Source organism: Bos mutus, chromosome 6 (genome assembly GCF_027580195.1).
Source record: "Bos mutus isolate GX-2022 chromosome 6, NWIPB_WYAK_1.1, whole genome shotgun sequence".
Classification (NCBI taxonomy): domain Eukaryota; kingdom Metazoa; phylum Chordata; class Mammalia; order Artiodactyla; family Bovidae; genus Bos; species Bos mutus.
In genome coordinates, this window is record NC_091622.1 from 112,748,864 (window position 1) to 112,870,759 (window position 121,896).

A 121,896-nucleotide genomic window follows, 5' to 3' on the forward strand; every position below is an offset into this window, starting at 1 on the left:
CTGCCGTGAGGAGTACTCCAACCCTGCCTGGTCTAGCATAAGTCTGGTGTTCGCTGATTCAAGGCAATTGAGCTTCTGAGGGGTCAGCTGAGCTGCTGGAAGGAACAGGGCACCCTGACCCATCACAGCAGAGGCTGTTGGATTTGGGCTGTGTGGTGGCAGCCAGGCCTCCTCCCATCTTGAAGTGACCACTGGGCCCCCTCACTGGACATCTCCAGAGCCCCCTCTCTCTGCCTGACCCACACGAGTCTGGAATCCCCATGCCTCACATGTCCTGATTTAAAGTGACCCCCCAGGGCTTCCCTGCAATGTAGGAGACCTGGGTTCAATCCTTGGGTCAGGGAGATCCCTGGAGAAGTGAATTGCAACCCATTCTAGTATTCTTGCCTGGGAAACCCCATGGACGGAGGAGCCTGGTGGGCTACAGTCCCTGTAGTCCCTGGGGTCACAAAAGAGTCAGACACAACTTAGCGACTTAACAACAAACCAGTGAAGCCCATTTTATAGATGCGGGAACTGGGGGCACAGAGAGGTAAGGAAGCTTGCTCAAAGTCACCCTGCTGGTTTGGCAGAACTGGGGTGGAAACAGGCCATCCGGGGCCAAGTCCACGTACTGCTGCCCGGCTCCTTCACCAAGCCCTTTGCTCACCACCGAGGACCAGCTCAGCCTGGAATCAGAACCCAGAGCAGGGAGGGCTGGCATGGGGCCTGGAGCACTGGGGTCAAAGCTGACAATCCGGCCTCCATGGTCCAGCATCCTGCTGGCTGTGTGGCTCTAGGCAAGTTGCTTAACCTCTCTGGGCCTCAGTCGTCTGCATTCTAGAGTAAGAAGGAGGGGATACCATGCGTTCAGCTTGTACGGATCACCTCTTCTGAGCCAGGCCCTGTTCCAGCACCAGGAACACGGGTGGGATGAGGGCAGCCCTGCCCCCCAGACAGGTGGGGAGGACCACCCGAGGGCAGCAGACGGCCCTGTCCACCCCAGCCAGGACACGCACTTTCAGAGGTGCGCGGCCCCGTTTACCGCTCCGCAGAAGTGGGTGTGCTCAGCTGTGTCCGACTCCGCGACCCCATGGACTGTGGCCCACCAGGCTCTTCCATCCGTGCGGTTCTCCAGGCAAGAGTACCGGAGTGGGGTGCCATTCCCTTCTCCAGGGGGTCGTCCCCACCCAGGGATGGAACCCGCGTCTCTGGTGTCTCCTGCATGGCAGGCAGATGCTTCACCTCGGGCACCGAGACTCCACGGGGCCCTGCTGATTGTGCCTGAGGATGGTGAGGATCTGGGAAGTGCGCCCCAGCGGGAGGGGGACTCCAGGTGGGAGGCGGAGTGGAAGCAAAGGAAGGCGGCTGGACAGTGGGCAGCACAGGGACAGCCCAGGGCCGAGGTGCCCCTCCTCTGGGGGCTGTGCTGGGAGCCCTGGGGTGGGCGGGGGGAGGGGAGGAGGTGACAAATGGCAGTCAGGCTGGCAAGCCCTGGGCACGCTGCTCGGTGCGGGATGCCTGATCTGACGGCTGCCCCAGGAGTTCCCTGGCCTGTCAGCCGGTCAAACCCACCTGGCTGCACAGGTCCAAAGCAGAAACACCCATGGGTCCCAGCTGAGAACTTCTGTCCTTTGCTTTTAGAATCACTTTCTCTCTGAATATAAGAGCGATACACTGGGGACTTCCCTGGTGGTGCCGTGAGCAGCAGAGGCTCTGCGTTCCCAATGCAGGGGGCCTGAGATCCATCCGTGATCAGGGAACTAGATCCCACATGCCACAGCTAAAGATCCCACATGCTGCGACGGAGCTCGAAGATCCCGAGTGCCAGAACGAAGACCTGGCATGCCCAACTAAATCCATAAAAATAAATATTTTCCAAAGAAGGGTTTCCGTGGTGGCTCAATAGTAAACAGTCCACCTACGAGACAGGAGACACAGGCGAATCAGGTTCAATCTCTGGGTGGGGAAGGTCCCCTGGAGAAGGAAATGGCAACTGACTCCAGCGTTCTCGCCTGGAGAATTCCAAGGACCGAGGAGCCCAGCAGGCTGCAGTCCATAGGGTCACAGTCAGACACGACTGAGCAGACACACACGCGTTAAAAAAAAGGAGGGACACTTGTTTGATGTCAAACTTAAGTTGGAAAAGCTAGAAAGACACCAAACGCATCCAAAAAATCATGTAACCGCTTGATCCGGCCGTCTAGTGACAAACCACATGAATATGTGGACAGTCAGCACCGTGGGCATTTCCTGTACAATTTTCAACATAGTGGGGATCACGCTGTACCTGGAATTTTGTGTTCAGCTCTTCTCACATAACATATAACACGCTATCATCTAAAATCATTACAGCTTCTTCCCGATCACAAAATTGCCACCTGCTCATGGCAAAAACAAACAAATCAGGCACCATCAGAGATGTGGAACAGAGAAAGTCCATGGGAAACGAGAAAGTGGAAGTGCCCCCACAGTCTCCAGCCAGGAGGTGACTACCTGGAAGTCACAACAGACAGCTGCGCACACTCCCCCCACCAGCGCAGGCCAGCGCCAGCTTCAGGATCAGGGCGGCTGGCTTCAGATCCCTCTGCCACAGGCAGCTGACCTCTCTGGGCGCACTGTTTTGTAAAGTGGACTTGATCAGAGAGATCTACCCCATAAGTTTGCTGGAGGAATTAACGAATGAACGAAAAGCATCTCCATAAATGACTGAAAATAGGTAAGTGCTTAGAAGAGTACACAGTAAGCGCTCAATCAATGTCAGGTTGTACAGCAAACACCCAGCAGGCGCTGTGGTGCACTGTCGCGGCATGCCAGGCAATAACTTCACATCCATAACTCATTTTATCTTTCCAGAACCCACACAGTAGATACGTTAAAAATTTTTTTAATTGAGATACAGTTGCTGTAGAATATTATGTAAGTCTCAGGTGTGTGATGTAGTGACTCACAATTTTCAAACGTGTACTGCGTTTATAGTTATTATGAAACACTGCCTACATTCCTTGTGTTGCACAATATACTGTGTAGCTTATGCCTTGTGTGTGTGTGTGTTAGTCGCTCAGTCGTGTCTGACTCTTTGCAACCCCATGGACTGTAGTCCCAGATCAAAGCAGCCAAGACGATTCTCCTGTGGGACCCACTTTTAGTCCACACCACAGAGCCCTTGGTTTATCAAGATTTACACCCATCACCCTGACCCCGACTTCTAGAAGCAGAGTCACGGGGTAACAGGTGCAGAGTGACGCATTTGGGGACGGAGCTTCACCCTGTGTGGGCACCTGGGTGGGCTGGAGCGAGGGCCACCGGCCTGGACTCCAAGAGCTCGGCCAGCACGGGTGGTCCCAGAGCCAGGAGGGTGGAGGACGGGCTGGCCCTCTGGCCTGCACGTTCCGGTGAAGCCAGGACTCTGGATACTCGACTCCTATCTGCCAGGGTTGTCTCTAACCCTGCTCTTGTCCAGAAACCAGGACTTGAGGACAGGGTGGCCTCTCACTGCCCATAGAGTCCCACATGGTTAGTCAGGACGTGGAGTTGCCTCTGGTCGCCGTGAGAACTCAGATCCTCACTGTGCTTTGCTGGGCATAGGTTCCCCCTCTGAAAATCGAGGTAACAGTAACTCAACCATAGGAAGGTTTCAGTGGGATTCAGACAATTCTGGAAAAGGTCACGAAAAATGTTCTTTTTTTTTTTTTTTTTGGCTACACCACTCTGCATGCACCGTCTCAGTTCCCTGACCCCTGACCAGAGATCAACCCACACCCCCATAGTGTGAAGCCTGGAGTCCCATCCTTCTGCAATATCTTGAAGAGCTGGTTATGGATGAGGGAATATGTCTGAGAGATGTTCATTGATAAGAGTAAGCAAGCACCGTCATTGAGCCTGGACCTGAGGAATGCACGAAACAAGTGGCAGCTGTTGTTATCATTTGTGCCCGTCCACTCAGTCATGTCTGACTCTGCGACCCCAGGGACTATCGCCCTCCAGGCTCCTCTGTCCATGGAATTTCCCAGGCAGGAATACTGGAGTGGGTTGCCATGTCCTTCTCCAGAAGATCTTCCTGTCCCGTGGATCAAACCCGCATCTCTTGCGTCTCCTGAATCGGCAAGCGGACTCTTTACCACTGAGCCCTTTGGGCTTTTAATGTTTTGCCCACACAGGTTTCCACGCACATAGAGCATTTCTGGATGGCTACACAAGAAACTGTGGACGCCACGTACTTCCTTCTAGAATGAGCAGGGAAGGAGGCTTTGCACCCAATACCTTTCTGTTCTCTGGAAAGTTTTCATCGGGAGCTTGCGTTATGTTTTCTGTTTGTTTTTGCTGCACTGGGTTTTCATTGCTGTGCTCAGGCTTTCTCAGGCTGCAGCAAGCAGGGGCTGCTCTGCAGGTGTGGTGCTCAGGCTTCTCACTACAGTGCCTTCTCTTGCTGGGGACCACAGGCCCTAGGTTGCACAGGCTCACTGGCTGTGGTGCTCAGGCTTAGTTGCCCCGAGGCATGTGGGATCTTCCCTGATCAGGGACCGAACCCATACCACCTGCACCGTCGGGTGGGCTGTTTACCACTGGGCCACCAGGGAAGTCCACGTATGACGTTTATGGTACAAGAGTTTGAAATTTTAGAATTCTCGAATTTTAAAAATGGTAGTTATTTTAGCCTTCTCAATTAACAGAAGAGGAAAATGGTGCCCCAAACTCACCTCCTCCAAGAAGTCCTCCTGGTGTCCAGGCACGCTGCCTCTCAGGAGGCAGGAACCCACTGCCTGTCACTGTCTGTGTCCTTGGCGGCCTCTCCCGTGAGACTGGGAGGACCTGCAGGGGAGGGCCTGTGTGACTCACGCCTGCGTCCCCAGGGCCCAAACTTGAGTACAGCTGAGTGAAGGGCTGAGGCTCTGAAAGGTTAAGGCATCTGCCCGAGATGACACAGCGACTGGTTTTGTCAGTGACCCAGGCCTCTGGACTTGGGCTCCACCACACACACACTCTCACGTCTCTGGGACAGGCCTCATCCTCCAGGTTGTAGGAACGCAGTTCCTGCCCACTCACCGTAAATTTCCCAAAGAGGACGCCTGGGAATCGTCCAAATGGCTGCCAGCCCTGGTGCAGCTGCTACGGGATTTGGGATTGGGAGGAAAGGTTGCTCAGGCTCCAAGAGGCACCTGGGGATGCCCCGGACGTGGAAAATGCCAGAATTCGCTCCCAGCAGAGCCGAGTAGAAAAGCCACAGAAACAAGGCTGGTCTGTCCTCCTATGCTGTATTATCTGACACTTCAAAACTGAGGTTTCAGCCTTCTAAATTTAGGCACAGACTTTGCATTTGTTTACCTGGCTGTGCCGGGTCTTAGTTGAATGCAGGGTCTTTACCTATGGCAATGCAGATCTTCGGTCGTGGCGTACGAACACGTGGGATCCAGCTCCCCAGCCAGGGATCAGGCCCAGGGCCCCTGCACTGGGAGTGCAGAGTCTTAGCCACTGGACCATCAGGGAAGTCTCAGCTCAAGCTTTTCTGATTTAGCAGAGTCCTTCCTTGGGTTTCCCTGGTGGCTCAGTTGGTAACGCATCTGACTGCAATGCAGGAGACCTGGGATTGATCCCTGGGTCAGGGAGATCCCCCTGGAGAAGGGAATGGCAGCGCACTCCAGCATTCTTACCTGGAGAATCCCCATGGACAGAGGAGACTGGCGGGCTACAGTTCATGGGATCACAGAGTCAGACACGACTGAGTAACTAACACTTTCACCTCACTTTTTCCCTTTCACGTCCTAGGCAGAGACGTTGCCCTAGCCTGGACCATTTTGCTGATGAGGAAACCGAGGCAGAGAGGCTTAATGCCTCACTTGAAGATCACAGAGTTGTAAGTAGAGGAGAAAAGACCCTTCGGAGTCCAGGACATGTGTGGGTTCACGCTGGCACCTGATACACAGTGTCCCTGGAGCTGAGCTGTCTGGGTCTCCAATCACTCCTCACTTACAGGCTGCGGGAGGATTCGGTACACCCACCCCGCCCAGCACCTGGTTCAGAGGAAGCCGGTGGCTGTGGGTGCAGAGACAGAAGCCTGGGGTCCGTGCGTCCTTCCTGGTGATCTTCGCAGCATCTGCTCATCTGCCCTTTGGGAAAATTGACATTTCACCCCCCCATCGCAGTGAGAGTTGGGAAAGTGAAAGTCACTCAGTCGTGTCCGACTCTTTTCAACCCCAAGGACTGTACAGTCCATGGAATTCTCCAGGCCAGAATACTGGAGTGGGTAGCCCTTCCCTTCTCCAGGGGATCTTCCCAAACCCAGGGATCAAACCCAGATCTCCCGAATTGCAGGCAGATTCTTTCCCAGATGAGCCACACCAGCCTCCAGCTCTGCCCAGGAGGGCTGGGGGCCTCCAGGAGCTCTGCCCATCTCAGGAGCAGCACCTGGCCTGGCTGCCGTCCTTAGCTCCTGCTGGCGACTGGCCTGCCTGCCCAAAGGCCAACAGCTGGCCCCTGGTCCATCGGCGCTGCCGGAGAGCCAGGCCTGTCCAGAGCAGGCTGACTTCAGCCTCCCAGTGTGCTTAGCAAACGTGTTCTCAGCGGACTGTCTCCCACCAGCAGGCGTCATCTGCCCCCACCGCCCCGACTTTTTTTTTATTTGGCTGCTCCGGGTCTAAGTTAAGGTATTCAGATTTTTAGTTGTCTGCATGAGAACTCAGTTGCCGCGTGTGGGGTTCAGTTCCCCGATCAGGGATCAAACCTGGGTCCCCTGCATTGGGAGCACAGACTCTTAGCCACTGGGCCACCAGGGAAGTCTCTTATCCGGGTGCTTTAAAACAGAGACCTATGAAACGTGGATTACAGTCTGGACTGAAGAGATTTCAAGAAAATAAGTTCATCCTTCTGTGGTCGACTTTTGAAGAGTTTTCCTTTGAGTCGTGATTTAATTTTTTTTTTTTTCTTTTTGCTCATATAAAGCCTTAAAAAATTTGGAGGAGGGACACCCCCCTTCAACGTCCTCCTTTGTAAACTTGACTCTCAATTTTCTAGTCCTCAATTTACAAATAATGTAACTTCCAAAGTGTTGACAATATTGACATTTTAAAATTAAATTGTTGCTCACTCGCCGCAGCCGGCTCGCGTTCCGTGTCCTCCCGCGCTTCTTTGCTCGCTCTTCCGCACCCCGCGGCCCGTCTCCTCCATCGATCGCCATGGAAGAAGAAATTGCCGCCCTCGTCATCGACAATGGTTCTGGCATGTGCAAAGCTGGCTATTAAAAAAAATAAATTAAATTAAATTAAATTAAATTGTTGCATCACTCAAATATAAACCATGGACTCTAAATTCCATAACTCTTTGATACCCACTTATCATCCACTTAAAAATTTGTGACAAGCTCTTTGACAATCAAATATATAGTGTTGTTTCTTTTCCTCTGTGACTTTATATTTTCATCCTACTCCCTCCAGAATGTTATCCTAATTTAATAGAAGGTATTTGCATGCTTAGAGTAATTTACAGTTATCCAATCATTATTTTTTTTCTAACAAAAAATCCTTATATAAATTGAAATTAATTTCCTTTCACTCCAAAACTCTATGGCCTTAAAAAAAAACAACTTACTTTTGGGTTGAGTTATCAATACCAAAATGCTTAATAAAAATGTCTTATGTGATACATTTTTATAAATAATTACTGAACATAAAAGTAAAATTTTGCTTTAAATTTGCTAAGGCTGAATTAGCTCATGATATCCATAGGTGAATATTACTTACAGTTAAAGTGGGACATGGTTCAAGGTAGGTTTTATTTCTCTTTTTTGAATTTATAGATATAAGCCTGGAAATGAGGAAAGCTGTGACAAAACTAGACAGTGTATTAAAAAGCAAAGACATCACTTTGCCAACAAAGGCCCATATAGTCATAACTATGGTCTTTCCAGTAGTCATGTATGGATGTGAGAGTTGGACTACAAAGAAAGCTGAGCACCAAAGAATTGATATTCTCGAACTGTGGTGTTGGAGAAGACTCTTGAGAATCCCTTGAACTGCAAGGAAATCAAACCAGTCAATCCTAAAAGAAATCAGTCCTGAATATTCATTGGAAGGACTGATGCTGGAGCTGCAGCTCCAATACTTTGGCCACCTGATGGGAAGAGTCAACTTATTGGAAAAGACCCAGATGCGGTGAAAGATTGAGGGCAGGAAGAGAAGGGGGCGACGGAGGATGAGATGGTTGGGTGGCATCACCGACTCAATGGACATGAGTTTGAGGAAAGTCCGGGAGATGGACTGGCATGCTGCAGTCCATGGGGTCGCAAAAAGTCGGACACAACTGAGCAACTGAACAGCAATAGCCATCTGTGCTCTGGTCCTGCCTGCCCCCAGCTCCCGCCTCGCGCCGCACACGCCCTGCACCTGGGTGACTGAGCTCAGCCTCAGTGTGCGTCTGTAAAATGGGGTGAGAGCACATGCGTCCATCATCGGGTTGCTGTTAGAGCTGAGTAAGTGGGACATCCCTGGTGGTCCAGCAGCTAAGACTCTGTGCTCCCAACGCAAGAGGCCTGGGTTCGATCCCTGGTCAGGGAACTAGACCTCACACGCCACAACTAAGAGTTCACGTGCCACAGCTGGAAATTCTGCACGTTGCAACTAAAGATCCCAGAGCCGCAACTGAGACCCGGTGCAGCTAAATAAATACATGTATTGTTTCTTTTTAAAGAATTGAGTACATGCCCACAGTGCTTCCCTGGTAGCTCACCTGGTAAAGAATCTGCCTGCAATGCAGGGGACCCCGGGTCGATTCCTGGGTCAGGAAGATCCACTGGAGAAAGGATAGGCTACCCACTCCAGTGTTCTTGGGCTTCCCTGGTGGCTCAGCTGGTAAAGAATCCATCTGCAATGCATAAGACCTGGGTTCAGTCCCTGGGTTGGGAAGATCCCCTGGAGAAGGGAATGGCTACCCACTCCAGTATTCTGGCCTGGAGAATTCCATGGACTCTGTAGTCCATGGGGTCGCAAAGAGTCGGACACGACTGAGCGACTTCCGTGTTCACTTTCACTTTTCAGAGTGCTGGGAGACAAGGAACTCCCTGGTCAGAGTTCACACCCTCCTTCCCACCCTACCAACCCCTGCTTAGAGCCTTGAATGGATGGGCTGGTAAAAAGGAAGACAATTTACACGACACAAGGTCACTGAGGGACCAGACCCAATGTATGGCAGCCTGGACTGGACCCCTGAAACCACTGCTGTGTGAGTCCAGAAAAGACTTTTCTCTCGGGAGACCTCAGCTTACCCTTTTCAAAAGCAGAATTATTGCGGTTCAGTCACTCAGTTGTGCCTGACTCTTAGAAGCCATGAACTGCAGCATGCCAGGCTTCCCAGACTTTGCTCAAACTCCTGTCCATTGAGTCGGTGATGCCATCCAACCATCTCATCCTCTGTCACCCCCTTCTCCTCCTGCTCTCAATCTTTCCCAGCATCAGGGTCTTTTCTAATGAGTCAGCCCTTTGCATCAGGTGGCCAAAATATTGGAGCTTCAGCATCAGTCCTTCCAGTGAATATTCAGGACTGATTTCCTTTAGGATTGACTGGTTGGATCTCCTTGCAGTCCAAGGGACTCTCAAGAGTCTTCCCCAATGCCACAGTTCAAAAGCATCAATTCTTCGGTGCTCAGCTTTCTTTATAGTCCAACTCTCACATCCATATAAGACCACTGGAAAAACCATAGCCTTGATGAGATGGACCTTTGTTGGCAAAGTAATGTCTCTGCTCTTTAATACGCTCTCTAGGTTTGTCATTGCTTTTCTTCCAAAAAAGCAAGTGTCTTTAAATTTCATGGCTAAATAGGGAGTCTGGGGTAGATGATGCTGGATATACCTAAGTATGGCTCAAGAGCTCTCCACCCACACCCACTCCTAGGCGTGCCCAGATGGCTGTGACTCCTTGTCACTGGCCTGCCTGTGACTAGGTAACTCCCTGTGGCTAGTGTTAGTGGGTCGTAACCTCCCTGTGGTTCTTGCCACCCCACTGTCCCCACCCTCTCCACTTTTGGAACAGGGAAATGCCACCCTGATCTGCACCCTGTCCTCCAGCCTCCGAGGGGCGGCACCTCCTGGCAGGCCAAGGACACAGGCAGCTCTGTCCCCCAGCCCAGTGGCTCCTCGGCTTCACTGCGCAGCCCTGACCTCTCACCACCCGGCCCCCACTTCCCACCTCTGGGCCTCGAGGCTGGGCTGAGCCTCGAACTCCAGCTGCTGATCCATTTCCTGCATCAGGAATGCACCAAGAGCCTTCAGAGTCTTCCGAGCCGGGCCTGGCAGGCAGCGGCGAGAGGGACCAGGAGGGGGACATACAGGCTGGCGGCTTGAGGCTCTGACTCATCAAGAGCTGGGCAGCCCACCCAGAACAGAGTGTCCTGCAGGGCAGGGCTGGGCTGGGCTGAGCTGGGCGGCCCCGGACACAGGCACACGTGGGGACTAGAAGGTTCCTCAAACACTATGTCACCATGACCAGCATGTCCAGTAGAGGAAGCGCAGTTCCTGTCATTTTTCAAAAATAATTGTACTCGTTTGTTTATTTTTGGCTGTGCTGCTGGGTCTTCGTTGCTTCACGGGCTTCTCGATAGCTGTGGAGACCGGGGTCTGCTCTCCAGTTGCCCTGAACTGGCTTTCTCACTGCAGTGGCTTCTCTTTCTGCTGTGGATCGCAGGCTCTAGAGCACAGGCTCAGAAGTTGTGGCTCACGAGCTTAGTGGCTCCTCCGAACGTGGGATTCTCCCAAACCAGGGATCGAATCCATGTCTCCTGAGGCTCCTGCATCAGCAGGTGGATTCTTTACCACCGAGCCACCAGGGAAGCCCAGCTCCTGTAATTTGTATATGCATGATTTTACTTTTATATCTGTTTACTTTAAGTATAGTTGATTTACAGTATTATACTAATTTCAGGTGTGCAGCATAGTGATTCAGCATTTTTGCAGATTTTACCCTAATTGCATTTATTTATTTTAAATGTCAAATATAAATGTACATTTTATATCACATGATCTGTGTAAGTAGATTTAGCCCAGGGCCTGCCTCTGAGTGAGCAGGCAGTACAATTGTAGGTATTTTTTCAGCAATCTAATATACAGTAGGGCTTCCCTGGTGGCTCATAGGATAAAGTGTATTGAAGGTGGGAGGAGAAGGGGATGATAGAGGATGAGATGGTTGGATGGCATCACCGACTCAACAGACATGAGTTTGAGCAGACTCCGGGAGTTGGTGATGGACGGGGAGGCCTAGCGTGCTGCAGTCCATGGGGTCTCGAAGAGTCAGACACGACTGACAGACGGAACTGCACTGAAGCGTGGGTCAGCGCCAGGCTCAACAGGCATGCCCCTGAGATCCTGCCCTGTAGTGTCCACAGGCAGGGCTGCCCGTGCCCCTCCCTGCTCCTCACCCACACTTACCCACACCCCTTTGCCTGCCTCCTATGGGAACAATGGATGAGATGTTGGATGGCATCAGCGACTGAAAGGGCGTGAATTTGAGCAAACTCTGGGGGATGGGAAGGACAGGGAAGCCTGGCAGGCTGCAGTCCGTGGGGTCGCAAACAGACACGACCGAGTGACTGAACAACAACGACCAGGAAACAACCCTTACACACGCACACACCTTCTCCTACAATCAACCGTTCAATGAATCTTCACTGAGCGTGTGTGAGCACTGGGGCAAGCTCCGCCTGGACACATCTGACCTCGCGTGGGGGACACAGGTGTTCAAAAAAAAAAAAATGAACACAGTGATATCATCACGATTGTGCCAAGGGCCCTGAAGGAAAGTTCTGGGTGCGGGGAGCATACAGCAGCCGGCGGGCGGTCAGGGGACGCTTCCCAGAGAGAAAGTGGGGCAGTGTGCTTGCGGAGGCCAGGAGCCCGGCTGGCAGGGAGGCAGAGGCGTGATCTGGACACGCAGTCCTGGGGGAGCCCGGCCTGAAGGATGCACTGGGCAGGCCGCGCGGTGCCCTTGGCTGACCATCCCTGACCACAGCCCTTCCGCAGACACCCCACTATTCCGCATGGCTTTGGCCAGGAAACAAAAGAAGAGCCAGCCTGCATCCATGCATATGAAGTTCAGAAACAGACAAAACCAAACCCATGGGGCAGGAATCGGAACAGGGGTGGCTTTTGGAAAAGGAGGGTAGTCCATTAGAAGGGGTGTGAGGGCAATGGATTCATTCAGGTGGTGGAAACACTCTTTCTCTTGGGAGCGGAGGTTACAGAGTGCATATGTTTGGAGAGACTCGTCAAGTAGTTAAGTTCTGTGCATTTTACTTGGAGAAGGCAGTGGTACCCCACTCCAGTACTCTTGCCTGGAAAATCCCATGGATGGAGGAGCCTGGTGGGCTGCAGTCCATGGAGTCGTGAAGAACTGGACATGACTGAGCGACTTCACTTTCACATTTTACTGCATGAAATTATTCCTACAAAAAGAGAGAGCGGGGTGGGAGGTGGGGGGGAGGTTCAGGAGGGAGGGGACATATGTACACCTATGGCTGAATCATGTTGATGTGTGGCAGAAATCAACACAACAGTATAAAGCAACTATCCTCTAAGTAAAAATGAATTAATTAAAAGCGAAATAAAAGGGAGAGAGATGGAAGCGGAGAGGGCGAAGGATGGGAGGGAGAAAGGAAAGAGAGACGGAAAGTAGGAGGGAAGGAAGAAAAAGGTAGTAATAAGAAAATGTGAGATGAAATATCAGAAAAATGAAATAGGGGCCTCCGTGGTGGCTCAGGAGTTAAGACTCCACCTGCCGATGCGGGAGACATGAGTTCAGTCCTGGACCTAGAAAGATCCCACGTGGCATGGAGCACCTAAGCCCGTGGGCCACAACTATTGAGCCTGTGTCCTAGAGCCCGGGAGCCTCAGATACCGAGTCCACGCCCCACGACTACTAAAGCCCGAGTGCCTGGAGCCTGCGCGCCGCAGTAAGAGAGGCCACCACATTGAGAAGCCTGCATAGCGCAGCCAGAGAGTAAGCCCCGCTTCTCTCCAGCTAGAGGAGGGTTCCGGCAGCAACGAAGACCCAGCACAGCCAAAATAGAAAAATAAATAAAAGAGAAAGAAATGGAAGGAGTCAGCCTCGTGACCTCAACTAGGCCGTTTAGCCTCTCTGTACCCCAGCTGCTACATCTGTAAGACCTGATCCCTGCACAGAGTCTGGTGCCCAGGGCTCCTCCCGGGCCCTTCTGGACTCTCCCTCCCCTCCTCTCTGAACCACACCCTCCTCACCGTGAACGGACGAGGGGCTGATGGCAGCTTAGAGAGGCCCCCGCGACTCCGCAAGGATCATCTGCCCCAAACCAGCTTCGCATCCCGCCGCCTGCCCCAGACACATCAACCCGGAGAACGCTCCTTGTTCTCGCTCCACCTGCGCATTGCAGTTCACAGCTACCTGCAGCTGAGCCGTGTTCAGCTCCTGGGACCGTGCAGCCAGCAGCTCCTCCTTGGTCCAGGGCTCGTGTCTCGGTCATCCACTCCCATCGCTCAGAGTCCTCTGCTTCCATCTGCAAGGGGGCGGGGGGAGGACCCCAAGGGGACCGTGGTGACAACTCCCCCACAGTGAACAGAACCGCTTCTTCCAGATCACCAATAACCCGGGGCGCGTGCACTCCCCAGAAAGCACCTCCACACTGTTCCTTCTGTAACCTTGGCCTTGGCCTGCTGCCAGTGCCGGGTCAGGACACTGAAGATAACATGGAGTAACCGCACGGGACTTTCACCTGGGGATGAAAATCAGGCCCGGGGACAAGAAAAGTCCTAGGGAGAGGTGGGGCATGGCAGTAGAAGCCCGACAGTGAAGGGCTTGCAGCTCTGAGCAAGAAGTCTGAATTTTGCATGTCCACAAGAAGGGCACGGGGGATGGTTCAGCCAGGGAGTGAGAAGGCTGTGGGAGAAAGACAGTGTTGCAGAGATGGCTGCATCCTTCTTCTCCATTCCAATGAAACCCTGATTTAAATCTGTCCCACCAAAGACTACATTTCCCAGCTTCCCTTGCATCCAGGTGTGTGGCCTGTGACCTAGTTCTGACCAGTGAGCCATAGAAGAATTTGGTCAGAACTCTGCAGAAAGCTCATTGAAAAGGGGACAGAGAGCTGGTAAAGGCTTATTTTGCCCATCCCCTCTTTCTCCTGCTTCACACCTGGGATGACGTGATGGTTGGCGTTCCAACAGCTATTTTGGACCCTGAGGTGACACCCAGGCTAGAGGCCAGGACTCAGGCAAGCAGAGCAAAGAGACATGTCAGTTGTTTCTGATCCCAAGCCAGTGGCCAGCTGTCCAAGGCTGTTGGGCAGACTGGTGGCTTAACCCTTCATCTGCCTCAAGCAGAAAAGCATTCAGCTTTGCCCAGCTTATTCAGAACTCTTGATGCCAATCTCATATCCCCTCATACCCTCCCCATCTCTGTCAATGTACCGTCATCCCTCAGTTTCTTATGACAGAAACAGGTGGCATCCTCCACCTGCTCTTTCTCATCTATAAGCCCCTCAAGCAGTCCTGTTAATAAATCTCTAATGCAACCACTTCTCTTCTTTCCCGTCATTGTTCATCTGACCAGGTCGCAGCTCCTCCCCCCTGGGATGCGACAGGTCTCTTAGCTGCTCACCTGGCTTCCGCTTCCCTCCCGGCAGCCTCAGGGCTGCTTTACAAACATTAATCAGATCGTGTCTCTGCCTTGTGACTTCTCGCTGACCTTGGGAAAGAACCTGCATGCCTTACCTTGACCTCAAGCTGATCTTGGGCTTCCCTGGTGGCTCAGCTGGTAAAGAATCCTCCCGCAATGCGGGAGACCTGGGTTCGGTCCCTGAGTTGGGAAGATCCCCTGGAGAAAGGCTACCCACTCCAGTATTCTGGCCTGGAGACTTTCATGGACTGTATAGTTCATGGAGTTGCAAAGAGTTGGACATGACTGAGCGACTTTCACTTTCTTTCTTTCAAGCTGATCTTTCCACTCTCAGCTCCTGCCATTCTCGCCCAGGTTTCGTCGAGGAAGCTGGGTGTGATGATGAGACCAAGGTCACCTAGCTTAGCATAGCTCCGCTGGGCACCGCAGGCTCCCCGCCCCTGCCAGGAGCCTCCAGTCTGGAGGGAAATGCAGATGAGAGAGACGGTGACGAGACAAGGAAGCTATTTCTCCTCTCAGGGTCTCCTCGAGTGCTGTTCCCTCTGCCCAGTTGCCCTTCCCTTCGCTCCCCACCTAGTTTAGTCCCAGTTAGCCTTCAGGCCTCACTCAGATGTCAGTCACTCTGAGAAGCCTTCCTTGAGTCCCCCAGCCCCTAATCTAAGTTGGTCCCTTGTCGTATTCTTACAGTCAGCGTTGCACCTGTGAGCAGGCAGGACAGGGGCCGGGTGGGAGAAGCACTAATTTGCACCACCTGACAATGTCTGTGGTGCAAATACTCGTTCAGTCAGGAAGTCGTGTCTGACTCTTTGTGACCCCATGGACTTCAGCACCCCAAGTTGCCCTGTCCTTCACCATCTCCTGGAATTTGCACAAATTCACCTCCACTGAGTCCGTGGTGTCATCCCACCATCTCATCCTCTGTCGCCCCCCCTTCTCCTCCTGCCTTCAGTCTTTCCCAGCATCAGGGTCTTTTCCATTGAGTCCGGCTCTCCATATTAGGTGGCCAAAATATTGGAGCGTCAGTCCTTCCAATGAACGTTCAGGGTTGGTTTCCTTTAGGATTGACTGGTTTGATCTCCTTGCTGTCCAAGACACTCTCAAGAGTCTTCTACAGCACCACAGTTAGAAAGCATCAGAGCAAACCGCAAAGTTTCTATAAATGACCTCATCCTCCACAGAAAGGATATCGAGAGCCCACCACAATATCTGCTCAGAAATGGGGTCCACTGTGTATTAGGATTGTGTGGTTAATATGATTTTAGTCTTATCTGCTGGATGCTTTTACCTGTACCATCTGATTTTGCCCTGCCCACAACCCGTACAGTAGATTTTATTAATTGCATCTTGCAGGTGAGGAACTGAGACTCAGAGAGGTTAAGCAGCTTGCCCAATGTCACACAGCTGGTAAATGAGACAACTTGAATTCACAGAAGTCCGGGACATCCTATTGTGGAGGGAACACGATGTTACAGGATTTAAACACTCTTAGAGTTCTTATTTTATGAGTTTAAGGTTCAAATCAGCAATACCTAATGTCAGGGGAGTAGGAGAATTCTTTCGTGCACCCATCCAGCCTGGTTCTAGGCCCCGTCCCAGGAGTCCTGGCATGGGCAGGGTGGGGATGGGTACCCACCATGAGGAATAAGCTGTGGGTGGCCCTGCCTTCCAGAAGTTTAGGGTTTAATAAGGGCACCTTAGATGGGAACCAGAGTCCCAGTGATGCTTTGGGGGTGCTCTGATAAGGCATGGGTGAACACCTTTCCATACTGGTGTTGATTAAACACTTCCCGTATGACAGGGCTGTTCAGGGCCTGCCCTGCAACCTAGTTCTGGGCTTGTCATTCCCTTGCTATGTGACTTGGGGCGAGGCTTTGTCATCTCTGGACGTTTGGGCACCACAGGGTGTGGGCTGCCTGGCATGGGGCCCTCCAGCCTGACACTGGTGACTTCAGGAGGAAGGTGGGGCCCATTGGATGTGTGGGTGGCTGGGCAGACACATTCCTCCCTAAAGCTTGTCCAGAGACGTGGGGCCCTCACAGGGACAGCCTGGGTGTGCCTGACACTCTTGGAGCCTGGGACACTTGCCTGGAGCCGGGTCACCAGAAGCCAAGTGGCTCTGAGCACTAGGTTTTGGAGTCAAAAACCAGGGCTGATTCCTGGCTCTGCCATCAGCCAGCTGTGTGACTGTGTCAAGTCACCCAGCCTCCCTGAGCCTCCGTTTCCTCATCCATAAAACGGGAATATTTTCAGGGAACCCAGCACAGTGCCTGGTAGGTGCTCAGTCCATAAACAGTAGTTGACACTGACAATCCTGAAGCTGGTGATGTCAGAGGGTGAAGCATCAAAGCTAACATTTACGAGCACAACTGTGTGCCAAAGCGTGTGGCAAAGAATAGCTGCTCCAGTAACGAGGCGTGCGCGTCGCTGCTGTTCAGTCGCTCCGTCGTGTTCAGCTCTGTGACCCCCAAGGACTGCAGCACCCCAGACTTCCCTGTCCTTCACCATCTCTCAGAGTTTGCTCAAACTCATGTCCATTAAGTCGGTGATGCCATCCAATCATCTCGTCCTCTGTCGTCCCCTTCTCCTCCTGCCTTCAATCCTTCCCAGCTTCAGGGTCTTTTCTAAGGAGTCAGTTCTGTGTATCAGGTGGCCAAAGTATTGGAGCTTCAGCTTCAGCATCAGTCCTTCCAATGAATACCCAGGATTGATTTCCTTTAGGACTGACTGGTTCGATCTCCTTGTAGTCCAAGGGACTCTTAAGAGTCTTCTCTAGCACCCCAGTTGGGGCTTGTTTACCTGTGTATAAAGATGAACACTCGGATTCTCATAACAACTCTGACTCACTCTCTCTGTCTCTTTTTCCCCCTCTTTTAGGCCACGTGGTGCAACATGTGGGATCTTATTTCTGCAACCGAGGATCGAACCCTTGTCCCCTGCAGTGGAAGTGCAGGGTCTTAACCACTGGACCACGAAGGAAGTCCTTCTCTGCGCCTTTCTATCTATCTACCTATCTATATTTCTCTATCTAACTATATCTGTATATCTGTAGAGAGACAGAGAGAAAAGGAGGGAGGGAGAAAGGGAAAGAGGACTTTAGGGAAGGTAGCTGTGTGTCTGGGCACAAGGTCTGGACTTGGGAGTAAATAGCCCTTTCTATATTTTGAATTTTGAATCATGTGACCATTTTGCCTGTTTAAAGTCTCATTCAAATTAGACGTATCTGTTTATCATTCTGATCATTCTGTCCTCCGGATGACCTGCAAGAGAGAGAGAGCAGCTAGGCTCCCGCCCACCTGGCAGAGGAGGGCGGTGCCGTGACTTGCTCAAGGTCACTCAGAGAGGGCATGGCTAATCCAGGCCCCGAACCCAGCTCCATGTTACAGGACTCTCCTGGGGCCTCGGGTTGGCGGCTCGGAGCCTTCAGCTCTCCGGGTTGCTTGCGGTCGCTCCGTCCCGGGGAGGGGCCTCCCCGGCGGAGGGAGCAGCGTCTTCGCTGGATCTAGCAGGTCTCGCGGGTTCTGTTTGAGAACCTGCCCCGCCGGCCTCAGCTCTGCAGGGGAAGAAGTAAAAATAGCCGGGCCGAGCGGCCAGCCACCGGGCTGCGGGCAGCAAGGCATGCCTTTCCCATGACTTGGGTTCTGCAGAGCAGAGTCCTTCCCCGAGGCCGCTGTGTGCCAGGCCCCAGGGCCGCGCTGAGTCAGGCCCAGCTGCCCGGGGGCGGGCCACGTCCGGGGCAGCGCCCTAGGGTGGGGCGGGGGCCCGGGAGGGGCCGGCATTGGCCGGGGCAGCAGACTGTGCAAGAGAGGCCTCTGGCCCAGCCCCGGGGGTGGGGCGGGAAGGCTTCCAGAAGTAGGTCATGTGGGTGAACGCGGGGATTAAGGAGAGGTGTGTGGACGGGAGGCGGGGAGGCGGTAGGGTGGGGAGGGCGCGTTCCAGGCAGTGGGAACAGCGTCTGCAAAGGCCAGAAGTGCTCTTAGCCACAAGATCTAGAGGGTGGAGGGCCTGCTGGGGGTGGGGCCCCACGACGGGGGCCAAACGGGACTGTGGGGAGTAGGGAGCCTCGGGAGGACGTGCAGCCAGGGGAGGAGACGTCAGATCAGCATCTTAGAAAGGCTGTGAGTTCAGTGAGGCAGCTTCACAGAGGCTGAGACTCCAGTGTCCCCTACCCGTCCCTGGTGTACCTGCCCCAGGCTCTACGGAGGCCTCTTCTGGTTCCTGGCACCTGCAGCTCTTGAGGCTTCCCGGGTGGGACCAGTGGTAAAGAAGCCGCCTGCCAATGCAGGAGACAGACACGGGTTCGATCCCTGGGTTGGGAAGATCCCCTGGAGAAGGGCATGGCAGCCCCCTCCAGTGTTCTTGCCTGGGAAATGCCTGGGACAGAGGAGCCTGGCAGACTGCAGTCCATGGGGACACAAAGGGTCTGACACGACTGAGCCACTCACACTTTCACTTTCTTTCAGAGGCTTCCTGAATTCCTTGCCTCGTGGCCCCTCCCTCCATCATCAAAGCCAGCGGGTCAAGTTCCTCTCACTGACCCACTCTTCTGTCTTCCTTCTTCCACTTTTTAAAGGAAATATTCATTTTTATCTATTTCTTTGGCTGCCGCAGGGTCCTAGCTGCAGCATGCAGAATCTTCCAGCTTCGTTGCCGCACACAGGATCTTTCTTTGTAGCATGCAAACTGTTAGTTGTGGCACATGGGATCTAGTTCCCTGACCAGGGATTGAACCCAGGCCCCCTGCATTGGGAGCTCGGGAGTCTTAAACACAGGACCACCAGGGAAACCCCCTCCCTCTGGCACTATTTTAGGACTCATGTGATTAGGTTATTGGCCAGATAATTCAGGATAATCTCCCCCTCTCAAGGTCCACGCTATATTCACATCTGCAAAGTTCCTTTTGTCGTGAAACCTAACACATTCGTAGGTTCCTGGGAGGAGCAAGTGGACACCTTTGGGAGCCATTATTCTACTGACCCATCTCGATACTAAGCTACTTGCACTTAAACCCCTGCCCCAAGGTCTGAAATGGGGGCCCTCAACTAAGGATCCCAAACTTTACTTGTGGGCCCCTGGCCCCCTTCCTCATACCCCAGCTCTAGTCGGCATTGCTCCCCCTTCTCTGAGAATCTTGGCAGTTCAGCTCCAACAGACACTGGGTTTAGCTGACCTTTCACCATGAATTGCCTCCTCCAAGTCCACACCCCCTGACCAAGGCCTCGGCCACAGCCCTTGGAGGCTCTCTTAATCTAGGACAACTGAGGTGAAAAGCCAGGCAGAGAATTGGAGTCACACCTGGGATGAGAAAAGGGCTCAGGGCTGGTCACTGCCAGCTGTCGTGTAGTGGCTAAGTCGTGCCTGACTCTTTTGCAACCCCATGGGCTGTAGTCCTCCAGGCTCCTCTGTCCGTGGGATTTTCCAGGCAAGAATACTGGAGTGGGTTGCCATTTCCTCCTCCAGGGGTCTTCCCGACCCAGGGCTTGAACCCATGTCCCCTACATTGCCAGTGGATTCTTTCCCACTACCAGAGCTGGGTTCAAATACTGCCTCTGCATCTTCCTTGCCCTGTGGCCTTGGGAGAGTCACTGGTCCTCACCAGGCAAAGGAGGGAGGGGTCTCAAGGGGTCACTAAGTAGATTAGAGAGTGGAAAGTGCCTAGGGCACAGTGGGCTCTCAGGAAACAAGAGCTGTTGTCAGGGACCAGGTGGTTCTAGACCTAGGTGGTTACTTTCTCCTTTACAGAAAATAGCAATGATAAATAAGCAACTGCTTTGCTACCATCCTGAACTGCCAATCCGATTAGGGGCCTGAAGAAGTGTGTTAGTTTCCTGGGTGCCAAGAACCAGCTGATTTCTCCAAGCTTGGTGCAACTGACAATTATCCCAGAACAGATCAGAAGGTAGCTGAAATGTTGGGCTAACACAGGAGAAGGAGAGGGCTCTTCAGAGGACCCACAAGCACCTTTGCCCTAAAAGTGGGCCCTGTGCCAGCCAGCAGGGTAATTAGGCCAGATGCTGTTGAGGGAGGAATCCCAAGCCTCTTCTGCTGTATGGAGCCCCAAATGGGAAGGATGTCTGACTGTACAACAACTTTCCCTTTCAGGTGAGTCGTCCCTGGAAACGTGTGCTCTTCCTCCCATTTGACAGTGGAAATAAAGTTAGATGATAGGGTATTATGTTTCTTGGCATTAAATTAATGTGCTGTTCCCTAAGAATATTGTTAGATATTCCCCTTGATGATGTCAACTAGATGGAATGTGGTTTTTAGCCTTTTATTCCAAGGAGCTGTATGAAATAGGAGTTTCTACAGGATTCTGGAATGTGTTTTGTTGTGGTTTTGGTTTTCAAAAGCTGGGCTGAGGGACTTCCCTGGTGGTCGAGTGGCTAAGATCCTGCACTTCCAACACAAGGGGGCAGGGTTCAACCCCTCGTGGGGGAATTGAGATCCCACATGCCACGTGGCATGGCAAAAAAATTCTTTTTAATTTTAAATTAGAAGAAAACTTGGGTTAAAGGAATATCTTAATGTCTTCTGCTTCTGTCAGCTCCATACCACTTCTACTTTTAGGAACATCTGGGTGTGTTTCTGCTGACTAGATGGTCCACAGAGACCTCTGGTGCTTTTCCCCATCTTCCTTCCCAGGACTGACCCCCTCAGTGACTTGCTCCCGCCACCAGGAATGCTTGGGATGCGTCAGGGAGTCAGCAGCCAGGGGTCATGAGGACAGTTCCCTGTGAGTTTGTGAGCACACTGCCTTTAGGCACCGCGGACAGGAAAACCTAGTCACGTGGGAGAATACGTAATTGACAGATACCTGACTTTGGAGCCTGTGACTTTCTGTCTCAGTTCTGCCACTTCCTTGCTGCAACCTTGGGCAAGGTCACTGCTTCTCTCTGCTTCGGTAAAATGGGATAACAGGGGCACCTGCCTTGCAGGGTTGTGAGAATTTGATGAGTCAACACATGTAAAGTCCAGAAGGGCACCGGGCAGGCAGAGAGTACTTGGCAAATACAAGCATTTTTACCCCATTTATGAGACCTCCGTGGCTTATTAAGCAAATGTCGAGGAAATTAATTCATCTAAAATATCAGGACAGGGACACCATTTTCCAAACGAGGAAAGAGGCTTAAAAAGAAATGAACCACTATTCACAGTAGCCAAAAGCGGGGAGCAGCCCAAGGGTCCATTGAGCTGTTTGTTGTTCAGTTGCTTAGTGGTGTCCGACTCTTTGCCACCCCATGGGCAGCATGCCAGGCTTCCCTGTCCTTCACTATCTCCCAGAATTTGCTCAAGCTCATGTCCATCAAGTTGTTAATGCCATCCAACCATCTCATCCTCTGTCATCCACTTCTCCTCCTGCCTTCAATCTTTCCCAGTATCAGGGTCTTTTCCAATGAATCAGTTCTTTGCATTAGGAGGCCAAAATATTGGAGCTTCAGCTTCAGTCCTTCCAATGAATATTCAGGGTTGATTTTCTTTAGCATGGACTGGTTGGATCTCCTTGCAGTCCAAGGGACTCTCAAAGGTCTTCTCTAACACCACAGTTAAAAAGCATCAATTCTTCAGCTCTCAGCCTTCTCTGTGGTCCAACTCTCACATCTGTACATGACTACTGGAAAAGCCATAGCTTTGACTGTACGGACCTTTGTCAGCAAAGTGATGTCTTTGTTTTTTAATACTCTCTCTAGAATTGTCATAACTTTCCTGCCAAGGAGAACCCCATCAACAGTCCGTTGAGGATGAATGGATAAACAAAGCGGATCCGTACAATGGAATGCTACAGAACCTTAAAAAGGAGGGAAGTTCTGACACTCGCTCCATGGATGGACCTTGAGGCCATTTTGCTAACTGAAATAATCCAGTCCCCCAAAGAGAAACTATGATTTCACTTCCACGAGGTCCCTAGAGTAGTCACCCTCATAGAAACAGAAAGTGGGATGGCTGCCAAGGGCTCAGGGGCCAGGGGCGGGGGATGGAAGTTATTGTTTAATGCATGCAGTTTCGGTTTTGCAAGGTGAAGATTATGGAGATGGTTGGTGGTGAAGGTTGCACAACATTATGAACGTATTTAATGCCACTGAACTGTGTATTTAGAAATGGTTAAGACAGTATAATTTACGTTATGTGTATTTTACTACAGTTAAAATTATTTGTAAAACTGTACCTCGCCTGGCTCCTCTGTCCATGGGATTTCTCTGGCACTAATACTGGAGTGGGTTGCCATTCCCTCCTCCAGAGGACCTCCCCGACCCAGGGATTGAACCCAGGTCTCCCACATTGCAAGCAGCTGCTTTACCATCTGAGCCTCCAGACTTAAAAAAAAAGAAATGACCCAACTTTCCCAGGTCCCTTCCTCTTCTGAGAAGTGTGAGAGGCAGGGTTTGGACTCAGGACAGAGTGACCCCCTACCCAGCCAGTGGCTCCCCAACACAAAACCTCCCTGCCTTATGTCTGATCAGTGGGTACAATTCAGGGGAAGAGAGTGGTGCCCAGACAGACTGCTGAATATATTACTGAGGTAAGACAAGAAAAAGGCGACCTGGGAGAGAGGAGCGGTCAGGGGGCATGACATCAGGAGGGTGGGGTGTCAGGCGACTTCTTCTGCGTGAGCTTGGGCACACCCCTCACCCTCTCTGTGCTCCTGGATGAGGGTTAGGTCAGAGGGCATCCTGATGTGTCCAGCTCTAAGGTCTAGGGAGGAGTGAGATGAGACACCCAGGGACATGCTGACAGATCCAGCAGGCCTGAGTGCCCACCCCACCTGAAGGTCCTTGCTGGGTGCCGGAGACTGCCTTCCCCCCTGGGCACCTACCATGCATTAATATCAAGCACCATTCTGGGCCAGGTCCCTGCCCTGGGGCTGATGTCCTATTGGGGAGGACAGGTGCTAGAAAACAAATAAACAGAAATCGAGGCTATGAAAAATAAAGATGAATAAGACGGCAGGTGTCTTCATTGGCGGGGCCAGCAGACCTCCTGGGGAGGGAAGTGGCCCTCCCTAGGCCCCAGGGAGGCGTTCAGGAGGAGATGGCATTTGGGCCCCCAACTTTGAACCCGGTTCCACAAGCCCATACTGAGCACAGACTGTGCCAGCCAACCGGACATGCAAGAGATAAAGATGTCGGGGGCCCAGTGTTGCGGGGCAGACAGACATGGTAACAAACACATTCCCTGCTGCGGGGTGGGAATGGGGGAGGCGGCAGACCACCTGATGGGAGAGCTTCCTGGGCAAACGGACACTTGAGCTGAGCTTTGGAGGATGGATGTGCTCATCAGAGCTGAGAAGTGCCTGCCTCCCCAAAGGCTTGGGGTCAGGACAGGCAGGGCTGGTGGACCTCCTGCTACCGAGGTCTCCCAGGTTGAGCGGAAGGGGCCTCGGGGATCTGCCGCCCAGTCCAACTTGTCCACGTGGGAAGCAGAGGCTCTGAGACGCAGAGCACCCCCCACCCCCCGCCTCTGGCGGCTTGCTCTGTGGCAGGCTCTGTGCCAAGCGCCTTACCTGACGTGTCTTCTCATCTCAGGTCACCACTTTCTGGAAGATGCCAGCTTCTGCTAAGGGTACTTAAGCATTGTCATCAGACTGTGACATAATTATGGCACACAAGCCGTTAATATTGTATCCATTTTAATAGGCATCAATTACACCTGTTTCCCCTGTAAACACCATAGTATCATGGGCTGTGAGGGATTGACCCGAACTGGTCTGTAAATCTTTGGCATCCTCTGATCTTTATTTATTCACTCAACTGGTATTTATTTTGAGCACCTGCTGTGTGGGAGGCCCTTGGCTAGGGGCTGGGAATGTAGTTGTGCTCAACATAGACAGAGCCCTGGGGACTTCCCTGGAGGTACCGTGGTGAGGGCTCCATGCAGCCCTGCAGGGGCATGGGTTCAGTCCCCGGTCAGGGAACTAAGATCCCCATGAGCCAATCAAAAATTTAAAAACAAAACAAAGAAAAAAAGCGAGAGACACACGTATCCATATGCAGGAAAGCACATGGGATTAGCGCTGTGAAGAACAAAACCAGAAACACACCTGGAAGGAAAAGGGGCTGTGCTACTTTGTGACCATGAAGCATTTTTAGGGCCATAGTGTAGTGGGTTCAATGGTGCCCCCCAAAGATATGTCCATCTGGAACCTGTGAATATGACTGTCTTTGGAAAAAGGGTCTTTGCCAATGGAATTAAATTAGTAATACAAATATCAAGATGAGTTCATCCTGGTTTATCCAGGTGGGCCCTAAAGCTAATAACAAGTGTCCTTATAAGAAGAAGAGAAGACAGAAAAGGCCATGTGAAGGCCCCATGTGACCACAAAGGCAGAGACTGGAGCAATGTGGCCACAGGCCAAGGGATGCCTGGAGCCCCCAGAAGCTGGAAGAGACAAGGCACTTGTCCTCAGAGGCCTTGGAGGGGGCATGGCCCCTGATGACACCTTGACTTTGGACTTCTGGCTTCTGGAACTGTGGGAGAACCAATTTCTGCTGTTTAAAGCCACCCCATTTGTGATCATTTGTCACAGCAGCCACAGGAAATAAACACACATCATTTCTCTTCTTAGAATTTTTTTCTTTACTGAGCTGTAGTTGATCTGTAAAGTTGTGTTAGCTTCAGGTGTGCAGCAAAGCGATTCAGTTGTGTACACTTGTGTGTGCGCGCATATGTTCTCATGCAATTAACTCTCGTTTTTTCAACCTTTTATTTTATATTGGCATTTAGCCAATAAACCACGTTGTGATAGCTTTAGGTGAATAGCAAAGGGTCTCAGCCATACACATACATGCATCCGTTCTCCCCCAAACTCCTCTCCCATTCAGGCTATGACACTGAGCAGAGTTCCCTGCTCAGTGGGGACCTAAGGACAGTAGGACCTTGTTGGTTATCCACTTCAAACACAGCAGAGGGACACGCATAATTTCTGACTGAGGCTCAAAAGCAATGAGGAAGTAATCACACAAGTGTGGGGAAGGAAAGTATTACAGGTCAAAGGAAGAGCAAGTGCGAAGGCCCTAAGGCCGACTGTGCAGAATCAGGGAACAGCAAAAAGCTGATATGGCCACAGCAGAGGGCGTGGGGGGTGCGGGGGGGACGTCAGAGCAGGTCAGAAGCGGCCTGGTGGGGAAAGGACTGAGATTTACTGTGTGACGTGAGAAACTGCTGGGGAGTTCCGGGTAGGAGGGGTAACATGACCTGGTATGATTTGTAATCAGACCACTCTAGCAGCTGAGATGGCAGTAGACTGAGGGAGTGGGGCTGTGGAAGCCCCCTTGACATGAGCTCCGAGTCAAACACAACTCCAAAAGCATCGCAAGGCCTTATGGCTTACGGAAGGTTTGATGGGAAAACAGGGCAGTTACACGGCACAGCGTCCAGCAAGGCTCCTGCTTTCCTCCTTATGCTTCCCAGTTCCCTTCCGAGCTTCCCTGACAAACTACTGAATCTCCCTCTCTCCAAAGTCTCTTACGGCCAAACAAAGCCTCCTGCAAACCCTGGGAAATGACCCCAGCCTTCCCGCGTATCATTGTCCTCGTTATCTGCTTATGGTTCCGACGGGGAGCCAGACCACGAACAGGCAGTTAGTAGATGATCTGTCTCCCTCCAAACTCATAACACCCTAGAAGTGGAAACAACAGTCCTCATACCTATTTTACAGGTGAGAAAGCTAAGGCTCGGAGAGGGCCAGGGACTCTGCCCGAGGCCATGCATCTGACAAAGACAGGAGTCAGCCCTTTGAACTTGGGCGAGAGTGTCAATTTAGCTTCAACTGGACAGAGGTGGGGAAGCGTTGATACATATTTGCACAGGCGTGAACTGGCAAAGGCGTCCGCCCGCCACCCTTTTCACTGAGTTTTCACGGTGGCTTTGGAAGTGACCAAGTGCAGCCGGGAGACTCGACAGTGGCCTCTCTGATGTCAGAAGTTTCCAGGCCTCCGGCTATATCCCAGTTGACTGGGACTCAGGCCTCCAGACTCCAGCTGTAACCACCACCCTCTCTGCCTCCTCCCCAGGCTGTAGCTTAATTGACGCTCTCTTTAGCCAGTCTTCAACCCTATTGTCCCAAACTTGGCAGGATTGAAGGAGCCCTTGGAGCTCATTCAGCCCAGACCCCGTACCAAATTCTCCTCCTGTAGGATCTCAGCTGAGTGATCAGACCACACACAGATACTCCACTTAGAAGCTTCTCACCAATCCTCAGAAGCTCAGTCCCATCTTGGGACACCCACGCTGTTTTTTTCTGTGTTTTGTTTTCTGGCTGTGCTGGGTCTGAGGTACAGCATGCAGGATCTTTGGCTGTGGTACGCAGGATATAGTTCCTGACCAGGGATCAAACCTGGGCCCTCTGCATTGGAAGCATGGAGTTTTAGCCGTTGGACGACCAGGGAAGTCCCCCATGGCTATTTAAAGTGAATGGAACGCCAGGAGGGGGAAGATGGGTTATGATGCTTGGTCCAGTCACCTGGGACCAGTCACTTCATCTTTCTGAGCCTCACTGTCCTCTCCGTAAAATGGGGCTTTCGTGGGGCAGTGGGTGAGACTGAAAGGAAATAGCGCAGTCGAACGGTCTTTGCACAGACCGTGCACATGGTAGGTGCTCAGTAAAAGCATCCATTGCCAACAGTCCAAATATGTACAGCCTTTCTGGAGGTAATTCCAGGCGTAGCAAGCCTTCTGAATGCTCGTTCTCTGCACCAGGCACGTATTATTAAGCCTCTCTTACAGAAGAGGAAACTGAGGCTCAGTGGTCACCCAGACAGCATTGGCCACAGTCTGGCCCTTGGCACGACACAAACTTGCCACTTCACGTGAGTCTGAGATACGGTTAGAAGTCAAGGGCAGGGGGGTCACTGAGAGGAAGCTTTTCTTTCTCTTTCAGAGGTTCTAGGAACACACACTCCACAGACAGCTCTGCAAGGGAGGAGGTAGGAGCCCCAGGAAGGGACATAACTCATCCAGGATCACCAGCAGGTGAGACTCGGAAACCTGGCTCTTTTTCCCAATGCACAGCTCCTGAATGGTGGCCTTGTCTTCGGGGCATTTTTGAACTGATACTTGAACTGGCATCTGGGAGAGCGGAAACTCCTCACAAACCCAGGAACTAGTCTTTCTCTGCTTTAAACCCAGCATAGCACGAAGCATATAACATGGGCTCAATCTGAACGCGTTGAAAAGGTGAATGAATTATTCCATAGCACACTCATCACAGAGTCATGCACTATGAATAAATTCCAAACTCTTTGCCATAGCTTACAAGGCCAGGTTTGACCTGCACTCCCTTCATACACACACACACACACACACAAACACACACACACACACACCTCCAGTGTCTTCTGGAATCCTCCAGCCATGCCAAACTGCTTTCACTCTCTCATTGCTCTATGACCTGCCCTGCATCATGACCTCTGTATTTGCTATTCCTCTTCCTGGAATGCTCCCTTCAACCTACCTTCCCATACTGATCACAAAGAAAGACCTGGGTCCTCTTCATTTTCCAAACCTCAAACTATATATCACTTCCTCATAGAAGCCTCTTGCTGATAAAAGGCTAAGTAGAGTCCCCCTATTGGTCTCTTCTTGTTGCATTTATCATGTTGTTGCTGTTGTTCACTTGCTTAGTCGTGTCTGACCCTTTGCGACCCCATGGACTGCAGCACACCAGGCTTCCCTGTCCTTTACCATCTCCCAGAGCTTGCTCAAACTCATGTCCATTGAGTCAGTGATGTTATCTAACCATCTCATCCTCTGTCGTCCCCTTCTCCTCCTGCCCTCAATCTTTCCAGCATCAGGGTCTTTTCCAATGAGTCGGCTCTTCACATCAAGTGGCCAAAGTATTGAGCTTTTCGCTTCAGCATCAGTCCTTCCAATGGACATTCAGGATTGATTTCCTTTAGAACTGACTAGTTTGATCTCCTTGGAGTTCAGGGGACTTCCAAGAGTCTTCTCCAGCACCATAGTTTGAAGGCATCAATTCTTCAGCCCTCAGCCTTTTCTACTGTCCAGGTTAGTAATGGTATATTAATGAATTTTTCTTTTATAGTTGGTTTATCTCCGTCCTTAGATTGTAGGCTTCATGGAGCCATGCTCGCCTTACTTACCAGTGTCTGCCATCAATGCCTGCCAGGCTTGCTGACTCAGTGGACAGAAAGATGAGAGGGAAGAGAACTAGATTTGGGTTGATGGGGACCTACTGTTTCCTGGTCCTGAATCTGAACCAGTGGACCAGTAAACTGGTGAGAATTACTTCAGTTCCTGAGCCTCAGTTTCCCCATCTGTAAAACAAAGATAATAATAGTTCTTCCTTTCTTATGAGAATTAAATGCGAGAGTATGTGGAATGGGCTTCCCAGGCGGCACAGTGGTAGAGAATCTGCCTGCAATGCAGGAGCCACAGGAGATGTGGGTTCCATCTCCTGTGGGTCGGGAAGATCCCCTGGAGAAGGAAATGGCAACCCACTCCAGCATTCTTGCCTGGAGAATCCCATGGACGGAGGAACCTGGCGGGCTACAGTCCATGGGGTCCCAGAGAGTTGGACACGCCTGAGCATGCACACGTGCCCGGTGCGTGTAACACACAAGTCCATGTTACGGGTTGAAGCGTGTTCCCTAAAAAAGATAAGTTGAGATCCTGATCCTCAGCCCCTCAGGGACCTTGTTTGGAAGTAGTCTTTCCAGATATAATTAGTAAAGATGAGCTCATACTGGAGCAGGCTGGGGCCCTACTCTAATACGATTGGCATCCTTATAAGAAGAGAGAGACGTGGAGAAGATGGCCACATGATGTCCAAAGCAGACACTGGATTGTTGGGTCTGCAAGCCACAGAACACCAAGAATGGCTGGACAACAACAGCGGCTGGAGGAGGCAAGAGAGGATTCTCCCCCAGGGCCTTTGGAGGGACACAGGCCTGCTGACACCTCGATTTCAGACTTCCAGCTTCCACTGCTGCAAGACAACCGATTTCTGCTGTGCTTTTTACAGCAGCACTAGGAAATGGACACAGTAGGCGCTCACCCAGCGTCAGGTCAGCGTGCCCTCCTCCTTTTTCGCTCTGTCATGTTCTGGTACGTACACGGAGGCCCAGAGAGAGGGTGCAGTCCTCAAAGCGTCTTAGTGTCTGATCCTCGTCACGTGGCTCTGACCCCAGAGTTAGGAAGTGGGAGTCAAGCACACCAGTGCCCTCGTAAGGGCCCTGTGCCCTGAGTGCTGGGAGGTCAAGGGCCCACGTCCTGTCGGGCTTGCCTGGCTGGGAACCACCTCCCCATTGTGCACTGACAAGAACGGTGCCGAGCTGGGCCGGCCCAAGACCTGGAGGTAAATGGAGAAAATTTGGGTTTGCCCAGACTTCCCAGGGGTGGGACCTGCTCTTCTGAACAGCATCCTCTCTTATGACTTCCCAGACTCTCCCCCTGGGACAGCAGCTGGGGAGCCCCTCTGATGAGATGACTACCTTCCTGCTCACCTGCTCCAGGCTCTTAAATATCACCTGGATGGAGCATCCTCTCCTATAGAAGGCCTGGGTGCTGGCAAGCTGCGGTAGGCTATCCTCACAGTTTAATTGCTGTTTAGTCGCTAAGTCGTGTCTGACTCTTTGCAACCTCATAGCCTGTAGCCCGCCAGGCTCCTCTGTCCATGGAATTCTCCAGGCAAGAATGCTGAAGTGGGTAGCCAATTTCCTTCTCCAGAGGAGCTTCCTGACCCAGGGATCGAACCCAGGTCTCCTGCATCGCAGGCAGATTCCTAACTGCTGAGCTAATCCCTTGATTAAGAATCACCCCCAAGCCCTTTGCGTCTCAGTCGCCCAGATGCAGGGTCCTGCATAATAATAATAATAACCTTATTATTACTGTGCTGAGGCTGGGAGTGCAGTCAGTGTCCAGCCTCCAAGCTGCTGGAGAGGGATATCAGCCTTTCTTTTCCTAGACTCACAAGGTGGGGGGTTCCCCAATCTCAGGATGGGCTTCAGATCCCGGGCAGCCCCATCAAGAGACTGGTGCTTGCTCCTGGAGTGTGCTTCTATTTTTGAGGTTTGAAAGCCAGCTCAGAGAGAGGAAGTAACTCACTTAGGGTTGCATCGTGGCCAAACGGCAGCATTGGGCTCCCACTCTGGTCTGCTGGACCTCGGAGCTGGACTGCAAGGGCATTGCCAGAGCAAATTTAATAGGACTGTGACAGGCTGGGGGAAGAGGCACTGGTTGACTGGGGAAGGCGATGAGTCAGCCTCGGACATGCTGGGGTGGGGGGGCCCCACCGGCAAGGCGACAAGTGCAGGGTGCAAGTCTGAGGCCTCAGGCAGAGATCAGGGTGAGGAGAGAGACACACGAGTCCTTCATCTGCATAAAACTGCCCCAGGGGTGTGCTGAGCCTTGGCGTGAAGCAGTAGGTGGGGCAGGGGCGGGCAGAGAAAGAAGAGGCCAGAGCTGGGACAGGCTGGCAGCAAGTGAAAGGGCCGGTGTGGGCATTGTTTCCTGTGCTCCAGGCACTATCCTGACCCTCTCCATGGATTCGCGCATCCCCCACACAACAGCCCTCCCAATTGGGTATTTTATTACGAGACCATTTTGCAGATGAGCAAATTGGTGAGGCTAAACAGCTCATGCATGTCAGAAAACTCCACTAAGCGGTGGAGCACAGCTTCAACCCAGTCGGCTTAACCACTGTGGTCCCCGACATCTGCACTGGACGGTCCCTGGTACCGCTGCTGAGGTTCCCTGTGGATTGGGGCAGAGGGGCGGGAATGAGGGAAAAGCCAGCAGCCATTGGACCAAATTTGGAAGCATATGGACTTGACATTTGTACGGTATCTTAGAGTCTGCAGAGGACACCACATCATGGATTCTGTTTGGCTTTGAACATAACCAACAGCTGAGCAGGGCAGGTCCATGACCCCTCCATCTTCTCACAGAAATGGAAGCCCTGTGAAGTCCGTGGGCTCCGCAAGGTCGTACCAGGAGGCTGCGTCAGAGGCTTAGTCTCAACTCTTCAGACGCTGGAAGGGTGTCTGCCACCTCTAAGAGGAATGCAGGGCCACTCAGAGGAGGGATGGCTGGTCGGGAGGGGCTGTAGGCCCAGCGGGCCTCCTTGACTGACAGCGTCCGAGCTGCAAATCTTATAGGAAGGAAAGGAACACAAGGGGGAGTCCACGGGGAGCTTCTCTGGTCAGAGATCATTCAGTCAAAAGCTGACTCTGTGGACTCCGCTAGTGGTCCAGTGGCTAAGACTCTGCACTCCCAATGCAGGAGGCCCCAGGGTCGATCCCTCGTCGGGTAACTAGATCCTGGATGTTGCAACTAAGAAATTGAACTAAAAAAATAAATAAAAGCTGGCTTGGGGTGGACTCACAGGACAGAGTGAAGCACAAGGCAAAGAGCAGGCTACAGTCAAATTCCGGCGCTCGCCACACAGCAGCAGCGTGACCGGGGGCCACCTAACCCCTCCACAGCCCACGCGTCTCTAATTGTGTCTTCCTCTGCCGGCTGGGGTGGGGGTCGGAATGCTGTGAGGAAGGTACCTGACACATGGCTGGGGGTGGGGAGGCGTGTCAGCGAAGGGACCGCTGGTGTCAGGGTTGCACCCAGCTGAAGTGTGTACACATTCTTTTATTTTTCAAACCAGGCTTTATTTCCTAGAGCAATTTAAGGTTCAGAGCAAAATTGAGCGGGAAGGTCAGAAATTTCCCATACACCTCCGGCCACTGCTCCCCAGCCTCCCGCTTTCATCAAAGTGGTAGCTTGGCTGAAATTTTCCAAAAGTGAAAGTCACTCAGTCCTGTCTGACTCTTTGCAACCCCATGGACTATACAGTCCATGGAGTTCTCCAGGCCAGAATACTGGAGTGGATAGCCTTTCCCTTCTCCAGGGGATCTTCCCAATCTAGGAATTGAACCCAGGTCTCCCGTGTTGCAGGCGGATTCTTTACCAGCTGAGCCACGACGGAAGCCCTTGTTTCCAAAGTTCACAGGAAAAAGTTTAAAAAAAGGAGACTTTTGAAATCTTCTTGTGTAAGTCCCCTTGGGAAGGGGAAACTGAGGCCCAGAGCAGGAGATTACACACCCAAGGTCACAGAGCTGAGGAGGACCGGCCCCTGCTCTCTGTCTGTCAGCATGGGGCAGCAGAGCATCACCAGGTACTCTGGGCTCAGCCTGGTCCCCACACAGGCTGCAGAACCACCGCACCAGCTGGCATCCTTGGGAATCCTTGCTGGCATCCCGAACATCTAAGTCAGAGGGCACTTGGAGTTGTCACATTCCACTCTTGCTGACTTGTCCTCACGCAGGGGTCAGAGAGCCCAGGCAGGAGGTTTTGAGCCTGGCGAAATGAATGATGGCAGCCAGACACAGAGGCCTGCATCGGGACCACTCCGTCTCCACACCGACTGTGCATTAATGCCAGAGTCCTCGGCCCCCCTCTGCACTCCCTGGGGACCTCAGCCCACAAGAGCAGAGAAGCCACGGTAATCCCCAGTCTGTCCAGGCTGATTTCTACCCAGGGGCTGTAAGGAATGTCCAGGGCGGGCTGGCACACTAGAGTGTGGGTTCGTGCTTGGGAACACGGTTCCCGACCACGCCCGTGAACACAGAGCTGTTTTCTCACCTGTGTCTGCTTGGACCACATTACAGATAATCACTTAGTCCTTCATCTACAAACTGGCAGAGCCGGTGGCGGGTCGGTGAGCACCACGGACAAGCTAACTGCTCTCTGAGGATACGAGGATACGGGTCTTGGGCAGAAGGGAGGCTGAGCTTAAGGACTAAACACACATACAACCAAGATAGTTTCAGATACTGACCAGCGCTGTGAGAAAACACCAACACGAAACATCGTGACTGGGGAGCTGGGTTCTCTAAAGTAGGGAACAGGGAAGGTGTTTCTGAGCAGGTGACATTGTAGCTGAGCCTTGAGCAAGGAGGAGAGAGGACGGATTTTTGAAGAGGAAGCATCAAGTATAAAGGCCCAGGTGACACTGTAGCTGAGCCTTGAGCAAGGAGGAGCCAGCTGTGCAAACATCTGGGGAGAGAGCGTTCTGTGAAGAGGAATCAGCAAGTGTTAAGGTCCAAGGCTGGAGTCACCCAAGTCTTCTAGGACTTTTATTAAAACAAATAATCTGAAGGCACGGGGGCACTTCTGTTAAGGAAACAATAAACAAGATGCTCATTCTCTCACCTGTAATCTTCCCCTGCCACCTCAAAATCATACTTAGTCCTAGTTCATTCCTGCTGCTGCTGCTGCTAAGTCGCTTCAGTCGTGTCCGACTCTTAGTGACCCCGTGGACTGCAGCCTACCAGGCTCCTCCATCCATGGGATTTGCCAGGCAAGAGTACTGGAGTAGGGTGCCATTGCCTTCTCCAAGTTCATTACTCAGCTTAAACACCTTTTCCACCAAAGAAGACTTCTGGTTCTACTAGTTCGTGGTTTATAAAAATTTGTCTGTGGCAAAATGAGAAAAATGTCAGTAAACCCTGTGTGTGTGTGTGTGTGTGTGTGTGTGTGTGTACAAAGTTGCCAACCATGTTGCCTTTCTTCTGAGAACCTCTGAGATTTATTGTTACTACCGTCATCCCTCTGTTCAGCCACGGTTGGTTCCAGGACCCTTTCGATACCCAAACTGGAGGTTACTCAAGTTCCTTATATAAAATCGCACAGTATTTGCATATAACCCATGCATATTCCCCTCCTCCATACTGTAAATCATCTCTGCTGCTGCTAAGTCGCTTCAGTTGTGTCCAACTCTGTGCGACCCCATAGATGGCAGCCCATTAGGCTCCTCTGTCCCTGGGATTCTCCAGGCAAGAGTACTGGAGTGGGTTGCCATTTCCTTCTCCAATGCATGAAAGTGAAAAGTGAAAGTGAAGTCGCTCAGTCGTGTCCGACTCTGTGCGACCCCATGGACTGCAGCCTACCAGGCTCCTCCGTCCATGGATTTTCCAGGCAAGAGTACTGGAGTGGGGTGCCATTGCCTTCATTACCTATAACCCTTAACGCAATGTAAATAGTTATTACAATGTAAATGTTATGTAAATAGTTGTGGCAAATTCAAATCTTTTTTTTTTTAGAACAATTTTTTAATTTATTTTTTATTTTATTTTTAAACTTTACATAATTGTATTAGTTTTGCCAAATATCAAAATGAATCCGCCACAGGTATACATGTGTTCCCCATCCTGAACCCTCCTCCCTCCTCCCTCCCCATACCATCCCTCTGGGTCGTCCCAGTGCACTAGCCCCAAGCATCCAGTATCGTGCATCGAACCTTGACTGGCATCTCGTTACATACATGATATTTTACATGTTTCAATGCCATTCTCCCAAATCTTCCCACCCTCTCCCTCTCCCACAGAGTCCATAAGACTGTTCTATACATCAGTGTCTCTTTTGCTGTCTCGTACACAGGGTTATTGTTACCATCTTTCTAAATTCCATATATATGCGTTAGTATACTGTATTGGTGTTTTTCCTTCTGGCTTACTTCACTCTATATAATAGGCTCCAGTTTCATCCACCTCATTAGAACTGATTCAAATGTATTCTTTTTAATGGCTGAGTAATACTCCATTGTGTATATGTACCATAGCTTTCTTATCCATTCATCTGCTGATGGACATCTAGGTTGCTTCCATGTCCTGGCTATTATAAACAGTGCTTTGATGAACATTGGGGTACACGTGTCTCTTTCCCTTCTGAATTTCACAATTTGTATGGAAATACAAAAAACCTCGAATAGCCAAAGCGATCTTGAGAAAGAAGAATGGAACTGGAGGAATCAACCTACCTGACTTCAGGCTCTACTACAAAGCCACAGTTATCAAGACAGTATGGTACTGGCACAAAGACAGAAACATAGATCAATGGAACAAAATAGAGAGCCCAGAGACAAATCTTGCTTTTTGAAACTTTTTGGGAAATTTTTTTGACCCATTGTTGGTTGAATGTGTAGAGGCAGACCAATGGATACAGAGGGCTGACGGTATTTTTATTTTTTACTGTTAACAAGTCCTTTTCACTAAATACTGAAGATGTCGTTGTTGTTCAGCTGCTGAGTCATGTCCAATTCTGCGACCCCATGGACTGCAGCATGCCAGGCTCCCCTGTTCTCCACTATCTCCCGGAGTATGCTCAGATTCATGTCCACTGAATTGATGATAATAAGTATAGATGACAACAAAGTTAACAATGTGGCAAAAATTAAAAGCTGACCACTCTGCCAATCCCTTATATTGGTAGGGAATTCCAGAGGTCTGTGAAATCCCAGGTCTGGGGGCACCTAAAAACTAGACTCCATTATTTGCCCTTTCTTTGCACCCAAGTCATCCTGGATTTCATACACCCTTTCATCCTCTCCCTCTTTCCAGAGTTTGATTTCCAAGAGGGCAGAGCCACCCGGGCTTGGCCTCCAGCCAGACCCAGAATAGGTGCTCAGAAGATACTGGCTGAATGCACTGTGATTCATGTTGACACACTCAACTGAAATAAAAGGGTGAGCAAGCTGATGAAGGGAGAGAGCTGTGTAAAGGAGCAGACAGACCCCAGACCTTAGAGCCAGGCACCTGGGTTCAAATCCCGCAACAGACTGCAGTTCAGGGGAGCCAGAAGACCTCATCTAGTCAGAAACAGTAAAAGTGAGAGTCGCTCAGCCGTGTCCGACTCTTTGGGACCCCATGGATTATACAGTCCATGGAACTCTCCAGGCCAAAATACTGGAGTGGGTAACCTTTCCCTTCTCCAGGGGATCTTCCTAACCCAGGGATCGAACCCAGCTCTCCCACATTGCTGGTGTATTGGTTACCAGCTGAGCCACCAAGGAAGCCCAAGAACACTGGAGTAGGTAACCATCCCTTCTCTAGTGGATCTTCCCAACCCAGGAAACGCAACGGGGGTCTCCTGCATCGCAGGCAGATTCTTTACCAACTGAGCTATCAGGGAAGCCAGAAGTTGAGGTGGAATCCTTTACTTTCTCAGAGCCTCAGGTTGAAGGATGATCATGCTTGATCCAGCATTCTTCTCAAGAACACAAGACAGGTGTACAGAGAAGGACTTGGTAGATACTTTGCAGATATCAGTAGCTCATGGTCACTTCTCCAGCACCTGCAGCGCATAGTGTCCAGTTTCGCGTCCCAGCCCGCAGGTCAGCTTCTCCCCCAAGGAGCTGGTTTGGGAACCTGGCCTTGTAAGTTCTGAACAGTAAAGCTCAGAGCCCGGCACCCAGTAGGCGCTCAACAAATCCATCAGGGCACCATAACATCTAGGCAGGTCACCCTCCCTCCGAACTTAAGTAGGTAACCTCTCAGGCTCCTTCCTGTCTGGTGCCTTTTTTCAGGACAGGTCTAGGAATCACATTTAGGAAAAGTAGGTGGGTGTGAAGAGAGTCTGCTTCAAAGGTTAGTGCCTATTTTTGGTTCCCACTTCCGAGTCTTCCAGAATTTATTTTTGCCTCCTTAATAAAAAGAGCCCTGTAGCATTTCCTTAGCTTGTCTTCTGGATTTTTTCTTTTCTTTTTTTTTAAACCGGTATTTTAAACCGCCCACTGCAGCCATCCCAGGACGCGGAGAGGAGGTGGGGGGAGAGGGGGGTGCATAGACAGGTGGAGCGTGTGCCCGCGAAGGCGGGGACCCGGGCGGCGGCAGCCCGGGGGCGGGGAGGGGCGGTGACGGAGTTCAGGAGCCCCACGAGCCCCTGCACCCGGGGGCGGGGGGAGGGTGTGCATCTCCGCTCCGACGCCCCGCACACCGCGGGTGGTGGTGGGGGGGCTCCCGCCTGCGACCCCAGCACCCACCCGCGGCTGCCTCGCTCCCACCGGGGAGAAGGCCCCTCAGCGCGCGCCCGCGCGCGCCCCCAGAGGCGCCCCTGAGTCGGCCGGAGGGGCGGGGCCGGGGCGGGGCGGCAGCGCTGATGTAATCCCGGCGCCTGGGCGGAAGGATATGGAGCACGGCCGGCTGGCGGGGCGCTGAGGCCGGTTGCCGGGTAACGGAGCGGAGCGGCCGCGGTGCACCGCCCCCGCCCTCCGCCGAGTGGCGCCGCCGCCGCTGCCGCCGCCGCCGCCGCCGCCGCTTTACGTCAGGCGCCCGCCCCGGCCCGCCCGGCGCTCGGCAGCCGCTCGGAGCCCGCGGAGCGAGGAGGCGCCCCCGCCGCGGCCGCCGCGCCGCCCGGCCGCTCGCTCGGCAGGTACCGCGGGCTGGGCCGGGGCCGGGCCGGGGTTGGGCCGGGGCGGGCGGGGCCAGGCCCCCGGCGTGCGGTGCGCTCCGGGCGCGGGGACCCCGGCGCCTGGGGGGCGCGGGCGGCGGCGGCGGCGGCGCGCGGGCCGGACGATGAGTGCGCACAATGGGCCGCGCTGGGAGCGGCTCTCCGGGGAGGCGAGGCGGGGCGCGCGGGGCCCGGCGGGCCGGGCCGGGCCGGCGGGGTGGGCACTCGCGGCGGCGCTGCCCCCTCCCGTCCTGCATTGTCCTTTAGGGGCTCTCCCCCGACCCCGGGAAGGGAAGCGGCCGGCGGGGGCGGGCGGGCGCGCGGGCCTGTGGCTCTTTGCGCGTGCGGGGCGGGCCCTGCGGCGCCAGGTCCGGCGAAGGTTATACGGCCGCGCGCGCGCGCGCTCCGGAGGGCCGGAGCCGGCCTCCTGCGCTGGCCTCCAGCGCGAGCGTACCCCCCGGCGCCACCGAGGAGCGGGCTGGTCGCCGGGGAGAGATGCCTGCGCCCCGGGACCCCCCGGCGCCCCGAGCAGCGGGGTGGTCACCGGAGAGAGAGATGCCTGCGCCCCGGGACGGAGCGGGGCGGCGCGCGCTTGTACTCGGGCCTGCCCCGGCTCCTGGAGCAGACCACCGAAATCGTGGCAGAACCCGGGTTTTCAATTTCTCTCCTTCGCCACCTTTCAGTTTGTGTCCTCTAGAGGCAAGCTCAGGAGAGCCAACTCCCCTAGCCAAAAAAAAAAACAAACTGTAGGAGATTTAGCGGGTTGGGGGGACAGAACTAAATATGGTTTCTGCTAATCACTTGCGGGTGGATGCTTGGATGTCTAGCCCGTGCTTATGTGCTGTGATCAGTCGTGTTCTGACTCTTTGCGACTCCCCATGGACTGTATGTAGCCCGCCAGGCTCCTCTGTCCATGGGGATTCTGCAGGCGAGAATACTTGGATGGCGTTGACATGCCCTCCTCCAGGGGATCTTCCCGACCCAGGGATCGAAACCGGGTATCCCGCATTGCAGGGCGATTCTTTACGGACTGAGCCACCAGGGAAGCCCCCTGGATGCCTAGGATAGTTGGATATCGGATACTTGGTCCAGGTACCTAAGAGTGAGTCTGGGTCTTTGCTTGTTTAAAACAAAAAAAGTGGTAGGAGATCGGTGAAGAGATGGGGGCAAGCAGTTTTGATAATAGGTGATGTCCGGGGTAAAACTAACTATACAGTCAAATCCTAGAGCTAGCTAGGTGCCAGAGCACCTTGACCATTTCATAAGACTTTGAATCCGATGTGGGGAGTTCTCCCACTTTGCAGCCTGAAGGTCAAATATTCTTCCATCGGTTATTGTGGGTTGATCCATTCATAAGTGCCTTTTAGGCTCTTGATGACATTTCTTTGTGACAGAAATGATTCCTGAAATTGTGTCTTTACATGCCTATATGTGTGCGTAGGTATACCCTATTGGGGCTTCCCTGGTGGCTCAGTGGTAAAGAATCTGCCTGCAATGCAGGAGACCTGGTTCGATCCGTGGGTCCGAAAGGTCCCCTGGAGAAGGTAATGGCTACTCACTCCAGTATTCTTTCCTGGAGAATCCCATGGACAAGAGGAGCATGGTGGGCTGCAGTCCCTGGGGTCTGAAAGAATTGGACCTGACTGAACGACTAACATTTATACTTACATGCAAGCTTCTTGCAATGAATGCTTATTGTGTTCTATAGTCAGTTACTGTACTTGCTAAATAATTTTTAGTAATTCAAAAAATATTTACTGTTTCAGTTTGGGCACATGTATAACAGTTTTTACGTAAGCCTGTGTCATCTAGTTTGGCCACTGAAACATTGAAGGAAGTAGAGAGTATTACTCTTAAATATTTAATATTGCAAAAGATAGAAGTAGAGGTACAGATGCATTGTTTTTCAGGAAAAGTACAGGTCTTTACCATGAGGCTAACACAAGGCAAATCTGTAACTATTTTAAGGGTAATTAGCTTATTTGTTACACAAGTTGCAACCATTTAAGAAAAGTAAATGGAATTTTAGCAACTCTTAAAGATGTCATAGATCACTCTGTGCTTTATTTTGCAGTAGCGTTTTCGAAAGCAGTAAGATTGTTTTTATTTTGCTTTGTGTGGAGCAGTGGGGAGCCTAGGTTCTCCCTGTTGTAGCAGCATTTGACTTGGAGCAGTTAATGGCCCTCTGAGCCAATTTTCTCATCTGTAAAATGGGGAGAGTAATGATACCTGTCTCACAGGATGGTTGAAATGATCAGGTGAGGGGAGATGTGAAGTCGTTCTGTCAAGATTCAGTCCCATTTAAAATATTAGTTGGTGCTAATGTGTCAGGGCTTCCGATTCCTCTTCTGGCTTACAGCTTTCTTAGGCTCCTCCCTGACCCTTCCTACCTGCACTTTGCCTGGCTGTCAGGCCATGTCTCCTAAACACAGATTGGATCTTGTCAGTGTCTGGCTCAGAAAGCTTCTAAGCCTGCCTGTTGTGTGGAGACCGGAATCCAGACCCGGCAGCACCGCGTTTCAGGCCCCCGAAGTCTGGCCCCAGCTGCTCTGAACCTCACCTGTCCTCTTGGTTCCCTTCTCACACTGCCCCGCGAGAGGGCTCTCGGTTCTCGCATCAGCCTAGCCGCTTCATCCCTCTTGTAATCTTTTTCTCCGGTTGGAATGCCCTGTCTCACTTCCACCCACTCCACTTTTTTAAAAGTCCACATCTGATTTTAGGTCCTCTCTGGAGCCCTTTGGAAACCCTATCAAAGTGAATTATTCATTTCTGCAGTCACAGTCCTCTATTTTTACTTTCATTATTGCCTGTGTCACGTGTTGTGCTTGTTAAACTCTGGCTGTGGTGACCGTGTCATTGTTTTATCTCCTACCTGAAAATGTCTAAATGTTTGCTGAATAAAGCCAAAGTCTGTAATCCACCTTATGAAGAATATTATTATTATAAAGTATTTTAATAACAAACATCAGTACCAACCACGGCACTGGGAATCTGGGAATGAGGTTTTAGGATGTTGAAGATACTGAGCATATTGCTTTTCAATTATTTTTGATCTCTCATAAAACACCAAGTGGTATTTTTATACAAAAATAACAGCCACTTCTGCCCTGTGTGTTGAAACTTTGAGGGTTCACAAAGCCAGCACTGCCGACTGAAGCCAGTCTCTTGGGAGAGGGGATCGGAGCACATGTTTTAAGACATTCCTTACCTTTGAAATAAAATTGCATTCCCAGCAGATTACCAGCTTTTTGTTTAAAACATTTTTGGTGGGTTTATTTTTTGGAGATTTTTATATTCATAAAAAGTAAACTGCTTTTGAGTGTGCTTGTTTAGAGTCCGTCAGGTCCGGATTTGGAAGACTCAGGTTTGTGTCGGCTCATCCCTCACCCCTGGGTCACTGTAGGCAAGTTAGCTGAATCTCTCTTGAACTTCTGTTTCTTTATTTCGTGAGAAGTCTGTGCTATTCTTGCTTTGCAGTGTCACTTAGGGTGGCTGTTCTTTGTGTACCGTGTGGCCTCGTTCAGATAAAAGGTAAGAGGATGGCATAATTCACAGAACGTTCGTCCTCCTCGTCCCCCAGCCTGCAAACTTTCTTGAGTCTTCTTTTTCTTGACGAGATTTTTACCAAGTCTGCCTCTGTGTGCCTTTTCCATCAACCTTTTTTTTTTTTTTCTTCCCCAGTAGTTCCTCTGTCCCTGCCGTCCCTGGCTCTTGTCTGTCCTTGTGGAGGTTGTTCCTGTAGGTAGGCCTGCTGACCGGCCTCCCTTTCTTGAGTCCTCCTGTGTTCTGTTACCAGAATTATTCAATATGTAAAATCAGGTCATATCATACCTGCCTCCCCCAACCCCGCCCCAGGCATATAGCAGAGGTTCTTAACATTTCCCTCCATTCCATCACACCTGAGGGTTATGACCTAGTTCTGTTGGTAGGCTTACTCCCACAAAGATTTTCACCTTGGAGGCATCACCACCTGGCCAGCTGAGAATTAGTGTTAAAGGGTTAGGAAATCATTGAGACCTGTGCCATCTGGCACCATTGTAACTTTCAGCTTCATCTCTCACCACCTGGTATTTCGACACTTAGACCTCTGGCCACTTCCATGATTATTTGTCCGACTTCTTTACTCTGGAATGGCTTTTCTGCCTTTTTTTTTCTTCTTAGCAGAATCCTTGATACCGAAGGCTTGACTTCAGTGCCGCTGCGTCTATGAAAGAAGCTTCCTCTGACTTTCAGAATCAGCTCCTCACTGTCTGCTCACACGGTGCTTGAGGCTGCCCCACTCAGCTGTTTTTTCTTTCCGACTTTTTAGTTTATTCGTTCCATGGATTATAAACTCCTTAAGGAAAGAGAGGAAGTTCTTGGCCGTGGCTGACTCTCCCTCTACTGTGTCATGCCGTCTCTCACACAGTTCTTGCTGGTTAAAATGCTGGGTTGAGTGCACGCGAGCAGGCTCTGTTCCCTGAACTAGGCAGAAGGGGCGTGGGGTTGGGATGGCTGCACGTGCGAGCCTCATGGATCCACGTGACACTCGGAGCAGGGCCCAGCGCGTGGTCAGTGCTCAGGGAATGGCAGCCTTCACCTGGTAATTGCAGCAGGTATAGTGGTTGGGTAGGTGTGTCGATTGAGTATACGTTGGTTACTGTAACAGCGTTCCCAGATTTAGTTCTGGTTCCTGTGTAAAGGAAAAATAATAATCATCCGGTCTCCCCACCTTCACTCGTCCATTGGTTTTGGGAAGAAGCGAAACAGTGAGTGTTGGGTTGGAGGGCGCTTTTACAGAAGCAGATGCATGGTGGTGGTCCGGAGTCGCTCTGAAGACCGAGTACGTCTTTCTGTCGGTGAGCTTAAGAGAGTGGAAGAGGGATTGCCGTGTTTTCTCCTCTGTTGTTCTTTGGTGTTTTTGTTGTAATCTGGCAGTAGAATCTTACACCTATGTTTCTGTTTTCCTCTGCGGCTGCGCGGGGTCTGGTTGCAGCGCGTGGGGCCACTCCGGTCGCAGTGCCCAGGTGTCTCCCCAGTGGGGCTCCTGCTGCGGAGCGTGGGCTCGAGGACTGCGGCTTTGGCCTGTGTGGTGCCCAGGTTTATCTGCCCCTCAGCATGTGGACTCTTCGCAGACCAAGGGTTGAACCCACGGCCCCTGCACCACGGGCAGCTTTTTAACCACTGAACCAGAGGGCCGTCCTCCTTCTGCAGTATCTGTCATCACTTGAAATGGTGTTGCTGCCATCACCTCCGAAGCGCCTTCCTGTCCCTGGGGCTTCTCCGTAGTTCTCTGTCGCTTCCTGTGTCTGCTCAGCAGTCTTGCTCCCGGGCTGGAGAGGGAGAAGCTTGGTGCTGAAAGCCAGCTGTAATTCTGAAACTTTTAATTAAACATTTAGTTACTGTTTTTAAGATTATACGCATTACTGCTTGACAGGTTGTATCCAGCGTGGTGTCTTTGATTCTAACGTAATATGAAATTCCCTAAACTTGCAGCAGCATAAGAGTGTGTATCGATTGCTACTTTACTTACGTTGACCTTACTTATGATTATGAACTTAAAAAAAAAGAATCATTGGAAATCTATATATTCCTAATCAGTCTCTCTTAAAACCCGCCCCAGAGAGTTGAGGGCAACAGGCCTATCCCAGGGGAGGAGCCTAGCGTGAGTTAGAACTAAAAGCAGTGGGACAGTTTAGAAGGTGAATGATCGCAAAACCGTCTGCAGGCGTGTGGCTTTGTGTCCATGCTCTTCGTTAAGGGAGTGGTGGGAGAATGTGCGTTCTGTGAGCGCGGGCTGTGTGTGTGTGCGTGTGTATCTGCATGTGGTTATGTGACAGGAAGCAAGGCCGGGCGCCGTGTGTGTGTGTGTGGGGGGTGTGTGTGTGTGTGGGGTGTGTGTGTGTGTGTGTGTGTGTGTGTGTGTGTGGGTGTGTGTGTGTGTGTGTGTGTGTGTGTGGTCTCTAGTACCGGCACAGGCAGTGGTCACTCCGCCCAGTGCACCCCCTGAGCCAGTCACGTGTGGAGGCGGCGGCGGGCCTCGGCACGTCTTCAGATTTCTTTTTCGGTGATAAGCGTTGCTAACCTCAGTTAACGGGGTGAGGTAGAGAGCAGACAGGGATTTGTTTTCCCTTCCAGCCAGGGGTCTGTTTCTAGCCCAGTTACATTTCCCAAAGTACCTGTGGTGTCTTAATCCCAGGACGCAGGACTGTTTCACAACTGTTTGCCCAAGTTTGGGCATCTAGTCAGACTTTTATTTATCTATTTTTCCTTCGGTTACTAGCCTTTTCTTAGGTGTCTGATAACCTTTTGCTCCTCGTTAGCATCTTCCTTGAAGATTTTCACGGTGAGAAAGTTGAAAACAATACTTCATTGAAGTATAGTCTACTTACAAAACTGGATTAGGTTTGGTCTCACGACATACTGATTCAGTTATTTTTACACATCGACAGAATGTCACCAGGAGAAAGCGGAAATTGAATAGACGCGTTTGTGGCCCTTTATTTGGCGATGGTGGTGGTGGTGACTTGCCACTACTTCCTTTGATTACCACCCTAGATAATGATTACTGATCATATTGTTAATTTTTTGTTAGTATTATCAAAGCTGTTTCTTATTTTTGTAAAATATAAAACTTAATTTATTAAAACTGTATTTTGTATGGTTTACCAAAACACTGTTTTGAATATGCGTGTGTGCTCAGTCACTAAGTCGAGTCCGACTCTGCAACCCAATGGACTGTAGCCCTCCAGGCTCCCCTGTCCATGGGATTCTCCAGGCAAGAGGACTGGAATGGATTGCCATGCCCTCCTCCAGATCTTCCCGACCCAGGGATTGAACCTACAGTCTCCTGCTTATCCTGCCTTGCAGGTGGATTCTTTACTCACTGAGCCACCTGGGAAGCCCCTGTTTTGAATACAGGCAACTCTTTTAAAACCTGTTTATTTACTTATTTTTTTAAGCCAATTTTTTTTTTTTTTTAAAGTACATGTTGCAAGGCGATCCAACCAGTCCATTCTAAAGGAGATCAGCCCTGGGTGTTCTTTGGAAGGAATGATGCTAAAGCTGAAACTCTAGTACTTTGGCCACTTCATGGGAAGAGTTGACTCATTGGAAAAGACTCTGATGCTGGGAGGGATTGGTGGCAGGAGGAAAAGGGGACGATGGAGGATGAGATGGCTGGATGGCATCACCAACTCGATGGACATGAGTTTGGGTGAACTCTGGGAGTTGGTGATGAACAAGGAGGCCTGGCGTGCTGCTATTCACGGGGTCGCAAACAGTCAGACACGACTGAGCAACTGAACTGAAATCTAAAAAAGCAGTAAGTTTCAGTTGATTAGACAAGCCTCCTCTTTCACTCCCCGCCCATCCTGTACTCATCTTAAAGAATGACTGATCAACTTCTTGGATGTCATAGAAGAAAAATTATGTCTGTACTTGTAACTTGTGGAGTCATAGTGGAGAGTGTGATGTGCAAACACTTTGTATCTGGAGTGCTTTCCGTGTCAGCATCTGTATCTTTACTGCTTGTGTAGATCCACTTCACTGTTTTCTTTGATGTGCCTGGTTTTCTGTGGTATGGATGTGCCAGAATTTAGTTGATGGAGCAGACTTCCAAGTTGTTATTGTAACACAATAACAACATTTTTGTACATAATGTTTTGGTGAACTTTCATGAGAAACCCCCTTACTCTAGGCAGCCTAAAAAAAGAAAAATGAACCAGCAAGTTTCTAATTTCTTTAAATTATCATTGATAATGATTATGATCATATTAATAATTGTCATAATCATAGTATTAATGATTGCAATCATTAATTGGTCAATTAATGTGCTCGATTAAATGATGATATTAAACATTTTCTTGGTGGCTTTATTAGTTTTAATAATTTTAGGACATCAACCTGGGCATTTTCTTCTTTAAAGTAGTTGTGAGGATTCAGTTCAGTTCATTCGCTCAGTTGTGTCTGACTCTTTGCAATCCCAGGGACTGCAGCACGCCAGGCTTCCCTGTCCATCACCAACTCCTGGAACTTGCTCACACTCATGTCCATCGAGTCGGTGATGCCATCCAACCATCTCATCCTCTGTCATCCCCTTCTCCTCCCACCTTCGATCCTTCCCAGCATCAGGGTCTTTTCCAAGAGTCAGCTCTTCACATCAGGTGGCCAAGTATTGGACCTTCAGCTTCAGCATCAGTCCGTCCAATGAATATTCAGGACTGATCTCCTTTAGGATGGACTGGTTGGATCTCCTTGCAGTCCTAGGGACTCTTAAGAGTCTTTTCCAAAACCACAGTTCAGAAGCATCAATTCTTTGGTGCTCAGCTTTCTTTATAGTCCAGCTCTCACATCCATGCATGACTACTGGAAAAACCATAGTTTCAAGTAGATGGACTTTTGTCGGCAAAGTAATGTCTCTGCTTTTTAATATGCTGTCTAGGTTGGTCATAGCTTTTCTTCCAAGCAGCAAGCATCTTTTTATTTCATGGCTGTAGTCACCATCTGCAGTGATTTTGGAGCCCAAGAAAATAAAGTCTGTCACTGAGGATGACAGTCCTTAGGGTACTTACGGTCATTTGGGGCTTTATTTAATTTACAAGTGGTCAGAGTTGGTGGTGAAGGAGGAAGGCGAGGGATTCTTAGAAGCAGCTACAGAGGAGAGTGAGCTCACGCTTGTTAAAGCACTTCCTCCACATGAGGCCTCTTGTTGGGGACCTTAGGTGAACTGTCTGTTGTACTCCTCCTGACAGCTCTTGAGAGAGGTGGTGGCGTCTTCATTTTACAGATGAGGAAGCTGGAGCCCAGAGGTCTCAGGACACTTCCCTAAAGTTAACACACGACACATGGCAGAGGAGGAGCCCCAGCGACTGTCTCTGTAACTTAAAAATGGATGTCCTGTCCACGGCCTGGCTCTTCTGGAGATTCATTCATTTCCACAGTACTTGGCTGTGCTCACAGTGTCCCAGGCGTAGATGCCGAGATGGTTAGACGTGTGGGAGACTTCCACGAGGGGCCGAGGGAGGGAGTGGGGTGCTGGGAGGAGCCCTCGGCTTCCCCCTGATGCCATCCTGCTCATGCAGGAAGGAGCGGTGGCAGAGGGCTGGGCAGTCTGGAGACAGCCTCGGCCAGGCTTTGGGCTCTGTTGGAAGACGAGGGCTGGCACCCCCTCTTGGTCAGCACTGCTGGGAGCAAGCAGCCCGAGGGACACGTGGCCTGATGTCTTGGCCCTGGAGACGCTGCATGTGCAGCGGCCGGAGGCTCTGGTCAGCTGGGCTGCCCATGGCAGGCGGTCTCAGGGGACTGTTTGACCACCCGTGGCCCCCCACACCATCCTGTGCCAGTGGGTGGGGGTGGGGGAGAGTCAGCAGATGGACACACGAGCCATGTGAAGACGTAAGGCCAGAGGGCTGCTGTGTGTTTAGGGTGGACAGGGAACGGCTCCCTGGTGAGAAGACCCTCGAGCAGAAACCTGGGGGAAACGAGACAGATGGAGAGCCATCTGAGAGGCAGAGCAGCGCTCGGGAGGGCAGAGCAAGTAGAAGACCCCCATCCTGGGTCATCATGAAGGCAGGACCAGGAGGACTTGCTGATGGGTTGGATGATGTGCAATGTGAGAGGGACCGGAGGAGTCCAGGCTGATTCCAGAGCCTTTGGCTTGAGTAGCAGGAGCATGGACTTGCCCTTGATTGATGTTGGGAAGGTCATGGCAAGGATGCTGGTGGTGGTGGTGAGAATGTGTGGGTTTTTATTTTTTTTATTTTTAAGAGACGTGAGTTGAGATACTGATTAGACACCTGTCTGGTAGCTTGATGGCTCTATAATTTTGGGATTCAAGAGAGAGGAGGAGGTGAGAGGAAGTGCGGAGTGATCTCTTTGTAGACATATTTACAGTCATGGGAGTGGAGGTCAGCTAGGCCTAGCTGTTTAGTAAGGTAGCCGCCTGAGCCACATGCAGCTTCAGAGTGCATGAAATGGGGCTAGATTGACTTGAGATGTTCTGTGTCAAATATGCACCAGATTTCAAAGACTTAGTATGGGGGGAAGAACGTAAAATAAGTCACTAATGACTTGTACCTTGGTTATATTTGGAGTGATATTTGGGGTCTCTCAAGTTATAAATATATTATCAAAATGAATTTCATCTGTTTTTCTTCTTTAATATGGCTGCTAGGAACTTTTAAATTACATTGGTGTGACTTGGGTTTTGCTGCTGGATCGTGCCAAAGGAGGAAGTGAGTGTAAATAGAGAAGTGCCAGTGAGGCCAGGGCAGAGGAGGGGTGGGGTGGGGGTGGGCATGGTTGTAGTCTCTGCAGCTTGAGGGAAAGAAAAGTGCCAGGGAGCAGGGCACCCCGAGCCCCTCTCCCAGACAGGCGTGATTCCAGGAGGGAGCAAGGCTTGGAGCTGGGCTGTCGAGTGGGCTCTCCCACTACCTTGTTTTGTTTTTGTGTTTTAAGTGCGTCTCATCAGAACAAGAAGGCACCTTTCCCACAAGAGCTATAACATAGCCTCTGCGGACGCAGCCCTCGGCAGCAGGGAGGAGCCCACATTCAGAGGACTGGACGCAGTTCACACAGGCAAGTGACTGTAATCCTCAAAGCCTTGCTCCCGAGGCTTCCCCTCATCTTGCAACCTTCCCCTGATGAAACGACCGTGAGAATTCGTTGCCTTCCTTTTCCCGTTCTCAGCCCCAGAGTGAACCTCGCTACCGTGTTACCGTCCGCTGCCTAAACCTCTGTTTGGTTTTCTGGTTTACAGGTAGCTCGGGTGGTTGGTACCTGCTCGGCGTGATTTCCACCCAGCCCCATTCCCCACCCCCAAGCCCACTTGTGGCCTGCCCAGGGCTCTGGGGCTGCAGGCGTGCCTGGGCCTTGGCTGGCAGCATGTGGCCCGGGGGTGCCTGGTGCCGCTCGGGACTGCTGTTTAGTGTGTCAGGAAGTGGACCAGGCGTCCCTGGTGGCTCGGGGTCAGCATCTGCCTGCAAGTGCAGGGGATCTGGGGTCAGTCCTTGCGTCAGGAAGATCCCCTGGAGAAGGGAGTGGCAACCCTCTCTAGTGTTCTTGCCTGGAGAATTCCATGGACAGAGGAGCCTGGCTTGTAGCATTGTGCAGGAGGCAGTGACCAAAACCATCCGAAAGGAAAAAAAATGCAAGAAGGTAAAGTGGTGTTCTGAGGAGGAGTCAGACACGACTGAGCAACTGAACTGAAGTGAGGAGGCTTTACAAATAATTGAGAAAAGAGAAGCAAAAAGCAAGGGAGAAGGGGAAAGATATAGCCAACTGAATGCAGAGTTCTAGAGAATAGCAAGGAGAGATAAGAAAGCCTTCTTAAGTGAACAGTGCAAAGAAATAGAGGAAAACAAGAGAATGGGAAAGAGTGCAGATCCCTTCAAGAAAATTGGAGGTATCAAGGAAACTTAATGCAAAGACGGGTATAATAAAGGACAGAAACAGTAAGGACCCAACAGAAACAGAGCTTACGAAGAGGCGGCAAGAATACATGAAGAGTTATGCAGAAAAGGTCTTAGTGACCCGGGTAGCACGACGGTGTGGACACGCAGCTAGAGCGGACATCCTGGATGGTGAAGTCAGTGGGCCTTAGGAGCATCGCGGCAAACACAGCAGGTGCAGGTGATGGAATTCCAGCTGAGCGATTTCAAGTCCTAAAAGATGATGCTGTGAAAGTGCTGCACTCAATATGCCAGCAAATTTGGAAAACTCAGCAGTGGCCACAGGACTGGAAAAGGTCAGTTTTCATCCCAGTCCCAAAGAAGGAAGGTGCCAAAGGATGTTCAAACTACCGCACAATTGCACTCATTTCACGTGTTAGTAAGGTTATGTTCAAAATCCTTCAAGCTAGGTTTCAACAGTTTGTGGACCAAGAGCTTCCATATGAACAGGCTGGGTTTAGAAAAGGCAGAAGAATCAGAGACCAAATTGCCAATATCCACTGGTTCATTGAGAAAGCAAGGGAATTCCAGGAAAACATCTGCTTCACTGACTGCGCTAAAGCCTTTGACTGCAGATCACGACAAACTGTGGAAAATTCTTAAAGATGGGAATACTAGACCACCTTACCTGTCTACTGAGAAACCTGTATGCAGGATAAGAAGCAACAGTTAGAACCGGACATGGAAGAACGGACTGGTTCAAAATTGGGAGAGGAGTACGTCAAAGCTGCGTACTGGCACCCTGTTTATTTAACTTCTATGCAGAGGACATCATGCAGAATGCCAGGCTGGATGACTCACAAGCGGGAATCAAGATTGCTAGGAGAAAGGGCAACAACCTCAGATATGCAGATGACACCACTCTAATGGCAGCAAGTGAAGAGGAACCGAAGAGCCTGTTGATGCGGATGAAGGAAGAGAGTGAAAAAGCTGGCTTAAAACTCAGCGTTCAAAAGACGAAGATGATGGCATCTGGTCCTAAATTCATGGCAAATAGATGGGGAAAAAGGAGAAGCAGTGACAGATTTTATTTTCTTGAGCTCCAAAATCACTGTGCACGGTGACTTCAGCCATGAAATTAAAAGACACTTGCTCCTTGGAAGGAAAGTTATTGACAAACCGAGACAGCCGTATAGTCAAAGCTATAGTTTTACCAGTAGTCACGTGTGGATGTGAGAGTTGGACCGTAAAGAAGGCTGAGAGCTGAAAAATTGATGCTTTCAAACTGTGGTGCTAGAGAAGACTCTTGAAAGCCCCTTGGACTGCAAGGAGATCAAACCAATCAATCCAGAAGAAATCAACTCTGAATATTAATTAGAAGGACTGAGGTTTCAGCTCCAGTATTTTGGCCACCTGGTGCAAGGAGCCAGTTCATTGGAAAAGATCCTGATTTGGGGAAAGCTTGAGGGCAGGAGGAGAAGGGGGCAACAGAGGATGAGATGGTTGGGTGCCATCACTAACTCAGTTAACATGAGTTTGAGCAAGCTCCGGGAGATTGGTAAAAGACAGGGAGGCCCGGTGTGCTGCAGTCCATGGGGTCGCCAAGAGTCGGACACGACTTAGCAACTAAACAACAACCTATATCAGGTGAATGTTTGTGCTCTTAGATGTTATACGTTTTTTTCCCCTTCATTTCATTCTCTTGTTTCCAGAAAAACACACTTGCAAATCGAAGAACAGTGTTTCTAAGCTTTTTCACTGACCATGCGATAGACACTGTCACAGAACCGAAACGCGTCTGAAGTGGAACGTATCCGGGCCCTGCCTGTGCAGGCCGGTGGTAGCCTTGAAAGGGCTCAGGGAGCGCCCTGCCGTCTCTGTGGCTGCACTGGAGCAGGGCCCATCTCGCTTTCTCTCCAGCTCAGGCCTCAGGTCTCCCAGCTTCTCAAGATGCCTCCAGACCTGTGGGGACAGTGAACCGTATCCAGAAACCACGATTAAGAAAGATATGCTGGGGGTGGGGTGGGGTAAGAATCTGCCTACGCACACAGGGGACACAGGTTCGATCCCTGGTCCAGGAAGATCACACCTGCCTTGGAGCAGGTAAGCCTGTTCACCACCACTAGCTCAGCATAGCCCTGGAGCCTGTGCTCTGCAACCAGAGAAGCTGCTGCAGTGAGAGACCTGGGCACCGCAGCTGGAGAGGAGCCCTCGCTTGGCTCAGCTTAGAGAAAGCCCAGGCGCGACAGTGAAGATCCAGCACAACCAGATGAGCAGATTAATAAAAAGAAGGATGTGCTAGATGTGAAGCAAAACGGCTTGTCTTTGACTTCAAAATCGTATGCCAGCAAGGCTGCAAGTCAGATGAGGGGTGAACGGTATGGCAGAGAGGACACAGCTTTGGACCTGGGCCCACAGTGACCCCCATCCTGACCCGGGACCTTGAGTGCTCGCTTCAGTTTCGTAACCCATCAGACGAGGAGGTTTGGCTGAACTCAGTGCTTGTTGATGGCTGTGAAGGCAGGATCTGCACAACTTAGGGGCCCAAACGTTTGCTGAATGAATGAATGGGGAGAAGAATTCTTAGCCCAGGGGACTTACTGCATGAGGCAGTGGGTGGGGTGACGGGCAGGCCCCCCACCCCTCCCTTGCCTGTGCCCCTTCAGCCCCTCTCAGATTTAGTCCTGGAATCTACCACTTGATAGCTCACATGGTAAAGAATCCGCCTGCAATGCAGGCGACTCCGGTTCGATTCCTGGGTTGGGAAGATTCCCCTGGAGAAGGGCTAGGCTACCCACTCCAATATTCTTGGGCTTCCCTGGTGGCTCAGCTGGTAAAGAATCCGCCCGCAATGCAGGAGACCTGGGTTCGATCCCTGGGTTGGGAAGATCCCCTGGAGAAGGGAAAGGCTACCCACTCCAGTATTCTGGCCTGGAGAATCCCATGGACTGTGTAGTCCGTGGGGTTGCAAAGAGTCGGGCACAACTGAGCGACTCTTCCTTTCACTTTCTACCACTTGGAGAAATGTTTGAACAACCCTGGGTTAGGTGACCCCTCTCTGAACGTGAAGATGGTGTGCTTCCAGGGCTTCCCCTGTCACTTCCCTGGACACCTTTTACCAGGATAGAAGTTGCAGGAGAATAAACGCAGTTGAAGTCACACGTAGGGTGAGCTGTGCCGCAGACATGTTGTTTCCTGGCGCAGCTGAAATAGGGTCCCACTGCCCCGGCGGCTGTGAACCACAGATGTTTGTGCTCGGTCCTGGAGTCAGCAGTCCCCTGTTGTCGGCAGGATTGGCTCCTGGAGACTCTGCAGGACGACCCTCTTCGTGCCCCTCTCCTAACCTCTGGGACTGCATTTCTCGGTCTGCAGGCACACCAGTCTGGTCTCTGCCTCTATCTTCGTGTGACGCCCTTGAGTGTGTCTGCCCAGATTTCCTCTTCCTTCTGAGGGCATCAGTAGCTGACACAGGGTCTAAACAGGTAGATCGAATAATGAATAGTGGTTGGTGGGAGAATGAAGAGGAGTTACTAACGGAAAGTGATTACGTTGCCTAGAACTTTGGTTAGCGCACTCGAGTTCTTAAACATAAAACAGCGTTTCCATAGAGCGGAATCGTGGATTCTGCCTCTTCTGCAGAGCGAACGATGTGCAAGCACAATCGTTCCGTGCATGTGCTGAAGTCACGCTCTCTGAGCTTTTAAACCACTGGGCAGCACGCCACCACTGCCTTCCCGGTGAAGCCGCCTGTGCCCCCCACGGTGTCCTGCACGAAGTAGACTCACCCCAAGTGGCGGCTGTTTCTGATGTTTCAGCTGAGGGACCTGTGACTCCGATGGGGCCTTTGATTCCTTTGTGAGTCCTTTGGTGGGCGGGTGCTCTGGAAAGCAGGAGCAGACAGTTCAGCATGCAGAGTGGGGATTCGGACCTGCCCGAGGGGGCCGCACCTGCACGCGGGAGGGAGCCGTCGGGCTGCCGGGCAGGCCCCAGCCCAGCCTTGCTCCCCTCCCGCCACGGGGAGCCGTGTATGCGCGCCAGTCAGTCACCGTTGTAGGGCAGTCCTGGGGAGGGGCACAGTGCGGCCAGTGGGGTGGCATTTTTCTTAGAGTGTTTTTTGAGTGACTTGGTTTACTGGTTGACCTTCTAGAGAAATGCAGGATAGGGCTGTTCCCCTTTGTCTCTGACTCCACTCAACTCCGCCCCCCCACCGTCTGTGTGACATGTACATATGTGTGTAGGGGGGTGACACCCCCTGTGTATGTAATGTGTACATATGTATGTGCAAGGGTGATACTCCCACTGTATATGTAACATGTACACATGTGAGAGGGGCTACACCCCCACATGTATGTAACATGTACATGTGTGGGGTGACACCCCCACTGTGTATGTAATATGTACGTGTGGGGAGGGACACCCCACCATGTATGCAACATGTACGTGTGTGGGAGTGACTCCCCTCACTGTGTGTGTAACATGTACATGTGTGTGGGGGGAGACAACCTGCATGTGTGTAACATGTACGTGTGTGGGAGTGACTCCCCTCACTGTGTGTGTCACATGTACATGTATGTGTGGGGAGACAACCCCCATGTGTGTAACATGTACATGTGTGGGGTGACACCCCCACTGTGTATGTAATATGTACGTGTGGGGAGGGACACCCCACCATGTATGCAACATGTACGTGTGTGGGAGTGACTCCCCTCACTGTGTGTGTAACATGTACATGTGTGTGGGGGGAGACAACCCCCATGTGTGTAACATGTACATGTGTGGGAGTGACTCCCCTCACCGTGTGTGTAATATGTACATGTATGTGTGGGGAGACAACCCGCATGTGTGTAACATGTATGTGTGTGGGAGTGACTCCCCTCACCGTGTGTGTAATGTGCATGTGTGAGGGGGGGTTGGGTGGTGAACAGAGTGATGGTTCACATTAAGCTTTTCTTTCCCAGATTAAACACACTGACTTCCTGAAACTTACATTATTTCACGTGTTATCTATGCTGACCCACTGTTTTCTTGGTGTGGTCTAGACTTCCTTGATTTTCTGCGTGTTTTCAGATATTTATCAGTCGCATGGAGATCCTTGGAGCAACAGCTTCTCAAAAATTTGAAACCCTGTATGCTTCTGCTGCTGCTAAGTCGCTTCAGTCATGTCCGACTCTGTGCGACCCCAGAGACGGCAGCCCACCAGACTCCCCCATGCCTGGGATTCTCTAGGCAAGAACACTGGAGTGGGTTGCTATTTCCTTCTCCAATACATGAAAGTGAAAAGTGAAAGTGAAGTTGCTCAGTCGTGTCCGACTCTTAGCGACCCCGTGGACTGCAGCCCACCAGGCTCCTCCGTCCATGGGATTTTCCAGGCAAGAGTACTGGAGTGGGGTGCCATTGCTTTCTCCAGAAACCCTGTATAATGTGGATTAAACTCTCATCTCATTTAATCCTGCCTCTCTCTTTCCCCTGCTGGTTCAGCCGCTTTGATGATCATTGGGTCTCTTATAGAACCTGTGGTCCACTTGTGCTGTGTTCATGCAGGACGGGATCCCTGGAAAGCCAGACTTAGATGCAGACCAGCGCCTGAGGTCACCCCCTTTGGGGCCAGAGGACCCTCTTGGGTGGTTGTGAGTCCTTACAGGATGGTCTGCATCGGTGAGGAGCTTGACTGACTCTGGCATCAGCTCAGCCTGCTTTCAAATCCCAGCTCTTCCTCTTTTTTTCTGGGGAAATTCATCTTCTCAGTTTCAGTTTCTTCATCTGTAAAAAGGGGACGCTTAGGTGGTAAGGCTTAAGTAAGCATAAGCTGCTTCTGCTGTTGCTAGAAGAAAACCATAGCTTCTGCTATAAGGAAGAAAGGATCTTTGCTCACTCATTCTGGATACAGGTGACTGAGCTGTATCTATGATCTTAGATGTCAAGTAGCAGGAAATGTGCTTAACCAATAAAGAATGTTTGTGGAAAACCTAGACAGACATCCTTCTTAGTGAGGAAGTGTGGAAACGTTTCCTGAATAATCACGTACATGACACAGGACGCCCCGCTGGGGCTGCTGCCCTTCCCCGAGCTCCGCAGCCCAGACCATGCGTCAGTGGGGGCGGGATGCGGGGAACAGAGCCGCCGGCCTGCGCAGATGACGGCCGTGGAGAGGACCTAGGAGCATCTGGAACCTGGTATCTGGGAATAAAGCTAACAGCCATGGTCCATGTAAAAAACTTAACGATTTGAACACATCCATGAAATCTTAAGGTTTTGACCTGTATTGGGGCTCTTTATATAAATCATTTCACTCTGTCTTTTGAGGGAAGGAGTTACTTGGTTTTGTTTTTTACATTTAAAAAGAAAATTTTTTTTGGCTACCCCTTGTGGCTTGTGGGATCTTAGTTCCCCAACCAAGGATCCAACCCACGCCCCCTGCATTGGAAGCATGAGTCTTAACCTCTGGGCCACCAAGGAAATCCCAGAGAGTTTTAATTAGTATCAAATTCCAATCCAAAATGTATCACCTTTGTTGAGTACCACACTTTGCTGAGTACAGTATTTTAAATACATATTTTTAGGAATGTTGTACTGTTAGTCTGTCTTTAAAGTACTTATATTTGGGGGGTTTTGGAAAAGTATATCTGTTTCACTGATCTAAGGAGAATTACATAAGACAAGTAGGAACTTGGGCTCCAAGTATCATCGGGCCTCTCAGGGTGTTTCCCAGGTTCAGGAGTGCCTCGAAGCACACTGAGTCAGTAGCATTTCTGAGGTTTTCCACACATTTGTTGGATCAGGTACTATACTTCTAGCCCGCGTCTCCACCAGCCCCAGAGTGTACCCTCTGAGAATCATCCTTTTTCCTCCAGTGTGGATCCACTGGCCAGCTGGATCACTCTTGGCTGTGGTTCAGCCCTTAACATCGTGTGTTAACATCAGGTGCCTGCCTTGATCCCCTGAAAAATAGCTTGGTGGTTGTGTGAAATAGAAGCAGACCCGAGACCATCTCAGTGGCTGTGGGCACCCCCACGGTGTTCAGGTGCCTGCCTGCCTGCTGTGCTTGTCTTCTGCGCCAGTAGATAGTCACAGCGCGGAGGATTCGGGCATCAGCTGGTGGCCTCTACGTGTATGTCATCAAAGATAATAAATGAGGACCCAGGCATGCCTGGGGAAAAGGGAGACTCTGGAAGTTTCCAATACCACAAAGGAGTGCTGATTGATTTTACTAAATAGAATAGTACAATTTATGCAGATTATTTATAGAATAGGAGAAGGATACACCTAATGATCTCATTCCTAAATTAATCTTCAGTTTTCTTTTTAAAAATTTTTTTAAATTGGAAACTTTTGAAAATTATTGTTTTGGCTGCGCTGAGTCCTTGTGGCTGCTTCCTCTGGGTGCAGAGAGCGGGGACTGCCCTGCAGTTGTGTTGCGGGGGCTTCTCATCGCGAGGGCTTCTCATCGCGAGGGCTTCTCCTGTTGCAAAGCACAGGCCCTGGAGCGCTCGGGCTTCAGTAGGTGTGGTGCACAGATAACTGTCCCGCAACACGTGGGAGCATCCCAGACCGGGGATCGAAGCCTTGTCCCCTCCACTGGCAGGTGGATTCCTAACCACTGGACCGCCAGGGAAGTCGCAGGTTAACTTTTCAGCCCTCTGGAAACTGAGGCTGTAAGGACCTTAGGTGATCTGTGTCTTGCTTACAATGTGGGCCTTAGAGAAAGTGTTAATTCTTTGTGGTTAGAAGATTATGTTTACCAAAGCACATTCTGAGGAACACAGAACCAGTCGGTCTTCAGCAAGCGTGGAGATGCAGCTTTGTCTCCTTCCTGGAGGCGCCACAGGCCTATTACTCCCATAGTAAAAGTTTCAAGGTGTCCTAAAATTAAAAAAGAAAACACTGCTTTTATTTCAGCCCTGGTATTTTCCTAACTCATGCAGAAAGGAAGTAGTTCTATAACAGAAGTGATACATTTTTATGCCACCTAGCAGGCTCTCTCTTAAACCTTGACACTGTTCATTTAAATAGCTTCCTAGGGGCTATACTATGGTGTCTCAAGAGTCGCATCTAAACCTTGGTTTAACCTTTGAAGCATGTGATCAGTGGGCGCAGAATGGAAGTGTGTATAGCAGCCCTGTTCTGAGTTCTCAAATCTATATCACTTTGCAAAATCAAATAGACAGTTTTATTTTGATTCTTTAAAATTTCTGACTAGTAAGATACGAGTCAGATAATCTGTATAAAATTTTTATACTGAATTAGGTATCTCTCGTTGACAGACCTAAAACATTACCAAATATTGTTTATTACCTAGGTTCATTTTAGAGAACTGTAATATGTATTAGTACTACTGTTCATGGGGTTCTCGAGGCAAGAATCCTGGAATGATTTGCTGTTTCCTCCTCCGGTGGGCCACATTTTGTCAGAACTCTTCACTGTGACCTGTCCATCTTGGGTGGCCCTGCACGGCGTATTTCATAGCTTCGTTCAGTTAACACAAGCCCTTCTTCCATAACAAGTCTGTGATCCATGACAGGGGAGCCTGGCATCTGCATTCCACGGGGTCACACAGAGTTGGACGTGGCTTAGTGACGGAACAACAACAATACGTATTGAGTAATACAGTGGCTTTTAATAGTAACTACCAAAAAATTGGCTCACTTGTCTTACTCTTAGTGAGTTGTAGGATTTCCGGCCATTTTTCTCCCACTCATTGAAACTCAAGATAGATGACTTTGTAGTTTTGAGATGAGTAGTTGAAAGCTGTAAAATTTCTGTACATAGACATTTTGACAAGCAGCAAGTATTTGAAAATTTACTGTAATACACAGTGATCTGCTCTTTTACTTGATAGAATGTTTCATCCTTGACAGAGTAGTTTTCATTATGTTGGAGCTTTTTGCATTTTTAAAAATTCCAAAAATCTGCCTTTTTTTTTTGTTTGTTTTGTTTCCAAATAAACTTGCTTTTGAAACTTCACCGGGGTCCAGTGGTTAGGAATCTGCACCCCACTGCAGGGGCACAGTTGCCATCCCTGGTCAGGGAAGATCCCTGTGAAAACAAAACTAATAAAATCACTTTAGGTTAGTGAAAATATGCATTTCTTAGAGTAAGATCAATTTAACTTGCTCCTAACTGAAGTTTTTAGGTTCCTAAAATTTAGTTTGTCTCTTTTCCAACATTTTTTCTAAAAGCTGTCTAGAATTTCATAGTAGTGAACTTTGTTTGAATTTTTGGGTTTTCTTTGATAGCTGCTTTGTAATCTTTGAGACTACTTCTTCACTTCATATATATTTCCATCTCCCTTCCCTGGTGGCTCAGACGGTAAAGCGTCTGCCCGAAATGTGGGAGACCCAGGTTCAATCCCTGCGGTGGGAAGATCTCCTGGAGAAGGAAATGGCACCCCACTCCAGTACTCTTGCCTGGAAAATCCCATGGACAGAGGATCCTGGTGGGCTACAGTCCATGGGGTTGCAAAGAGTCGGACATGACTGAGCAACTGCACTTTCCTTTTGACCCAGATGGCTTCATATATGTTTTTTAATCCTAGGAACTGTATGACATGAAATTTGCCCCTTTTAGGGGAAAAGGGGGCATTTTTCTAAATCTCTATAAAGACTTTTTTAAAGGCATAAAAACTACCATTTTACAGCCCTGCTAAAGAATTCTGATGTCTAAGCTAAATACCTCATTGGTTACTGTACTGTGACAACCTGCAAATAAATTATAATCCTTGAAAAAGCAGTTCAACTTTTCAGACCGGAAGTATTAAGTGGTGAGTAGTGAATCAGCAAGTAACTGCCAGTCAGGTCAACACTTAGAAACAAAGCAGGGTTACTTGACGTAAGCAGTTCATCTCCTTCATATTTAGCCCAGGTAAAGCTATCAGAACATAAAGGCTGGTCTGGACTTTGGTTTCTATAAGCATTTGACAACAGCACGGTCAGTAGAGAAGAATCCCCCCAAGTTGGACAGTTCTTGCCTTTTATTCATTCCCATGTCACACTTGATCTGCGCCTCATCTGTTTGCTTTAATGGGAGTCTGTTCGGTGCTTCTGGTTCTTACGCAGAGCGGAGCGCTTTCACCTGTACCTTACCTTCATGTAGTCGGTTCTTCCTCTTAAACAGACACTAACCAGGGTCTGCTACGTGCAGCAGTCTATTCAGGCATTTGCTAGTTACTTTTGCTATCAGGTGGTAGTCTTATTTTACCCCACTCCGGTACTCTCGCCTGGAAAATCCCATGGACGGAGGAGCCTGGTGGGCTGCAGTCCATGGGGTCGCTAAGAGTCGGACACGACTGAGGGACTTCACTTTCACTTTTCACTTTCATGCATTGGAGAAGGAAATGGCAACCCACTCCAGTGTTCTTGCCTGGAGAATCCCAGGGACGGGGGAGCCTGGTGGGCTGCCGTCTACGGGGTCGCACAGAGTCGGACACGACTGAAGCAACTTAGCAGCAGCAGTAGTAGTCTTATTTATAAGAACTATCTTACATTCATGAAAAAATTCATTTTGTTTGTCCCTGAAGAATCTACACTGATCATTTCTGGTTACCTGGCTAGTAAAAGTGGAATTTCTTAATCTATTATGCAGTTCTTCCTGTTTGCACAGAAGGAACTCATGTCCTGCACTAGATTTGTTGATTGCGTTATTTTATAATGGAACCTTATTTCCTAGGTCTGGACACACTTCTGGATGGGAAAGAGACTGTAGATCTGATTGTCCATTTCTGTGTAGTTTTCCAGTTACATGGCTGAATAGGTGTACATGACCAGCTTTTAGCCCCTGATCCTGTCCTCAGTGACAGAGCTGTGGGGTAGAATCCATAGATTCTCTGTGGGTTTTCCCTTCTAGCCATACATTGGCTCTGGAGCCAGGCTACCTACTAAAGAGAATAAGCTGTACCTTGTGTTCCAAATCTGTGCACTGAGATCTGAAAATAATTGGCAAGGATTAGATGTATATGCTTAACTCACGCATTATATGAGTGCCCTCTCTGGTTTCCTGGCAAAAGTTATTTAGGAATTTTGTGAAAGTGGTAGAATATGAAGAGTCAGTGTTTCAGACGTCTATCTCTTTATTCTCGTTTCTGTGTTCTTTTTTCTATTTTATACCCTTTACCCTTCCCCTTCAAAGGCTTTTCAATCCTTTGGACACCCAAATTGAAAAATTATGACAAATTATGAAAAGATAGTCTCAGGTAATATAGGCCCCTTTGATGAATACTGAGCACTTTTTAACAGTTTTTTGATGAAACTGGTAGTGAAAAGGACCAGTTAAAAATAGAGTGAAGGCATGAATTACCCCATACTAGGCCACAGGGAGGGCAGTGGGCTCGGTGGGGAGAAGTCTGCACCATGCCTGAGACGCGGTGAGCCCCTGGGAGGCGTGTGTGCTTGGGGCTTCCCAGGTGCCCCCAAACACCCCCTCCCATGCCAGTGTATGAATACTGTTTTCTCTCCCAGACTCTCTCCCTCAGAATTCACTCCCCCAGTTAGATTGGGGAGTATTTGGCCAGACAGTTTTGATCACCTGCCAAAGGGCTCAGCACTCTGCTGTACAGCACCTGGACCATGTCAGGCTAGGCCCTGAAGACCAACCTCATTTGGAGGGAACCCCCGCACAGGAGGCGCTTGCAGAAGCATGTGAATGGGGGGTCCCTGAAGGACGAGGCTGCTGAGGACAGTGAGAGGCCTCAGTGTCGCCAGAGAGCACAGATCGCCCTGTGCGGAGAAGGCTGCTTAGGGGCCCAGGGCGGGACTCCACCGCATTACTGCCTAGCTGCTCTTATCTTTGCAGCGTTCATGCCTGCCAGAAACCTTCCTGAGTGTTAAAATGAGTCTCTTGTATGGATTCTTTTTGCAATGTTTTAATTCATCCTTGGCTTTGAATATTCCATCTGAATATTTACCAGATGGCTGGGGTCAATGTTTGGAGAAGGCAATGGCACCCCACTCCAGTACTCTTGCCTGGAAAATCCCATGGATGGAGGAGCCTGGAAGGCTGCTGTCCATGGGGTCGCTGAGGGTTGGACACAACTGAGCGACTTCACTTTCACTTTTCACTTTCGTGCATTGGAGAAGCAAATGGCAACCCACTCCAGTGTTCTTGCCTGGAGAATCCCAGGGACAGGGGAGCCTGGTGGGCTGCCGTCTATGGGGTCGCACAGAGTCAGACACAACTGAAGTGACTTAGCAGCAGCAGCAGCTGGGGTCAACGTTAGACTTACCATGTCAGACTGTAGAGTTGTTTCTTGTCGAGCCCCCTATTTGTTGCCCCTTGAAGTAACAGTGAGGACTGGGGCTGTTGACGCCTGTTGCTGCCCGCCCTTCTCCTCCCTGGCACCCCCACCCACCCACCCACACCCCTTGTGTAAATGAAGTGAGCCCCTGAAACTTGGGTTGGTTGATGAGGTGGGAGTGACTCGCTCCAGGAGAAGCTTTCAGAGCTCGGGTACACACTTGGGTTCAGATAGTCTGTTTTTTCTCTCACTTCTGGACTGGCGGGGTTCAGGGCTGGCGGCCAGGGTCGTCCTGTGTCCCAGAGTGGTTCTGCTCAGTGATCGTGCCAGGCACCCATGCCCGTCCAGGACGGACACGTAGCATGAGCAGGATACTGGCATTGGTGTTCGTCTCCAGCCATTGGGAGTGGTTTCTGCAGCACACCCGCTCCTGGACTAAATAACCTTCCTCCCAGATGTTGCCCTTGGCCCCCCTGTCCTGTGTATCCTCAGCTTTCTTTTGTCTTTTATTTTTGCTCTGTTCAGTTCAGTCGCTCAGTCTGTTTGCGACCCCAGGGACTGCATCCCGGAGCCTGCTGAAACGCATGTCCGTCACGTCACTGATGCCATCCAACCATCTCATCCTCTGTCGTCCCCTTCTCCTCCTGCCTTCAATTGTTCCCAGCATCAGGGTCTTTCCCAGTGAGTAGGTTCTTCACATCAGGTGGCCAGAGTATTGGAGTTGCAGTTTCAGCATCAGTCCTTCCAATGAATATTCAGGACTGATTTCCTTTAGTATGGACTGGTTGGATCTCCTTGCAGTCCAAGGGACTCTCAAGAGTCTTCTTCAGCACCACAGTTCACTGCATCTCTTACCATTCTCTCCAGTCTGGCTTTGTTGTTCCATAATCATAACTGTGTGTGTATGTTCTGCTGTAATGGAGTCTGACTTGTTGAGATGTTTGAGGCCTCTCAGACCTAAGGGTGACGCTTTGCCAGGTCCCTCACACAGCTCCTCTGGGACGCAGGTAGGCACCCCACCTTCTGGTACAAGGAGGAGTGTCAGTGCAGTTTGCAGGCACGTGAGGGGCGTGGGAACTCTAGAAAAAAGAGCTGACGGTTCTCATTTAGCCCAACACAGTCATCTGCTGGAGAGCGTCAGAGCCAACCTTGTCAAGTAGAACTTCTGTGATGAGAGAAATGTCCTGTGTTCCGTATTCACAGGGTCACCACTAGCCACATGTGGCTGTAAGAGCACTTGAAATGTGGCTGAGGAACTGATTTTTTTAATTTAAATAGCCAGTGTGACTAGGGGCCACTATTAGACAACGTAGTAAGGCTCTGGAGCAACACTGGGGTGACATAATGTTAGGTGAAAAATGCAGAATATGAAAGTACATATTCATATTTAATAAGTAGAAGTGATGAAAGCTTTTAAGTTCTGTGTGAAAATAGTCACACAAACACTGACAATCATACCAGTATACTAACAGTGAACTACACTAGAGTGGAGAAATTGTGTATGTCTGCCCTTCCGCTTCCATATTTTAAAAAAATCCTTTAAAAAACCTGTACAGTAAGAATTACAGTGTATTATAAACTTGCACATAAAGGGCTCCGAGACCCTAAAAGAATGCTTCAGCAAGTGAATATTTGCTTGAGCAGAGCTTCGCAAGATTTACACCTGGCCCAAAGAAGCCATGTTTACGACTGGTCATGGTCCAGTGCTCTCTGCGATTGGCTGTGCTGTGACACAGCTAAGTTGAGAAGACAGCCCACAAGTAACATGTATGTTCCGTGTCAGAAAGAGTGTGCTTTTTGAAATAATTTTTATGAGTCTTTGAGCAAACCTAAAAATATGTATGTCACCAAAAAAGAAGTGGGGGGGAGCACCTTAGTATGTTTTAGTTTCTGCCGCGTGTCTTTTCCACTTGGAGCACTAAGGAAGCTGAGCTGCAGAGAGTGTCTCCTGTAGATTTGAGAACACTGATGGGAGCTGCCGTTTGAATTCTTTTCATCACTGTTTGTGGTGCTGCAAAGAGTGTAAGAGGAGGGCACTGTGTTTCTTACAACATTGTTACACAGGGGAGGAAAATTTGAAAGGTCAGTGGACTTCTTCAGAACCCCCCATCAGCACCCCCAGCCCTGCAGGAAAAAACCGAAACTGCTTCATCATTAAATTACTCATTTGAAGATTGTGGCATTACCATGTTTTGTCTGGCAGTTTGCTGAAAAAATTCTTACGTAATGACTTAGGTACTTAGACGTGTTTTCTTTTCTTCTAGATAGAGAAATCATTTGGGACTAATTGTATCACTCTGAAAACATGTGGACCAGATAATTAAAGAATTAAATGCTTTCATGTTTAGGATTCAGTTTGTGGTTCTGGTTCCCTGTCTGATCGTAATGTGTCACAGGCCCCAGGGCCCTGACTGCTGGAGACGGAGGGTGACGTGGGGTTTCTTGTGTGGGGGGCGGCGGCGACGTGGGAGTGAGCAAGGCTTGACGGACGCTACCCCCCCTGCCCCCCACTCCACCAGGCTCACAGTAATAACTTGGCCTGGAGGCTCTCTTCAACCCCCAAGTGTTCGCGGGGTGATGTTCATTCACTCCCAAGACTATTTTTAATTCTAGAGCCCTTGAAACACGTGGAAATGGTACAGTGGGCCGCACAAGGAAAGTGCTGTGTGCTGAGCGCCCGCGTCTGTATTACTGGGGACAGTGTGGCCTAACAGTGCATCTGCCATGGTCCAGACCACGGGAACCGGGCCGAGGGGTCCTCGGTGCTCCTGCGGATGCGCGCGGTCCAGAACACGGGAAACGGATCCAAGGGGCCCATGGCGGTTCTGCGAATGCGCACAGGCCGGAGCACGGGAAACGCGGCCGAGGGGTCCATGGCGCTTCTGCGTCCATCCTCTGCACTCCACGACTTGAGCTCTTCACAGTCCCATTGGAACTTGTGCTAGAGCCAAGACTGTTCCTCACAAAAGCAAAGACTCTGCTATGACTAGAACTAGGTTATTGTAAACGAAGGTGATTCCATAGTTTTTTTTTTTTAAGGATAGTGAGGTAATTGAGTATTTTTTGTACTAAAAGCTTAACGTATTTTACATAATTACTGTTCTTCAGATAATCTTATTAGTGAAGAATCCTGTAAGAGTAAGCAGACAGTTGACAAGGGGAGTTTACAATAATACCCCCTTCCACGGGTGTGACATTTGGTGAAATGCAGAGGCCACAGATACTTGGAGGCGTTTCTCGCTTGCTCATTTGCAGCAGCCTTGTGAGAAGTTGAGGGGTCGGGAGAGCAAGGATTTACTATTCTCTTTTCCAGATAAGTTATGGGCACCAAACCTAGGTCGGTGCGCTTTCCACTCGTCTGTCTTGCCTACATGAATTAAAGAAGGCGCATCCTTCCATGGGCATTTGATTAGCTATATATGTATGTTTTGGTTTCAAACCATTTAAAATTTAAAGTAAAGACAAATTCTAAAATGAGAGTATTATTCTTGGACCTTTAAAATTATCATTTATGCAGCTCACTCTTTAGGATGGTTTGGGTTAATTTTGCATGGGAGAAGGATGCTCAAGATAATTTGAAGGCCCTTTTTTCTCAGTGTAACCCTTTGTAGAAGAAAAAGTTGGAAAAATGGGACAAAACAGCCTGTGAATATATATGGTTGTGCTTTTTCTCTTAGAGAACTTTAACTAAATGCAGTTTACCTTCATGCTAACTAAACTTCATGTTCTGAAATGAGTGTGAAGGCAAATAGACAGAGTTTGGCATTTTGGTGTTTGCCAGCTGTGTTCTTGAACTTGCCAGGTGAATAATAAGTGGGTTTTGCATATGCTTGTTGCTGCTGCTGCTAAGTCACTTCAGTCATGTCCGACTCTGTGTGACCCCAGAGACAGCAGCCCACCAGGCTCCCCCATCCCTGGGATTCTCTAGGCAAGAACACTGGAGTGGGTTGCCATTTCCTTCTCCAATGCATGAAAGTGAAAAGTGAAAGTGAAGTCGCTCAGTCGTGTCCAACTCTTCGCAACCCCGTGGACTGCAGCCTACCAGGCTCCTCCGCCCATGGGATTTTCCAGGCAAGAGTACTGGAGTGGGGTGCCACTGCCTTCTCCAATATGCTTGTTAGATCCCGACATTGTTTTGGCCAAGTGGTTAAGCAGGTAACTCTCAGTTCAGAACTAGAATATAAAGGCTTCCATTGGGTCAAATGTTTGCTCCTTTGCCAAAGGCTTGCAGCTTAGGAGAAGGGAAGCTTAGTTAACAGCCCACTGTTTATCCCTGGGTCACCTGTTAACAGTTCAGGTTCACAGCGAGGAGCTTCAGGAACGTTTAGACCTGTCACTGTGGTACTGGAGTGCTGTCTCAGACCCTTGTTGTTAGGGTCCTCTCCCCGGCACTGCTCCGCTGACCACGTAGTCTGATGCCCCTCCTCCCTGACACACTGGCCTTTCCTCTCTTTCCTCCAGTCCTCTGAGTCTGTTCTGTGTGGACAGTAAAAGCAAACTATAACCCCTAATGACTGTAAGGATATGGGCAATTTAAAATTTATATGAAATTGACTATGAACACATTACGGCAAGACTCTCTTAGGGGTAATGATGCAAGGTTTTAACTGGCTTTGATGAGATTATGGGCACTTGGTGTGTTTGGCTTTATTTTGTCTCTCACCTACTTCTTGGGTCCTTTCCCTTGGCTAAATCTCTTAATGACAACAGAGAGAATCCCACAACCATTTTAAAATAAACATAGTACACTAAATAGTTTTTGTTTTGTTTTGTTTTAATCAGTCTTTACAGTGAACCGAGTCTGTTGTGTGAATTTTTAAAGTCTTTATGCATTTAAAAAATGGAGAAAAGCCTTCCACTAAGTTGCTCGCAGTGAAACAGATTTGTAGAAGTTCTCTGGCCAAGACAATTAACATCCCCTTCATTAATGGTGTTTTTCTGATTCCACTGTACTCTGGATCTGACGTATATTGTTGGATTCAGGTTCCTAAACTTTTGTTTAGAATTTTTTGCATCTGTGTTCATGAGCCATCAGTTCAGTTCAGTCGCTCAGTCGTGTCCGACTCTTTGCGACCCCATGAATCGCAGTACGCCAGGCCTCCCTGTCCATCACCAACTCCCGGAGTTCACTCAGACTCACGTCCATCGAGTCAGTGATGCCATCCAACCACCTCATCCTCTGTCGTCCCCTTCTCCTCCTGCCCCCAACCCCTCCCAGCATCAGAGTCTTTTCCAATGAGTCGACTCTTCGAATGAGGTGGCCAAAGTACTGGAGTTTCAGCTTCAGCATCATTCCTTCCAATGAACACCCAGGACTGATCTCCTTTAGAATGGACTGGTTGGGTCTCCTTGCAGTCCAAGGGACTCTCAAGAGTCTTCTCCAACACCACAGTTCAAAAGCATCAATTCTTCGGCGTTCAGCTTTCTTCACAGTCCAACTCTCACATCCATACATGACCACTGGAAAAACCATAGCCTTGACTAGACGAACCTTTATTGGCAAAGTAATGTCTCTGCTTTTGAGTATGCTATCTAGGTTGGTCATAACTTTCCTTCCAAGGAGTAAGCGTCTTTTAATTACATGGCCACAGTCACCATCTGCAGTGATTTTGGATCCCAAAAAAATAAAGTCTCTCACTGTTTCCACTGTTTCCCCATCTATTTCCCTTGAAGTGATGGGACCGGATGCCATGATCTTCGTTTTCTGAATGTTGAGCTTTAAGCCAACTTTTTCACTCTCCTCTTTCACTTCCATCAAGAAGCTTTTTAGTTCCTCTTCACTTTCTGCCACAAGGGTGGTGTCATCTGTATATCTGAGGTTATTGATATTTCTCCAGGCAATCTTGATTCCAGCTTGTGCTTCTTCCAGCCCAGCGTTTCTTATGATGTACTCTGCATAGAAGTTAAATAAACAATATACAGCCTTGACGTACTCCTTTTCCTATTTGGAACCAGTCTGTTGTTCCGTGTCCAGTTCTAACTGTTGCTTCCTGACCTGCATGCAGGTTTCTCAAGAGGCAGGTCGGGTGGTCTGGTATGCCGATAGTTGCATCCTATATTTTTAATCTCAGACATTGTAGTTTTCATCTTTAGATATTTGATTTTTATTATCTTTTTTGAACTTATGGAATATAGTCATAATTGCTGTTTTAAAGTCTTTTTCTCCTCCTTCTAACTTTTGTGTCAATTCTGGATTGGTTTCAGTTCATTTTTCTCCTCATTTCCACTCCCTTTGTGTTCCATTTCTTTGCATGCCTCCTAATTTTTTAATTTTTTTGGCCACACTGTGCAGCTTGTTGGATCTTAGTTCCCTGACCAAGGACTGAACCCAGACCCTCAGCACTGAGAGTGCAGACCCTAACCCCTGGACCGCCAGGGAGTTCCCACATATCTGCTAATTTTGATTAGGTGCCAAATGTGGTAAATTTTATCTTCTTGGGCGGTGGATATTTTTGCATTCCTGTAAATTTCTTGAACTTTGTTTGGGGGCCTTAGTGAAAATAGTTGGAAGCAGTGTGGCCTGTGGGGCCTTGAATTTTAAGATGTATTAGGCAAGTCCAGAGCAGTGTTTACTGTAGGGCTAGTGACTGCCCATTACAGCGTCGAGACCCACTGAGCCCTCTGCCTGATGTGGCCGGAACTGTGAGGTTTTCCAGCCCCGACTGGTGGCAGCAAGCAGTGCCCCCGGCCGTGCTGAGCCCTGGGCCCGTCTCCGCCTGTGCTCTGTGATGACCCTCTCCTGTGTACTGGCCGGGTCCTCGCCTGCGTGCCCCGATCAACACTCTGTGGAAGGTGCAGGAGCAGCCCTTGCCAGTGTCTGCTGATTTCCTCTGGGCAGCTTTCCCCTCCTGGTACATTTTCCCTGTGATCTTCAGCTGCCTTACCTTCTCTCACCTCCTAGAGCCCCTGCTTCAGGTCCCCGCCTCGTCGTGGGGCGCCGTCATTGGATGAGCACTGCCTCGTCTACCTGCTTCAAGTGGTGTCCAGATTGAATGTATTGTTTAATTGGTGATCCTCCTGGCATCCTGAGATCCACACATGTTAAAAGAATTTCGGAAGATGTTTTAATTTTGAGAGTCAGCTGGAAAAGTTTAGCAAGTAAAAACAGAAAATCTTTGCTTTGATTTATCTAGTTTTTATAATTCAGAAAAGACAGTATGGTAAGGAAGATTTTAGAAAGTAGCAGAAGCCATATGACTGTGTTTGCATGGTCAGTCGTGTCCAACTCTTTCTGACCCCATGGACTGAAGCCTGCTAGGCTCCTCTGTCCATGGAATTTTCCAGGGAGGAATACTGGAGTGGGTTATCATTTCCTACTCTAGAGGATCTTCCCTACCCAGAGATCAAACCTGCCTCTCTTGTGTCTCCTGTGTTGGCAGGTGGGTTCTTTACCACTGTGCCACCTGGGAAGCCCAGAATACATTAACCTAGTAATACATTAATCTAGTGATATCGTCCTGGGGTGGATTTAAACCTGTATGTAACATCTAATGTGTAGTTTGAGATGAAATGCAAGAAGCTGAGTCTTAAATTTTTGGTAAGGAGGGTCTGTCTTTCTGGCTTGATGCTCTTACTAGAAATAACTATTGATACATTTTTTAAAAGTCATTTTTGGTAGCCCTCTGATTGTCTGCCAAAATTCCTATAAAAGCTGATCCAATGAGATTTACCTATTACTGTTAGTCTTCATTTTCTAGTGGCATAAATTAATCAGAACTCTAGCATAAAGCATATTATGACTTAATAAAGCCATTGTTAGATTAGTTTGACATGTTGAAAGGGTTAATTTAGTGAGAAAAGCTATTAAAAGAGTGGCCTGTATCACAAGTGATCAGAGAGTCAAACAGGAATCGTTTATTTGGATTTTTTTCAAAAGATCAATAATTTATATCTGTACATAATGCTACCTTTTTTCTCTCTTATTTTTGTAGGTTCTGCTGGAGACTTACATTTGGCCTCGATGTGAAATTAAAGTAGAACATCGTATCTAAATGTATGTTAATATCAGGATGTTGATTCATTGGTCATGCCTGCAGAGGGAAATTCAGTTGTAGATGGCTGACTGCCAGCAGAAATAAATGTTTACCCTAGATGTCCAGCATCTCTCCTTTTTACTGGAGTGAAAATCCCCTCCAGACACCAACAGAACGTCACTGCAGAAAATGCTTCGCATCTTAAGGATGTCAGCCACCTCAGTTCATGCGCCCTGTCTGTGCAGTTGCTGTGGACGATTTACCATCTGAAAGCTCCTCCAGCTCTTACCCAGGCCCCGTATCTGTCTCTGAAATGTCTCTGCTTCATGCTTTGGGTCCCGTGCAGACCTGGCTGGGACAAGAGCTAGAGAAATGTGGCATTGATGCCATGATTTATACTCGATACGTCCTCAGTCTTCTGCTGCACGACAGCTATGACTACGACCTGCAGGAACAGGTATTTACGTGCTGTAAATGTTTTGTGAAAGCTCATGATTGTGTCTGCATGTCTGCATTTTTCCTCCCGAGAGTGCTTTTGTACTCTGGAGCAGGTAGACGGCTGTGGTCCAGAAACTTTTAAGCTGATGAGCCAAGTCACCGAGCACACTGGTGCAGTCACTGTCTCTGAGACTTGATCGACGTTCTGGCAGACTCTGGATCTTCTCGTGGATGGTAGTAGTTAGGTGACCTGCTGCCTTGGAGTAGCACTGCTCCAGAATGTTGGTTTAGGAAAATGAGACATGATGATAACAAGTTTTAATCATTGTGTCTATTAATACTGCTTAACGTTTCAAACTTTAATATTTCATCTCCAACAGTGATGATAAGCTGCTTATTAATCCAAGTGTGTGTTTTGAATCAGGAGAGTTAAAATTTTGATAAAGCATATAACTTTAAATACTCAGTGGATATGAATTTGAGGAAACTCTGGGACATAGTGGTGGACAAAGAGCCTGGCATGCTGCAGTCCCTGGAGTCGCAAAGAGTTGGACACGATTTTGCGACTGAACGATAACCAAATGACCTTAAATGAGCCATTATACATATTACTTGACTTAGGTGCGTAGGTGAATAAAGCAAACAAATCTGTGTTCTTGACAAAGATCTCAACTTTGGTCTCACTCACCAGGAGAAGCTGCTGAGTATGAGGCTTGCTGAAAGGGAAGCAGAGCTCTCAGCACCGAGCGGGTGGTTTCTGAGTGACTGCGGGGCACAGATTTCACCTAAAAGGGAGTGGTTGGGGACTTCCCTGGTGTCCGGTGGTTAGGACTCTGCGCTTCCATTGCAGAGGCCGCAGGTTCAATCCCTGGTTGGGGAACTAAGATCCCACATGTGGCGAGGCGCAGACAAGCCAAAAAAAAAGAGTTGAGTGTTTTGTGGGCAGTTCTTAGTTGTTGTTTTAAACCATTGTTAGGAACACTGAAAGCAGGAACAGACTTTCATTGACACCAGAAACTGGCTTTGACGTTCCGAACCGCAGAGGAGTCTCATAAACACGGGGGCTTCACGGCAAGCCCCGCCCATCACGCGTTGCTGGTGCAGCGTGCTCTTCACTGCTGGGGTTTGCTCGTTCTTTCCACATTTTCCTCGCTTCCAGATTGGCTACTGGCCTGTCTGGTGACAGTTGGGACAAGTAAGGTTTTGAGGGAGTTGACGTGTAAAAACCTAATCATCAGAAAATGTGTTATTTTGGTGGTCAATAGTTTGTATGATTTTCTTGCCAAAGCTCTATTATTTTCCATCATCTTTCCAGTAAATGTAAATATACTTTTTTAGGGGCAAGTAAAATGTTAAATCCACCAAATAGACTAGAGATCTGTTCAAGAAAATTAGAGATACCAAGGGAACATTTCATGCAGAGGTGAGCACAATAAAGGACAGAAACTGTATGATTCTAACAAAAGGAGAACGTATTAAGATGTGGCAAGAATACACAGAAAAACTGTAGCAAAATGGTCTTAATGACCTGGATAACTGTGATGGTGTGATCACTCACCTAGAGCCAGACATCCTGAATGTGAAGTCAAGTGGGCCTTAGCATGACTATGAACAAAGCTAATAGAGGTGATGGAATTCCAGCTAAGCGATTTCAAATCCTAAAAGATGATGCTGTGAAAGTGCTGCACTCAATATGCCAGCAAATTTGGAAAACTCAGCAGTGGCCACAGGACTGGAAAAGATAAGTTTTCATCCCAGTCCCAAAAAGCACTGCACAGTTGTACATATTTCACATGCTAACAAGGTAATGCTCAAAATCCTTCAAGCTAGGCTTCAACAGTATGTGAACCAAGAACTTCCAGATGTACAAACTTGATTTAGAAAAGGCAGAGGAACCAGAGATCAAATTGCCAACATCTGATGGATCATAGAAAAAAAACAGATAATTCCAGAGAAACATCTTACTTCTGCTTCATTGACTTCACTAAAGCCTTTGACTGTATAGATCACAACAAACTGTGGAAAATTCTGAAAGAGATGGGAATACCAGACCACCTTACTTGCCTCCTGAGAAACTTGTATGCAAGTCAAGAAGCAACAGTTAGAACTGGACATGGAACAACAGACTGGTTCATAATTGGGAAAGGAGTACATCAAGGCTATATATTGTCACCCTGATTATTTAACATCTATGCTGAGTACATCATGCGAAATGCCGGGCTGGATGAAGCACAAGCTGGAATCAAGATTGCAGGGAAAAACATCAATAACCTCAGATATGCAGATGACACCACCTTATGGCAGAAAGTGAAGAAGAACTAAAGAGCCTCTTGATGAAGGTGAAAGAGGAGACTGAAAAAGCTGGCTTAAAGCTCAACATTCAGAAAACTAAGATCATAGCATCTGGTCCCATCACTTCATGACAAACAGATGGGGAAACAATGGAAACAGTGACAGACTTTATATTCTTGGGCTTCAGAATCACTATGGATGGTGACTGCAGCCATGAAATTAAAAGATGCTTGCTCCTTGGAAGAAAAAGCTATAACAAACCTAGGCAGCATATTTAAAAGCAGAGACGTTGCTTTGCTGACAAAGGTCCGTCTAGTCAAAGCTATGGTTTTTTCAATAGGCATGTATGGACATGAGAGTTGGACCATAAAAAAGGCTGAGCACCAAAGAATTGATGCTTCCGAACATTGGTGTTGGAGAAGACTCTTGAGAGTCCCTTGTATGGCAAGGAGATCCAACCAGTCAATCCTAAAGGAAATCAACCCTGAATATTCACCGGTAGGACTGATGTTGATGCCGAAGCTCAATACTTTGGCCACTTGATGTGAAGAATCAACTTATTGGAAAAGACCCTGATGCTGGTAAAGATTGAAGGCAGGAGGAGAAGGGGTTGACAGAGAATGATATGGTTGGATGACATTATTGACTCATGAGTTTGGGCAAACTCCTGGAGACAGTGAAGGACAGGGAAGCCTGGCGTGTCACAAAGAGTCAGAACTGACTGAGCGACTGAACAACGAGCAACAACCAAAGTACAAGAATTAATATTTCCAGAAATGAGGAAGGTGTTTCTGTTAACGTAGAAATCATATACTTCAGTTGTAAATATATACTCATGAAACAAGTCAGAAGTATTTAAGTGTTAGATGCTGTAGGACATTGAAAGGGAAAAAACGCAGGACTGCTGCTGAGATTCCCGTTGAACACTTAGGTGATCAGAGTTGTCTGTGAACTCCTGAGTTCTTTCTTCACTGTAGGAAGCTGGGGACGGGTCCTGGCCGCCATCAGCACGCTCCGTGTTTGCTCCTCCCTGTTCTGGTTCATGTTTAGGACACAGGACACATAAAGGTCAGTGGAAACAGAGCATGCCGAGAATCACAAGGAGAATCCACTGGGAACCAGAAGGATCCTGAAATCCTTTTCTGCTTGTCCCAGGCTAGCACGGTGCCAATAAGTCTCATGCTGATGGGGAAGGTCATATTGGAAATGTCCTTTCATAGGAGAGGACCCAAGGGTCAGCCAGCCCCTCGGTAACTTTTCCGATCCTCGAGGAGGAGGATATGCTCAGAGTCAGGGCAGGGAGCCACGGAAGGCGCTGAGCTGACCTCCTGTGGCTCAGTCTCCGGCCAGCAGGTGTGCTCGGGAGCCCGCTGTAGGCGACGAGGCATGCCACCTCCCTGGTCCCTGGGTCACACCCACGGTGGCCTCACCCCCCCACCCCCGCCCTGTCCATTGGAGGTCAGGTGACTCCGCCTTGGGGGTGTTTGTTTTCTCACATCTTTTCTCATCCCTCAGTCCTTGAATTAGCCTGACCTTGAAGACGACTAGTTTTAAGGTCATGGCTGCAACTACTGACCTTATTTGTCATGATGAATTCATGGCTTTCTCAGTTTTGGTTAAAGAAACAGAGCTCCTGAGGTCTAAGAAACAGGTCTGTGCTTGTCCCACCCTCCCTGGACCACTGGGGAGGAAGTGCAGCTGATCAGGCCCTCATCTAGGTCGAGGCTGACAGGCAGCCAGGGTTTTAAGTGTGACCCTCTGATCTGGGCGGGGCTGGGAGTACATTGTGGCATCAGCTGATGCCTGTGTAGTCCTGGGCAACAACCGCCTTCTAATGTGTAGATACTGTAGTTGGGTCACAGTAATTTTACTTCCACAAGGTTTTCTTCGGTTTTTTTTTCCTTTTTGGTTATGATTACCATATTCTGATAAACGTATGCTTAGCTAAACCAGGTATTCAGTATAAACTACTTTTAGCTGTAAATATAAACCACTTTTCTAATGCATCCTTTCGAGGCCCAGATCACCTTTCTGTGAATGCACTTCTGACAGCTCCTGACGAAAACAGTGTCTTCCAAACTTGACCAGGTTTCTGCTCTTCATTATGGTTATTTGAATGTCTCTCCCAGTAATTTATACGATGTTTAATGGCAGAAATCATATAATCATCTTTAAAATTTTTTGAAATGATTTCAAACATCCGAAGAATTGGAAGAATAGAGCAAAGACTTTCAGTCAGCCCCTTATTGCTAACACGTTCCCACTTTTGCTTATTTCTCCCCTCTGCTTTTGATGCCCATCTCTCCTACATGAATCAGCCTATTATTTGTTGGTTGCATTTTCTCTAAGCCACAGGACAATTATAAAGTCCAGGAAATTCACTCCAGCACGTTATGGCCTAGTACACTGCTGATGCTCAGTGATGTCCTCCACTGTAGTTTTTTCCTCGCCTAGGGTCACGCATTGACTTTCGTGGTCACATCTCTTTATGATTTCTTTTAACCTGGAGTGGTTCCTCCTCTTTCCTTTGTGTCTCATAACGACATTTTTGATGCGTACAGGCCAGTTATCTTGCAGAGTGTCCCCCTATGGGTGCGTCTGCTTCCTCTCATTTAGAGTCCGCTTACGCCTCAGTGGGGAGAAGGCAGTGGCACCTCACTCCAGTACTGTTGCCTGGCAAATCCCATGGTCGGAGGAGCCTGGTAGGCTGCAGTCCATGGGGTCACTAAGAGTCAGGCATGACTGAGTGACTTCCCTTTCACTTTTCCCTTTCATGCATTGGAGAAGGAAATGGCAACCCACTCCAGTGTTCTTGCCTGGAGAATCCCAGGGACGGGGGAGCCTGGTGGGCTGCCGTCTACGGGGTCGCACAGAGTCGGACAGGACTGAAGCGACTTAGCAGCAGCAGCAGCAGTATGCCTCAGGGCAGTGGCATGACACAGGCGGCGAGCCTCCTCCTTGGTGCGTCGCGGCAGACAGCACGCAACACCGGTCTGTCTCACCCTGGTGGACGCTGACTTTGGTTCCACTGATGGCCGCCAGGTTTCTGCACTACGAAGCTGAGCCCCTCGCTGTGTGGTTTTCAGGTCACCAGTTCAGAGGAGACTTGATGAGCTTACGTCCATGGATGGCTCCCACCTGGATCCGTTGCTACTCTGATGGTCACGAAATGGTGATTCTTTGTCTGACTCAGTTATGCCTGCTCCTTCAGTCGTCGATGTTCTGCTCGCAAGGGCCTTCATCTTCTTAGCGTTCGTGTTCCTGTGGTGTAGAGAGCAGACCTCAGGCCAGGTGCAGTGCCGCCGGCCGCTTCCCGCCATGTCTTGAATTGGTTTACTTTTTAAAAGAGGGTATTTGTTTGTTTACCTGTTTAGTTAGGTGTTTATTTGGCTTGTCTTAGCCTCAGTCTTCCTTTGACCACCATATTTAAAAAGAAACCTCCCATTCTCAGTCTTGTTTTCTGCTTTATTTTTCTTCATAACACTTGTTTAACCAGTGAAGTTGCTCAGCTGCGTCCGACTCTGCGACCCCATGGACTTTGGCCCCCCAGGCTCTTCCATCCATGGGATTCTCCAGGCAAGAATACTGGAGTGGGTTGCCATTGCCTTCTCCAGGGGATCTTCCCGACCAGGGATCGAACCCAGGTCTCCCGCATTACGGGCAGATGCTTTACTGTCTGAGCCACCAGGAAGCCCGTGACACTTGTTACTGCCCAGAATTGTGGGATTGTTGGCCGTGTTTTCTGTCTGTCTGTAAGCCTCCTCCGCTGGGATATACAGTTCACAGAGCTAGGGACCTTGCTTGCCATGTTTTCTGCTGTATTCGTAGCCCTTGAGATAATTCATGGGATGCAGGAAAGGCTCAGATGTTTATTAAAGAAAGGAACAGACGTGTGCTTCTTTCTCAGGCGTGTGACTTGTGTGTGGGTCGGGAGGGGAGCATGGTGGAGGTGAGTGCAGAGGCCGTAGCTGCACGCTGGGGCCTGCCCTTCAGAGAAGCTACTGAAGTTTCTTCCCTCCTCAGCACTGCCATCTCTCCCATCTTGAAGTGTACACATTTCCGTGGTATCATATGCACTCATAATGTTATGCAGCCATCATCCGTCTCTGAACCCTTTTCATCTCATAAAATGGAAGCTTTACAAAATTCCCCCTTCCCCCAGCCCCAGGCAACCACCATCATATCGGTTGGCCAAAAGGTTTGTTGAGGGTTTTTTCCCCAAAAATGTTAAAGTAAACTCTAGTGAACTTTTTGGCCAACCCAATGCTTTCTGTCTTTATGATTTTTGACTACTCTTAAGGACCTCTTATCAATGGAGTCATGTGATATTTATTTGTTTCTTTGTGACCAACTTATTTCACTGTGCATCACGTCCTCAGGGTTCATCCGTATTGCAGCAGGTGTCAGAATCTCCTTCCTTTTTAAGGCCAAGTAGTAGTCTATCATCGGAGAAGGCAATGGTGCCCCACTCCAGTACTCTTGCCTGAAAAATCCCATGGACGGAGGAGCCTGGTGGGCTGCAGTCCATGGGGTCACTTAAGAGTCGGACTCGATTGAGCGACTTCACTTTTCACTTTCATGCATTGGAGAAGGAAATGGCAACCCACTCCAGTGTTCTTGCCTGGAGAATCCCAGGGATGGGGGAGCCTGGTGGGCTGCCATCTATGGGGTCACACAGAGTCGGACACGACTGAAGCGACGCAGCAGCAGCAGCAGCAGTATTCTATCATACGGATATGCCACATTTTGCATATCCATCCATCCAACAGTGGACACTCGGGTTTCTCGCATGTTGAAGCTACTGTGAGCAGTACTGTTGTATGAACGCAGGTGGGCGAATATCTCATCAAGACGCCGCTTTCAGCTTTGGGAGGTATTTGTCCGGAAGTGGAACTGCTGGACCTGTGGTGGTTCTGCTTTCACGTGAGCTGCACTCTGGTGCATTCCCACCAGTGATGAATGGGGTTCCGTTTCTCCACATCCTCACCAGCACTTGTTCTGTCCTGTTGGTTTGTTAGTTTTTCACAGTAGTCATCCTAATCGGTATCTTGTAGGTTTCACTTACATTTCCCTGATGAGTAATGATGTTGAGCATCTCTTCATTTGTTTATTGGCCATTCGTGTATCTTCTTTGGAGACTCTCAAGTCTTTTTCCCGTTTTTGAATCTCTCTTTGTTGTTGCATCTTAGGTATTCTCTACAGGTTTTGGATACTAACCCCTTATCGGATATGTGGTTTGTGGATATTTCCCCCTCCTTGGGGTTTGCCTTTTCACTCTCTTCATAGTGTCTTTCATTGCACTAAATTTAAAAAACTTAATGAGCCCAGTTTGTCTGTTTTTTCTTTTGTTACCTGTGTCTTTGGTGTCATATCCAAGAAATCTTTGCCCAGCATTTCTAAGTTTTAGCTTTTGCGTATAGGTCTTTGATCCGTTTTGAATTAACTTTTATATACGTTGTGGGTTAAGAGTCAAATTTCCTTCTTTCGCATGTGGTTATCTAGTTTTCCCAGCATCATTTGTTGACAAGACTGCCCTGTCCTCATTGAATGGCCTTGACACCCTTGTGAAAAACATTTTGAGCATGACTGTAAGGGTCTGTTACTTGGCTCTCTGTTCTAGTCATTGGTCTGTATGTCTGTCTTTATACCAGTACCTCACTGTCTCGATTTCTGTCTCTTTGTCACAGTTTCTTGTCTCTTTTTTGGCTTCTCCATGTGCTATGTGGGATCTTAGTTCGCTGACCAGGGATAAAACTCCAGCCACCTGCATTGGAAGTACAGAGTCTGCACTGGAAGTACAGAAGACCACTGGACTACCAGGAGAGCCCCAGTTTCAGTTTCTTTTAAATCCCTTAATTAATTGTATCTTCACCCTCAGAGTCCATCATTCTACAAATGTAGCTGGATTACTGCATTTTCTATTTTTGCCTACAGGTTGAGAAAGAATAATCCTAGAACTAATTGCTCGTTGAGATGGATCATTTCTGTATTCAGCAGAACTTTTTGTTCTTTTAGCCCACTTGTAAAGTACTTTGCAGTATATCCCCATTAGCTTAGCATTTCACGGCTTGGAAAGGCTAGCATTTGCAGTGTTTTCCTTTACCATAATCTTTAACAATAGCAACTGACCCATCCTGCGTTCCTCAGGCGTCTTGCTGCATATACTGTATTTCAACAACCATTCACTTAACAGACATTAAATTAACTTTATGCATAAGGAGTAGGAGTTAGTAATAATGGTGGGTGCACAAGTTCATGTCCGCAAACTCCCTCAGATACCATAGTAAAAAGGGTGGGGTTTTTCAGTAAAATCTTTTCATGCAATAGAGAAGATGGTCTGACTAGAAATACTGCATTTAGTGCACATTTATAGGTTTTTACTCACCACGTGAGTGCCCATGACATGCTGGGCATTGATGGCGGCAGGATGGTGGAGATGACGGGATGGGCCCTGAGAGACAGCTGCCAGGTTAGGGGTCCCTGCCACGCTCGGGCTGCAGAGTCTGGAGCAGAACAGTCTTGAAACAAACGAGCGGTCGAAGAGGCAGCAGGGCCTGATGCTGGGAGCCCGGGGGGGCGGGGGCGGGGAGGGGTGCAGTGAAGGGTGGGAGGAGATCAGCCTGAGAAGGGTGAGCAGGAAGCAGGTTCGCAAGAACCTGTCATTGTGCTCCACTGGGGGATGGATATTTTAGTCCCAGAGACAAGACCACCTGCTGCTGTATTTAGTCAGCAGTGCCAAATGGCAGCATTGTGGTGGGTGAGCTGGGTTGGGCAACTGAAAGCAGGAAGGCCAGTGATGAACATGTTGTCTGATGACCTAGTAGGAAAAAAAGGATGTACTTAAGGTGACATTATGCTCATTTAATTTGTGCTACTCACTGAGAGGCAATTTACAGTTCCTTTGAGCTGTTAGAAGTGAATTTATTACTGAGGCCTCTCTTCAAATTCTAGCTGCATCTTTCATTCACACGCAGTCACAAATCTGGCATACATTGGATTAATTGGGAAGGAATGTCATATATCTAGAAGTCCGGAATCAGGACTGCCCCCGCCTGGTTCAGCAGAGCTTCCCTGGGTGTCCTCAGGGCATCCGCTTGGCACCCCTCCCCGCCCCCACCTCCCCTTGGTTCTGCAGCTTGGTTCTGCAGCTACTCCCCAGGGCTGGAGGGCACAAGAAGGTGAGCATCACATTTGGCAGACGTTCTGTGCACACTGTGGTTTTTCCAGTGGTCGTGTATGGATGTGCGAATTGGACCATAAAGAAAGCTGAGCACCGAATAATTGATGGTTTTGAACTGTGGTGTTGGAAAAGACTCTTGAGAATCCCTTGGACAGCAAGACAATCCAACCAGTCCATCCTAAAGGAAATCAGTCCTGAATATTCATTGGAAGGACTGATGTTGAAGCTGAAACTCCAATACTTTGGCCACCTGATGCGAAGAGCTGACTCATTCAGACCCTGATGATGGCAAAGATTGAAGGAAGGAGGGGAAGGGGACGACAGAGGAGATGGTTGGATGGCATCGCCGACTCAATGGACATGAGTTTGAGTTCACTCCGGGAGTTGGTGATGGACAAGGAGACCTGGCGTGCTGCAGGCCATGGGGTCGCAAAGAGTCTAAGCGACTGAACTGAACTGAACCACAGGCTCCAGAGGATGTGGTCCCTGCGTTCCCAGCAGAAACCTTTCTGGGCAGGGGAGGTGCTTTATTTAAACTGCTCACTTCTGATTGGTCACCTGCCTCTCAGCCAATCCTGTGGCCAGACGCATGAAACGAGCTTATTACTATTCAGCCAATCAGGGCGCAGAGCTGGGAGGAGCCTTAGTCCCATTCAGGCGCTGGTGGTTCTGGAGTTCCAGGACTGCTAAGGGGAAGCAGTGGGCGACGACAGCAGACATCAGTGATCCCAGCTGTATTTCAGAATGTTGTGTTCTTTTTCTTCCTCCAGCTCTCAATTGCCTTTGTGATAGAAGACAGCAAGACAAAGTCAATCAAAACTCTAGCTTTAAGTTCCCTCGCGATAGTGTCCAAAGAAGTACCTAATAATAGGTTCTCGGCCGTAGCTTCTTTGGGGACTTGATAATTGCGTTTTATCTTCAGGGTTATGACTTTGAAAAATCATAAGTTGGTGTAGTGAATTCATTGTTGATCAGTCGCTCAGTCATGTCCGAGTCTTTGGCGACCGCATGGACTGCAGCATGCCAGGCTTTACCGAGTCTACCTACTGCATGTTCTGCACACGCTTAATGTTGTATGTTCGTGTCCAAGTGGACTTTTAATGAGTTTGCAGCATAGAAAATATAACAATAGAAGTATAGAGCTTCTTTTACACTGTTCTTTTAAAACCTAATTGCTAGTTTAATTCTAAAGGTTAATAAGTCATAATACATTCACAGAGTACATGAAGCCCGAAAATAGAAAAGGGGAGCTCTCAAATATAGTAAGTGGAAAGAGCAGAATACAGAACAGTTGTCGCATATGCTAGCGTGTGTATAGCTTTACCTATAGACTTGATGCTGTTTCTTCATGAATTCAGCCTAAAATCACAAGGCAAAATAGCACTTAAATGAAAATTTGTAATATGGTAGACTCACTCTGGAGAAGGCAATGGCACCCCACTCCAGCACTCTTGCCTGGAAAATCCCATGGATGGGGGAGCCTGGTAGGCTGCTGTCCATGGGGTTGCGAAGAGTCAGACACGACTAAGCGACTTCACTTTCAGTTTTCACTTTCATGCATTGGAGAAGGAAATGGCAACCCACTCCAGTGTTCTTGCCTGGAGAATCCCAGGGATTGGGGAGCCTGGTGGGCTGCCGTCTATGGGGTCGCACAGAGTCGGACATGATTGAAGCGACTTAGCAGCAGCAGCAGACTCACTCTAACAGCTAACGTTGCTTGAGTCACAATTAATGTCAGGTTGCATCATTCATTATGTCAAAAGTTAAAACAAGAAGCAAAACCTCCATTCCCGCACAAATCTGCACTGGGTATGTTGTGCAGTTCCAGCAGCATCTTTCATGCCTTAACACAGTGCAGAGGAAAATGTCTTATTTTGGAATCTGTAACGGTTCGATGCAAAGCTCCCACTTCACTTTCACTTGGGAGTGATTGATCTGCAATGTGATAACACGTTGAAAAGGTACATATCAAGAGAGGAAGCGAGCAGAATTTTATAAATGCCTTCTAAGCAACAAATAGTTTCCATTAAACCCATGCCTGTTGATTAATACCAGTATTCGGCAGTATCTATTTGTGTGAAAAGGCATTTTCAAAGATGAGATACATAAAATCTTACAAATCAGCATTAACAGGACAGTTAGGTAAGGGGGGAAAAGTCATCAGGTTGGAAAGGAAGAACGAAAACTCTTTCTAATGACTTGATGTAGTGTTATATAGTAGAAAATCCTAAGGAAGGAAATTAGAAAAATTCCATTTACAGTAGAATCAAAAAGAATTAAATTACTAGGAATAAGTTTAACAAAAGAAGTCAAGACTTGCACAGTAAAAGTTACAAACATCATTGACAGAAATCAAAGAAAACCTAATAAATAGAAAAGCATTCCATATTCATAGTCGGAAAGCTTAATATCCATAAAGTTTCAGTGCTCACTAAGCTGATCTGCAGGTTCAAGGCAACCCCTGTCAGAATCCCAGCTGCCTTTGTTGCAGAAATTGGCAAGCCAATCCTGAAATTCATGCAAAATGCAAGGGATCCAGAATAGCCAAAAGAATTTGAAAAAGAACAAAGTTGGAGGACTCACACTTCCAATTTTAAAACCTACTGCACGGCCCCTGTAAGCAAGACAGTTGATCCTGGCCTGCATGTGACTGGGTGTATGTAACAGAAATGAGAGTTCAAAAATAAACCTTTGTAATTTCCAACTAGACCCTTCAGTGGGCAAAGAAACACCTTCAGTAAAATGTGCTGGGACAACAGGGCAACCGTGTGTAAAAGAATGAAGTTGGACTCCTGCCTCATACCACATGTAAATATTAAGTCAAAATGGGTTACCGGCTGAAATGTAAGAAATGAAACTGTAAAACTTGGGAGAAGACATGACTTGGGTTAGGCAGTGATTCTCTAGATAAGGTACCAAAGCACAAACAGCCAAAGAGGACATCAGTGAATTGACTTCATCACAGTGAAAAGCTTTTATACGTAAAAGGACATCATCAAGAAAGTGAATAGACAAGCCTGGTGTCTCTTCAGAAGGTTGAACCCTAGAGTTAACCATGTGACCCAGCAGTTCCACTCCTAGATATATCCCCAGCAAGACTGGAAATGTATGTCCCTAGAAAAACTTTATTTGAATGTTCATAGCTGTGTTATTCACATTAGCCAAAAGGTGAGAAGAATTCAGATGTCCCTCAGTGGATGAATGGATAAACAAAATGTGGTGCATCCATGCACTGAAACATTGGTCATAAAAGAGGATGAAGTACTGATGGTATGCCACAACATGCTTGAGCCTTTCAGGTATTACACTGAGCAAGAGCAACCAGGCAGGAAAAGAAGTGGATTGTGTAATTTCATTTATACGAAATACCCAGCACAGGAAAATCCATAGAGACAGCAGGTTAGTAGTTACCAGTGAGCTGGGAGAGAAAGGAGATGGGACCTGACTGCTGGTGGGTGCAGGGCTTCCAATTGGGGTGATGAAAAATGTTTTAAAATAATGATTTTGCATTACCCTGTGAATTATACCCAAAACCCCTGAATTGTATATTTAAAAAGTAAATTCTGTGGTATGTGACAGACGAAGCAAGTACCAGACACTTGTTCTAGGCGAAGAGCTATAGGAACTCTTTTCATTTCTCTATTTTTGACTTACAAATTTTCCATTAAAAAAAAAACAACTTTTGACTGTTCAGGGAGTCTGACCTACAAGAAAAATTGTAGACTCCTCTTCTGTTCACCAAGAGTCAGGCTCCTTGGTGGTCTCTTCGTACATTTTTCTCAGACATTTGAATGCACATTAACAGGTGTGTGTGTTTACTTGAACCCAAAATGAAATCATACTGTTGTATGAACACCTTGTCTCATATATGTTGGGAATAGCTTCTCATGTCAGTGGGTGTGCTTCATAATCTCCTTAACAGCTGTGTCTTACTGCCTGGTCAGTTATAACTCGTGCACCAAGTCCTCCTCGCTTGACATTTAAGTTGTTTGTCCATGTTTGCTGTTGAGAACTATATGATGAACATCACTATAGCAAAATCTGTGCACATTTTGGTGTGTTTTTTTTTAGGCTAAATTTCCAGAAGTAGAGTTATTGATCAGAAGTGCATATTCGTGTTTAAGACATTGGATGTGTATTGTCAAACTGCCCTCCCGGAGGACCGTGTGTCCATGTGAATTTTGAAAGTCCCTCTGTCTGTCTATGAAAACTTTATTTGGACCTTTAAATGTGTTATTACTCCTGCTGAGCTTAAATATGGCTTCAGTAGAGAAACGTGTTCATAATGCTTGGTAAAGGGAAAGCCAGTCTCAGCAACTGAAACAGAAAAGAGCTCTGTCCTGAGTAATTACACAGAAGTTTTCTACCTTTACTTTATACACCCTGAGCAGCAGAGCCAGATTATGACGGTTCTCCGCCTTCAGAAGCTTTGGCTGTCCATTGTCATGGGTCTGTTCCCATTCTGTGAAAGGACAAGCTCTATCTCCAGAAGATATCACTGATAAGAAATGTCAGTGTCAGGCTTTAGATGTCATGTAGCCAAACATTAGATAAGCTGGAACAGACTTGAGAGCTCTCACTTGGCCATCAGGCACATTTTCCCTTGGCAAATGGAATCGACACCACTCAGCCAGAAAATGGTTTTTGGATTCATGAGATCATCAGACGTGCCCAAGAAATTACGTAAAAAGTATGTTAATTACAATGTGTATGGAGAGAAGGGTCCTCCCACTCTTTACCTGGTGTTAGAAAAGTAATTTTTATGTATTTGATCAAAGTAAAGACTAGATAGACAGTTGATGGTATATGAATTTGATCCTTAAAGATCTTTTGAATTAATTATTATTGTGCTTTTCCTTCTTTATTCCAGCTCATTCATTAATTCATATCCATTTCCTGAGGGCTTACGGTAGGCCAGATATTCTTTGGAGTAGTTTTCTTAATTTGCCTTAGTCTTTCTTTCTAATCTTTTTTTTTTTTCCTAACTTGTTGTATGTCCATTGGTTTTAATAATAACTTACCAAATGAAAGGCAAAGTGAAATAGCCGAGCAATTAAAAATATTCAAGTCCCCGTTTAGGGAAGTGAAGTAAACCTATTGGAATATTATGTAGCCAAAGAATTTGTAGTAACATGCAGGTAATTTTTACAATATAAGTTAAGTGCAAAATTATACAGACAGTGTGAATTCAATCATGCTTTTTCTTTTTTAAGTGTGTGAAAATTGTTCTAATTTTCACTGGTGGTAGGATCATGGAAGATTTGCTTTCTTCCTATTTTTCAAATTTTCCTTAGTTTTTATAACAGGCATATATAATCAAGGGGAAAATAAGAATACTAACATAGAATATTTTATATCTGTTGCTTTCTGAACTGCAAGATATAGAAATAGGAATGAACCATCCAACTGTTAAATGTTAAAATCTGTTAGTAAGGGACTTCCCTAGCTGTCCAGGGGTTAGGACTTTGCCCTTCTACTGCAGGGGGCCATGGGTTTGGAGATCCCGCATGTCATGTGGCATGGCCAAAAAAAAAAAAAAAGCTAGTAATATGAACACTTGCTATTGACAGGTGGGAAGTACAGAAAAGAGGACATTTGTGTGTATAGTTTTTTATACTGAAATTTAAATAACACTGAAATTTGCATATGAATGTCTGAGTTGTTTATTAGCATTTCCTACAAACATAAATGGGTGAGATTTATTGAGATCATAAATCCTAAATAATAATCTAATACTAATCTCAGTAATAGGTATTAAAATGATGGATTATCCTGAATAGTCTGGTTGATTATTCATTACTGTTCTGATTGACATCGTTCTATGGCCTCATAATTTATTAATGTGTACCAACTTGTGAATGAAGATATTTGTAGAGGAAATGTGTACGTAAGTATGTGGGAAATAATAAGTGTTTGAAACTATGTTGATCATTGAATCTGGTCTTAATTTTATTTCAGGAGAATGACATCTTCCTGGGCTGGGAAAAAGGAGCTTATAAGAAATGGGGAAAGAGTAAGAAGAAGTGCTCAGATCTAACTCTTGAAGAAATGAAAAAACAGGCCGCTGTCCAGTGTCTTCGATCTGCTTCTGATGAAGTGAGTTTACATTTGGTTTCTAATACTTAGGGGAGAAAAAGGGGGGAGGTGTTTCATAAAAGTTTATAAATAATAAATCTTGACAAAAAAAAAAAAAAACTTAGAAAAATAAAGTACTCATTATCTTACCACTCTTCTGTAAATATTACCATGTTTTCCTTTGTAGCATTTTTCTGTATGTATTGAGTTTTCTATGATGTGTTTTTTTTAAGTACTATTGTGATTAGAGAATACCTCATTTTATATCTTTTCCCCACTCAACATATATTTCATTTTGTTATTACATTACCTTTTAGTGGCTAAGTTGCATTATCCAGTAATATTCCAATAGCCATCTGGTATTGGCGTGCTGCGATTCATGGGGTCACAAAGAGTCGGACACGACTGAGCGACTGAACTGAACTGAACTGATGCTCTTTGTTACTGGATGTGTAGATTGCTCTTTATTTTTTGTTACACTGTCTAGAATATTTTCATGTGTGCCGTTTCCACGTCTCTATTATTTCCTTTGGACGCGTTGCTAAAAGTGTGATAACGACTCTAACATTTAAGATCACTATATTTGCTTGATTCGTAACTTTTTGGTTGTTTTTAAAGAAAATACTGTAGGATGATGTTATTGCTCTTTTAACATTTCATGTCAAATATTTCTCATGTCCTTCAGCAACCTGAAATAGAATCGTTTTAGAGTATAATCACCTATTTAAATTCATGCAACGAGTTCTTATTTTATTACTCACTATAAGATGTAATCTCTAAGATCATAACTACTTAGAAAATTATTTTGCTTTTACCATGCTATTTGACCTAGGCGCTTTAGGTGCCTTTATAATACAGAGTTAAAGTGAGAAGATTCCTACAGCGTTTCTATTATAGAGAGGCTTCTGGCCTTCAGAAACTTCCTCCCTAAGTTATCTCATGGTCTGATGTTGGGGTAGCCAGCTTCGCTGCACTTGATAATCCGCATATTCTGTCTGACTGCCGCCTACCATATGTGTCTTTCCAAGCTCGTTCAGCACTTCCCAGCTGTGTGTTCTCATCCCGCTCGGAGCCGTCTGTGGGAGCCCTGTCTGTACGTTCCTGTCTTCCCTTCAGAGCTGTGCCAGGACTCTTGCGTTCCCCTGCTTTGCCTCTCTGGGTGCCAGCAGAGTGCGTGCCTGTCACGTAGAAGGTACTGGCTGTCTCTCGAGCTGAGTGAACCCCAGTCTCTGCAGGAAGAGTTCCGCGTTCACCCCGTCCTCCTCTTCCTTTCCCTCCCCCACTTCAACTTTGTTAACTTCAGGTTTCTTGAAGCTGTTGCCTCATAGACTGTGGGCTAGGAGTTTGGAAATACCGCTCAGGTGGCTGTCTTAGGAACCTTTTCGTTACAGAGTGAAAAAACGTAATGAATCTCGTTTAAGACAAAGTGGAAATATACCTGAAGGAAACAAGGGTCTCTCACTGCAAATGCAGCAGCCTGAGCTGGGAGCCCAATGATTGACAGCCAGAGTTATTGTGTCTAATGACCCACAGTCTCTCATCTGCTCCTCTCCCTGTTTCTGGGTCATTCCTTCTCTACCTGAAGTCTGGTATCCAAGCCCGTTCAGTTAGAGGGAAAATCTGATTGGCTGGACTCGGGCCATTTTCCACCTCTGGTTTGATAATCTGCATCAAGGGGACAGAGCCGCCTGGAGCAGGGGCTGAGTGATAGAAAGTCCTCAGAGAAAAGGGGGTGGCTGGACAGTTACCCAAAGAGTGTTTCCTGTGTGACCCTGAAGAGGGTAGTAGATTGGGAAAGGAATTCAGAGCTTTTAAAGGAATTCAAAATGCAGATGGCTTTTGAGTGAGAGGTTAGTTCAGGTAAATTCTCTGGGCCAGACCCAAAGGCACTGCTGCTGAGTCATGGCTGGGAGGAAATCTGAGTAGGGGCTTCAATCTGGGAAAGGATCTTATTTCTGCTTTGGACCAAAGTTGCTGAGAAATGACTCTAGCCTTTAACTCGTGGCGAAGTGGAGCGAAAGATGAGGAGCTGAGGTCAGTGGGCGAAGGGGGAGTAGAGACAGCTGAAGTGCAGGACAGGACCCTGTCCTCCTGCAGCGAGGAGCCGGTGGGGGGTTGGGGGTGCCCACGGGAGCTTGGTCAGGCAGAGAAGACAGCTCTTTAGCCTGGCTGTCAAAGGTGGGGTTTCTGTTTTCAAAACCAATGAAGCATATATGTCTTCTTTCCTCCTTTTATTAAAAACTGTTGCATTGCTTTTCCCTAACAAGGTTTTGGTTTTTTTTTTCCTAATCTTATCAAATGAAAGTTGGCTGAGGAAGTGGACGTGCCAGGCATTCACCAGGAGCTTGGTGTAGGCCGTTTGCAAGTCCCCTGGTTTTTCTTTCTAGACTCTGCTTCATTGAAAAGAGCAGAGCAGAGAAGGCCCCGTGTGGGTAGTTTCAGCACAGATGTCTTCTATTTTGGACACAGTGTCTGTTGTATGCGGGTGTGTTGTTCCTTCCCCAAGTACCGAGGACGGTGATATCTGCGGTTTTGCGCTTTGCTCTCTCCCACGCAGGTTTGATACCAGCTTCACGTCCTTCTCCGTGCAGCTCTGTGTGGTCACGGCAAACTGATGAGGGCCAGAGCCACTGACAAGTTTACAAGCTGATCGACTGCAGGGTTAGTGGTGCAATCGCGAGACAGGGACGCAGGTGATGCTCCTGCTGTGTTAGGTAGGTAGATAGGTAGTGGTGACGTCACGTGTTACGTGTGAGATGAGTCTTGTTTCTTGCCTGTGTGTGCGTGTGACCGCTGCAGCTGCCGCGCTGGCCGTTCCTGTAAAAGCACGCACCGTCTTCAGGCTCTCAGCCGCACCGTGGTTTACGCAGAACGGCGGCCTTCTCTGACTGCACTCCGCATCCCTGTGATGTGATGCTTGTCCCCATTCAATCCTGGCACCAAGCTGTCCCCACGCTGGAGCGGGCCTCTGGACCTGCCCCCCCGTGTAGTCCTCTGAGAGGAGCTCAAAACCGCAGGCGGGTTCAGTCATGTCAGAACCTCGTACGCCGGCTGGTTTGGTGGCACTGTGAAGCGGCGTGAGCCGCGGCTCACTCCTCCAGGGGACCCTGCTCTGGAATGGGCTTCGTGGTCGTCAGGTCCAAGCTGAAACTGCCTTTGCTACACTCTTCATTCGCACATGCAGACAGCATGGGATTCTCTGGTACTCATTGTTCTCTGTGACGTTTCGCATTCGCTCCGAGTGCAGCTGGTCCCGGGGCCGTAGAGAGGATGGTGCTGTGACTCGGTGATGGCCACTGGACGTCCCCCAGTGGGCATGTCTCACACGTGATGTCAGCCTGAGCTGCTGTGGGCAAGGGCATGTGCTGCTGTGGTTAAGTGGACCTGGACCCCCTTTCCCCCTTTCGAGAACGTAAAACCGAAAGTTGAACTGTGCCAGTGATTGTTTCTTGAATCCTCAAGTTTACTTGGTTTTGTTTTCTCTCCGTAGAGTTAGAGCTTTTCGTATCGTTTGGTTTTGTCTTTAATAATTATATTTGTTTCATTTTTATTGAGCTAGTTAAAACTGAATCAAAGCTAGTATTTCATCTCCCATTTGGGGAATGATTAGGATATTAGAAACTCAACAAGGGCCCTGTTTGGGGAAGAAATAAAATTAGGATGCAATGATCACTTATTGAAAGTTATTTCTGTTAACTTAGTTTTGAAAGTAACAGCATGCTGCTTACCCGGGGTCCCTGACTCGATCTGGTTATTTAAAGACCAGAGCCTTGTAAAGAATCTATGTCTTTGGTACAGGGGAGTCTCATTGCAGTTGCTCATGTTTTCTCAGTGAGCTAAGTTCACCAGTGACATTCTTTTTGCCAGTAAAAGTTCACAGTACATCTCAATATTTCACATACGTATTGTTTATGTGCTCTACAGAGATGTGTATAAAAAAACACGTAAGGTTGTTCGTGGCGGTTTACTGTCAGGGTGAATTTTGACCAGGTCCATTGTTCCTTTGCCCGCCAGCATCTGAACTTAATTCATTCTGGATTGCAGAGCGTCCAGTGATAGCTGATACTTACCGAGCCTTTGACTGTGCAGGGCCCGTCTGGGCGCCCTGTGTGCACCGCGAGGGGTGACGCCGTGCTCCCTCTACAGGCCAGACCCCCAAGAAGCCAGCGGGTTTCAAAGCTGAGATGGTCCCAGTCGCTGTGTTTCACAGCCAGCCCTGCCCGCGGAAGCCCAGGCCTTATCTCCTTGGGCAGAGATGGAGCTGGGCTTTCAAGGAAGCCTATAGGCCCTAATGAGGGCTCCGGCTCTTCCTCGGAGAAGCCTCGAGTGTTGGAGAGCTGGGAGCAGAGGAGGGATGCCACTTGACTCACCTGCCAGCAGCGTGCCGTTGGCCGTTACGTGGAGTGCACCGGCCGGGAGAGGCTGGGGAGGTCGCCGGGTCACCTGCCAGCAGCGTGCCGTTGGCCGTTACGTGGAGTGCACCGGCCGGGTGAGGCTGGGAAGGTCGCCGGGCAGAGGTGGACCCAGAAAGCAGGTGAGAGGCTGTTACAGGAGTCCAGAGGCTGACGACGATCAGGCCTGGTTGGATTCTAAATACATTTGGAAGCAGAGCTGACAAGCTCGGGTGTGGGGTGGAGCCGCAGCCCCCAGCCTTTTTGGTACCAGGGAACAATTTAGTGGAAGACAGTTTTTCCCTCTGATGGGATGGGGGGCAAGGGGGATGGTTCAGGCCGTCCTGTGAGCCATGGGGAGGGCAGATGAAACTTTGCCGTCCCCCCCAACCTCCTGCTGTGCGGCCCCAGCCCTGGGGGGGTGCACCCCCTGCAAGGAGGGCAGAATCAAGGAGGACAGCCCTGAGCACCTGCAGGAGTGGATACGTCCCTTACCAAGGAAAGGGAGTTCGGGAAGGAACACTAGCTCTGAGTGGATGCATATGAATTAAGACTTGAACGTGAGGTGCCTGGGAGAGCTGGCAGAGATCTTGAAAACGCAGTGGGATACGCGTGTCTGGGGTGCAGGGGCTGGTGGTCTGGGCCAGGAAGTCATGTAACAGCCCACCTGACGCTGGTCTGGCTGGGGGCTGAGTCTGTGGTCTCGCGCGTCTCCAGGGGCTGAGCCGGCTGCTGGGAGAGGAAGACATTGGGGAGCGCAGTCCTGGGGGTGTCGGGTCTTTTTCTCTCTTTAGGAAAAGGTGGGGATATTTATAGGAAATTTCCTGAACTCTTAAGCACTCTAAGCGAGGGTGTGAAAAAGGAAACAAATGGGACGTGCCCCCCTAACCATCTGAGGGTGAGGGCATGAAAAGAGGCGTACGGGGGCTATGGTGTGAAGCCCGGAGCAGCGTTGAGCCCCTGTGGACACGGCCGGGGAAATGCGGAGCTGTGAGCAGGGCTTGAGTGGCCACGTGCCCTCCCTGAGCATGCCCTCTCTCTCTGTGGGCACCGCCACTCAGAACCCACCGTTCATCTCCTGTGCATGTCCGTGTCCTTCTACTGAACGTTCTGTGAGACGGCACCCAGACGCGGGACTGTTCTGCATGTAAACTTTCGATGAACGGTATCGTCCTGTATGTGTTTTATAACTTGTTTTTAGTTAACGTTTTGAACGATTTTATCTATGTTGATAGTATGACCTTTTCACTGCTCACTGTCCATTGTAACACTTATAAAGCTGCTTCTTCTCCGGGTCATGGCCCTCTCGGGGGTTTCCCAGTTCTGACCGTGGTAAAGACCCCAGCAGGGACTGTTTCTGAGGCCCCATCCTGGGCAGTGCTTTTCCTCAAGGATGTCCTCTGTCGTCAGCCTGCTGAACTCAAGTCGGCTGTTTTTCACCATTTTTTGGCATCACAGGCTGAGTATCTGATGAAAGCTGTGGACCTCACTGGAAAGATCGTCTTTTCTTACACACCTTTGGCCCGTGATAGGCTCTTCTCTCCTCCTCTGTAACGCAGACTAGAGAGTGCTCAGCAGTGAGAGCTGGGGACAAGGCCGTGGGTGGGTGGGTGTCGACGCTCCTATGTTCAGGGATGGGACTCAGAGCCCTCACAGGAGGGCAGAGAGAGCCTTAAAGTTACTTACCCTTGGATGTGTTCTCATCATTGTGACCACGTGTCCCACTGCTTCCTGTGGCACCGTGCTTGTATGACTCCCTGGCCACCAGAAGGCCTAAGTCTGTGAGCCCTGGAGTACATTCTCGGCGCCCTCCCTGCTCTCCCGTCTGTTTCTTCCTGAACGGTGCTGTGGGCCGGGCTGGGCCCCTGTGTGAGGGCTCAGCCCGTTGCCACCCACGGAGCGGGGACCGGGCCATCCGGGCTTGCCTTCCTGGCTTGTCTGGTGCCTCCACAGGGCCAGCTCGGAGCCGAGACCCTCTCCGCACGAGGCTGAGGCTCTGCTGATGGCAGATGGAGCCAGGAGTCAGCACCCCCAGAGGACAGGCGTCGCCCCTGCCCGTGTCTCGCCGAGGAGTCCCTGCAGACCCGTGGGGCGAGTGCCCAAGACCCGGTCCCCAGAGCGCATGGTGAGCAGCTTCCCCATCCCATCAGTACTTCCGGAGAGGTGGGAGCCAGGCAGGAGTGCAGCAGCCAGCGCCTCTGCGGGAAAGTGTGAGATCTCACGGTGAAACCCGGAGGCTGATGGTGGATCCGCATGGCCCTCTTCTCCCTGGCTGCCACAGCTCTGAAGCCTGGGGAGCTCCTCACTGAGGAGAAGGTTGCTGCAGAGAAGAAACAGTCAACTGGCAAGATGGTCTCCTGAAAATCCTAAACGTCATGATGGAAATGAAAGGCTGGAAGAAGGATGGGAAGGTGTAGCTGAGGAAGTCTCCCAGGAAGTAGACCCACAAATGAAGCAGCGGCAAATAGAAAAGATAAAAGAAGTTGGGGATCAGTACAAGAAGTCAGCTTCCCTGGTGGCTCAGAAAGAATCTGCCTGCAATGCAGCAGACCCAGGTTCGATCTCTGGGTTGGGAAGTTCTCCGTGAGAAGGGAATGGCTACCCAGTCCAGTATTCTTGCCTGGAGAATTCTGCTGACAGAGGAGCCTGGTGGAATCCATGGAATCGCAGAGTCGGACACGACTGAGCAACTGACATGCATGAAGTGAAAACCCCGCTATTTGGAAGCGGTGCTCTTATCATTCCCAGACGTGGAAAGTAAGGCTGCAGTAGGTGGATGAGTCACAGGCGGCCACGTGGCTAACCCTGAGGTGAAATTCAGACCCACGTCTATCTGACTGCACCCCCCAGCCCCCGGTCCTGCATGAAAGAGGCAGTTGAGTGTCCCTGCGTGTCACACCTGTCAGTGATCACAGGGTTGGTGTGGGGCTATCTGTCCAGCACTTAGGGGCTGTCCAGTCCAAAAAGGTTCTCCATAAAAGGTTAGCCTTTGAGATGATTAACATAGCCACAGAAACCTTTGTGGAGAGGAGGGATAACCAGGCAGGACAAGTCAAGACTGCCTTTGTTTTCTTGATGCTAAAGATTAAAATCCTTAGCTGAGAAGGATGGGAAGAGAGGAGGAAGAAGCACCGTGCTGTGGGGTGGGAAATGATAGAAGTTTGTTGGGAAACCAATGAAAAAGCTTTCCCAGAAGCAGGGGCACAGTACGTCGCTGAGGGTCTGACCGGGGGCTCCCTCATCCCGGAAGTGCCCCGGGTCCGCCCTGAAGCCTGGGGGGAGTGAAGGCAGCAGAGCCGCACCGTGCCGTCCAGGCAGGACCCGGAGGACCTTACGTTCTCCGGATCAGGTATGTTTCTCTTTCTTAATCGTCCAACCTCAGACTCAGAGCAAAAACCCCAAGTGTTGGAAAAGCTATGAATCAAAAAATGAGACTCTAGGAAATGAAAATCATATCCACTGTCTAGAGATGGCACCAGTATGCGGGTGACTTGACGTGACAGGCACGCTCACCTTGGTTTACTCTGGGGAAACTTGAGACGGGGGCGTTCAGAAACGAGGAGCGGGCCTGCGCTCGGGGACCCAGGCCCAGGTCCATTGCTCCGGGCTGTCTCCTGGGACATGGGAGTTGGTGGAGTGTAAGCTCCACGGGGACGAGGGGCTCATCTCGCAGGCTGTTCTGAGTGAGGGAGGAATAAACGAGTGAACGGTCGTTATGGAAGACTGCCTCCCGGACCTCTCCTGAAAGCACCAGGCTCTGTGTCTGGTTTCCCAGTGTAAAGATGTGGATACTGTGATTTCCATTTTAGAGTGATCCTATAGCCTGCAGAGAAATTTTTCATGTTGGTTTGATACTGGGTATTATCCATCTTGCAGCCAGAAAAGTGGTTCTTGAGTTGAGTGGTAGAACGTTAGTGTTTCTTTTTCTTTATCTACAGCGTTTTTCTCCCTTTGAGTTATCCCTAAAGCATGAATATAATATACTTCTTTTTCCTTAAAATACTGTAGGCTCTGGGTGTTCTTGAATGCCCTTGTGGATATGCTACGCTATTAAAATATGATAATTAAAATTATCTAGTTAATATAATTGGGAAGCAGGATAAGATTTCTCATTAGCAGCACCAAGTCCACGCTTCAGAATGCCTGCTGGGAGATGACAGGGTCCAGTACAGCTTTTGACGCCCTTTTTGTCTCTCAGTTTGCTCATGTGATAATCCATGGTCTAATGATTGTGTGTGTGAGTGTGTGCGTGTGTGAGTGTGTGTGTGTGTGTGTGTGAGTGTGTGTGAGTGTGTGTGTGTGTGTGTGTGTGTGTGTGTGAAACTGTAGTTAGGATGCTGCAGGAATCAAGGAAGGAAGACAGGCCTGATGGGAGTGCCTGTCCCTTGTGGAGCACGCATGTTGCTTCTCTCCCATTTGCACTCCTAAGCTGCATTACTGTCCAGAGCAACTGAATTTTACAGTTGCTTGGAAGGAATTTCCAAGACAAAGCCAAAAAGTGAGTAGTGTCCGGTGACTGTTGTCATGGCTGGCCTGTGGAGGACAGTACGTGCCCGCTGGCTCAGAGCCCTGACCAGAGTGGAATAAGCGATCCCTCGGGCTCGGTGTTCGGCACTGGAGGCTGGCGCCGGGTTTAGGAACGGCGACACAGGCTTGCTGTACCGAAGAGCAGCGTGCCGCCGGCAGTCAGCTGACACTGGTGTTAGGTTCATGGTCCGGAGGAAATGGAATAAAGCAGCCATACTCATCCCACCTTGAACGCTATGGTAAGCGAGTCTCCCCGGTGGAATTGTGTAGTTGGAGCTGTGTTTATGACTTAGTCCCTGCCATGGTTTCTAGGGCTTCTTCAGGAAAGGTCAGCTCTCTCCTGGCCTGTTTCCCCTTTTCTCCTTCTGTCCTGTCTCCCGTCAAAAGCTGTGCTGTGATGTGGATAGCGTGTAACTTAATCAGTGTGTACAATTAGCTGTTCTCATTGTGATCCTTCTCGCTGCTCAGACGGTGTGACTGTGCGGTTTCTCCTTTAGGATATCTCTAATGCTCGTGCTGAGTCATTTTGAGGGACGCAAATGGGGTAACGTTCTATTTTTAGCTCCTCGCGGCCCCGAGAGGGCGAAGGGCATTGGGATCCTGTGTGTCCGCTCGGGTCATGCCCACCTAGAGGGATTCGGTTCCAGTTTAAGTAGGACTTTTCAGCTGCTGAGTAAACACAGAGCTCCTGGGAAATGCGTTCACTTTTCCGGTACCTTGTGAAAGGTTGTTTCCTTTTCCTCCCTTGAGAGAGAGAGAATTTTACAAGTTTAAAAGTCTGCCTAGTGAAAGGTTTGCTCACGCCTGTTTGCATCATTCATTTTTCCGTCGAGTGAGGCTCTTATTCTCCCCCCACCCTCCCACCAATTTCCGACTCTTCCACACCCTCTCTTAAATTTTACCCTGATTCTTCACAGAGGCCAGTACCCTATCCATGACCCGTGCGGTGCAGCTTCACATTTGTTCACAGTGATGACATATGTTTTCCATCTGCTCTTTCTGTTCCAGTCATGAGTGTTCACTTTAAAGAGAAAAAAAGAAAAAGAAATCACCTGTTTTCTTTAGACCGTGAACTGCTAAGAGGACCGGAAGGCGATTTTTGTGATTTTTGTGATTTTAATTTGTATTGAGCCCCGTACAAGCTCTTTGCTCACCAGATGTTATAGATGTTGGATAATGTTTTTTTGATAGTGACGGACTCTTAGCTGTAAGACAGGCATTTAGGTCCTGAGGCTCCCCTGTGAGCAAGCTGCTGTACCCGCCGGAAGACAGAGCCAGTCCAGGAGTTTCCTAAGAATTGTTACATTCTATCGGCAAGTGCCGGTGAATATGCTTTATTAGTAAACTACGTCTGCTGGGTTGAATCTACTGTGTTCATTTAAATATGGATGGTGTATTTCTTTTGAAACGTGAAAGATTTCTAAAGCTTTCCTGTTAAGACGACAGTGTACAAACAGCTTGACTCTTCCGTACCTGGCAGTTACCATGTGCGTTTCTGTCCCCACAGAGCTCTGGCATTGAGACTTTAGTGGAGGAGCTCTGCTCCAGGCTGAAGGACCTGCAGAGCCAGCAAGGTGAGAGCGCTGTCCCCGCGGGCTGTCCACGTCCACCACGCAGGGCACAGGTCTCAGAACTGATCGGAAAGAAAGAGCACGGAACCACAGTCTTCATACCTGGCGTGTCGCCAGGCCGGTGTCCTGCCCCGTCTTTGGCTGTGGGGGGCTGCTGGTCAGCCCATGGCCATCCTCTGCAGAGAGGTCCCTGCTCTCAGAGGAGTGACTTCATCCGCCGGAGCACTCCCGGAGAGGAGATGAAGCTCTGGATCGGGAGCAATCATCTCTCGTCTTTTCCATCCTCCCCGCTCCTCCCCATCATCCCAAACTAACACTTGCCCGTGTGGCAGCGAGGCCTGCAGAGGTGTGTCGCCTGTCAGTTCAGGTTTGCCGCAGGAATTTCTGCCTTGCGCCTTGACGGTTTGGGAAAGGCAGACTCGACAGGCCCATCGAGTCATTGTGATCTGTGAATGCTCACAGCTTCTTTCCCCAGCATTTCTGCATGCCCGTAGAATGAGAATTACCTGTTAAGGGTGTTTCTTTTGCTTGTCCCCTTCATGGTCATCTTGCTGTGCACCCCCAAGTCTCGAGCCTTTTTAAAGGCACAGTTTGTTTCTAATCTGAGGGCAGGATCGTGAGCTAAGAGTTGAAACACAGCCCTTGCTCCCCTAGATGCTAAGTAACAAAGCTAATTGTAGTAACTTTCTTTACATATCAGTTTTAATCAGGAAGAGGCGATATAAAGTCCGTGAGTGCGGAATCTTGTGAGAAAGTATTTTTGGAATCCAAACAGATGTTCTGTTCTTGCAGTGTAATTAATAAGCACCCAGGGGATTTCAGTCTTGTAACCAAGTGCCTCTAGCGTGCTCTGTCAGGGATGAGGTCAGAGGTCTCAGTCCAGTGTTAATGTGGCTGAGCAGAGTTTTCCCTGGCTCACTGAAGAAAGAGGTTTCTTTCTTTTTGGCCGTGCCACGGAGCATATGGGATTTTAGTTCCTTGACCAGGGATGGAACCCACGCCCTCTGCAGTGGAACCGTAGACTCTTAACCCCTGGACCACTAGGGAAGCCCGTGAAGGAATAGATTTTTATTAAAAAGATAAACTGGTATAGAGGTCTTTTTAAGCCACAGAAGCCTGTGTAATTTCTGATTAAATTTACTTGAGAAACTTTCAAAAATACGAGCATTTACCGACTTGATACAAGACAAATCTTTCTGAATTTTTGTTTCGTTAACAGAAGAGAAGATTCACAAGAAGTTAGAGGGGTCTCCCTCTCCAGAGGCAGAATTATCGCCCACAGCGAAGGATCAAGTGGAAATGTACGTCAGGTTGTTCCGCGATAAAGCCGCGCTAACGACTGCCCTGCTGCGTGGTTGACAGGTTTAGTTTGCCATCTTCGGTTTAGTTGCTATTTTATGACTCAGGAATCTATTGAGCACTTACTGTGTGCCTGACACAGAGAGCTCAAAGGTGAAGGAGCTGGTCTTATCTTTTTTTCACACACATTGAATCAATATTTGTGAAACTGATAAAATGAACAAGGTTATTATTTATGGTCCGTTCACACATGACCTTTGAAATCCAACGCCCGTCCTTTGAGCCAGCTGTGGGAATTAGGATTGTCCTTGTTTTACACACAAGGAAGCCAGCTTCCCACTACTGATTACCGAGGGAACCTGGGCAAGTCATGAACCCGTGTCAGACTCGTTTCCTGAAGATGCTTTTCTGCTTTCTTCATAAATGGTTTGTATTTAAATTGGCCTCATTGTAAGCAGACTTCCTTATCATACAGGTCATTGGAATCTTCCAAACTTGTAAATCTTAAGCGGAAAGCAGGATGTCGTTGGTCGTGTGGTGTGTGCTATCCGGTGTGGCGCGTGCTGTCCAGCGTGACATGTGCTGTCTGGTGTGGCGTGGCGTGTGCTGTCCAGCGTGGTGGCGTGTGCTGTCTGGTGTGGCGTGGCGTGTGCTGTCCGGCTTGGCGTGACATGTGCTGTCCAGCGTGGTGGCGTGTGCTGTCTGGCATGGCATGGCATGTGCTGTCCAGTGTGGTGGTGTGTGTTGTCCGGCATGGCGTGGCATGTGCTATCTAGCATGGTGGCGTGTGCTGTCCAGTGTGGCATGTGCTGTCCAGCGTGGTGGTGTGTGCTGTCCAGCGTCATGGCATGTGCTGTCCGGCGTGGTGGTGTGTGCTGTCCGGCGTGGAGTGTGCTGTCTGGCATGGCTTGGTGTGTGCTGCCCAGCATGGCATGTGCTGTCCGCGTGGCAGCGTGTGCTGTCTGGCATGGCGTGTGCTGTCCAGCGTGGCGTGTGCTGTCCAGCATGGCATGTGCTGTCTGGCATGGTGTACTCTGTCCGGCGTGGCGGTGTGTGCTGTCCAGTGTGGGTTGCATCCCGACCCCTCGAGTCCAAAGATTTCATATAAAAAAGAATGTAAAGCATTACATTAGTGTTTTTACTATTGCATATATGTAAACTGATCATGTGGATATATTTGGCTGAGTAAAATACACTGTCGAAATTAATTTCATTTGTTTCTTTTTACACTTCTAACGGGACTCTGAGAACATTAAAAATGACTTACAAAGCTCACAGTATGTTTCCATCAGACAGCTTGGTGTAGACTGAAAAGGAGAGTCCAGCGTAGGCCCTTGAAAATCCGGCCCTGCATCACTCTGTGTGTGACCTTGGCTGGCCTCCGCGATGACAGTCCCCACTCTGGCAGCCAGTCTGACTCTCCTGAGTCTTCCTTGGCCAGTCTAGTCTGTCTCGCTCTGAAACTTTCCGTGGCTACCAGTTTCCTAGCAGACCGAAACCCTGTCTCCAAACGCTTCCACGCCAGCCTCCTGGTTTCCCGCCCCATGTTGCAGGAGCCACTGCTCTCCTGAGGCGTGGGGCCAGTGTCTTCGTATCCTCGCCCAGGTTCCCACGCCGCACAGCCGGCACTCACCAGACCGCAGCATGCCTGGAGCATCAGGCTCAGGTGTGGTCCACCTCATCTGATTGTTTCGGGCCTCGCCAGAATCCATCCCCTTTCCCGAACCCTTAAATCCCACGATCGCTGCCATTTCCGATGGCCTGCTTAACCAGCGGGGCGTCGCACTTGGCTTCTGAGGAGGAGACACGGTGGCAGTCAGCGACTCACTGTGCATGTTAATTCCTCCCCTCTTCACAGCTCTGTGAGGTAGGTACTGCGTTCAGCCGTTTTCTAGGCCACGGGTTTAGGACCTGTGCCTAAGGTCACAGAGCTGGCAGAGAGCAGAATGAGGACTCGGGCCCAGGGAGTGTGGCTTCAGAGCGTGTGCTCGCAACAACTTTGCTCTCCAGCTCTTCACCCATATGTTTCTAGTGCATGCGGCAGCCGTGTAAGAGAGGCCCCGGTACCCCCGTTTTCCAGGTTTTCTGTGCGTGCCAGCCGTGTGAGAGAGGTCCCGGTACCCCCGTTTTCCAGGTTTTCTGTGCGTGCCAGCCGTGTGAGAGAGTTCCCGGTACCCCCGTTTTCCAGGTTTTCTGTGCGTGCCAGCCGTGTGAGAGAGGTCCCGGAACCCCCGTTTTCCAGGTTTTCTGTGCGTGCGGCAGCCGTGTGAGAGAGGCCCCGGTACCCCCGTTTTCCAGGTTTTCTGTGCGTGCGGCAGCCGTGTGAGAGAGTTCCCGGTACCCCCGTTTTCCAGGTTTTCTGTGCGTGCGGCAGCCGTGTGAGAGAGGTCCCGGTACCCCTGTTTTCCAGGTTTTCTGTGCGTGCGGCAGCCGTGTGAGAGAAGCCCCGGTACCCCCGTTTTCCAGGTTTTCTGTGTGTGCGGCAGCCGTGTGAGAGAGGCCCCCGTACCCCCATTTTAGGAGATGGCCTGTGCCATTGCACGCGTAGCTTAATGTCACAAGCGGAGGAAATGAGCTGACTCACGTTCAGACAGTCCTCATCAGAATGTTAGCATTCTTCCCACCGTATCCCATTTGTACTTTGTGACTTTACGAAAATCCAAAGTTTAAAGTCGTCAGCTTAACATACTCTCTAAGTATTCCTGTAGCACTTATCTCGGTGTTGAACTTCGAAGGTGCTTGATCCATGGACCTAAATTTAAAGGTTTTACTGTATTGTCAATTTTTTTTTTAAGTTGCTCACTCATGGATGCCGTGTAAACACTGACTCTGTTGAAATGAAATACCCCATTTCTAGACGGGTGACATTGTTTTTCTATATTGGGTAACGCCCTGAGAGCCCACTTCTGAAATCTCTTGCTTGTTTTTCCAGGTACTATGAAGCGTTTCCACCGCTGTCCGAGAAGCCAGTTTGCCTGCAGGAAATCATGACCGTGTGGAACAAGTCCGCCGTCGGCTCCTACTCGAGCTCGTCCTCCTCGTCCACAGCCCCTCCAGCCAGCACAGACACGCCCTCCCCCAAGGATTGCAACAGCGAAGGCGAGATCATCCGGGAAAGAAGCGGTGACGCGCCGCCCGCCAGCCTGCACGAGAGAACACAGAGCGGCCGCAGCCACAGCGAGAAGGAGAACAGGTTCAGGAACGGGCCCAGCGAAGAGCGGCCCGCGCCGCCGCCGCCGTCCAAGAAGCAGAGCCGGCACCGGCCGGACGGGAAGCCGCGCCCGCGCTCCTGGTCATCCGGCTCCAGCGAAGCCGGCTCGAGCTCCAGCGGGAACCAGGGGGAGCCCAAGGCGTCCGCGAAGTGCGTGAAGTTGAGGCACAAGGTGCGGGAGATCCGGAACAAGAAAGGAGCGCGCAGCGGGCAAAGCCGGCTCTCGCTGAAGCGCGGCGAGAAGGCGGAGAGAAGCCCACACGCCGCCGGGAGCAGCAGCAGCAGCGGCGGTGGCGGTTCCTTCCGACAGCTGTGCAAGCGGGGCAAGCGGCCGCTGAAGGAGCTGGGCAGGAAGGAGGCGGGGGGTGCCGAGGGCAGAGACCTGTTCCTGGAGAGCAGGACGGACAGGGAGTACAAGGAGGAGCCGCTGTGGTACACCGAGCCCATCGCCGAGTACTTCGTCCCTCTGAGCAGAAAAAGCAAGCTGGAGACCACGTACCGCAACAGGCAAGACGCCGACGACGTGACCTCAGCGGCCGTGGAGGAGTTGTCCGAGTCAGTGCACGGCCTCTGCATCAGCAACAATAATATTCATAAAACATACCTCGCAGCAGGTACTTTCATCGATGGTCATTTTGTAGAAATGCCTGCAGTCATAAATGAGGACATCGACCTCGCTGGGACCTCATTCTGTCCTCTGCCAGAGGACGACAAATACTTGGATGATATTCATCTGTCAGAACTAACACACTTCTACGAAGTGGATATTGACCCATCCATGTTGGATCCCGGTGCCTCAGAAACCACGCAAGGAGAAAGTCGGATTTTGAATATGATTCGACAAAAAAGCAAAGAGAAGACAGATTTTGAGGCAGAATGTTGCATAGTGTTAGATGGAATGGAGTTGCAAGGGGAACGTGCAATATGGGCAGACTGTACCAGCTCTGTGGGCGCCGAGGGCTTTCTCCTGCAAGACCTTGGCAGCCTGGCCCAGTTCTGGGAGTGCTGTTCGTCCAGCTCTGGCGATGCCGACGGGGAGAGTTTTGCGGGAGACTCCCCGGTTCGACTCTCCCCGACCTTAGACAGCACAGCGCTCAATCCGCATTTGCTGGCCGGCAATCAAGAGCTCTTTTCAGATATTAATGAAGGATCTGGTATAAACTCCTGTTTTTCAGTGTTTGAAGTGCAATGCAGTAATTCTGTTTTACCATTTTCTTTTGAAACACTCAACTTGGGAAATGAAAATACAGATTCTAGTGCTAACATGCTTGGGAAAACACAGTCTAGATTACTAATATGGACCAAAAATAGTGCCTTCGAGGAAAATGAACACTGTTCTAATCTTTCAACAAGAACTTGCAGTCCATGGTCCCATTCAGAAGAAACACGTTCAGACAATGAGACGTTAAGTGTCCAGTTTGAAGAGTCCACACAGTTTAACGCAGAGGATATTAACTATGTAGTTCCTAGAGTCTCGTCCAATTATGTAGATGAAGAACTCCTAGATTTTTTGCAGGATGAAACTTGCCAGCAAAACAGTAGGACTTTAGGAGAAATCCCAACGTTAGTTTTCCAAAAAAAATCTAAACTAGAATCTATCTGTGGTATTCAGCTAGAACAAAAAACAGAGAACAAAGCCTTCGAAACTACGCAAGCGTGTAGTGAAGGCAGTCCGCGTGGAGATGGCTACAGCTCAGGGGTTATTAAAGACATTTGGACAAAGATGGCAGACAGAAATTCTGCAGCTCTACTAGAAATAGAAAGCGTTGATGATGAGTTGTTTCCGACAGATGTAAATAACTACTGCTGCTGTTTGGATGCTGAGGCTCCAATGGAGCCCCTCCAGGAGCCAAACAAGGCCGTGCAGAGATCAGAATACCACCTGTGGGAGGGCCAGAAAGAGACCCTGGAGAAGAGAGCCTTTGTGTCCGGCGAGCTGTCCAAGGTGGATGGCGGGGACTACACCACCCCGTCGAAACCTTGGGATGTGGCCCAAGACAAAGAGAACTCATTCATCCTGGGAGGAGTTTACGGGGAGCTCAAAACGTTTAACAGCGATGCAGGGTGGGCAGTCGTACCGCCCAGTCACGCCAAAGGGAGTTTGCTGCAGTGTGCCGCTTCTGACGTGGTGACCATAGCGGGGACAGATGTCTTTATGACCCCCGGAAACAGCTTCGCTCCTGGTCACAGGCAGTTATGGAAACCCTTTGTGTCCTTGGAACAGAACGACCAGCCGAAGAGCGGGGAAAACGGATTGAATAAGGGATTTTCCTTCATCTTCCATGAAGACTTACTAGGAGCTTGTGGCAACTTTCAAGTTGAAGATCCTGGACTCGAGTATCCCTTCTCTTCTTTTGACTTAAGCAATCCGTTTTCACAAGTTCTCCACGTAGAGTGTTCCTTTGAACCCGAAGGGATTGCATCTTTCAGTCCAAGCTTCAAACCGAAGTCAATCCTCTGCTCTGATTCCGACAGTGAAGTTTTCCACCCCAGGATATGCGACGTCGACAGAACACAGTACCGGGCTATCCGGATCTCCCCCAGGACTCACTTTCGCCCCATCTCTGCATCTGAACTCTCCCCCGGAGGAGGAAGTGAGTCAGAATTTGAATCCGAGAGAGACGAAGCAAATATTCCCATTCCTTCTCAAGTCGACGCATTCGAAGATCCACAGGCAGATCTCAAACCGCTTGAAGAGGACGCAGAGAAAGAAGGCCATTACTATGGGAAGTCCGAGCTTGAGTCTGGGAAGTTCCTCCCCAGGTTAAAGAAGTCTGGGATGGAGAAGAGTGCCCAGACATCCCTGGATTCCCAGGAGGAGTCAGCCGGGGTCCTGCCAGCAGGAGAGCGGAACCCGTGTCTGGAGTGCAGCATGAGCGAGCCTCTGGAGATCGACCTGGAAAGCCCAGAAGCAAACTGTAAAATAATGGCACAGTGCGAGGAAGAAATTAATCATTTCTGCAGCTGCAAAGCAGGTTGTCAGTTCCCTGCTTATGAAGATAATCCAGTTTCTTCAGGACAGCTGGAAGAGGTATGTGTCAGTGGGGATCGGTACTTGGTGAAAGGATTTGATCAGACTTTAAGAACAGCCATTTCAGGCAAAGAAAAGATAGAGTTAAATTATTGGGAATTTAGCTTGAACGTCTTAAAACTTAGCATCCTTGGATTTGATGTTTATCAATTTGAACTAGACAATTGACATTTTTAGATAAATCAGAGTATGAGGTGTTTCTGAGTGGTTTAACATGCATGTGTTATGCTTAAAGCAAAGCTTTCCCAACTGATGAATCCAGAAGTGGCCGTTCACTCTTCGGAAGGCCCCTTGCTCCTCAGAAATGGCGGCGAAAGGTTTCTTGAAGTAGGAAGCCTGTCTGACTGTCTCTGCAACACTGATTAGTTTATAAAAAGTTAACGTTTTACATGTAAGATAAATTACATCTCTGTAGAATTCTCTGAAATTTTTTGTGGTACATGTAGCAATTAACCCTCAATACAAATGTAACAAAATAACTTCCACAGAACCCCTGCAGGTGTACCCTTGCTTATTACAAAGTATGTATTCCTGAAGTTACCTGAACTGTATGGGTCAGTCTGTCAAATGAGGTTAATAGGAATAGTGTTTTAAAGGAGTCATTGTGCCGTCTGACGTTGCTGAGAAGTGATCTGAGGGTAAACTGTACAAGAAGAAACAGTGACACTGATGACCTGTGCCCAAGGAGAAGCCTGGGGCTCTGCCCCCACCCCGGCCCTTTTCCAGGTGCAGCTTTTTAAAAAGTCAGGTGGAGGTATCGAGAAGTCAGGCCACCTGTGGCTGGACAGCCGCTGGGTCATCCCTTCCTCGCCTCCGTCGTCCTGCACGCTCCGCCTGCCTGCCCGCCCTCCACGTGGTTCTGTCCAGCTGGACCCAGGAGGCGCCCCTCCCTCCCACGTCCCCCGTTCCTCTCTGCTCCACCCGCAGCAGAAATCATTTCTGCTGCTGCTAAGTCGCTTCAGTCATGTCCGACTCTCTGTGACCCCATAGACGGCAGCCCACCAGGCTCCCCCGTCCCTGGGATTCTCCAGGCAAGAACACTGGAGTGGGTTGCCATTTCCTTCTCCAGTGCATGAAAGTGAAAAGTGAAAGTGAAGTCGCTCAGTCGTGTCCGACTCCTAGCGACCCCATGGACTGCAGCCCACCAGGCTCCTCCATCCATGGGATTTTCCAGGCAAGAGTACTGGAGTGGGGTGCCATCGCCTTCTCCAGAAATCATTTCTGCTTCCTTTTAATTTTCATGTGCTTTATGCCTTTCCTCTTAGTTGCATTTGCCATTTTTCATGAGTCATCGGTGTCCTTTCTTTGTTAAGTTGTGAGCTCCTCGTGGATTCAGATGCCATATCATTCATGTGTCCAGTCAGTGCACAGGTGTGGCCCTAAGCGCAGGTGGTGGTGGGAAGCCCCCACAGCAACCCAAGAATCACTCTCGGAGGCACTTGCCTGGGGATATTTAGCCAGGAATTGAATCCCACCGAAACACTGACATCTGAGTTGCTCAGAACAGCAAAAAAGTATAACGCTGTTAGCCTTCATCTGTTTGCTGGTCACCCCACCTTTCATCCTTAAAAGTGTCCTCACGTACTTTGTGTCTCGCCTGGCTCCAGACGGGGAATGAAGAAAAAGAGTGAGAGCGAGTCCGCATCACAGCCACCGCTACAGGCCTCCACCTCCTGGTGTGTTGGCATCTCTGTGTGTTATCAGAGCTCTGTCTTGTCTGACAGGTCTGTTCAGTTCAGTCGCTCGGTCGTGTCCGGCTCTTTGCGACACCATGGACTGCAGCATGCCAGGCCTCCCTGTCCATCACCAACTCCTGGAGTTTAATCAAACTCATGTCCGTTGGGTCGGTGATGCCATCCAGCCCTCTCATCCTCTGTTGTCCCCTTCTCCTCCTGCCCTCCTCTTTCCCAGCAAAGCTGACAGGTCTGGGGCGCCAGCTAAGTCCTCGGAGGACCCTCGCCGTCCCGGGTCCTCTCAGCCCTTGTCTCAGCATCGTTGCCTACAGCTCCCACCTCGTAGCTTCATCTGAGCTGCAGAAAGGTTGAGGGTGGCCCGAAAGGCCCCAGTTTGGGGCCAGGATCTTGCCTCTTCACTCTCACGCTGCCTGTCCGTCTCGGAGATCTCCAGCCAGGTCGTCTCCCCCCCACTTCCCTGAGTGAGGGCAGTCTTTGCAGAGGGCAGGGCTCTGTTTTTTTAAAAAGTCACTAGTTGCCCATCTGTTTTAGAGCATAGGTGGTCTAGAATGTAGGGTTTCTGATAGAATTGGTATGCAGGAGCCTGAATTAATGATGCTTTTCAAAAGGTTAGTTGAGTTCAGTTCAGCAAACATTTATTAAACACTCGCCCGTCCTGGGCACATCCCTGCGGCAGGTGCCCTGAGTGAACCAGAGGCTGTCCTTGCCCCGGGAGAATTCAGCCTGGTCCTGAAGACCAAGCGCGAGCAGCTGATTTGCTCTCCGTCACGCAGGTCATTGTCTGCCATGGTTCCGATGCGGGCGCTCCGGGAGGGCGTGTCCGTGGCACCAGTCCCCTCCTTGCCGCGACATGAGTCCCAGCGTGCTGCCCCTGAGGACCCTGCGTGCTTGTGGAAGCACATACATGCGCGTCCACATGTGTTCTGTCTGCTGTTTTTTTTGGTCCCACTTTTCTTTTTTTTTTTTTTGGACTGAAATGACACTTTATTTAGAATCACCCTTCTTTATTTTCTGCATATTATTTCTGCACATTCTGCATTTTCTCCATCATTTGGAGGTACTATAATTTCCTAGCTGGTTCCTTACATTTGAGGGTGTTTGTGTGTGTGAGTCACTCAGTCGTGTCCAACTCTTTGCAACCCCATGGACTGTAGCCTGCCGGGCTTCTCTGTCCATGGAATTACCAGGCAAGAATACTGGAGTGGATTGCAATTCCCTTCTCCAGAGGAACTTCCCAACCCAGGGATCAAATCCTGGTCTCCTGCTACAAGGAAGTCCTTTGAGGGTGTTCCGGCCCACATAATTTGAGGTGGCAGGGATGACAGCCTGGGGAGGGTGAACACAGGAGGAGTGGGAACCCAGAGGAGGACCGACCCGGCCTGAGAGTGCAGAGGAGGCTGGTGCACAGACTGGCGTGTCCCGGGGCGGAAGGGAGGAGGCGGGGCCCGCCAGGCAGAAGCAGCAGCAGTCGAACCGGTGAGCGGCTCACCTGTGCAGGGTGGCGGCCAGCACGCGGTCGCGGCAGCTGAGGTGTGAGGGAAAGGTGAGGACAGGTGAGCCGTGGGCCTCGGTGCCCAGCTCTGCGTGCCCTTGTGGCAGGAGCATCTGCTCTGTCGTGCCCTCGAAGGCGCAGAGCAGCAGCAAGAGGCTTCATCGTGCCTCCAGGAGTTTGCAGTCCAGGAGGGGAAGGCGTCCCTTGGGACAGGCAGCAGTGCCATGGGGGTCAGGGGCTCTGACCAGCGGAGGGCGTGAGGGCCCAGCCCACCTGCGCCAGACACTGTGCCCTCTATTACCACCACCCCCCTACCGAATGCCCGCAGTGACATTCCCCACCCCTCCCCAGGATGGCTCAGGGCACGTGGGCCCGGAGGGTGGGCCACCCGCCCCAGATCCCTGCATGAGAGCCAGAGCCAGAGTTTCTTCCAGGGAGGGGGCCCGGACTTCAGTCTTGTCACCAGAAGCAGGAGTGTGCAGTGTGGATTTAAAGCAGCGAGCATTTACCCAACTTTCATCTCCTGGAGAATTACTGACCGTTACATCTCCTGCTACAGACGTTTTCGATAAGGCTTTCTGGGTAGTGTTCACGTCTTCCCTCTTTACCATTTCCTTCATCCATCACACGTTTGTTAAGAGCCGCTCTGTCTGGGCACTGCTCTAGGGGCCAGGTATAAAGGAACAGAGAGAGATGGCTCCTGCATCCTTGGATGTACGTTCCGTGAGCAGCGTGAAGCTACGCGTACGTTAGAACACCTGTGCCGTGGGAAGGCAGAGCGGATGAGGACGTGGCGGGAGGGGGTGCTCAGAGCAGTGTGCCTCAGTGGACCCCCGCGTCAGGGCAGGCCTCGTGGCCGAGGCGCGGTTGAAGAGAGGTGTCCAGTAGCCAGTCAGCCTGGAGCGGCCTGGAGGGGAGGGAGCAGAGCTGAGGCAGAGGTTCCGGGACCACCCAGGGCTGTGCCCCATTCTGTTCTCCGTCTCCTCCAGCATGTCTTCATTATTTCATGCTCAGCCATGGCAGAAGCTGAATTAATACGTTAAACAGACATTAGTCAAGCAAGGCCTCCTGGTCATCTTTGGCGTGCAGGCTTCAACGCTGGAAATAGCTGAGTGGAAAGATGTCATAATGTAATACATATTCACTGACCACATATTCAATGTAAACAAAACAGAAGAAATAAGTCCTCGCCATTGGAATTGACACTCAAAGGAAGGATGCAGGAAAAAAAACTTAAGAGACGATGGCAGAAACTGCATGACCCAACCAACAGTGGTCTCAGCAGGCCGTGGGAGCAGCGTGCTGGACCATCAGGGCCTCCGGCTGGGAGGGGGGCTGTTCTCAGGCCAGCGGCCGTGGTGTCCCCGCTCTGTGCCAGCCCTCCTCCTGCAGGGGTGCCCATCAGTGAGACGCGGCTCCTGCCCTTGCACTCACTGTCCGGTCGGCTTGTGTCTGTCTCATCTCCTCCTCCTGTCCTTGCTGACCCAGCCGCCTGTCTGTCCCTTGACGCCCTCTAGCCTGCTCTTCCCCACCTGTCCTGTCCGTCCTGATGGGTCCTCTCCCTCTTCCTCTTCCTACTCTTTACCCCACGCCCTGAATCCCAGGAAAGGATTAAAGGATGAGCAGTCCAGCTGTGCCCACCTGAACAAACACTCGATCGTCCCACGGCCGCCCCAGGTGTTTTTCTTCGCAGGTAGGAGCTGGTCACCTTCGAATCCATCGCCCCTCGGTAGTGCCTTGGGTGACGGAAACGCGTTTGTCCAGGGAGCCGTCGTTAGCACTGAGGCGCTAAGGAGGGCCGGGGCTTTCCAGCGAGGCCTTCCAGTGCTGTGAGCTGCGTGCCCAATGCAGGAATCATCACCTCGAATTAACCGCAGCCCTGGCACATTGCTGGCTTCATCTGCGAGCCCTGGCCTCCTCCGTGCAGTTGACCTTGGTGTCTGCTTGTCTAATAGCTTTGCTAATCGTTGTTGTTAGGATACGCTGCAAGAGAGAATGGTGGCGGTTGAGTGGCTGCTCTGGGTGGACAGAACGAAGTCCTCTTCAGCTTCTGATTGAAGAGTATTTCTAAAAAGTTAAATGAAAATCAGGATCTGACATACATTTGCCATTTAGCTTAATAAACACACATTCCTGAGTCCAAAAAGTTTTTGATAAAGTGATTTACGTTGTTTGTTTAGAATTTAAAAAATCCTATCAGAGAATTGAAGATCATTGGTTGCTGAAACAGATCAGGTTTTAAACTTGTGATGAAACACCTTCTGAAACCAAGGTCTATGCAGTGTTCATAGAGCACGTGCATCGGTCCAGCAGACCCTTGTTGAGGCTGTGAGGGGTGGTGGGAGGTGCGGATTTGCCCAAAGCCGGCCTCACCCTGGAGGGCAGGCCGAGCAGGAAAGGAGCAGGGAGGGGGGGTGCCCTGTCCCCAGCATCCCGGGGTGCACCTGTGGTGGCCGCGGCTGGCCCCGCCCAGGATGGTGGGCAGGTCCTGCTGGAGCTCAAGAGCTCTGCCAGTGAAGGGTGGGGCCTGGGCTCGGACTTGGTCCCCCTCCCCGGCATGGGCGCCTTCCGCTGTGCCGGGGCCTGGGGCCTGCACAGGATGTGGGGTCTCTCCTGTGCTCCAGAGTCCCGCTTTCCTCTCTTTTTCCATGTATGTTTCCTGTTTTGAAGCTGAATTATTGTCCGTTTGGTTATTTGGTTTTAGTCTCAGCTTCCTTCTGGTTCTCACTGAAGCAGATCATTGCTGTAAAGACCATTAGGTTGGTATTGCTTCTTTGACTCCCTCCTGCCTGAGTGTGTGAAGAAGAGAGTCCTCCCCACACTTGAGTGGGGAGGAGGGGCTCAGGGCCACACACACCTCCCCCCGCCACCCCCGCTAGGTCTGCTGTTCCAAAATCTGGAAACTTGCTTTCCTCAAGGCTGTTTCCTGTTGTTTTTGTCTTGTGATAATCTTGTTGTACTTTTCGTATTCCATTTCCAGTATCAGTACTTTTCTTAAGAAAAACTTCCTTTATGTGCTGTGAACGTGGCTTTTTTTTTGTTCACCTTGTCTAGTAGAACAGTGAGAGTGAACATCGCTCAGTCGTGTCTGACTCTCTGCGACTTCATAGACTGTACAGTCCGTGGAATTCTCCAGGCCAGAATACTGGAGTGGGTAGCCTTTCCCTTCTCCAGGGGATCTTCCCAACCCAGGAATGGGACCCAGGGTCTCCTGCTTTGCAGGCGGATTCTTTAGCAACTGAGCTATCAGGGAAGCCAGTAAAATGGTAAAAAATAAAACCAATTAACAGTCACTAGTTTCTAATGCCTGAATTTTCCCTTTTATCTTGAAAGTTTGTAAACTTGGTCTGTGTTTGGTTTACTCTAAGCAGTTCCCTGTACTGAACACTGACGTGCATGGAATGAACCGGAGTCAAGAGAGACAAACCTGGTGGGAAAAAGCCTTGTACTCGCCTCTCTTCCCCGCCTCGGAGTGTGAAGGTAAGGAGGCCTGACGCGGTCCTTCCCCTGCTCAGATCTCTTAGCTCCGTAAAGAGCAGTCTGTTCCTTTTGCCGTGAATATCGGTCCAGGAGCATTTGTGTGGCAGGCGTTGGTCAGGGGCAACTGGGGACACAAGAGGTGAGCACGGGCTGGACCCCACTCTTATGCCCACCAACAGCCTAGGGCGGGGTGGGCCGTGGAGACACGTAAGCCCCCAGTGAGGGGGGCAAAGGCGGGAGGGGCGGTGGCCAGTCAGGGTGGGAACCAGAGGTCCCCCCAGGCCCAGCCGAGGCTGGAGAGACCAGCAGGGGATGAGCCGAGTTGGTCAGCAGGCTCGTGAGTTCTGCCGCGTTAGGTGGAGTTTGAACAGGGAGGAGGAGAGGGCCTCTTGCAAGAGCTCACCTTGGAGGGTGTCAGGTCAGGTGCTTTTTTTTTCTAAAGCAATTCTAGCAATAGAATCAGAGTGGGGAAGGAATGGAAAGACTGGAGGACACCTGCCGGGGCTCTTGGGCTCTTGCTGTGGTCTGGGATGACAAGATAAAGGCCCCTGTTGGGGAAGGAGAGCAGAGAGCAGCCCTGGGGGGCTGTGTGGAGGAGGCCAGAGTTTGCTGAGTGCCTTTCTGTGACAGCGAGCCGTGGGAGAGCACTTGGGCAGACCAGGGAGAGGGACATGGGGGCAGACTGGGGAAGGGCTTCTCGAACCTCCCGGCAGGGGCACCTCCTCGGAAGCAATAAACAGCCCGGGCCTGCCATTCTGGGGGAGGAGAGAACCGAGGAGGTGGCCAAGCGGTCAGCTCGGCCTGACCCTGTGCGGCCAGCCGTGGTCGCCTGGGCTCCGCCGGCTGCGGTGCTGGTCTCGTGGTCTTTCCGCTCAGAGCCCTGGAAGGAGGCCGGGCTCTGGTTGGTATTCACGTGTTCACCTGTGCGTCCCATCTCCCCTCCCCGCCCGCGGGGCAGTGCCCTCGCAGCCTGGCCTCAGCTGACAGGGGGACCTGGGGTTGTCCACGTCTTCGTCCTGTGGGCACAGAAGCAGCTCCCCACCTCTGCCTCCCCAAGGGTCATCAGGGCAGCAGAGTCTTCATTTCCAGCATCTTTTTTATTTAACAGCCTCTATTGAAGGCCGGCTCCTCTGCCATTAGCTAATATTTAGCCACTCTTCATTATTTCCAAGGTGCTTCAATCTTTACAGCCCCCACAAAAAGCCTGGTTTTGCCTCAGATGGTGCACCCATCTGAATGGTTCCAGCTGTTCGGCCCAGGCCTGAGTGCTGGCCGTAGCCCTGAGGTCCAAGCGTGCTCTCTCTCCAGCGGCCTCTGCACACTGCGCTCTGGAGATGCAGGGATGATAGGAGTGCAGACTGGACCCTGACCTGAGTCCAGTGGGAGCCCTGACTGAGCAAGTCCCAGTTGCGGTCACGGGGAATGCAGATGGGGAGGGCCAGGGGGCCCCACACCCAGGAAGTGCCGCCTGGGACGGGGGCGGGTAGGGGCCTGCACGGGGTGACTCCCAAGCACCCTGAGTTGGCTTCATCCCTGGGCCGCGGGGGTGACCCCCAAGCACCCCGGGTGGGCTTCCCCTGGGCCGCAGAGACGTCATGGTGGCCTCGGCCTGGTTTCCTGTCACTAGCGAGGCAGCCGCTCCAGCTCTTGGCCTGTGGTTTTCCGTGCCGTGCCTTGTAGGTGCTGCACCGGCTCGTGGCACACAGAGCTCTTTGTAATTGCCGTGTGGCGTGCAGGAACGTTCTCAGTGGACAAAGCACGGTAGCCAGGTTTTCAGATGACCTGCCACTCTCAGCTACCCCTGGTGGTTGCCTGGTGGTGATGTCATGAAGCCTGGTTCTTCCAGCCCGGGGTAGGGGGGTGCCGGAGGGCAGGGTGCAGTCTGAGGAGCAGCTCAGCCCGGAGAGCAGGTGGCCTCACCGGCTCAGCAGCCAGGCCTGCCGACTCCCCTCTCTCCTGAAGCTTCTGACGCCGCTCACGCCTCATAAGAAGCCTGTGCAGCTCTGAGTCAGGGCCTGACTGGAGAGCCCCAGCCTCCCTGTCGGGGAGGAGGAAGTGTTCCTTTTTCCGAGCAAGTCGGGAGATGGAGGCCCCAGAGGGCAGCAGCACGACCCTGGAGGGCAGCGAGGGAACGCCCCCTCCCTTGCCCTGCTGTGTGTCCACACACACACTCCTTTGGTCAAAGCCTTCTTGTACACTCATCTCATGCCAGGCGCTGTTCTGGGCGCTGGGAACACAGGGACCCCAGGGAATCAGGACCCAAGCCGGGACTACCTGCAGGCGCGGTTCATGCAGGGACCAGGGCAGGTGGCATGTGACAGCCGAGAGCATGTGCAGACAGGTGCCCGCAGGGGCGCCCACCGGGGGAGCAGGAGCGCACTTGCTGTGCCCAGGGCGCCCGCCGGGAGGGCAGGAGCGCACTTGCTGTGCCCAGGGCGCCTGGCCACGAGGGCCGTGCAGACTGTGCCTCCGCTGGGCTGTCCTGAGCTTCCGCCTGCAGGGCCCACGCACTGGGTTCGAAAAGTGTGCGTGTTCTTTTGGTCTCAGAGGGCCCTGCAGGGACTCAGTACAGGTGATGGTTAAGGGTTCAGCAGACAGAGCTGAGCTGGAACCCAGTGCTTCCCTTCACCAGCTGCTAGACCTCCGGCGATGACAGGCCTTTCTGTGCCTCCGTAGTCTGTATTTGTAAAAAGAGGCTAAAAGTGATGGCTCCCTTAGAGAATAGTTGTAAAGACTGAAATGCCCAGAACTGGCCTGGCCTGTGGTCACCAGGGACGTGAAGAACCCTGACAGCAGTCAGCATGGCCCTTTCCTGATGCCTGTGGCATCCACTGACCCCTTCTGTCCGCATAGAACCCCTAAAGCAGGAAGAGAATGGGACGGCAGTGGGGTTGGGAGAGACCTGCTCCACCTACTGGCATGTCCCAGCCAAGGACATAGTCACCTTCCCACCTCATCCAAGGGGTAGCCGAGTGCCGTGGGGCGCCGGGATGATGAGAGCTTGGCAGGTGAGCTGAGAAAAGCTGAGGCCTGGGCCGGGTGCTGGGTTCCTGCCTCGGTGGAGCCGGGGTGTCTTCACCAGCTGTCTCAGGGCGGGTGGGCCCAAGGCCAGGCTATGGGCAGCAGCACTCGAGAAGACGCTTACCGTGTGTACCAGCCTTGCACTTGAGGCCGCGCGCCTGTCTTAACTTGCACAGAAATCTCTCTAGAGATGAGAGCACTGGGGCTCTTTCAGTAACTTGCCCCCAGTTACAGCACAGTTAAGTAGAATCTCCCCGAGTCAGCTGACTCACGGAGGAGCACCAGGGAGGTTGAGGGCCCCAGGCTGTTGGAACTGAAGGTTGCGGAGAGTGCAGCCTTTTGTGGGGAGGCCAAACAGGGCACACAGGCCCTCCCCTGGGGGTGGCGGGAGGGAGCAGTCCTCAAGCTGGCCTGCCGCCGCTGCCGTGGGCCCCATTTCATCGCATGCAGCGCAGTGACTGCAGGCAGCCAGATGATGACTCACGTGACGTCAGGTCTCCTCCCCTGCACCCTTCCCACAGAGCGAAGGCGCCTGGGGGCTGATCTGGGTTAAGTTGGGCCTCAGTCTAACCCTGCGTCAGGATCGCGGGGAGCCCCGCCGGAAACGGCTGAGACCAGAGCCTGACCAGAGCCTGACCATAGCCTGCCCCAGAACGAGTGCGCCGAGTCTCAGGCGGGCCTGGGGCTTCCAGGCTGGTCTTAAGGCTCCCCAGGTGATCCTCACGCAAAAGCAGGGTTGAGAACCACAGGGCCAGGTGACTCGCGCTTGATGCCTTGAGTCCCAGCGTGCAGTCCCGAGCCCCGCCCAGTCAGCCCGCGAGCCCCTCCCCACACACCGCGCCCCGCCCCCCCGCCCCCTCCCCCGTCAGATGGCTTAGTTTGGTGCTGAGCTGAGATGCGATGCGTCTGTCCCCTTGTTCCAGGAGCGTGTTCCTGGAGCATCCTCCGTCTCCCTCCACACCACGTCCACCCCCGGGGCCTCGCGGGCCTTTTTTATTCTGTGTTCCCAGGGCCTGTCACTTGAGAGGTGCGAGTGTGTTGTTGAGAGAGCGTCTTGTGGTGGGATTAACAAGACTGTGAGGTTATGTTGGCCTCTTTTTTTTTGTTTGTTTTTACTCCATGAACAATTAATTAGAAGCATTTTTTTTAAACTGGCCTAACGTTTTCCTGGCGCACACCTGGCTAGCTGATGCTGACCATGTCTGCTTTTAGTGATCTGACTGTTCAGCAAAGAAAAATGAAACAAGAATGGTACGTTTCATGACTGTGTCTTAATGAAATCTCCCCCCCTTTCCCTCTTTTCCCTTCTCCATTCAAAATGATTTAAGAATGTTATACAAATGCCAAGGGAGAGAATGGTATAGAAGAGTATCCAGATGTTAAAGAAATGCCCAGTAATGAAGAGCGTCTGTTAGATTTTAATAGGGTAAGTGGACTGTCCTCCTCCTTACTACTAACTCGCAGTGGCCGCCAGCGCCCCGCACAACCCGGGAGTCTCGCGGCTGCCTCTCCCGTCACCGAGCTCTCGGCTGCGACCCTTTGGTCTGCCTCGCCTCCCACTCACTGCCAAGGCCTCCCGCCGCCCCCCTTCTCCTTGCAGTCCGTCCCTCACTCCTGCCAGAGCGTGTTTGCCCCACACACGTCTGACCCTGTGGTTCCCCCTTAAGATGCTTGGGTGGACACCCTTTCCATCTTTCAAAATGCGCAGCAGGAAGGAGCCCCTCCAGTCACACCTGCACCTCCCGGCCACCACCCCCCTTCCCAGGGGTGTGCCCTGCCCGCCCCCTGCCCCCATGGAGCTCCACTGTGGCCCCCCAGCAGCAGCTGAAGGCACCGTGTGTCCGCCGCCCCCCGCCTTCTGCCCTGCCCGAGCTCTTGGGGGGCCAGCTCAGGAAGGGCCCGGACCTCGCCTGGTTAAGCAGGCAGCTGAATAAATCCAAAGGAGCCCCTCTGGCTTCTCTGCGTGATTCGTCAGTGTCAGTGGAAGTCTTGTGAAAGTCGTCCGTCCCCCGCCCCCGCCCCGAGCGCCCCCGGGGTCTTTGTGTCCGTGGACCTGCTGGACTTAACGCATCAAGACAGGCGTCTGGGGCATCCCCAGCGTTCTCTGCATCCAGCTCCGTGACCGTTCTGACCCGACCGCCACCCCAGCTTCAGTCCCCAGACCGCCTGGCTGCTGGTCCCTCCTCCTCACCTCCGCACACAGCCGGTGTGCCCGTCCCGCGCACCCACCTTGCAGCCGACCGCAGTCCTCCGGGCTCCTCCGGGCTCTCCCGCCTCCACCGTTCACACTCCCCCGCCCCCTTCGCCGCCCCGCCCCGCTGCCGTGCGCTTCGCCGCGGGCTTCCTGCTTCCACCCGCCCCTCCACCCCCCAACAGTCTCTCTCACACCACAAGGCACAGCGGCCGCACTGTTACCTCACTCCGTCGCCCAGGAGGTGGGTGCTGTTCTGCCAGTCTGCAGACGAGAAAACTAAAGGCCCGGAAAGATTCTGAGGGCCTTCGCCGCTGGCTCAGGGGGTAAAGAACCCGCCTGCCAGGCAGGAGACGCAGGTTCAATCCTGGGTCGGGAAGATTCCCCCCGGAGGAGGACACGGCAACCCACTCCAGTATCCTTGCCTGGAGAATCCTGTGGACAGAGGAGCGGGGGAAAAGGGGGGGGGCTTCAGTCCATGGGGTCACAGAGAGTCCAACACGACCGAGCACACACGAGCACAGATTTTCCAAACACGCCTCTGAAGTCGCACAGCCAGAGCCTGCGCGTCGACCGAGCCGTGCCCTCAGCCTCTGAGTTCAATGCCCCCGCCACTGACCGCGATGTCCTTCCGCCCTTGTGCACGGAGTGGGTGCTCTCTCCCTGCCAGGCCTGTGTGTCCGCCCTCGCGCGCCTCTCTGCTCCCATGCCCTCCGCTCCCCGGTTGGTGTGGCAGTCTCTGTGCTCCTTCCTCGGGGGGCTCTCAACCACGGACAGTACTGCCATCTGGAGATGGGGGTGGGGGCGGGGTGGGTGTTTCTAAGCCACTGTGACTGGCGGGGGGGCATTGCTAGTTACTGTAGTAAGTACGGGGTGCTGGTCACCACGAGGGAGGGGCTTTTTGCTAGCCACTTGTTAGTTACTATGAATGAGGGGCACTGCTCATCATTGGGGGAACGGGAAGAATTACCCAGTCACTGTCAGGGGAGGGTGGCTTGGCTAATTAACCGTGATGCAGGGAAGCACTGCTGGGCACTGTGACGGGAGGGGCCACCACTTGCAGCTAGAGTCCCGAGGGCCGGGAAGTTGCCCGTCTGCTGGGTGGGGGGGCAGTCCCACACAGCCAAGAGTTTCTCTAAAACGTCCCCCATGCCAGTGGGCCCCCCATTCAGAAGCACTGCCCCCAGGGTCCCTGCCAGCTCTGCTTTTTCTGTGGCCCAGCTCTCTTCTCAGCACCTCCTTAAAAGAACTGCTGTCCCCGCCACTCCTGTCTGGACCCCCATCAGCGACCCCCTGCCCGCCCCAGCTGGTCGGCGCAGCAGGAAGCCGGGAGGAGTGTGGGTGGATCTGTCTTCTTGCTGTCCGCCCCTGGAATGGAGCCCCAGGAGGGCAAGGCGGCGCTCAGAGACTCCAGAGGGCGGGAACGTGGAGAATCAGGGTCCGGGGTCCTTTACAGGTCAGGAGGGAGAGCTTGTTCGTTTTGCTTTCAAACAGGAAAACTTCAAAGTCTGGTAACTCTCCACCGGAAAATATCCACCAACAGTGTGTTCCTTAATCTCTGTATGTGGAAGAAAGCGTCTCCCCGGCCCTTCTGTGGCCTTTCGAAAACTCGTTCCTTGTCCCTCTCCCCTCAGGTGTCTTCTGTTTATGAAGCGAGGTGCACAGCAGAGCAGGACGCCGGAGCCCAGCCCAACGGCTTCCACCGCACGCCGCGCTGCAGCGCCGGCTCCGCCGCGGAGGACTCCGGCTCGGAGGGTGGAGGCGAGTGGGCGGACCCCGGCGCGGAGGCGCTCTTCTCCCGGACTCATCTCTAACCCCGCCCCCCCGCAGAGCAGTACAAGTTTTTTTTTTTTTTTAATTGCTATGTGAGGGGGAAAGTACCCTTTTGTGAGGCCTGTTAATCTAAAACAACAACTTAGGTTTCTTCTTCAATTAACTGGTTCAGATCAGTAATTCTCTTTCTCTTCTTGCTTATTTTAGAGTTGAGGACAGCTGTCCTGTTGAAGATTTTCTTTCTTTTTTTTTTTTTCTTCTTCTTCCAAGCTGTTAAAATTCTTGGCTCTCTGAACTAGACTAGAACCGGTGTGCATGTGCTCGTCTTAGAAGCATCACTGCCTTCCGCGTCCTCCCGCTGCCGCAGCCCTCCCCACCTCCGGCCGCAGTCCGTCACCGCCCCCCCTTGCTAGCACCGCAGCGTCAGCGCCCACGTCCACTCCTCAGAGACTCTAGCTTCGGGGACACGCAGGCTCTGTCCTCTCCGATCTGGGGTGTGAATGCTTACCCCTGCGGCGGGTCAGTGCCTGTCTCCGGAGGCCAGAGGGCAGCCTGGGTGACTCATCCCCGGTCTCCATTCAGTAAAAAAAATCTCATGTACATTTAACGTAGGAACTGCAAGGGTGTGCTTTTAGAGACTTAACAAAAATACTGTGTTTTCTATCTTAGGATCTTCCCCTAGAGTATGTACCATGGACAGTGCCATGGTCGGTGACCTCCTCGCTAGCTGAGGCAGCCAAGGACTTGGAGGTATGGGGTGGCATGTAAGGCCAGGTGGGGCAGAGGGCGGGGCAGTGCACCCCAGCCTGCTGTCGTCGCAGTCTCTTTGCCCGCCCCCGACACCGGTCAGGGTTTGCGGTGAGTCTTGGCAATACTCGGTGAGGACCTGGGTTGCAGGTGAGATTCTTGCAGTGACCGACATGGAATCCAAGCCCCCCCCCCTAGAACTTGAGGTTGTAAACGTCTGACCTGAAACAAAGGCCACCTCACGACCCCAAAGAGACCTTGGCTGCAGCAGCTGGCTGCGCTCCTGGCTCTGACTTAGAGTAGCTTAGATCTTTTGTGTTTGAGAGAATGTTCTGGGCAAGTTCTGTGTGGCGGGTCTGAGAGCAGAGTCCTGGTTTCTCCCGTACCGGTGTGAGGGCTCCACGGGGCCACTGGCCCGTGTCGTCGGGAAGCCAGGGCTCGGTCAGTCTCGTCCAGGCCCATCCGTTTCACGACGGTCACTTCCTCAAGCTTTTCACACCGCCGCGCAACAGGCTGAAGTTAGAAGGAGCAATATTTGCAAAACCTAAATGTTTAAAGTTACTTTTCTTTTTTTAACCGACGTGTGAGATCAGTTGAGCGTGTCTGTAACGTCGGGAAGTCTTAACTGGATGAGACAGCTCCACCACTGATTCTGGCAGGCACTAGACACTTAATATGTTCTAGCTGGGAGCTGAGCTGGCCGAGAGTATGAGGTTTGCTTCAAGCATTGGGTTTCGTTGCCTTGCCTTCATGATGACACAGGAAACTCCCTCCAGGGCTGTGGAGTCACCCCCTCCCCCGGCACTCTCTGTCCTCACTGTGGGAAACCTGATGGGCCGTGGGGTTTGGTCTCACCACACGTCAGGGTTTGTTTTTATACAGCACATCTTTGACACTTTAAAGTGGGTTTGTGTGTGTGTGCGTGTGTGTGCGTGTGTAAGGTTTTTATGTTGCTGTTATTTATTTATAGACTTTATAAGGGTTTATGTATTTTTCTTTCTTCCAGAGCTTCCTAAAAATTGATTAGCATCTGCACTGAAATATAATTTTTAACAGCAAAGGCAAAAAAAGAATTGGAAGTTGTAAAATTCCTTTAAAAAAATCACTACAGTGACGATCATCCTAGAAATCGTTGCTCGTGTAGCCGAGACCAAATAAATAGATTTCAGACACAACCTTTAGCTCGGTGATTTCGGACAGCTGCTTTTTTTTTTTTTTTTTTTTATCATGAAAAGGCTCCAGGTGGTCACGTGCAGACTTCCTCACGCTGGTGGGAAGGCGACGCACCTCCCACGGGAACGGGAAGGGATTAGAAATGGGCGAGGGAGTGAACAGATTACTTATTTATTTGTTTTTGTAGCTAAGTGGCTGAAGCCGGAGGCGCTCAGCGACAGAGTTGAAAGTTGTGGCTTTCAGGTTTGTGAGTGAGTGATCACAAGGAAAAAGCATCTCTTTAAAAAGCTGGCAAAACGCCGGAACACACTGTGGTATGAGGCGCGCTGCACGTCTTGGCGCTGAAGCGCCCGTTCCCCTCCTGGGCCGAGATTCTTTTCCCGTGGCCGTATCGTTCTGATTTCACGTGCACCACAGTAACCGATTTTTTGTTTTGTTTTGTTTTCTTGTGGAGTTAACACCAAATAAAAAAGTTAAAAAGCCGTTGGTTGTCTTTGTTTATCACAGCAAAGATTCTTTTATAAAAGAACACCAGCCTCCTCTTAGCAACTTACTGACCAAAAGTCATGTCGATATTCACTTATGTAACAAATCACCTTACGTAACACCCACTTACCTAACACCCACAGGTGTTAATTTCTGCAAAGATCACCCTGAGTCAATAATGCATTAAATTCCAGATGAAGGTTATTTAGCTCTTCCTATGGGCACTGTTGAAAGTCCTGGCGTCTGCTTTGCTGGAGAAGAAAGTGGGTCGGGCCTTGCTGAGAAAAGAACCTACCCCGCCCCTCCACCCCCCATTCCTACCTCTGGGAACTACTGCCTGAATCCTGCTGAGAAAAGAGGCTACCCCCACCTCTCTATTCCCACCCCTAGGAACTACTGCCTGAATCTTGCAAAGAAAACACCTTTTTGTCCTGTGGTGGTAGAAAAAGCTTAGTCTTTTTGTTCGTGGCGGGGTGGGAGGGGGGTGAATGTGTATTTATATTAACATAATGACTGTACATTTCAAGAAAGCAATATAGTATTTTAAAAGTATAAAAGAAAACTCATCCATACTTCCATCACCCTGAGAGGATAGCTTCTAAGCTTTGTGCGAAACACCTTCCTAGACAGCTGAGTGCATATGTGAATATATGTATAGAGAGAGACATTTACAGTAAGGGTTGTACTACGCTTGCTCTTCTGTAGCTTCAGAAATAGGTTTTTCCTTAAGAGATCTTCCCATTGTCAGTAACGATCTGCATCACTTTTACAGCTTATGACTCTATTACATGGATTTAATAAGTTCTGCCAACATGGAGAAAGTTCCCCTCGTGTCTGTTCGGTACCCTAAGTCACATTTCTCTGCTGACGACCTTTAACCATGGGCATCCTTGGGCAGTGGCTCTGGAAGGCCAGTTCCAGCTTTCGGGACGCCTGCTGCTGGACGGACATCCACACGGACGCGTGGTCTGTGGACCCATGTGTGAGCCCAGACGTCCTTTTCTCTCACCATCCGGACGCTGGGCACTCGCCTTCCATGGGCACAGAGGGTTCGAACTGTGTTCAGCCCGTCCTTTTGGCTTCTGGGATGTGCAGGCATGTTTTTACAGGCTTCCCAGTTAGTGCAGTGGTCAAGAATCTGCCTGCCAACGCAGGAGACACAAGAGACTCAGGTGAGAAACCTGGGTCAGGAAGATCCCCTGGAGTAAGAAATGGCAACCCACTCCAGTATTCTTGCCTGGAGAATTCCATGGACAGAGGAGCCTTACGGTCCATGGGGTCGCAATGAGTCGGACACAACTGAAGCGACTTAGCATACATATATTCATCTCCCTCTGAAGAGGGTAGAGCTGCTCTCCCACATTTATGGGGGGTAGATCTCTGAAGCATGGGTCTCATAGACAAGCTAAAGGGGTCAGCCTCACTTTTCCCAGCCCGCCTCAACCCCGCTTTCTGTGAAGTCCGTTGGCAGCCCAGGCTGAGAGCACATCTGTAAGGGGACGCCCAGGGCCCAGCTCCTGGCACCAGGTGAGCCCCTGAGCGCCGACTTGCAGGCCCAGCACCGGGCGGCATTGCTCCGGCATGCCCCCATCACCTTCGCCGGCCAGACTGTACCTCTTCCCGTTTGGCCCCGGCACTGGCTGGGTGGTCAGTGCGGCAGGGGCCGTGTGTCCGCGGAGACGGGCGGTGTCCCAGGAGCGCGCCCTCCTCTGTGTCCAGGGCTTCTCTCGTCCATCACCTCCCGGCACAGATGTGTGCCTTACGGCCACACCAGCCATCAGCTCCACCTTTTCACAAAGTATCGTGAGCTTCACAAGGGCACCCACCTGCCAAAGCAGGGTTGGGGAGGGGGCGCCCTGGGCACGGTAACTAGTCACCTGGAGACTTTCTGTTCCCGGGAATCGAGGCGTCACAGCCAAGTGGACGGCGAAGGTGTGGTGGCCCGTGTGGGTGTGTGCCTGCAGAGCTGGGGTTCAGTGGGTACCACTGCAGGTGCCACCCGGCAGCCCGGGCGCATGGGCTGAGTGGCTGAGTGGGGGCCTGGAGGCCAGCTTGTCTGCACAGTGGTCTAGGGGGGCAGCAGGCGGGGCCCGGCTTCCCCTGAGCGCTGCAGGTGGGCGGCCTCCCCAGCTGGGCTGTAAGAAACACAGAGACCAGGACGTGGGCTGCTGCCTTTAGACTGCAGCTGGCCTTCATCGCTGGTGGGGAGTTAACAGCTTTTCAGGGGCAGTTGCCTTGGTTTACCGAACTAGTGGCAGCACCTGGCCACGTGGTGGGGGCGCAGGGATCACCCTGTCTGTACCAGGAACACTACCAGCCAGCACTGGAGGCTCGCCACGTGCCAGGCACTCGTCTAAGCAGGGTTTACTCACAACCCTGTGAGGTAGGTACGGTGGCCCCAGTTTACAAGTGAGAAAACAGACACAGCGATCGCTTGCTAAGGTCTCACAGCTTGTGACACGGCTCAGATGATTAAAGAA

General features: G+C 50.3%; 1 protein-coding gene across 9 annotated transcripts; it reads left to right on the top strand.

Annotated features, from left to right (window-relative positions):
- Window positions 1-37,602: 37,602 nt before the first annotated feature.
- Window positions 37,603-119,413, top strand: KIAA0232 (KIAA0232 ortholog). 9 transcript variants are annotated; one of them, XM_070372741.1, is made up of 10 exons: window positions 37,603-37,758; window positions 48,214-48,333; window positions 69,303-69,801; window positions 85,213-85,350; window positions 95,755-95,821; window positions 97,038-97,119; window positions 100,050-103,359; window positions 109,914-110,025; window positions 114,375-114,472; window positions 116,872-119,413. In XM_070372741.1, exons 3-10 carry the CDS (start codon window positions 69,571-69,573, stop codon window positions 117,049-117,051), a joined length of 4,218 nt encoding a protein of 1,405 aa, XP_070228842.1. In that variant the 5' UTR covers window positions 37,603-37,758; window positions 48,214-48,333; window positions 69,303-69,570; the 3' UTR covers window positions 117,052-119,413. The 9 variants fall into 9 exon arrangements, with proteins under 9 accessions (XP_070228842.1, XP_070228845.1, XP_070228848.1 ...); XM_070372744.1 differs by having other exon boundaries at window positions 109,917-110,025; XM_070372747.1 differs by having other exon boundaries at window positions 69,303-69,364.
- The last annotated feature ends 2,483 nt before the right edge of the window (window positions 119,414-121,896 follow it).

Bases quoted from the DNA above. Each gene is read 5' to 3' on its own strand.
- KIAA0232 (XM_070372741.1), top strand. From the start codon at position 69,571: ATGCGCCCTGTCTGTGCAGTTGCTGTGGACGATTTACCATCTGAAAGC. The intron at 69,802-85,212 runs GTATTTACGTGC...ATTTTATTTCAG, and splicing joins ACTACGACCTGCAGGAACAG to GAGAATGACATCTTCCTGGG. The intron at 103,360-109,913 runs GTATGTGTCAGT...GTTTACTCTAAG, and splicing joins CTTCAGGACAGCTGGAAGAG to CAGTTCCCTGTACTGAACAC.